Source organism: Coregonus clupeaformis, chromosome 20, assembly GCF_020615455.1.
Source record: "Coregonus clupeaformis isolate EN_2021a chromosome 20, ASM2061545v1, whole genome shotgun sequence".
NCBI lineage: Eukaryota > Metazoa > Chordata > Actinopteri > Salmoniformes > Salmonidae > Coregonus > Coregonus clupeaformis.
In genome coordinates this window covers 5,173,494-5,309,190 of record NC_059211.1, presented here as the reverse complement: position 1 = coordinate 5,309,190, position 135,697 = coordinate 5,173,494, and the positions used below count along the sequence as shown (strand labels likewise).

The 135,697-nt window shown below is 45.0% G+C and overlaps 2 protein-coding genes and 1 long non-coding RNA gene across 6 annotated transcripts; all 3 read right to left on the bottom strand.

The window, feature by feature from the left end:
* Positions 1-22,835: 22,835 nt before the first annotated feature.
* Positions 22,836-66,290, bottom strand: LOC121533271 (endonuclease V). The gene is made up of 9 exons (XM_041839091.2): positions 65,950-66,290; positions 60,047-60,218; positions 51,864-51,998; positions 50,925-50,964; positions 50,634-50,746; positions 46,081-46,149; positions 45,817-45,945; positions 39,021-39,095; positions 22,836-23,139 (listed from the first exon to the last, which is right to left on the bottom strand). Exons 1-8 carry the CDS (start codon positions 65,991-65,993, stop codon positions 39,036-39,038), a joined length of 762 nt encoding a protein of 253 aa, XP_041695025.2. The 5' UTR covers positions 65,994-66,290; the 3' UTR covers positions 22,836-23,139; positions 39,021-39,035.
* A 3,783-nt stretch (positions 66,291-70,073) lies between these two features.
* Positions 70,074-110,566, bottom strand: LOC121533264 (SEC14-like protein 1). 4 transcript variants are annotated; one of them, XM_045205279.1, is made up of 17 exons: positions 110,189-110,566; positions 106,697-106,786; positions 84,563-84,712; positions 83,878-84,009; positions 82,453-82,581; positions 81,560-81,854; positions 81,293-81,402; positions 80,885-81,119; positions 79,184-79,272; positions 79,006-79,076; positions 78,166-78,337; positions 77,891-78,025; positions 77,558-77,692; positions 76,668-76,925; positions 75,858-76,036; positions 74,219-74,245; positions 70,074-73,021 (listed from the first exon to the last, which is right to left on the bottom strand). In XM_045205279.1, exons 2-17 carry the CDS (start codon positions 106,757-106,759, stop codon positions 72,916-72,918), a joined length of 2,286 nt encoding a protein of 761 aa, XP_045061214.1. In that variant the 5' UTR covers positions 106,760-106,786; positions 110,189-110,566; the 3' UTR covers positions 70,074-72,915. The 4 variants fall into 4 exon arrangements, with proteins under 4 accessions (XP_045061214.1, XP_045061216.1, XP_045061215.1 ...); XM_045205281.1 differs by having other exon boundaries at positions 80,885-81,074; XM_045205280.1 differs by lacking the exon at positions 74,219-74,245.
* Positions 110,567-112,309: 1,743 nt separating this feature from the next.
* LOC121533278 lies at positions 112,310-119,948 on the bottom strand. The gene is made up of 5 exons (XR_005994442.2): positions 119,793-119,948; positions 118,647-118,802; positions 117,640-117,813; positions 116,765-116,940; positions 112,310-112,802 (listed from the first exon to the last, which is right to left on the bottom strand). It is a non-coding gene; the product is annotated as an uncharacterized LOC121533278 (long non-coding RNA).
* Positions 119,949-135,697: the final 15,749 nt, after the last annotated feature.

Genomic DNA, 135,697 nt, shown 5'->3' with positions numbered 1-135,697 from the left:
GTGTCCCAAAGGTCGGAGCACAACTGGCCCAGCGTCGTCCGGGTTTGGCCGTCATTGTAAATAAGAATTTGTCCTTAACTAAATTGCCTAGTTAAATAAAGGTAAAAAAGAATAAAAATCTATTGTATCCAGCAGATGTTCCCTTGAGAAATGTAAATAACTGATCTGAAAAGCTGCTAGAAATCAGTAGAAGGATCAACCCATGAAAAACATTTCTGAAATATGATATATAACATGATATCTTTCCTGTCAAACTGACCTAGACTTGTATTGATCCAGATAAGTGTAATTTCAGATACTAATTTAAGTAATTAATGATTAACCAATCCATAAATCAATGCCCTCAATCTTAATTCAAACAGACAAACCATTACATAAAATAAGGAACTCCACAAGGAGGACAATATGAAAACAGTCATATACTTTAGTGTAAGGATTTCTGCCAAGGGTAGTTACATATGCTGCTTTTATATTCTGAGTTACATTACATAACGTTTTGCTGGTCAAGCACCATTTTCTAGGGCACCTCTCTTGCCTACAGTGGGGGAAAAAAGTATTTAGTCAGCCACCAATTGTGCAAGTTCTCCCACTTAAAAAGATGAGAGAGGCCTGTAATTTTCATCATAGGTACACGTCAACTATGACAGACAAATTGAGAAAAAAAATTCCAGAAAATCACATTGTAGGATTTTTTATGAATTTATTTGCAACTTATGGTGGAAAATAAGTATTTGGTCACCTACAAACAAGCAAGATTTCTGGCTCTCACAGACCTGTAACTTCTTCTTTAAGAGGCTCCTCTGTCCTCCACTCGTTACCTGTATTAATGGCACCTGTTCGAACTTGTTATCAGTATAAAAGACACCTGTCCACAACCTCAAACAGTCACACTCCAAACTCCACTATGGCCAAGACCAAAGAGCTGTCAAAGGACACCAGAAACACAATTGTAGACCTGCACCAGGCTGGGAAGACTGAATCTGCAATAGGTAAGCAGCTTGGTTTGAAGAAATCAACTGTGGGAGCAATTATTAGGAAATGGAAGACATACAAGACTGTGATGGGTGATTTGAAGGAGTCAGGCGCAGGAGGGTAAATCACAGAATACAGAGTTTATTCCGGAATACAGAGTTACGCAGAATAGCGTCAAACAGGCGCACTGGAAGATCTCGCGCAAGATCTCACCTCGTGGGGTCAAAATGATCACAAGAACGGTGAGCAAAAATCCCAGAACCACACGGGGGGACCTAGTGAATGACCTGCAGAGAGCTGGGACCAAAGTAACAAAGCCTACCATCAGTAACACAGACATGTCCCCCTGCTTAAGCCAGTACATGTCCAGGCTCGTCTGAAGTTTGCTAGAGTGCATTTGGATGATCCAGAAGAGGATTGGGAGAATGTCATATGGTCAGATGAAACCAAAATATAACTTTTTGGTAAAAACTCAACTCGTCGTGTTTGGAGGACAAAGAATGCTGAGTTGCATCCAAAGAACACCATACCTACTGTGAAGCATGGGGGTGGAAACATCATGCTTTGGGGCTGTTTTTCTGCAAAGGGACCAGGACGACTGATCCGTGTAAAGGAAAGAATGAATGGGGCCATGTATCGTGAGATTTTGAGTGAAAACCTCCTTCCATCAGCAAGGGCATTGAAGATGAAACGTGGCTGGGTCTTTCAGCATGACAATGATCCCAAACACACCACCCGGGCAACGAAGGAGTGGCTTCGTAAGAAGCATTTCAAGGTCCTGGAGTGGCCTAGCCAGTCTCCAGATCTCAACCCCATAGAAAATCTTTGGAGGGAGTTGAAAGTCCGTGTTGCCCAGCGACAGCCCCAAAACATCACTGCTCTAGAGGAGATCTGCATGGAGGAATGGGCCAAAATACCAGCAACAGTGTGTGAAAACCTTGTGAAGACTTACAGAAAACGTTTGACCTGTGTCATTGCCAACAAAGGGTATATAACAAAGTATTGAGAAACTTTTGTTATTGACCAAATACTTATTTTCCACCATAATTTGCAAATAAATTCATAAAAAATCCTACAATGTGATTTTCTGGATTTTTTTTCCTCATTTTGTCTGTCATAGTTGACGTGTACCTATGATGAAAATTACAGGCCTCTCTCATCTTTTTAAGTGGGAGAACTTGCACAATTGGTGGCTGACTAAATACTTTTTTCCCCCACTGTATATGTAAACATCTGTTATTTCTCATACCATAGAGGTTACCATGAGGTGCCCTACTTCACAATTCAAGCTACAACCCTCTTTATAGAACTACGTTTTGTAATCAGTGTTCCACAATGAAATGGGTCTCCAGTTAACTGCACACAAATAACTATCTGGAATGAAAAAATCAGCCTGAGAAATATTGGTTCACACATACTGTACATTTTCTCTCAGTATTGAGCACTAACCCTGAGAGCTCCTGGAATGCTATTTTCTCTTTAGAATACAGTGCTACTGTAAATACAATAGGCAAGGATCCCAGTTTTATATCAAGGATAATGGCACAAGTTATGAAGGAAAGAACATGATTTATGTAATTCTCCAACAAAAATACAACTTTTTATATGCAATGATACACAAAACGTAACACACTATGTTATGTTCAGTTCACCACAAAACCAGTGATCACTGTCAACCAATGTACGTCACAGCCGTAAACGCCACCATATCAAGATTGATATGGAAGATTTTAACAATATTTCAATGTAATGTTCAGTTCACCTCACCACAAAACCGATAATCTCTGTCAACCAATATTGCCATATCCGTCACCATATCCATTGACAATATCAGTAAGATTCATGATGCCTTCCCAGCAACGTAAATATTTCCTGGGGAGGTGTTTTTTTGTCAGATTGAGTGGATAAAGAGATGACATTTCAGCTGTCTCATTAATTCATAACCTGTCCCAGGTGGCACTAGTCTGTGGGAGGAAGATGAATAATGCTCTAGTGCAGAGGAGCAGTCATACCTCTTGTTGACGCGGGTAGCACAAACTTGCTCTACACCATGCACCATAATGGGAGCCTGGGGGTGCTGTGTCAAAACATGCAAATGCAAAATGCAAGGAAAATCTGGAAATCCCGTCCCCCCTCCCCAAAACCCTTTTTCCCCCACACTCCCTTATGTATTGTGCACTGCAAGGCCTGTTCACTACAGATGTATGATCTTAATTTGATCACCCTGTTGCAAGAGAACCTTCCTGCATTGCATGACTGTCACGACTTCCTCCGAAGCTGCCTCCTCTCACAGGCTTCGGCGATCGTCGTCACCGGCCTTCTAGCCACTGCCGCTCCTCATCTCATCTCATCATTCCATTTGTTTTGTCTTGTTAATTACACACACCTGGTTCATATCCCCTCATCAGTACCTGTATAAGTGTTCCCTCTGCCCCCTTGTCTTTGTGTGTGATTTATTTTATGGAGGATAGTTAAGCTCGGTGGAGCTTTGTGTATTTTGTATTGCCGGATATTTCCCAGTGTGCCTTGTATTTTCGCACTGGAGTGTTTTTGACGCATTACTGCGTAACTCTGTATTTGCGGAATAAAGCCTGTTATTCTGTGATTTACCTTCCTGGGCCTGACTCCTTCGACATCACCTCATCACAATGACATTTAAATGTTTAGTATATTTGAGGTTTAAAAGGCTTGAAGTTTGTAATTGCCACCCTTACGAAACATGTATCAACCCCTACAAAAATGTCAATTTATTATAATCCACATAATAATTCACATTTCCTGTTGCTGCAGGATTATTTTCCTGCTGTAGCAAACTGGCTCAAATTAAGTTCCTACATCTGTATGCAGGGCTGTCAGTATGTTATTTCAGCCTGTGCAACATGCAGGCAACAGTTCCCTCTTTTATCAAAACTGTACTGAACAGACACTCTGGGTTAAGGGGGATTCTACTAACAGCTGAGGACTAAAAGTGGACCATCCAGCTCAGCCGAGTCTTTTAATTAAAAGAGAGATAAAGAGAGAAAGCCACCCCTCCCTCCCTCTTCTCTTCTCTCTCCTCCTCTCATCTCTCCTCTCTTCCTCTGGTCCTCTCCCATGGAGAGGCTGTCCCAGAAGGCAGCGCGTGCTTTGCTCGTGGCATTTAACGAGCAGTGGAGTCTTCTGGGCTGGATGCAGCCTGGGATAATGAGCCCGCTCACAGGTAAGGCCGGGATCCATGTGGTTCTACCTCCGTTATAGGGAGTCCTCTGATGACACATCTCCACTGCAGGATACAGTTGGACAGAGATTGGAGAAAGCGAGAGAGAGAGTGAGAAAGAGGGTGATTCTCTAGCTTCCTATTCCAACCCAAAAGGTAGACTAGAAGAAACATTACTGGCCTTCTGTGTCCATTGCCCTCTTTTCTGATTCCTCAGACAGACATCCTTCCATCAGAGGTAAGACAAATGTCGATGTTGGGTGTGAGTCAACCCAAAGGGTTGACAAGCAGAAGAAGCATGTCTAGCCTCATTGAGATCTTTACGCTCCAGACTTTGTCCACCCCAAGTTTGATCCACTCGAATGCTGTATCCTTCTCCAGTAGCAACAGCAGGATGGATGGTATTAATGTCAGTCAGTAAAGGCTGAGCTATAGGTCCGCAGATGGAGGATCTCTATGCCTGTGGTTCTCTGACCTCTCAGGTGAGTTCACAGTTCAGACAGGTCCAGCCCAGTGAATCTGACCGGCTGTTATTGGCTGTGTACCAGACAACCCTGCCCAGACACTGGGCAACAAGGTCAGTCAGACAGCTGTGGAAGCCTGGCTAAAAGACGGTACACAGGCCAATATAACCTATCCAGCTCCCATCGCGCCACCTCCATCTGCCCTGAATCATTGATGAGTAGCTTAGCTTAGCATTAGCACCCCTGCGTTCTTACCCCGCTCACCGGCACCACCATGAAAAATGCACGAGTGACGCACATCAACAGGAAGTTGAAGAGGAACGGGGAAGAGGCGGCAAGGGAATGAGGGAAACGCATTAGGATCCCCACTTTAGCAAGTCATGACTCATTTAAAAGGGGGAGTTTCTGGTAGCAGTTCTCTGAGGGCTCTCTAAGACAGAGTGATGAGATGGAGATCGGATTCAGGAAGGGGAACGGGGTTTAGGGGGTAGCAGGCATGACAGCAGTTAACAAGCAGAGGACTGGTGCAGTGGGACGTTCTGTAACACTGAGAACACACAGTACAGCACGGCACACACTGTACAGAGAGAGAGAGAGACTGTCAATGATACCTTCCCCACCGATCTTTCTCCCTCTCTCTGTATACCTCGCTCCACCCCTCTCTATCGTGCTCTCTCTTTCTCTGTCTTTCTCCTTCTCTCTCTCTCTCTCTCTCTCTCTCTCATTTCTCTGCCTGTCCCGCCCTCTCTCTCTCTCTCCCAGGGGAGAGACAGTTACCCACCATATCCCACAGAAACAGGTCATCCACCAGAGGAGGCTGGTGATTTCCATAATAGAAAAAAAGATGACATTGAACAGATCCTTGCATTGACTAAATAGTGCTGAGAGAAGAGGAGAGGAGGGGAGAGGAGAGGAGAGGAGGGGAGTGGAGAGGAGGGGAGTGGAGAGGAGGGGAGAGGAGAGGAGAGGAGGGGAGTGGAGAGGAGGGGAGTGGAGAGGAGGGGAGAGGAGGGGACGGGAGAAGAGAGGAGGGGGGAGAGGAGAGGAGAGGAGAGGAGAGGAGAGGAGAGGAGAGGAGAGGAGAGGAGAGGAGAGGAGAGGAGAGGAGAAGTCACAGCCACATGGTGGAGATCATAGGAATAAGACAAAAAAAAAACCTAAGGAGGCGTGAATGCACAAATATAGAAGAACCCAGGAGAAGGCTATGTGGGACGAATGTGGTCTGTCATGAACGGTGACCACCTAGAGATAGAAAAGGGAAGGGTGTAAAGTGAGCTATGTAATCTCCCCAAGGTCCCTCAATTAGGCACTATCACATATTCAAGGTCACTTGTAGCAGAAGCGACCTTGGCTGTAGTGTAGGCATTAAGGGCATATGATAACACCTTTTTTTACCACAGCTCCCCCTTGAGTGATCACAGCTCTAATGGCAGAGCTTGTTTGTGTGTGACCAGGACTCAGCGGGAGAAAGAGGTAGAGTGAGAGAGCGAGCGAGAGAGCAAGAGGTAGAGAAAGCATGCTATGATGGAGAGGTGGAGCGAGATTGGTAGAGTGAGCGCTGTGGGACGGGGGTCTGATGCCAGTGGAGAGGAATATGATAGATCCTGCCGGGCCGGTAGGCACATACATATTCTATCTCACAGCTAGGCCAGGGAATGCCGATGATGCCAGCTCCCCCCCTCCCTCCGTGCCCGAGCGCCGCAATAGCAGCATGAATAATTGAACATTGAACGAGCCCGAATCGGGGATTGGAGAATTTCCGTTGTGGATGTCTTGCTGGTGAGGCTGCAGTGGCAGAGAAAGCACTAGCTTTTCCAAACACCCCCGCCACACCCCGCCTCGTTTCAACAGTTTGTGTGGAGGAGAGGGGTTATCCCCTTGAGGATACACAAACGACAACATCAAAAACACAATTCCTCGCCCGGAAGGGGATCTGCTAGCTAAATGCCAGAGCTGGCAGTTCTATCCTGGGCTGCGCCTTTATCTCTACAGTACAGTACTTGCAATCTGATTATAGTACTGTAATGTAATCATCTGTGTGGACTGGAAACCTGTTGTTTACCTGTGGGGAACATTTAGCTACATTGGTAGCTGAGGATACTTGTGACACTCACAGTTATTAAGGAGATGGTAGCCACACTCAAACACACGCACACGTATGCACACACACACACACACACGCAGTGCTAGACACACAGGCACAAGCGCGCATACACACAATATGGAGATGTGACAGGAGGAGACGTATTACGCTCCATGTTGCGCCACACACCTCCATCGCCTCGCCACTACCCACCCACCATCTGGGCGCCGCACCCCGGCTGGCCCGCCATAATTAGGTCAGTCGCAGGCTGTGCCAGCCGCTCACGTACGTACACTTGTGCGTGCACAAACACGCACACAAACGTGAGCATGCGCATATAGTCACGCACGCATCTCCTTAAAAAGTAACTTCGACAAGAAGAAATGTGATGTCACCTGTCTGTAGTGTGAGCAGGCATACTGAGTCAGTGAGTCAGAGAGAGAGAGAGTGTGTGTTTGTCTGTGTGTGTGTGTGTGTGTGTGTGTGTGTCTGTGTGTGTGTGTGTGTGAGAGAGAAAGAATGAAAGAGAGAGAGTGTGTGTCTGTGTGTCTGTGAGAGAGAAAGAACGAGAGAGAGTGTGTGTGTATGTGTGTGTGTGTGCCTGTGTGTGTGTGTGAGAGAGAAAGAATGAGAGAGAGAGAGTGTGTGTCTGTGTGTCTGTGAGAGAGAAAGAACGAGAGAGTGTGTGTGTATGTGTGTGTGTGTGCCTGCCAACCTGTATCTCGGGCCTGATGTAAATCCCAATTTGGGCAGCAGACAGACAGGACAGAAGGGCTTTTTAGGTAAATGGGGCTGTAATCAAATAGCAGCAGGTGTAACCTCCTTAATTGCGCATCTGCTATTTTAAAGGTCAAAGCTATTGGGCACAACTGGTGATTAGGGAAATAGAGGCAGAACTCACAGGAAAACTCCTTTCCCAATGATTAGCAGTCAAATGGACTTTGCCTAAAACTGGCGGACCACATGCTAGCACACTAAACACCGGAAAATGAGACAGAGGCAGCCAAGAGAGTTAGCTACTAAGCTATCACATGGCAACTATGGTACCTAGTAAATACAAACAAAGTTCTGGCTGGCACAAGCCGTACAATATGAGTGCCTAGACTTCTAAATTCAATAAAGCTTTATTGGCAGAAACCACAGTAGACGTGCAAATATTGCCAAAGCAGAAAGTTTTAGAAAATAAATGAAAATAACTTTGGATCACATGTTCTGGAGTGCAGAATTCTATCAATTCTACCCTTTCTATTTCTTTACACTATGTAATACACTGCTCAAAAAAATAAAGGGAACACTTAAACAACACAATGTAACTCCAAGTCAATCACACTTCTGTGAAATCAAACTGTCCACTTAGGAAGCAACACTGATTGACAATACATTTCACATGCTGTTGTGCAAATAGAATAGACTACAGGTGGAAATTATAGGCAATTAGCAAGACACCCCCAATAAAGGACTGGTTTTGCAAGTGGTGACCACAGACCACTTCTCAGTTCCTATGCTTCCTGGCTGATGTTTTGGTCACTTTTGAATGCTGGCGGTGCTTTCACTCTAGTGGTAGCATGAGACGGAGTCTACAACCCACACAAGTGGCTCAGTTAGTGCAGCTCATCCAGGATGGCACATCAATGCGAGCTGTGGCAAGAAGGTTTGCTGTGTCTGTCAGCGTAGTGTCCAGAGCATGGAGGCGCTACCAGGAGACAGGCCAGTACATCAGGAGACGTGGAGGAGGCCGTAGGAGGAGCACTGCCAGAGCCCTGCAAAATGACCTCCAGCAGGCCACAAATGTGCATGTGTCTGCTCAAACGGTCAGAAACAGACTCCATGAGGGTGGTATGAGGGCCCGACATCCACAGGTGGGGGTTGTGCTTACAGCCCAACACGTGCAGGACATTTGGCATTTGCCAGAGAACACCAAGATTGGCAAATTCGCCACTGGCGCCCTGTGCTCTTCACAGATGAAAGCAGGTTCACACTGAGCACGTGACAGACGTGACAGAGTCTGGAGACGCCGTGGAGAACGTTCCGCTGCCTGCAACATCCTCCAGCATGACCGGTTTGGCGGTGGGTCAGTCATGGTGTGGGGTGGCATTTCTTTGGGGGGCCGCATAGCCCTCCATGTGCTCGCCAGAGGTAGCCTGACTGCCATTAGGTACCGAGATGAGATCCTCAGACCCCTTGTGAGACCATATGCTGGTGCGGTTGGCCCTGGGTTCCTCCTAATGCAAGACAATGCTAGACCTCATGTGGCTGGAGTGTGTCAGCAGTTCCTGCAAGAGGAAGGCATTGATGCTATGGACTGGCCCGCCCGTTCCCCAGACCTGAATCCAATTGAGCACATCTGGGACATCATGTCTCGCTCCATCCACCAACGCCACGTTGCACCACAGACTGTCCAGGAGTTGGCGGATGCTTTAGTCCAGGTCTGGGAGGAGATCCCTCAGGAGACCATCTGCCACCTCATCAGGAGCATGCCCAGGCGTTGTAGGGAGGTCATACAGGCACGTGGAGGCCACACACACTACTGAGCCTCATTTTGACTTGTTTTAAGGACATTACATCAAAGTTGGATCAGCCTGTAGTGTGGTTTTCCACTTTCATTTTGAGGGTGACTCCAAATCCAGACCTCCATGGGTTGATACATTTGATTTCCATTGATAATTTTTGTGTGATTTTGTTGTCAGCACATTCAACTATGTAAAGAAAAAAGTATTTAATAAGATTATTTCATTCATTCAGATCTAGGATGTGTTATTTTAGTGTTCCCTTTATTTTTTTGAGCAGTATATTTTGGGACTAAGGCCTGGCAGACAAGAGAAGGAGAGACAGTATCAAATACTGTAATTCAGGGACCTGAGTGAGATCCAGGCAGAGGGAACAACATGGGACTGCAGCACTGACTAACACTAAAATGACTCCACCCAGACACTACAAACAGATAGAGAGAGAGACAAAGAGAGACAATAATACAACACACATACAGTCTCGAAGACATCACAGACAATATGCTTAGGGACTGATGCAGCGAAGAATCAGAAGGAATGAAACGGAGAGAGAAAGAAGAAGAAAATAGAGAGAGAGAGAGAGAGAGAGAGAGAGAGAGAGACCTGAGAAAGCCCTTAGAGAGAGAGAGACCTGAGGAAGCCCTGAGAGAGAGAGAGACCTGAGGAAGCCGTGAGAGAGAGAGACCTGAGGAAGCCCTGAGAGAGAGAGACATGAGGAAGCCCTGAGAGAGAGAGACCTGAGGAAGCCCTGAGAGAAAGACCTGAGAAAGCCCTGAGAGAGAGAGAGACCTGAGGAAGCCGTGAGAGAGAAACCTGAGAAAGCCCTGAGAGAGAGAGACCTGAGGAAGCCCTGAGAGAGAGAGACCTGAGGAAGCCCTGAGAGAGAGAGACCTGAGGAAGCCATGAGAGAGAGACCTGAGAAAGCCCTGAGAGAGAGAGAGACCTGAGGAAGCCGTGAGAGAGAAACCTGAGAAAGCCCTGAGAGAGAGAGAGACCAGAGAAAGCCCTGAGAGAGAAACCTGAGAAAGCCCTGAGAGAGAGAGACCTGAGGAAGCCCTGAGAGAGAGAGACCTGAGGAAGCCCTGAGAGAGAGAGACCTGAGGAAGCCATGAGAGAGAGTCCTGAGAAAGCCCTGAGAGAGAGAGACATGAGGAAGCCCTGAGAGAGAGACCTGAGAAAGTCCTGAGAGAGAGACCTGAGAAAGCCCTGAGGGAGAGAGAGAGCGGAGAAAGCACTGAGAGAGAGACCTGAGAAATCCCTGAGAGAGAGAGACCTGAGGAAGCCCTGAGAGAGAGAGAGACCTGAGGAAGCCCTGAGAGAGAGACCTGAGGAAGCCCTGAGAGAGAGAAAGACCTGAGGAAGCCCTGAGAGAGAGAGAGACCTGAGGAAGCCCCGAGAGAGAGAAAGACCTGAGGAAGCCCTGAGAGAGAGAGATCTGAGAAAGAACTGAGGGAGAGCGAGAAAGAGAGGAGAGAGAAAGGTACTGGAGCACTTGTTCTTGTACATCTGACTATTACAGTTGCAAATATCAGGTTTGACCTTATGAGTTGGAAACATGGCATAGTGGAGCAACCATCCCCTCCCCTCACACCAATTATTTCAGTGTTGTCCCTGTGAAAGGAAACCTAAGCCCTCTGCACACTGAAATAAATCACTTCACATACTGGCACTGAAGATGAGTTAAAACACATTTAGCCCTAGTTTCACGTGTGTGTGGGAGGGGTGTGTGTGTGTGTGGAGGGGTATGTGTATGTATGTATGTGTGTGTGTAGTCCCGTGTAGCTCAGTTGGTAGAGCATGGCCCTTGCAGCGTCAGGGTTGTGGGTTTGATTTCCGCGAGGGACCATTACGAAGAAAGTATTAAAACGTATGCACTCACTACTGTGAGTTGCTCTGGTTAAGAGCGTCTGTTAAATGACTTAAATGTAAATGTGTGTATGAGAGAGGGTGCGAGGATTTCTATCCCATCAGACCTGTGTGGCCCCCATCTTAACTCTTTCTTAATAGACCTATGAGAGGTCACAAAAAAACATGGTAAACAAACAGGTGGAGGGGTGACTCAGGGTTTGAAAGAGTGTGAGATGAATAAAAGAGTGGGGAGTGTTTGTGTATGTGAGTGCACTTGTGTCTTCTTAAAATCAAATCAAATCACATTTTATTGGTCATATACACATATTTAGCAGATGTTATTGCGGGTTTAGTGAAATGCTTGTGTTCCTAGTGCAGTAGTATCTAACAATTCATAATAATACACACAAATCTCAAAGTAAAAGAATGGAATTAAGGAATATATAAATATTAGGACGAGCAATGTCGGAGTGGTATTGACTAGAATACAGTAGAATACAGTATATACATATGAAATGAGTAAAACAGTATGTTAACATTATTAAAGTGACCAGTGATTCCATGTCTATGTACATATGGCAGCAGCCTCTAAGGTGCAGGGTTGAGTAACCGGATGGTAACCGTACTGACCTCGCCTTCTGGATGATAGCGGGGTGAACAGACCGTGGCTCGGGTGGTTGATGTCCTTGATGATCTTTTTGGCCTTCCTGTGACACCGGATGCTGTAGATGTCCTGGAAGGCAGGCAGTGTGCCCCCGGTGATGCGTAGGGGAAAGACCGCAACCACCCTCTGGAGAGCCCTGTGGTTGCGGGCGGTGCAGTTGTCGTACCAGGCCGTGATACAGCCCGACAGGATGCTCTCAATGGTGCATCTGTAAAAGTTTGTGAGGGGCCAAGCAGAATTTCTTAAGCCTCCTGAGGTTGAAGTGGTGCTGTTGCGCCTTCTTCACCACACTGTCTGTGTGGGTGGACCATTTCAGATTGTCGGTGATGTCTACGCCAAGGAACTTGAAACTTTCCACCTTCTCCACTGCGGTAACGTCGATGTGGATAGGGGGGTGCACCCTCTGCTGTTTCCTGAAGTCCACGATCATCTCCTTTGTTTTGTTGACGTTGAGTGAGAGGTTATTTTCCTGGCACCACACTCCCAGAGCCCTCACCTCCTCCCTGTGGGCTGTCTCGTCATTGTTGGTAATCAAGTCTACTACTGTTGTGTCGTCTGCGAACTTGATGATTGAGTTGGGGGCTGAGCACGCACCCTTGTGGGGCCCCTGTGTTGAGGATCAGCGTAGTGGATGTGTTGTGTCCTACCTTCACCACCTGGGGGCGGCCCGTCAGGAAGTCCAGGACCCAGTTGCACAAGGCGAGGTTCAGACCCAGGGCCCCGAGCTTAATGATGAACTCGGAGCGTACTATGGTGTTGAAGGCTGATCTGTAGTCAATGAACAGCATTCTTACATAGGTAAGCCTCTTGTCCAGATGGGATATGGCAGTGTGCAGTGTGATGGCGATTGCATCGTCTGTGGATCTATTGGGGCGGTATGCAAATTGAAGTGGGTCTAGGGTGTCAGGTAAGGTGGAGGTGATATGATCCTTAACTAACCTCTAAAAGCACTTAATGATGACAGAAGTGAGTGCTACGGGGCGATAGTCATTTAGTTCAGTTACCTTTGCTTTCTTGGGTACAGGAACAATGGTGGAAATCTTCAAGCAAGTGGGAACAACAGACTGGCATAGGGAGAGATTGAATATGTCCGTAAACAGCCAGCTGGTCTGCGCATGCTCTGAGGACGCGGCTATGGATGGCGTCTGGGCCGCAGCCTTGCGAGGGTTAATGTCTTACTCACGTCAGCCACGGAGAACGAGAGCCCACAGTCCTCGGGAGATACAGTACGAAGTAATCCAACATGGTAAATAAACACAGATACACAAGGTGGAGGGGTGACTCAGTGAGTGAAAGAGTGTGAGAGGAGTGGAAGAAAAGAGTTGGGGTGGGGATGGGTGGTGGGGAGTGTTTGTGTATGTGAGTGCACTTGTGGCTTCCTCTTTCATTCTTACTCAGTAAACCAATGCCAGGTCAGATACAGTACAAAGTAATTCAACATGGTAAACCAAAACAGATATACAGTACAAGGTGGAGGGGTGACTCAGTGAAAGAGTGTGAGAGTCATAAAGGTCAAGAGCCATCACCTACATCCCAAATCTTTGAAAAGTCATCCTCTGGTTGTGAGTACAGTACTTTTTAAAAAGTACAAGTCCTTGCTTTGTACTGGTAGTTTTTCTGAAGGTCAAATGTCTTGCGTCGGTTCGACTCGTACAATAGCCCAGCTACCAATTTAGACCCCTCTAGCTCTTTATTAGTGCGTGCCTGTCTGGAACATTGTGGGTCGTGAAAACATTTCTGTACACAGCAGTAATTGCCTGGCATTGAGGAAGAAAAGGTTGTCTAGGTTTGAGTGGCCAACCTTTTTGATCCTCTTCCCTGGTACACGATTCACATGAAGATATGACTGTGGAAAGTTATCATTCTTCGACTTGAGGAGAGAGAGACAAAGAGAGTGAGACAGAGAGAGAGAGAGAGACAGAGAGAGAGAGAGAGACAAAGAGAGAGAGAGAGAGTTTGTGTTTGGCCTTCGTACGATGGCATGATTTGTCCCTCATCTCCAATCAACTGAATGACTGATGTTTCAAAGTCCATCTTCATTCTACCCAGTTTGACGGATCACATAAAATTGTAAATGACATTTTAGCCATTTAATAAGTCAGGCAGTTTTATCCAGAGCAACTTACAACAGATACATCAAGTGCAATCAAGCAAGGAAGCTGAAACAACCCTACAAGAAAGGATTGTGAGATTTCAAACCCAGAAACAAACGCATAATACAAGCATCTCCTGACTAAGGGCTGGATTCAATCCGTATCGCTGAAGTTCAGCACTCTAGCGCGCTTGAAATGTATAGGTCATTTCCGATTGAGCCGACATATGCAGCTTTACCGTGAATGCAGTCTCCAGTAACACGCTGTACCGCAGCTCTTCAGCGCTACGGATTGAATCCAGCCCTAGGCGACCAAGCAACCCCCTCAAAGAGAGACAATGAGAAGGCACTCTGTCCTAGCCAACCACCTACAGATAAGAGGCTGCACTAACAGAGGGTCTCTGACAAGGACACCCATGTTAGCGAATTACAGAGGGGATTCACATAGCGCTGTCAGCTCCGACGAACGTTTTCACGCAGGCCGTCTCCACAAACACATCAAAGAGCTTGTTAACTTCAATCAAGCAGAAACATGAGAGGAGTGTAGAGTCAGGGTACCCTCCCTGTGTTCTCTCTCACCCTCTCTCTCTATTTCTCTCTCTCTCTGTCATTGTCTCACTCTCTTTCTGTCTCTGTCAATCTGCCTATCCCTCTCTATTTCTGTCTGCCTTTGTGTCTACCTCTATCAGCCTGTCTCTCCCTCTCTCTATCCAGGTAAGTACTGTGAGCTGAGTAGGAGTGAGACTGTCTGGTACTGTCTCTTCACTAGACTTGATAGACTACAGTTACATTTTTCATCTGTTCTGAGAATGCCTGATTGCACCTCCCTTGGAGGCTGGGACCACATGAAACACTGTTTGAATATTAAATCCAGCCAGGAAATCCTCAAATCAACTGCAAAAACCACAGGATGAAAAATATGAATGAAAGATTTATGTTTCTTTTTCTTCTGGTGCTTGCAAGTGGATCTTCTGAGAAAGCTGGTGAGTTTATGATGAGAAAACAAGAGAAGTGGAGGAAAACTAGACTGAGTCTGTGCAGTGATGCCTGTCTGTGTGTGTGTGTGTGTGTGTAGAAAGAGAGAGAGAATGTGAGTGAGTGACAGAGAGAGAGAGAGAGAGAGATTAATGTGTGTGTGAGTGAGTGACAGAGAGAGAGAGATGAATGTGTGTGTGAGTGAATGACAGAGAGAGAGAGAGATTGTGTGTGTGAGTGAATGACAGAGAGAGAGAGATGAATGTGTGTGTGAGTGAATGACAGAGAGAGAGAGAGATGAATGTGTGTGTGAGTGAATGACAGAGAGAGAGAGATTAATGTGTGTGTGAGTGAGGGACAGAGAGAGAGAGAGATGAATGTGTGTGTGAGTGAATGACAGAGAGAGATAGATGAATGTGTGAGCGCTGCATTGCCAAGAGAGACAAGACACTTTCAGGTAGAATGCAGAGCTTATGTAACCACAGTGATGAAAGAGGCAAGACTGCCAGCCCTAGTGACATGTTATTGAACCCACAACCCTGGCAGTGCAAGCACCATGCTCTACCATCTGAGCTATACAGGACCACATGCACAGGCACACACACACATAGGCATGTACACAGTGTACATATGTTATGCACAATGTGAGAGTCGCTTGCGACCAGAGTGAGTAAAGTGGAATGTACTGGAAAGATGTGGAGGGCGCCCAACCAACGTGAGTTGAGGTGCAACCAAACAATTGTATCATCATTGAAAAGCAAAAGGTGCAACGCTTGCTCACCAATAAAAATGTATTATTTAATTTAAGTAACTATTAAAAGCTTGGCGCTTCCACGTTCATCAATGGCCTTCATCAGAATGTGGAATGTAAGGTGGAATGTTCTCTCAGCAAATGTTTTATCGGTCCATTTTATTCAGTTTAATATCAGCAAAGTGTATTTTTCTATTTCAAAACTATATTTCACACATTTTAAGGAAGTTGAATCTCCAATACCACCCCTACTTTGACTATAAGCACAGGGCTCAAACTGACTATGATAATGAACTATTGGTGCTCTGTCCATTCTTCACACAGGATCAAAACACCAAATACCAAGACACATTACACCACTGCTGTTGATTCATTTGAATCTTAATTTTTTAATTGTTGATATAAATGAAAATATCAATTTTTTTGAGGATCAATATAATGGAAAATAGGCAGCTTGATGTACAAGTACACCCCCTGGACGCTAGTCTATCACAGGGCCTTACCCCGAATCTATCTCTTTAATGCTGAATGCCAAGCAGAGACTCTCTCTGATCCTCCTCTCAAGATCTCTCTTCTCCTCCCTCCTGCTCCCCTGAGAGGCAGAGAGAGTCTGAAGGTCCATGGTGGCCTTGGTCATTTTGTCCAGCTCTTCTGTGTCTATCTCTCTCTGCATTTCTCCCTGGCTGACCATCCACCATCCTTCCTTGGTGATGGCAGTTTCCACCTGCTTCCCCAAGGTCTGGAGGGTCTCCTGGAGCTCTGTCTGCATGACCATCCACTTTTCTTCCTTGGCCTGGAGGCTCTCCTGAAGAGCATTGATCTGGTTCTGACTGGACATCTCTCTCGCTTCTGCCTGACTCAGTCTGCTCTCCAGTTCTACTGTCTCCTGCCTGAGAGTAGAGATTTCAAGGTCTCTAGTTTTGAACGTGGTGACCCCCCTCCTCTTGAGCTCTACCATCTCTTTCTATCATGTCCCCTCGCAGGCCTTATAGTGGTCCAGGTTTTTTCGGAGGGTGGATATCTCCTTGTCCATCTCTTTTAACAGAGCCATGCACCACACCCAAAGCCATGGACCACCCCCAAAACCAGGACCACACCTCTTCCTCCCTGGCCTTCTCAGGGTTTCCTTTTCTGGGTTTCCCCATTCTCTTGGCTTTAAATGGAAATCTTTTTCACTTTGTCAAAGATACTTGGTGGTGTGCCAAACTACGAAATAGTGGAGACGTTGTTGCGTTGGGCCATTGTCATGACAACCATGTCTGTGGTATTCTAGAGTTAACAACACACTGTAAATCTATTTCTAGGTATATTAGATTGAATTAGAATAACTTTATTTTCCCTATGTAAAAATGTTTTAACACAATTCTGAATGATATTATTTGGCAACTTCACAAAGTGTAGGCCTAAGACTAATTGTCCATATTTCAAATACTAGGTTACCATTTTTGTCACGTCTCCTCCCGTTGCTCCCCTCTGGCGCTCTGATTCGCCGGTCTACTGAGCCACCGGTCTAAGCGCACCCCCTCGGCAACATCGTAATGGAAACCCAATGCACCCTAATCACCTCCAGCGCACCTGCACCTCATCATCTCACCACAACCCTTATATAGCCCTGGACTGTTCAGTGTTGTGTTGTGTGTGATTGTTAGTGTCTTGTCATGTACTTGCTCCTTGTTGTTCTCTTGCTCAGTGTTAAGTAAACCTTTACATTGTTGATTCCTGCATCTGCATCCTGCCTCTTCGTATCCTCAGTACTCGTCATAGAATCACACACCAATCACGAAGATGGATGCAGCAGGCAATCCTCCTGGAGTTTCCCAGTGCCTCGACCAGCACCAGCAGCAGATTGCCCAGCTGAACGCAACCATGCAGGAAGTGCTCCAAACGCTGCATAAACTGACCATCGCTCCGGTTCCACCTCAGGGAGTGGCGAGTGCACCCAGTCCACCTCCTCCCGTGCTATCACCAACGTCTGAGCGACCCCTCGCCCTGCCGGAGCGCTATGACGGGAAAACGACGAAATGTAGAGGCTTCCTGCTACAGGTTTCACTGTATCTGGCGCGTCAGCGTGGGGCATCTCCATCGGACCAAGCCAGGATAGCGCTGGTGATTTCGTTACGGAAGGGAAAGGCGCTGGATTGGGCCACGGCAGTCTGGGAAGGAGGTGAGGCAGCGGTGCTTCCCTACTCCACCTTCCTCGCTCGGTTCAGGGCGGTGTTCGATCATCTCATGGAGGGAAAGGACGGGGGTGAGCGTCTCCTCCAGCTACAACAGGGAGAGGGGGCCGCGTTCGAGTACGCCCTGAGCTTTCGCACAGTGGCGGCGTCTTCCGGCTGGAATGAGCATGCTCTGCGCATATCCTTCAGGAGAGGCTTGCGGCAGGACATCACGACGGAACTCGCATGTCGGGACGACGAGATGGACCTTGATACCCTCATCGCCACGTCCATTCGTCTTGACGACATGTTGAGAGACCAACGGCGTTCCCAATACCTCCCGGAGCCTCGACGCTCACCGCATCTGAGCTATGGAAGCCGCCTTGCCTCCGAGTCCTCACCAATGGAGGTGGGCAGCACCCCCTACACCACCACTGACCACAGATCTCCTGGCGGCTCCCTATCTAGGCGGTATGACTCCCGTTGCCGCTCCGTGAGAGTCCTGTCGTCCCCTGTCACCAAACCATTGTTTTTAGTTCCCCTAACGGTGAATGGTTCTTCCTTCTCTTCGCTTTCCACAGCAATGATAGATTCCGGATAAGCGGGGAACATTATAGATAGGGAGCTGGTCTCTGAATGGGGGGTTGCCCACCGTGCCACTGCCTTCTCCACTACACATCACCTAGCTGGACAATAAACCACTTGGATCAGGCACCATTACGCATGTCACTCACCCCATCACCATTCCCACACTACCGGAGCACCACGAGGAGCTGTCCTTCCACATCGTCACGTCACCCCTTCACCGGATTGTCTTGGGATTGCCCTGGCTCAGACTACACAACCCCACCATCAATTGGATCAACAAGAGGATCACAGCCTGGTCCCCCTCATGCCGGAGGACCTGCCCGCCGGTGGTTTGTTGTTCCACGTCAGTGGAGAGTCCGGAGTGCGCCCTCCAGCCCAACATTCCACGTGAGTACGCAGATCTTTCCGAAGTCTTCTCTGCCTCCAAGGCTAAGTGTCTCCCTCCTCACAAGCCCTGGGACTGTGCCATTGACCTGCTGGAGGGACAACACCCTCCGAAGAGTCGCATTTACTCCCTCTCCATAGCGGAGACTGAGGCCATGGAAAAGTATGTGGCGGAGACCCTGAAACAGGGGTTCATCAGACGCTCTACCTTTCCTGCCTCCGCCAGCTTCTTCTTCGTGGCCAAAAAAGACGGAGGACTGAGGCCATGCATTGACTACTGGGGGCTGAACGCAGTCACCACCAAGTACCGGTACCCCCTCCCTCTGGTTCCGTTGGCCATTGAGCAGCTGTGAGGGGCCCGGTACTTTACCAAGTTGGACCTGAGGAGTGCTTTCAACCTGATTCGAATCCGGGAAGGAGACAAGCGGAAGACGGCATTCAGCACTACCTCAGGTCACTATGAATACTGCGTCATGCCCTACGGCCACGCCAACGCACCTTCCGTGTTCCAGTCCTTCGTCAATGACGTGTTCCGAGACATGCTGAGTAGACAAGTGGTGGTGTACATCGACGATATCCTGATCTACTCGGTTATGTTCGAGGAGGACGCCTGGGACGTCAGAGCGTTCCTACTCCGCCTCCACCAACATAGCCTGTTGGTGAAGGGGGAGAAATGCGAATTCCACCAACAGGCCATCTCCTTCCTGGGATACAAGATCAGTCCTAAGAGGGTGTTCATGGAAAGAGCGAAGACGGACGCCGTCAGGTCATGGCCAGTCCCCACCACCATCAAGGGCCTACAGAGCATCCTGGGCTTCGCAAATTTATACTGGCGTTTCATCAGGTCCTTAAACTCCATTGCCACCCCACTAACCTCTCTCCTTAAGGGGGGCCTCAGAAGCTGGCCTGGAACCCTGAGGCTGACGTTGCCTTCAAGAGGCTGAAGGAGAGGTTCACCACAGCACCCCTCCTAAAACACCCAGATCCAACTCGTCCTTTCATCCTGGAGATGGACGCATCTGAGGAGGGCGTGGGTGGGGTCCTCTCCCAGCGGCAAGGTAAGCCAGAGAAAATGTATCCCTGTGCCTTTTTCTCTAAAAAGCTTACCCCCGCAGAGAGGAACTATGGAGTTGGAGACAGGGAGCTGTTGGGCGGTGGTCCTCACTCTGGAGGAATGGAGACACTGGCTGGAGGGCGCAGTCCATCCATTCCAGATTCTCACTGACCACCGGAATTTGGAGCACATACGGGCAGTGAAACGGACAAACTCTCGTCAAGCCAGGTGGGCCCAATTTCTTACTCGCTTTCAGTTTATTCTGTCCTACCGCCCAGGATCCCAGAATGTGAAAGACACACTCTCCAGGACGCACTATACTGGAGAAAGGAAGGATCTGGGGGGTCCTATCCTGCCGCCGTCTCTCATCGTGGCACCTGTCATTTGGGATGTGGACGAAACTAGTTCCTCTCCCAGTGCCTCAGCGACCTTGGTAACACCTGTCCATAGACTTTGTCACTGACCTCCCATGGTCTCAAGGCTTCACCACAGTCCTGGTGGTCATAGATCTGTTCTCCAAATCATGCAGTTTTTTGCCACTAACTGGTCTTCCATCTGCTCTCCAGGTCGCTGAGGTCCTGTTCCAACAGGTCTTCCGGCATTATAAACTTCCGGAGGACATCGTCTTGGACCGTGGCCCCCAATTCACCTCCCGAGTGTGGAAGGCTTTCCTGGAGAAGATCGGGGCCACGGCCAGCCTCACTTCCGGGTATAGGCCTCAGTCGAATGGGCAGGTGGAGCGCATGAACAGGAGCTGGGGAGGTTTCTTAGTTGCCACTGTCAGGACCGGCAGGGTGAGTGGGCGAGGTTTCTTCCCTGGGCAGAATATGCCCAGAACTCCCTCGTTCACTCCTCCACGGGGCTCACTCCCTTCCAGTGCGTCCTGGGGTACCAGCCGGCCCTGGCCCCATGGACACCCAGTCAGACCGATGCGCCCGCTGTCGACGAGTGGTTCCACAGGACCGGACAGGTCTGGGACGCTGCCCATGTCCATCTCCAGACGGCCATTCGTCGGCAGAAGGATCAAGCCGACCGCCACCGCAGTGAGGCCCCCGTATTCCAGCCTGGTGATCGTGTCTGGCTGTCCACTAAAAACCTCCCTCTCCGCCTGCCCTGCAAAAAACTACTGTCACGTCTCCTCCCGTTGCTCCCCTCCAGTCTACTGAGCCACCGGTCTGAGCGCAACACCTCGGCAACACCGGAATGGAAACCAAATGCACCCTAATCACGTCCAGCACACCTGCACTTCATCTCATCACCACCCTTATATAGCCCTGGACTGTTCAGTGTTGTGTTGTGTGTGATTGTTAGTGTCTTGTTGTGTACTCGCTCTTTGTTGTTCTCTTGCTCAGTGTTAAGTAAACCTTTACATTGTTGATTCCTGCATCTGCGTCCTGCCTCTTCGTATCCTCAGTACTCGTCACAGTTGTACTGTGAAATGCGACGCACGTTGATCGCACGAATTTGGACAAAGTGATAGACTGATAGAGGCCTTGTATGATAGGCCTCTATCATAATATCAGTCTAAACTGATTTGGGCTTAGTGGGACTATCATTTGTTTTTCAACAGGGCAATGACCCAACACACCTCAAGGCTGTGTAAGGGCTATTTTACCAAGAAGGAGAGTGATGGAGTGCTGCATCAGATGACCTGGCCTCCACAGTCCCCCGACCTCAACCCAATTGAGATGGTTTGGGATGAGTCGGACGGCAGAGTGAAGGAAAAGCAGCCAACAAGTGCTCAGCATATGTGGGAACTCCTTCAAGACTGTTGGAAAAGCATTCCAGGTGAAGCTGGTTGAGAGAATGCCAAGAGTGTGCAAAGCTGTCTTCAAGGCTAAGGGTGGCTATTTGAAGAATCTCAAATATAAAATATATTTTGATTTGTTTAACACTTTTTTGGTTACTACATGATTCCATATGTGTTATTTCATAGTTTTGATGTCTTCACTATTATTCTACAATATAAAAAATAGTAAAAATAAAGAAAAACCCTTGAATGAGTAGGTGTGTCCAAACTTTTGACTGGTAGTGTATATTATGTATTTTATTTGTTGGGTTTTGTTTCCTGTTTGGACCCCAGAAAGAGTAGCAGCGGCTAATTGGGGATCCTAATAAAATACTAAATACCAAAACCAAAAATCAACACCTATAAAAAACTTTATGCAAGTTTATATCCTGTTCTAAATGTAAGGGTGAATGAATAATGACTATCTGTGGAGCCTGTCTTGGAACAAATCATTCTAATGTCAGTTTACAGTCTCATCTTATGTTTAGGCCTAATGCCTCTATGGGAATCTGAAACAGACAAGCATAATATGCCAACTCAACCCCATCTAAAACACACACTCAGCACTTCAACAAAAATAGACACCCGGATGTACACATGCCCCCCTTTACAAACGACAAAAATAAACACCACACACACAGTCTGTTCCCCTCCTCCTCAACCTGGCCCGTGGCCTACTCCTGGGGCTGCAGCCCTCTGACGTGTGTGTATTGGTGTGTCTCGACATGTCCAGTCCAATCCTGAGTTCCTTGGAGGCCGGCTGGCCCTGACCCCCCATGCTGATCAATACTGCCCCCGGTGGTAGGCTCTAATCCTGTCCCTGAACCCCGCAGCGTCAGCCTCCCTCTGCCCTTCCACTCTGCTCCCTGGGCCCAGCCAGGCACCGCACCGCCATGCCCACTGCCATTACACACACACACACACACACACCCCCATCTCCACAGGCAGAAATGCAGGCACAGGCAGCAGACGCACACTCACACACGCACAGAGGTGTGATGTAAGAATTGTGTGAGTCACTCCTAAGTCTATAATGACTTACAACATCCCCTCTCACCTCAACCACACAGCGCCATAGATACTCTAAATCAATGGGGAAAAGTTAGTGTTTGCGTCACTCCTCTCACTAAATACCATGTAGGAGTGGAGTATAATTGCTTCCAAACCCTACTCACCTCAACCCCAAAGAGAGCCATAGATATATCTACTGTACAACTCAGTTTGCTAACATGGGGAAAAGTTTGCTGAATTCTGTACTTTCGTATCTTTGGGTCTGACCCCCAAAATGGAAAGAAAGGGCCGTGTAAATACATTCAGGGCACAGTTGGGATTTATTTACAGGATAAAAAAGCATCTCTGTGTAAAAAAAGCCCAAAACATGAGTACAGTATATAAAAAGATTATTATATAAAAATACCCATATAATCTACAGTAGATATAAAGAGATAATAAAAACACTGTAAATCTCATTTGAACTGTCTCTCATGCGCCCACCCACTCACTCTCTCACACACACACATTCACACACTAACAGGCACGCTGAAGGCTCTTCGGGTATCTTCTTGTATGGCATCACTGTTGTGTTTTGAATTTCATGATGTGTCCACTTCCCAGCACTGAGGAGCGAGAAAGAGTTGAGGTTAGTATATCAGCATTGCATAACACTCATGGGCGGCGCACAATTGGCCCAGCGTCGTCCAGGGTAGGGGAGGGAATGGCCGGCAGGGATGTAGCTCAGTTGATAGAGCATGGCGTTTGCAACGCCAGGGTTGTGGGTTCGTTTCCCAGGGGGGGGCCAGTATAAAAAAATAAAAAATATATGTATTCACTAACTGTAAGTCGCTCTGGATAAGAGCGTCTGCTAAATGACTAAAATGTAAAAACACGACATATTCTATAACAGACAACATCCCCATATAGTATTCCCACAGTCTCTGCAGACATTAGCAATAGCTGGCTGCACATAACTTTCAATAGTATCAGGAGCTGGACTGGTATACCAGCTATCATAACCTTCAATAGTATCAGGAGATGACCTGGTATACCAGCTATCATAACCTTCAATAGTATCAGGAGCTGACCTGGTATACCAGCTATTCTAACCTTCAATAGCACCAGGAGCTGGCCTGATCTACCAGCTATCATAACCTACAATAGTAATCAGGAGCTGGCCTGATATACCAGATATCATAACCTTCAATAGTATCCGCCAGGACTTACAGTGACCTAATATGCAATTTGCACTGATATCGCCTGAGAAGACATTTCCATTAAACTGGAGAGAGGAGAGAGAGGGAGGGAGGGAGGGAGAGGGAGGGAGGGAGGGAGGGAGGGAGAGAGAGAGAAAGACAGAAAAGGAGAAAGCGAAAATGAATGGAATCAGGGTTGCTGACCATTACAATCAGACACTGTAGGGGTCAATGTGCTGACCAGGTGATAACAGACAGAGCATTTTTAAATTTTATTTAACTAGGCAAGTCAGTTAAGAACAAATTCTTATTTACAATGACGGCCTACCCCGGCCAAACCCGGATGACACTGGGCCAATTGTGCGCCGCCCTATGGGACTCCCATTCACGGCCGGATTGTGATACAGCCTGGAATCGAACCAGGGTCTGTAGTGACGCCTCTAGCACTGAGATGCAGTGCCTTAGACCGCTGCGCCACTCGGGAGCCTAATAGAAAATAGACCAATAATGGAGATCCTGACATGTCTCCTGAGGGGAGACAAAGCACTCAGATCAGTGGAAGAAGTGGTACCTGAGTCCTGGAAGGGATGAAGGGCACGTTTGCTATTAGAAGGAGACATTATTAATACAATGGTCAGTGATGAGATAGGGATGTGTTCATTCAGCTAATGCTGAAGGAGGGTTCGATGGGGATTGACTAATGTATAACACACACACACACACAGCGTCACACACACACAGTGTGTCACATTATCTCTGTACAATGGACAGTGTGAGTGAGCAAGGCTTGAATGACATGCGAGTGGGATTGTTGCTGTTATGTCTGAGTGCAGAGCGGATCTGAATCTCTCACCTGGCCATGACTCGCCTCCATTCACTCCAATGTGTGAAAAAAATGTCCTTCATTAACAGGATACAGGAAGTAGTCCTCTCTATTCTCTGTCACACTAGTCCAGTCTGACAACCCACACAGAAGCTCTCAATAGGAGTGCCTCTCAAATGGCACCCTATTCCATATATAGTGCACTACTTTTGACCAAAGCCCTATTGGACCTGGTCAAAAGTAGTGCACTATATGGAATAGGGTGCCATTTGGGACGCACTCTAGACCTCCAGCTCTGCCTGCCATTACCTGGAGTTGCATCAGGAGCAGCGTCAAGGTTTAAAGGGTCATTTCCTGTGTGAGGGCGTCAGAGTAGCGCTGACAGAATAGCATCGGGAGGTTAATGAGAGGAAGCAGAACAAGAGTCTCTTTGGTAAAGATAAGTTACTATTCTGATAAAGAGAGGAAAGTAACCTTTGTGAAAGCTTCAATGGGATGTGTGTGACTGAGTAATCAGAACAAAAATAATCCTACATAGGAACATTTTGACAAGAACAACCATACTGCTTAACTTATTAATGAGGCAGTTTTATATGAGTGTTATGTTGATCTGTCCCTTTCCTCTGTGAGACTGTTGGGCACTTCTCCCAATCAATCTGATCTTCTGGTTCCCTGTATTATTGTTGGCTGCTGATAAAGGAAGACTTTAACTGCACCCCAAGAATGAAAGTCAGAAGTTTTCATCCTCACACTCAGCTTTAGACCACTTTTGAGGTGTGAAAACGCATTTTGGAGTTTAGCTTCCCCTTTCAAACTTGGTCTTAGCTTGTTAACCCCATCATAAAACTAAATTAAAGTTGTATTTATTGGTAGATATACCTATTAGCTAACCACACGACTTGCACCATGACATCTTCCATTGAAAATATTAAACTGCTTTGCCAGCAATTACACTCAAAGGCCTGCTGGAGAAAAGTATATTTTCAAAAGTGAATAAAAGCGTCAAATGCATCCTTTGATATCGTTTTCAAAGTCAGTATAACACACGGGGCATGGTTCAATGGCAGACATGACCAGGCAGAGATGGAGTTATTGATTTGGAGCGGAGGTGTCACAGGGCCAGATAACTCACTGGAGAGAGACAATGAGATAGCCCTGTCGTCACACAGGCACAGGTATACACACACACACACACGATAAACACACAAACAATCACACAGAACTCATGTACACACACAAACAGCGCACACACACACCTGCCTACAATGCACTCGCGTCTGCCAGATGGGAGTTTACAACTTGCTGCACTCACACACTATGTCAATGACAAAATAAGCACACAAATATGGATTGTCAACTAAACAATATGTGTGCATGGGCACATAAATTCACACATTAACCCCCCCCTTCCTGTCCCCACCCCCAACACACACAAACATCCCCCCAAGACACACACACACACACACAACCCCCCCCTATACACACACACACACCCCTACAGTATCATACTGCTGGAGTCAGCACATTTTTTCCACAGTAAATGAGGTGGTGTTTAACCATGCTCAGACATTACCAGACTATACAGCAGGCTGGCCCTGCCCTGCATCCTGCATTACAAATATGAGACGCCTCACACACACACACACACACACACACACACACACACACACACACACACACACACACACACGCACAACCCATAAACATTTGCAATATTTTCCCATTTCCTCTGCAGGCAGGCCAGGCAGTCAGGGCGGGCGACGGTTCATCTCTTAGGGAGCTCTGCCCTTCAGTATTAATAATCTCCCACTCACACCTCACAGGGCTGGGGGATGAATCATGTTGTATTGGGCCTGGCGGGGTGAGGGGGAATGTGTTGATGCACGACATGATGGCTGGCCTTTGTGTAGGGGAGGAGGGGGGAGAGAAAGAGAGGGGAGAGTGGGGGAAAGGCCATGGCCCAGAGAGCTCTATTTCCATGGCACATACTGGATATGACCTCACACACACACACGCACAAAAAGACACACCCATACACACAGTCAGTGACTGATTGGATGACTGAGCAGAAGGTGGTATGTGTCCATGCAACACCGTTGAACATTGCCGATGGTATTGCATCACCACCTGGGTCCTTTCATTTTAATCCAATCAAAACCTTGTATACAAACACCTGAGACACTTAAGGTCCCAGACACCGAAACGGAGAGCAAAGGGATTTTGAAAATATGCAACAAGGAACCAGCTCGGTCTGTTGATCTCAATTTCACGTCCCTTTCATAATTTGTTTTGGTCACAGACCGTGTCCTTGCTGAGGGAGTTGTATAATGATGTTTTGAGTGGAGTTTCACCGTACATGTTTTTCCAGTAAATATATTGAAGAAGTTATGCCCTCATTTCTCCTTTTGTCCCTGTAATAAACACTGAGCTCCATAACAACTAGCTAGACTGATCACGACCAAGGTAAAGGATCGTTCATACAGCTAGATACGACTCGTAATATAACAAGTGCTCAGGGAAAATGGGTGCACACCAAAGTGTCATCAAAATAGCTAGAAGTGGTGTGTTTGTGCGGGTGTTGTGAATATGGTAGTGTGCTGTTTAGGGCTTTGCTTGTGTGTGTGTACTGTGTGTGTGTGTGTGCGTGTAACATTTGTGTGTGTGTGTATATAACAATATTTGTGTGTGTGCGCCCCTGGGACTGGTCTGACGCTGTGTGACGCTAACTGTAACATGATTGATGAAGAGGTGGTGGTGTGACAAGAACAACTGGGCTCTGCATCCGGCCCCGAGCTACAGTCCTGCCACACACCCTCCTTCAGCTGTCCCCGTGCGACCACGCTCTCTAACGGAGTGTGTGAATCCGTGTGTAAGTGCGTGGGTGTCTGTTAATATCCATTTATCGTAGCGAGGGTAGCGAGGAGATGCTAGACGTATAACACTGAACAGGGACAAGTGGAGTTAAGTTGTTCAGCTCTAGTGTTTGATGGGTTTGTTCTTAGCTTTAGCGTTGTTCACTCAGCATGATGGGCCGTGTGCTTTTGAAGAGCGGTGCTCGTGTTCAATTCTGATTGGGTAGCGGAGAGGCGTTATGATTCACTGCAGAGTTGTACTGACTAGAAAAGGGGGTGAGACGGAAAGAGAGGAGTGAAAACAGGGGATAGAGAGGAGAACAAGGTGAGAGGAGTGCGAGACAGAGAGCGGGAGAGAGAGGGAAAACAGAGACAGAGAGGGATAGTGAGAAGGAGCGAAGGCGCGGGGAGAGAAAGACGAGTGAAAGAGGGCTAGGCAGGAGGGAAGGAACGAAAGGGCTGACAGAGATAAAGAGAGAAGGAGAGGGAGGATGAGAGCTCTGCTCAGTGCGGCCGTTTGAAAAGGCCTGTCTGACATGAAAGCGCTGGGCTCTGTGACCCTGGAGGGCATCATATTACAGCAGGAGAGAGGGACAGGAGGTCAAATGATAGAGAAGGTCAAATAAACAACGCAGAGAGCGAGAGAGACAGAGACAGAGAGAGCGAGAGAGAGGGGAAGAGAGAAATAGAGGAAGAGCGATTAGAAGCAAGCTAAACAAGACCAAACAGCCAGCAGCCAGAATGGTCAATAAAGAAACATGATACAATGAATCCCACTGCACTAAACACAGACTTCATAGACTTCTCTGGCTAGCCACAACACAAATTCACATTGACATACACACATAAACACACTGTAATACACAACTAAACCCACATTAACACGTTACAAGCGAGTCTGTGGGCACACATTACGAGGGATCCAGTGGTACCCTATAGATAGATCTGTCAGTCTCAGAGACCTATCATCCTCTATCCAAACAGATCTGATTCACTATGATTTAGCTCACAGATTCACACCCATTATTTGTAGCAAATGGGTTTGGGAGGAGATATTGTGGTGTGTTTCTATGGAGGCTCATGGCCATTGGGCCAGGCTGAGGGATGGGCTCACAGTGGGCGGAGGAGGGATGGAGGGAGGGGGAGAGTGTTACCTGTAGGTCTTGACCAGGTTTGCACACACTGCAGCAGGGATTTTGGCCCACTCCTCCATACAGACCTTCTCCAGATCCTTCAGGTTTCGGGGCTGTCGCTGGACAATACAGCTCCCTCCAAAGATTTTCTATTGGGTTCAGGTCTGGAGACTGGCTAGGCCACTCCAGGACCTTGAGATGCTTCTTACGGAGCCACTCCTTAGTTGCCCTGGCTGTGTGTTTCAGGTCATTGTAATGCTGGAAGACCCAGCCACGACCCATCTTCAATGCTCTTACTGAGGGAAGGAGGTTGTTGGCCAAGATCTCGCGATACATGGCCCCATCCATCCTCCCCTCAATACGGTGCAGTCGTCCTGTCCCCTTTGCAGGAAAACATCCCCAAAGAATGATGTTTCCACCTCCATGCTTCACGGTTGGGATGGTGTTCTTGGGGTTGTACTCATCCTTCTTCTTTCTCCAAACACGGCGAGTGGAGTTTAGACCAAAAAAGCTATATTTTTGTCTCATCAGACCACATGACCTTCTCCCATTCCTCCTCTGGATCATCCAGATGGTCATTGGCAAACTTCAGACGGGCCTGGACATGCGCTGGCTTGAGCAGGGGGACCTTGCCTGCGCTGCAGGATTTTAATCCATGACGGCGTAGTGTGTTACTAATGGTTTTCTTTGAGACTGTGGTCCCAGCTCTCTTCAGGTCATTGACCAGGTCCTGCCGTGTAGTTCTGGGCTGATCCCTCACCTTCCTCATGATCATTGATGCCCCACGAGGTGAGATCTTGCATGGAGCCCCAGACCGAGGGTGATTGACCGTCATCTTGAACTTCTTCCATTTTCTAATAATTGCGCCAACAGTTGTTGCCTTCTCACCAAGCTGCTTGCCTATTGTCCTGTAGTCCATGCCAGCCTTGTGCAGGTCTACAATTTTATCCCTGATGTCCTTACACAGCTCTCTGGTCTTGGCCATTGTGGAGAGGTTGGAGTCTGTTTGATTGAGTGTGTGGACAGGTGTCTTTTATACAGGTAACGAATTCAAACAGGTGCAGTTAATACAGGTAATGAGTGGAGAACAGGAGGGCTTCTTAAATAAAAACTAACAGGTCTGTGAGAGCCGGAATTCTTACTGGTTGGTAGGTGATCAAATACTTATGTCATGCAATAAAATGCAAATTAATTACTTCAAAATCATACAATGTGATTTTCTGGATTTTTGTAAGTGTACCTATGATAAAAATTACAGACCTCTACATGCTTTGTAAGTAGGAAAACCTGCAAAATCGGCAGTGTATCAAATACTTGTTCTCCCCACTGTACATAGGAATACCTATGTAAGAATGCTGTTCATTGACTATAGCTCAGCATTCAACACCATAGTACCCTCCAAGCTCATCATTAAGCTTGAGGCCTTGGGTCTGAACCCCGCCCTGTGCAACTGGGTCCTGGACTTCCTGACGGGCCGCCCCCAGGTGGTGAAGGTAGGAAACAACACCTCCACAGACAGTGTGGTGAAGAAGGCGCAACAGAGCCTCTTCAACCTCAGGAGGCTAAAGAAACCCTAAAACCCTCACAAACTTTTACAGATGCACAATTGAGAGCATCCTGTCGGGCTGTATCACCGACTGGTACGGCAACTGCACCGCACGCAACCGCAATGCTCTCCAGAGGGTGGTGCGTCTGCACAACGCATTACCGGTGGCAAACTACCCACCCTCCAGGACACCTACACCACCCGATGTCACAGGAAGGCTAAAAAGATAATCAAGGACATCAACCACCAGAGCCACTGCCTGTTCAACCCGCTATCATCCAGAAGGTGAGGTCAGTACAGGTGCATCAAAGCTGAGACCGAGAAACTGAAAAACAGCTTCTATCTCAAGGCCATCAGACTGTTAAAAACAGCCATCACTAGCACATTCGAGGCTGCTGCCTATAGACATAGACTAGAAATCACTGGCCACTTTAAGAAATGGAACAATTTTTACATATCTTGCATTACTCATCTCATATGTATATACTGTATTCTATACTATTCTACAGTATCTTAGTCCATGCCGCTCTATCATTGCTCGTCCATATATGTATCATATATCTTAATTCATTCCTTACTTAGATTTGTGTGTATTCGGTATATGTTGTGAAATTGTTAGATATTACTTGTTAGATATTACTGCACTGTTGGAGCTAGAAGCACAAGCATTTCGCTACACGCGCAATAACATCTGCTAAACACGTGTATGTGACCAATAAAATTTGATTTGATTTGAGGCACACTGCATGGTAGCATCATCGCTAACACTGAGTCATACTGTACAGTAGCATAATCGCTAATACTGAGGCACACTGTATGGTAGCATCATCGCTAATACTGAGGCACACTGCACGGTAGCATCATCGCTAACACTGAGGCACACTGTACGGTAGCATCAACACTAACACTGAGGCACACTGTACGGTAGCATCATCACTAACACTGAGGCACACTGTACGGTAGCATCAACACTAACACTGAGGTACACTGTACGGTAGCATCATCGCTAACACTGAGGCACACTGCATGGTAGCATCATTGCTAATACTGAGGCACACTGCATGGTAGCATCATCGCTAACACTGAGGCACACTTTACGGTAGCATCATCGCTAACAGAGGCACACTGTACGGTAGCATAATCGCTAACACCGAGGCACACTGTATGATAGCATAATCGCTAACACTGAGGCACACTGCATGGTAGCATAATCGCTAACACTGAGGCACACTGCATGGTAGCAAAATCGCTAGCACTGAGCAATACTGTATGGTAGCATCATTGCTAACACTGAGGCACACTGTATGGTAGCATCATTACTAACATTGAGGCATACTGTAGGGTAACATAATCACTATCGGTAGAACAAGCTGAGCCAATAGCGTAACTAAACAGCACTGTAGCTTACTGAAGAGACACTAAGTGACTGAAATCAAAAGGAATGGCTGGACCCCACACAGTCAGTTCCTCTCGGCCTAAGGTAAAATCAAAAAACGCATCTCCTCTCCCATCCCAAGGCTGATTCTTCCTTATTGCAACAGATCGGCCTGCATTGATTTGCCCATTGAAGCCACATTGATTTTCCATTTCAGAGCAAGGTATGGGTATTTGTGCTGGCACTGGAGGCAGAGGCAGCAGAGAAAGAGGCAGGCGTTGGCACTTGGCACCTAAACAGAGGCAGAAAGTCAAGTCAAGGGAGGAGGTAAATTCAGTCCTCTTAAAAGACAAACAAGGCCATCCATCTCAGATGTTCACCTGTGTCAGCCAATCTCTACCAAGGCATCTATCAATAACAGCTCTCTGGACTGAAGATCAGAACTGTTGACTGTTGTTTTAGTTGAAATGAGAAACACCAGGGTGTTCAGTAGGGCATGACAGTTCAGCTGCAAACAGCAGCGTATAAAACTCTGTTTTTATCTTTATTTTTTCCTTTTGGGTGAAAACCTACAGGAACTTTTGCCAATTCTAAACTATGACTGACTTTCTCTGGCTTCTGACCCAAGGTGCCTCTTCCTCTCCTCTGGAATGGTCAGAACCAGAAGGAACGGTCAACTCCTGATAGGTGCATCAATGGCAAAAGAACAGGGCATTCATTATCGATTCGTCAATCAATACCTCTCTCTATCTCTACATCTCCAACACATTGTTTCCAATCTGCTAAATGTACAGTACAGCCCCATTGTACTCAGACATTGGCTTAAATCACTTGGTCTGAATGATCCATTTCAGGGTCAGGTTGTATTTTTTAAGGTATTTTCTGATTTTATTAAACAGATAGAGAGAGTGAGAGCGAGAGAGGATAACAGTCGGAAAGACAGAGGGAGGTTGTGTCAAAGGACAGTAAGCCGAATTTGAACGACTGTGGCATTACCTCTACGCCAGATAATTGCACACTTGCTGAGTAAACTTTCTTATGCTCAATGCCAGTGGCTTTCTGTGTTTTGATGTGTGTGTGTGAGAGTGTGTTGACCTTGAACAGATACAAAGGCAGCTATTGCCAACAATTCAAAGGAGCGCAACAACAGTCTTTTAATTTATTTCTCACTTCTATACTTCATTTGCAAACACCGATTCCCTCAGTTCCCCTTCCCGTCTGTTCAAAAACACGTTTTCTTTATGTTTGTCTCTCCTTACTGTTCCACAATCCACGCATTACATTTACATTGTAGTCGTTTAGCAGACACTCTTATCCAGAGCGACTTAAAGAAGCAATTAAGGTTAAGTGCCTTGCTCAAGGGCACATCGACAGATTTTTCACCTAGTCGGCTCGGCGACTGGCCCAATGCTCTTAACCGCTAGGCTACCTGCCACTCCTCTACAGTCCTCCCCTCTCTCTCTTCCATCTCTCATTCTTGAGGGCTCAGCGATTGTTCTTGTTATCGTGGAGGAGTGGACGTGTGTGTGTGTGTCTGATGACGTTCGGACGGGTAGTGAAAAAGGAGGCAGGTGGCAGCGATGTATCAACGATTGTGGGTCGCGCAGTGCGGTGGTGTTCTGGGGGAAAGAAGGAGGAGGAAGGGAAAAGAAGGGGTGGCAGGGTTTTTCGTTTCTGAGGCCAAGCATGATGAAACGATTGCAGATCCACTCTGCCGCATCAAAAAGACAGATAGATACTAGATGGGGGGTCTTCTCCCGCTGCCTTCTGCCTCGCATCGGCTTCTCTCTCCTTACACCACCGCCCATCCCTCATCCCCGCCTCTCCGGGATGCTGTACGAAATGCTCAACTCCCTCCCTCCCTCTCTTTTTTATTCACCGTGTTTCGCCTCTGTCTATTCGGGTGGAAATGGATGACAGAGTAGCAGTAGAAAATGCAAGAGATGGAGTTAGAAAGATGGACAACTATCCCTCCCTCCCCATCTCTCTCTTTTTGTGTCTTTGATTGCGCAGTCCCAGTGCGCGTTGGGGGAAGAGAGGTATAGAGGCAGGTGCTGGGTATCCTGCCAACCATTTCTCTGTCTGTCAGAGAGGGCCCAGATGTCTGCTGCTGCATCTGGCACACTGTCCTACTCTAGTCTATACTCACTGGGCCTCAGAGAGAGGGAGGGATGGGAGAGAGAAGAGGTGGGGGGAGGATGGAAGTAACCAGAGGGGAGAGAGAGAGAGAGAGAGAGAGAGAGAGAGAGAGAGAGATAAAAATGGGGCAGACGGAGAGAAAAAGAGAATGAGAAGAGAGAAAGGAAGATAAATTAGAGGAGAGTTAAAGGCGAGAGAATGAAAGAGGAGAAAACAGAGAATTTAAGAGAGGACAGCAGGTAAGATAAAGTGACACAGAGAAACAAAGGAAGGATGAGAGAGAGAGGAAATGAGAGAGGATGAGAATATCCTTCAGGGTGTTCCTATTCTGAGATCAAACCGTCTTCAGCTTCATGTCTTCAGCTTCAATTTCAACATCAAAAGGAACACTCACCTTTTGCCCTTATCAGACAAGCACGATAGCGCTCGTGTAACTGTCAGGATTTGAACCCTGTTCTCCCACGGGAGAAATGTCTTGACCTTTACACCAAGACTAAATCTCCTTTTGGCCTGAGGGATGACACTGATTTTGAAGTCGAAGGTGGGGCTACCCATCACGTGACCACGAGCAACCATGACTCATGTCTGCTACACTTGCACACACATAAACACACACACATGCACACACATTAACACACACACACACACACACACACACACACTTTTCTTGTCTAATTAAAAGGTGTGTTGTCACTGAACCTTATTTTATTTGTGCATCTGAATCCCTGGGGACATTCAAAGTCAGCCTACTGTATATACCATCATGCCAGTGTTTAATCATTAAAGGTCCAATGCAGCAGTTTTTATCTCAATATCAAAAATGTTCTGGGTAACAGTTAAATAACTTATTGTTTTCAATTATAATGGTTAAAAAGAAACAAAAATAGCTTCTTACCAAAGAGCAATTTCTCAAAAATATTGCTAGGACTGTCTGGGAGTGGTCTGAGTGGGGAGGGGGAAACTGAAAACCAACTGTTATTGGCAGAGAGATTTGGAACTCCCTTTCTTATTGGTCTATTAACTAATTTACCACCTGGTGATGTCACCATGGCAGGCCAAAACTCCATCTCACCAAAACAGGTTGAAATTTCTGGTGGTCTTTTCAAACAGCTCTTACACTAAAAGGGAATTATCATAATTTTTACAATGTCACAGTATTATTCCAACCTCACAGTGTGGAAATATAAAAACACAGGAAAATCACGTTTTCACTGCACAGGCCTTTAAATAATCCAAAGGAATCCCTACTTTCACCAATAAGTTTTCTTTTTAATTAGTCCTCCTCCCTGCCGAGCCAGTCTGTATAACCCTGGTCTAGTCACCTCCACAACATTTCCCTGACAGTTTGGAGATCAGTGGGAAAGGGCATCAGTGTGTATATCAGCATGAACCTAATTGAAAACTTCCAATCCTATTCATTTAATTTAGTTTAACCTGACTTCCCCAGTTATTGGTTAGGACTGAGGGGTGGGTGGGGTAATGGAGGAGGATAGAGGGAAATTATTGGTTAAGAAATCACAGCATTGGGCAGCATCCATCAGCCCTGGGAGGGAAGTGCTGTACAGGTCTATGAGGGACTATCGGCAATGTTACCGTGGTGATAAATTAGGATAAATACAGGAGATAATGGTTTTTTGATTTTTCACCTGGGATGGTCACATGATCAGAAAATACTCAGGGTCGTTGGTTGTAAAAGTTTAAGTAGATGAAGAAGCTAAACTCAGGAACGAATGCACACACACCTTCCTCAAACCACTACAAGAGCGCTCTTCCTTTCCCATCTGCATTGATTACTCTATTCCATCTCTCCCTTGCCTCCTCATCCCTTCTCCGCTCCTGTCGTTCCTCTCCTCCCCTCAGATCCCTTCATCTCCTCTCCTGCTGCTCCATCTCTCCCTCTCCCTCTCCTCTCTCTCTGTCAGAATCCTATTGCTTTCCTGCCAAGCTTTCTCTCCCTCCAGCATGAGTCAGTGAGAGAGGTAGAGAGGTGCTCATTCCCTTTGCCCTGCAGGGGGCTATGAGGGGGCTGTGAGAGACAACAGGGGGCTCACAGTCCAGAGGCTAACAAGAGGAATGGATACTCCAGTTCTACCCAGTGGTCCAGGGGATGATAGGCTCTGGGTATCTAACAGAGGAGCACTTGAGGTATCCATTTTCTTTAATGAGATTCCATTGAGATAGAGACTGTGGACTTCAAGGGAGACTGGTTATGGGAAGGGAGCATAATGATTCTCTGCCTAACCACTACAAGAAACCTGTAGAGCAGTGGGGTGCAATCTTAGAAGTATCCATTTTCTTTTTTCTTGAATGATATTTTATCTAAACCTGGAGATCCTATTGAGATAAATAGAGAACCTCTAAGGGAGAATTGGTATGGGAGGGAGAGCACAATTATTCTCTGACTAAACTCTATAACAAGGCTACAGTGCAGGGTTAGGCAATCGTAACAAGTATGTAAAAGTCTGTGCTTATACTGGCTCTTGCAGAGTAAGATTACCCACCACCCCTGTTTGCAGAGAAATGGCATGGGATAAACTTAACAAGACAGAGGCCTCCACATGCACGCACTGATGAATGATGTAACAGGAAGACAGAAACCCTAACCATATTGCCACTACTAGAAACCACTACTGATCCATGACGCACCAAATCCTCCCCATTTTCTCGCCATGTCGGAGACAGTAGCATACTGTACAGTTAGAGGGGTTGAGCACACTACAGCCCCTCATTAGAACAGTGCCAGAACCAGATGTTCCGTGCTCTATTTCTGGGCTGGGGAAAGTTCCATTACAGTGGTACAGAGGATGGAAAATATCTGCCTTGCATAGCTGATCCACATAGTTGTTTTAAGGGGAAGGGAGTGAGGGGAGGTTTTAAAGGGGAAGGGAGTTAAGGGAGGGGAGCTTGTTAGATAAAGTTGGGTGAAAGCCTGGAGATTCAGAGAGGGGCAGCCTCGCTCACTCGGCAAAAACCTTCCTGTCTCTTTTCCCTTTGTTGAGAGGATGATCAAAAGAGGAAGAGGGGTGAGAGAGAGCATCGCTTCTGTCATGGGGGAGTTCAAAGGGGGATAACTTTGGAATGCCAGAACACGGGCTGCATTTCAAATGGGTGATACGGTGTGTGTGTCCAGTGGATGCATGCATCTGTGTGTGCGTGTGTGTGTGTATGTATGTATGTATGCGTGTGACTAAGCAAGAGTGTGCAAGTGTCCTCTAGGTGTACACGTCTCTGTGTGTATCTGTATGTGTGTGTGCGTGCGCATCTATGTGCGTACGGTACTGTAAATGTCAACGGGTATGCGAACATCCTTTGCATCCTCATACGACTCTTGAAGCACTGGAGCTTTGATGATTCACTAAAAGGAGAGGATGATGGGGCACTGACTGTTGTTTGGGAGGATGATCTCTGGATCTAAGGCTGCCTTAACCTTCCATCCTTCTTTCTCCCCACTCTCCCTCCATCGCTCCATCCGAGATCAACCCCTGGTGCTCGCACCTCCCACCAGTGAAGGCTCCTCAGAGGAGGAAGGGGAGGATCATCCTACTCAGTGAATTTCATAAAAAATAAAAATAGTGCAACATTAAAAAAAAAGTTATCCTTTTTAGATAAACCTATACTAAATATATTTACGTCACCAAATAACTGATGTGCTGTTGTGCAATGAAGGTCTACAGTAGCCTCAGCAGCACTCTGTAGGGTAGCACCATGGTGTAGCTGGAGGACAGCTAGCTTCTGTCCTCCTCTGGGTACATTGACTTCAATACAAAACCTAGGAGGCTCATGGTTCTCAACCCATTCCATAGACTTACACATTAATTATGACGACTTCCGGAGGATGTTCTCTAACCTATCAGAGCTCTTGCAGTATGAACTAATATCTTCTGCATCCAATCAAAGGATCAGAGAATGAATATAGTATTGAAAGAATAAGCTACAGCTAGCTAGCACTGCAGTGCATAAAATGTGGTGAGTAGTTGACTCAAAGAGAGAGAAAGACAATAGTTACAGTTTTGAACAAAAATTAAGGAGAAAAAGGCAGAGAGAGAGAGCTAGCTATATTTTGTAGTATTTTCTTTCTTCTTAGTTTACCTTTCACTTAGTTAGCTAATGGAGCTAATTTAGCCTTCTCAACAACCTGACTCAAACAGAGAGGACTGCTATTTAAAAGTATTTTGAAGGCTATCCAACACTGCAACTCATCCAAGTCAAGGTAAGCTTTCGGTTATGATTATTTATTACCACCGGTGACCGCCGGTGTAACTGCTAAACTGCGGTCACCGGTGGTAATAAATAATCATAACCGAAAGCTTACCTTGACTTGAATGAGTTGCAGTGTTAGATAGCCTTCAAAATACTTTTAAATAGCAGTCCTCTCTGTTTGAGTCAGGTTGTTGAGAAGGCTGTTGTTGAAGTCCACAAGCGAAGGGAAAAGGTAAGAGGAGGAGTGTGTAGAGCAAAGTGATGATGCTGTATGTGGCTGCTATGAAAGTGAACTGTGTGTGCGGGTGATCAGGGTGTATTCATTACGCCGATTCTGTTGCAAAACGTTTCTTAAACGAACGCAAACTGAACGAAATGGGGAGGGACCTACCTACATTTGTCCAATAGAAACGCTCGTTTTAGTTGTAAACTGTTTGGACTAACGATTACACCCCAGATCAGGTAGACGCAGGTAAGAGTGTGCAAGGTGGTATTGAACGCTTCACTGTCTGACACATTGATTACTCCAATTTGTCTCTCGAACCTGTGCACCTATATCTTCTCCCTAATCTTGAACGGCACAAACCGCCACTGCCTCACACCCCCTTTTCTTCCCTCCCTCCTTCCTTCCTCCATCCGAGCTCAACCCCAGGTGCTCCCACTGGCTCACCTCACACACCCCCTCCCCCCTGCAGAGAGGCTGTCCTGGGATAACACCAGAACCTGGTATACCCCTGTAAGGACATTAAGGGCTCAGCACTGTGCTGGCAGCCTGGCACAGATCCAAAGAGTACAGAGAGAAAGAGGGAGACAGAAGGACAGAAGACAGAGAGAGAGAGAGAGAGAGAGAGAGAGAGAGACAGAGAGAGAGACAGAGAGAGAGACAGAGAAAGACAGAGAGAGAGAGAGAGAGAGCGAGAGAGAGAGAGAGAGAGAGAGAGAGAGAGAGAGAGAGAGAGAGAGAGAGAGAGAAAGACAGAGAGAGAGAGAGAGAGCGAGAGAGAGAGAGAGAGAGAGAAAGACAGAGAGAGAGAGAGAGAGAGAGAGAGAGAGCGAGAGAGAAAGGGAGTCACATCAAAACCAGCAATATCTGTTTGAAATGTGATTGTGTTTTATCTCCCTCCAAAGCATTGGGGACAGCAAAAGTGTTAGTATTTTTTAGCCACGGCAAATACCTGCAACAAGTGGTTTGAAATGTTTTAATACCTCTGTGTATGTGTCTGTCTGCTGAAACACCTACCCGTCTCCTCTATGCTCAGGTGTCTGCAGCAGATGGGAAGTGGACACGGAGGTACTCTCTGGAGCGCATGTCTGCCTGCAATTCCAAAAAGATAGCAGAGGGGTTAACTTCTGCTGCCGTCAACAACACCGATTAGGCCTCGTCTTCCCACTGTCATAAAACCACACCAACGTATTCTGCAATATCTCATTGACAATGCAAGATCTCTGTGAATGTTTGAGTTATGACACTACACTTCTCAACTTAGGATCCCCTGTCCTCCCCCACATAGGATTGGAAAAAAGCAGCCTAAAACAAATCAACAACAAGAACCCCTCCCAAAGACTTGCTGCATACTTCATCTCCACATGACAATGCCAACCATCCATCCATCAAATTGCTTTAAAAACTCATCTAGAACTGTTTATTTGATTTCCAACTAGCCTTTGTTCTTGCTACGTGACTCAGTAAGAGTCGTGGTTTGTGTGTGTGGGGGATTTGTTTGTGTGTGTGTGGTTGTGCTTTAGCTGTAAGTGTGTGTGTGTGTGTGTGTGTGTGTGTGTGTGTTTCTATGCGTATGTGTGCGTGTGTGTGTGTGTGGGCTTTAGCTATAAGTCATGGATGGTATAAGGTAGGTATGAGGATTTAGAATGAAAGGGGGTTTAGAATGTGTTTGTTTGGTAATGAATGTGTGACCTTGGTAAAGCCCTGTTGTCAGTTACCTTAATGAGAACCATCAGTTTGAATTCCACTGGGGATTTTTCTTCTCTATATCAATCAGCAAGGACGTGAGTCACTCCATTTGCAGATAAAGCCCCTAGAATTACCCAGCACCCGTATGAAAACATGTGTACACACACGCTAGCACTTAGACAGACACCGTGCACACACACAAACTTCACAACCCTAGAGAACACGCACTCAAACAGATCTTAAAATACCACCAAAAACTTCACATCACAAAATCAGCATAAAAGACCAGTGTTAAACTTTGATACATCTGGAGTCTGATCCAGTAGCTTTCGGCATGGAGACAGCTAAAATAACAGGTGGGTTCCAACATCCTCATTATCATAACTTCCCCTAGCACTCAGCGAAGCACAGAGACAACACTCGGCTGATTTGTCACTGCTTTGGATGGATGTGGGAGAGAATGAGGGAGCAAAAGAAAAGAGAAAGAGAGAGAAAGAGAGAGAGAGATGTGGATGATGCATTAGCATGTGGTTGACAAAGGGAGAGGGAAAAGGTAGAGCCAACAGAAATGAAGGGGCCTGATTGAAGCTTTGTCCACCAGTCTCCCGTTGTCACCCATAGAGCTCTTACACTGGGCACAGGACTGGCAGGGTGTGGGTGCACAGGTGGACACATGGCAGTGGGCATTGGCACAATTTCACACAAACATGTACACATGCACACTCACACACACACACATGCATGCAGACATGTTTACGCACACACACGCACATGCGGCACGCACTCAGACACACACTCAGACACACACTCAGACACACATTCAGACACACATTCAGACACACATTCAGACACACACTCACTCTCTTTCTCTAACTCTGGGCCCTGGCCTCGTTCCTCTGGCCTGAGGCACGGCTATTGCTCTCCCCCTGCAGCCCTACAGCAGTCCCTCTCTTCCTCCCTCCATCCCTCTCCCTCCATCCCTCTCCCTTCGTCCCTCTCCCTTCGTCCCTCTCCCTTCGTCCATCTCCCTCCATCCCTCTCCCTCCATCTCTCTCCCTCCATCTCTCTCCCTCCATCCCTCTCTCTTCATCCCTCTCCCTCCCTCCACCCCTCTCCCTTCATCCCTCTCCCTCCACCCCTCTCCCTTCATCCCTCTCCCTCCATCTCTCTCCCTCCATCTCTCTCCCTCCATCCCTCTCCCTTCATCCCTCTCCCTTCATCCCTCTCCCTCCATCCCTCTCTCTTCATCCCTCTCCCTCCATCCCTCTCCCTCCATCCCTCTCTCTTCATCCCTCTCCCTCCATCCCTCTCCCTCCATCCCTCTCTCTTCATCCCTCTCCCTTCATCCCTCCATCTCTCTCCCTCCATCCCTCTCCCTCACTTTACTCCTCCAGTGGGACTGGGTCTCTGGTTCAAGCTGAAAATGTCAAACAGAAATATATTAACATTTAGAAAACCTGAGGGCTTCAACAAGCAGCACCGTTTAACGTTACTGTAGTATCACCTCCACTGACGGAAAGAAAGTTCCCATGGAAACTAGGGGAAAGCACACCTGCAGAGTGAATTCGTTCAAAGTAACGTATTTTTCTGCAACATTATGAATATGAACTATTTCCACAATATTTCACACATATGACAAAATATTAATAACTGGTGATATTTGCTCAGGGATAAAATGCACGTTGTGCGGTGTGTAGGCTAGTTCAAATACCTGATAAGACGGTAGCTGGACACACGGTGCACTTGGGCACGATGCACTCAAGTAAATAGTCAAATGTTGAGTCACATCTCCGAGCCTTTGTCAAGAAATCTGACCATATAACTTGATCACCTGCTACAGTAGAACACACGGCATGCACTAACCACACTAACCACCTTAAGTGAGATACATTTGTCGCACTCAATCCCCATCCACCCTCTATGATAACACAGCAGGAAGAGGACAGAAGTTAGTGTGATGACTCTGCTGGTGTAATTCCTCATAGTTAGTGTCTCGCCTCTCTCCTGCATTGTGTGTTTTCTGCGTCTGCACTGTCATTTGTTTCCATAGAGGAGAGGAGATGCAATGTACTGGATACAAGACCTGGGTTCAAATGCTATTTGAAATCATTTCAAAGCTGGGCTTGATTGAGCTTGCCTGGCTCAATGGACCAATAGAATAGTCCAAGAAAATAATTCCCGCCCATCTGACACTCCAGGCAGGCTTCAAACAAATGCTGAAAGTATTTGAGAGATTTCAAATAGTGTTTGAACCCAGGTCTGCAGTAGACTGAATGCGTTTGGGTTTGTTTGGGTGGGTGGATGTTGTTAATGTGTCAGTGTCAACAGACAGAAACACAAAGCTCTGTGGGGTTGAATTATTCAAAGGAGAGGAGAGGGGGAAGAGAGGGGGTGGGAGAGAGAGTGAGGGAAGGACAGCGAGAGATTGGAGGGGGGAGAGAAAAAGAAAGGGAGAGAGAAAGAGGGAAGGAAAGAGGGAGAGTGAGAGAAAGAGGGAAAGAGAGACAGACAGATGGTGAGAAATATGACAGGCATACGCTCCCACACAAACACATTAACAAAAGGAGTGAGAGAGACACAATAGGCATGAGTTTCTGTAAGCAGTCTGTGTGTGTAGCTGCTGCAGTAGGAAGAGAGATGCCCACAAAACAGATAAAAGCCTTCCCTTTAAACAAACACAGAAGCCAGAGTCTCAGCGGGGACACCGGCACACAAAACTACCATCAGCATCCCTTTACCTCCGTCTACAAAGACCCACCACGGCCTACCGCTAACGCTACCTGCAACAATCACTCACATTGAAATTCCATTTGTTACGGCAACAACCTGGGGAGCAGCAGCGCTGCTTTAGCATTTCCTGTTGATTCAGATGCAGAGCAGGGTAATGGATGCTTGTCTCAGCTCAGGGCTCTCAGGGCTGGAGGAAACACAGTGTTACAGGGCAGGTGTGATGAGCAGAGCAGATATCCAACCAGTGGTGCCATGGAGGATATAGGCATGGAGATAGGGTAGCACTAGAACAGCCACCCAGAGTGGAGTGCCTACTGTAGTTGCGGACTCCTACCAGAATCATGACATTTATACTCTGAGGTAAATTTTACATAAGAAATATTGCCTTTCGGTACATATTTACTGTTGAATAGAACGACTATTTCACTACAGAAGCAAGGCATTGTTCGTTTTAGCCGTTTTTCACCAGTCTATCCTTCTAACGTCGTTACCCTGTCTGCAGGACTTTGTGCGACACTGGACACATCATTGTGCTTTGTCTTGTCAACAATTCACCCCTTTGGTTACAATAAAGCTTTCCTAAATTGAATTGATTACTACTACTAGCCATAACTGACTGGCAATGGTCAGTGCCACAAGACTGGCGATGTTCCTCAGCTGCAGTCATCAACTACACTGGTGAGTCCTCCTAGTCCTTCCTCCCTAAAGGAAAGAGAGTGTAGGTAGTAGAGTACACGATTGTTATGGCTTTAGTTTTAGTTCCTTGTTGTCTATTAACAAGTTAATGTCTTCCTGTCAGTTAGTATGGATTTCTGCTGTCCGGAGATAATTAGCAGCCAAGCAGATGTGGCCGTAGACACACACACAAGGGCGACACGCGCACACACGCATGAACACACACACACACACACACACACACAGGGTCCACTGTGTGTGAATGGTACGGTGTTAAGCATTGTAGGGCCTGCCTGGCCTCTCTCATCATTAGGTGAAAGGACTCCTACTGTCCATTAGCTTTGTTTGTGGCCTTATTAGGAAAGGAGGAGGGGAGTGTGTGTGTGTGTGTGTTATTGACACACACTTGTCAATCTTCCTCTAAGGGCTCTAAGACTGTTTACTCATGGAAAAGGTTGAATGTCTGCAATGGGCTACGCTGTCTCATGCTTTCTCAGTGACTGACAAGAATATGTGTGCGTGAATGAGTGTATGAGCAAGTGAGTGTGCATAATATTGATATGAATGAGTGTATTTGTTACAGTGAGTCTATGAGAGTTTAAAAGTGTATATGAGCGTGAGTGGGTGAGATGGAGAGCTTGATTATGTTAGTGTAAAAGCGTGTGTTCCTCCGCACTCAACACACTGTGCATACAGACTCTGCTGCAGTGCCTTCACTGCCTTCAGCCCTCTACACCACCAACTCTTCACTGCAGACTCCAACCATGATGTCATCTTTCTCTTTCATCTCTCTCTTTTAACTGTCGAGATCAGACAGACTGAGGGATTTTCTTTTTCTCAGGTTTAGGTACAGTGAGAAGGGGAGGAGTAGAAGAGAGGAATAAGAGAGGTGAGGAAAGGTAAAGGGGAGGAAATTAGATGAAAGAGGGGATGGGAGGAGAATGGAGGAGAGGAAAGAAAAGAGGAGAAGATGAGAGAAGAGAAGTGGAAAGGACAGGAAAAGATAGGAGAGGAGAAGGGGAATGGAAAAAGAGGCTAGGGGTTTACGTTTACACTCTGAACAGGTGCTGCTGCAACCTAGTTAAAATCACTTTGCTACAGTATGGTCCCCAACGCATCTAACATGTGCAGTCTACATACCCAGCTACTTATCCGAACCTGTCAAACCAAATCCCTACTTCCGGTGTCCCAAAACACCAAATTAACATACACGCTCCAATTTGTCCCTCTTCCTGAAAGCATAAACGATGCCTGTGCCCTTATTTGGCAACCCTCCGCCACCTGCTCCTGTGTTTGGGTCCCAACAGTAAACCGCAATTAAAACGCTGAGGAGCAGGAGCATATTGTTGTTTCCACGGCACGAGAAAATTTGGCAACCTGTCGTTGCTGGCTCCGAGCTATCATCAGTGTGTGTGTGTGTGTGTGTGTGTGTGTGTGTGTGTGTGTGTGTGTGTGTGTGTGTGTGTGTGTGTGTGTACACGTGTTTGAGTGCTGGCTGGCAGCCGTACGGCTTGTCGAGGGTCAACCTTGACGACCGTCTGGAGAAAGAGAGAGAGAGGTGTAGAGAGAGAGAGGTGTAGAGAGAGGTGTAGAGAGAGAGAGAGAGAGAGAGAGAGAGTGAGAGAGGTGTAGAGAGAGAGAGAGAGAGGTGTAGAGAGAGAGAGAGAGAGAGAGGGAGTAGAGAGAGAAAGAGAGAGGTGTAAAGAGAGAGAGAGAGAGAGGTGTAGAGAGAGAGAGAGAGAGAGAGAGAGAGAGAGAGGTGTAGAGAGAGAGAGAGAGAGAGAGGTGTAGAGAGAGAGAGAGAGAGGTGTAGAGAGAGAGAGGTGTAGAGAGAGAGAGAGAGAGGTGTAGAGAGAGAGAGAGAGAGAGGTGTAGAGAGAGAGAGAGAGAGAGAGAGGGTAGAGAGAGAGAGAGAGAGGTGTAGAGAGAGAGAGGTGTAGAGAGAGAGAGGTGTAGAGAGAGAGAGGTGTAGAGAGAGAGAGAGAGAGGTGTAGAGAGAGAGAGAGAGAGAGGTGTAGAGAGAGAGAGAGAGAGAGAGAGAGGAGGTAGGTGTGTGTGCGTGTGTGTGTGTGTGCAGGTGGAGAAAAAAGACAGCGAGAGACAGAGAGAGGGGTTGGAGAGAGCGAGACACAGCGAGAGAGAGAAAGAAAGAGAAAGAGAGAGAGAATGAGACAGTGAGAGAGAAAGTGAGGGAGTGAGCGAGCGTGTTTATGTGCGTGTGTGTGTGTGTGAGAGAGAGCACTGGGTGCAGTGCAGGGCTGGTTTTGACAGCAGCACGGTGTGTAAGGCAGATGAGTTATGCCACCACACTTATCTCTAAGGTAACAGCACAGTCTAGTGGTAGGAATGCAGAATAACACTAACAGACCGCAGGTGGAGATGAGCATAAAGTTAGAAAGAGAGCCATTTATAAACTTCAATGGCGCTGCCCATGCTACAACAGGCTTTGTGGCAAGTGCGACCTCTATACTCTCTATGAGAGAAGCATAGACAGACAGATTAACTTCCCATGGTGTCCCGTATTGATTTGCTATGTTCCTCCCAGCCATTTGACATTTGACAGGGTTTTTCTCAGTTGGCTTTCATTGATCGGACTGACTACTAATCTGGTGACTGAGTGGCTCTTTCGTATGCGTGTGTGCATGTGTTTGTGTATGTGTGGTAATGTGTTTGTGTGTGTGTGTGTGTGTGTGTGTTGACTCTGTGTGTGTGTGTGTACCTGTCTGATAGGCTCTGGGACACGGTAGCGGCAGCAGGAGTGTGTGAGGCGCAGGGCCGTGTCCAGGCTGATCTTGTGGCCCACTGAAACATACACTGGTTTGGTACTGCTGTCAGAACTACGCAGGGCCTAGAAAGAAAGAGGGCGAAAAGGGATGGAGAGAGAGAGAGGAGAAAGAGAGCGACAGACAGAGGAGTGAATGTATGTTTAGAACTACTGATTATGTGTTCGTGTGCAAACAGTGAATGTGTGTGTGAGTCTTACCCTCCCCAGCACTTTTCCTGAGTCGGTAGTCAGAGGGAAGCTGTCTCCTCCCTTCTGCAATGAGGCAATCTGAGGAGGAGGAGTGGAGTCAGAACATCCTTCATGCACACTACTAGACTTTCAGTCAGTCTGTTTGTCCGTCCATCTGTGCCTGTCTGACTTTCTCTCTGTCTGTCTGTCTGTCTGTGCGTGTGTATATTTTTCTTGCAATAGCCTATCCGTCTGTCTTTCTCTCTCCCATCTCCTCGGTCTCTCTTTTCTTCGAGGGGAGGATGAGACCCTGACATGTTCTTCACAGCCCTGTCAGCCATGTTCCTGTCTTTCTCACAAGGCAACATGCTAGTAGCTGTCCTGTTCCCTCCTTGGTAATATACTATATATACACAAAAGTATGTGGACACCCCTTCGAATTAGTGAATTCGGCTATTTTAGCCACACCCGTTGCTGACAAGTGTATAAAGTCGAGCAGTAGAATGGCCTTACTGAAGAGCTCATTGACTTTCAACGTGGCACTGTCATAGGATGCCACCTTTCCAAAAAGTCAGTTCGTCAAATTTCTGCCCTGCTAGAGCTGCCCCGCTCAACTGTAAGTGCTGTTATTGTGAAGTGGAAACGTCTAGGAGCAACAATGGCTCAGCTGCGAAGTGGTAGGCCACACAAGCTCACAGAACGGGACCGCCGAGTGCTGAAGCATGTAAAAATCGTCTCTGTCCTCGGTTGCAACACTCACTACAGAGTTCCAAACTGCCTCTGGAAGCAACGTCAGCACAAGAACTGTTGGTCGGGAGCATCATGAAATGGGTACCCATGGCCGAGCAGCCACAAACAAGCCTAAGATCACTATGTGCAATGCCAAGCGTCGGCTGGAGTGGTGTAAAGCTCGCCACCATTGGACTCTGGAGCAGTGGAAACGCATTCTCTGGAGTGATGAATCACGCTTTACCATCTGGCAGTAAAGTTTGGTGGAGGAGGAATAATGGTCTGGGGCTGTTTTTCATGGTTCAGGCTCCTTAGTACCAGTGAAGGGAAATGTTAACGCTACAGCAAACAATGACATTCTAGACAATTCTGTGCTTCCGACTTCGTGGCAACAGATTGGGGAAGGCCCTTTCCTGTTTCAGCATGACAATGCCCCTGTGCACAAAGCAAGGTCCATACAGAAATATTTTCTTGAGATTGGTGTGGAAGAACTTGACTGGCCTGCACAGAGCCCTGACCTCAACCCCATCGAACACCTTCAGGATGAATTGGAATGCCGACTGCGAGCCAGCCTAATCGCCCAACATCAGTGCCCGACCTCACTAATACTCTTGTGGATGAATGGAAGCAAATCCCTGCAGCAATGTTCCAACATCAAGTGGAAAGCCTTCCCAGAAGAGTGGAGGCTGTTATAGCAGCAAAGGGGGATCAACTCCATATTAATGCCCATGAATTTGGAATGAGATTTTCGACGAGCAGGTGTCCACATACCTTTGGTCATGTAGTGTATATCTCATTTGAAGTGCATAGGATAGCGTGAGTCATCGGTCCGAGAAACACCGCACAATCCCGTCTTCACTCGACCTTAAACTTGAAAGCTAAAAATCGGATATTTCACATATTGGATGATGCACATATTGGATGATACACTGAGCTCTCATATCCTGCAATCAGCTTGAGAAACATTCTGATCAATACGAACCATCCTCATCCCTGTTGCCAAGTCTGATGCTGTAACAGGTGTCTCATTGGAGATGATGAGGGTTTGAACTAATGAAAGCATTGATGTCCAAACCATTTCACTATAACTAATTATAATACAGGACAGGTAGGGCCCATCTGGTGGTGTCTAGGAGACCAGTGTGTCTGTGTCAGCCGCCCTGGGCAGTAGGACATGAGACAGGCCAACCATCAATAACACAGTGGTTTGACTCAGTGCCAGAGAGGAAGAGGAGGAGGGAGAAAGAGTGCGGGTCTGGGAGAACAGGGAGAGGGAAAGATAATGATGGGATATTGAGAGACGGCAGTTGCAGAGAGAGTAAAAGAGAGAAGAAGGAGTGAAAGGAGTGAGAGAGAGCTGGAGTGAAAGGAGTGAGAGAGAGACTGGGAAACCGAGCGGAGCAAAAGAAAGAAGCGAACAAGAGAGACAGAGAGAGGAATTTCAGCCACAGAGCAGCAGACGGGTGCAGCAGCTGCCGTGTGAATGGACTGAAGCCTCTATCCATCTAGCACTCTCATTCAACAGGCCTCAGTGAGTCACTCCCTGGCAATACACACAATAGAACCACTGATGGCCTGTACACCTGAATGTGTTGCAGTGACGCATAACACACACATATGTACACGTGCACACACACACACAATGGGAGAAGACCAGTGGCATGTCCATACAAACCTTTAGCCCATAATAAGACACAGGGGGTAACAGGGAGACAGAAATGTGATGTCACCGTGACAACAGAGGCTCCATGATTACAGGAACTTCTATAAACGCCTTCATGTTTAAATCCCATGAACAATTCAAGTAAATTGCATTGCGATGTTTAAATTGACATTTGGATTGGATTTGAATTGATTGTCCAACAGTAAACCTCTTGAGCGTCATCGCAATGTTACGAAACACTTGGACATTTCGAAACCCTAGAGACACATTGGATTGACATCTCCTTTACTCTTGATGTATGAACACATATTCCCCTAATCTAATTTCAGGTGAGAGCAGTCGGAGGAACAAATATGACTCATGTTGCATTGATGTGATTAATGAGCAAAAACAATTACACACATGAAGGTTTAACGCTACGCTAGTATCTAAGCAATATTAAAGTCAGGGAGGTCACATCTATCATTCTACAATCCGTAGTGAGTCATCGTTTGAAAACAGATCCTGACGCCAAGTATCAAAATCAAGATAAGAGGTGTTCTAATGTTTCATTTAAAATAACTGGAGCGTCGCTAGCTAAAAGCCAGAGGGAAATGTATCTGGATGGCTAAAAGCTACCTGATACCTTAATGAAAGCCAAGAGCAAACGCTTTAGCTAACAGTAGCTAACTGACAGATATTGTATCAACAGCTCAGAAATCTCAGCCACTGCAATCCACACCGTGGCTACAGTAGTTTGGTTAGCGAGGCTTATGCTATCGCTATCGTCTGTGAGACGTTAAGAGTCGCCTGAGAGAGATCTAATTAACTTGGGAGCCGCAACCTGTTTCTCTGGTCATAAACAGTGCCAGTGGAAACCTAATCTGAGTCTAAACAGAACAGCCGTTAGAGCTAAAGCAGAGCTGAGGGACATCGAGGTTTTTTCACAAAGTGTTATGTAAGATTAGTGCGCTACGCTAACATAGATGTGCGTCGTGGGGACCGTTTGAGCTGCGGTTACTGCCTGGTAATTTAGTTTTTAGGGTGTGGAGCCGTTTGGCAGTTGATTGCTGGTGGCGTGTGTTCTGGGTACTGCGCTAAACTCCCATGGCCTTTTACTATGGAAATCTGTTAGCATTGTGGTCACATTAGTCATATTAGTGCCATGTCTGTCTGTCGGTCTCCCTCTCTCTCATTCCAAATCCCTTACCTCCTTTACCTCTGTCATTACTATCACCCCTCCATCAGTCATTACAGACACCAAACCATCCCACTATTGCACTGCCTTGTTGCAAGCCTGAAGCATGCAATTAATTTCCTTAAAATGTAATTATTTGTGATTTTGGATTGAAATTTTCCACAACGAAACAAAGGGTACATTTGCATAATACGAATTGCTGCCAAATTGCTTTAAAAAATATATTTACTGGAGACTTCTCCCACCAGTATTCTCTTCAATAAGAGCTGGTTTACGGTTTTCACCAACAGGTTTTTGCTCGACTTGTATGATTACTGTTCAAGCCACAGAAACACTAGGGAGAGAAACTGTAACATCCCACAATAAAACATTACAATAGATCCAGGCAAGAAAACACACTACCTTAAAAAAATGTGATCACAATAGAATGATGAATAATGCATTGAGCTCTCTGTACTCCAATTTCATTACAGCTACAGTCCGACTAAGTGTGAAAAATTTAGCACAAAGGTAGACAAGAGCCCACATAAAGGATTCATGAAGATTAAATGAACACTAAAACCTTAGGCCTATAATTATTTTGCTTTTTTCAGTCAAGGTTTCTTGTTCTCTACTACATAATACAGCCACAGGAAAAGGGACCATACCACCGAGGATGGTAAGTGAAGTCTGTCAACAACAGAAGAGGAGGAGAAGAAAACCTTGACAAAAGCTTGACATTGGAGATCAGACATTTGTTCAAATGCAGCCATACTGTAGGTGGGCTACAGTTCAGTAGTCCAATGCCAGTTGAGATCTCAGTTGAGTGCTATCCATCAGAATGTGTTAACTAGTAGATTATTGTAAAAACTAAAAACGAATTAAATATAACTAGCGACACCCCGCCCTTACGGGCATTAAATCAATGGAAATTAGTAATTTGATTCAATGCAATTCCCCCCTCCTCAAAAATGTGTTTATCCGTTCAGCATTTTGGTCTCTAGTAGTGTGAAATGTGAGTGGTGGAGCTCTCACTTGTGACTGGTGTTCCTCGTTCTTCTCCACACCCTGTACCTGCAGGAGGTTCTTGGCCACACCTATACAAGGAAGCCCTGACAGAACTCCCAGGTGACACGCCAGGCCAAACTCTGGAAAAAAGACAACCCCATATGTATAGTATGGGACGTGACCGTCACAACCAGCTTAAGTCTCAATTCTCATACGTTATCCTATTTAACAGGCTGGTTGAGAATGCAAGTATATAGCAGGCTACTGTTAGTAGTAAATGCTATTAGTAGACAGTATGTAGCCTGTTCCACTACTCACCTCTGTAGTGGAACAGACCATTCCCATCCACCAAGACCACCTATTGGGGGCAGATACAGAAAGAAGCAACGTGAGAGATGAGCAAGTCTCAAAGCAGCTCTCTGCTGTCCCTTGTACTTAGCATGAGGTCTTTCTTCATTACAGGCTAACTAAAGGAGAGTTTTCACAAAACTTAGTGAGATTTTATTGGATGGATGTATTGAACTATGCCAACCGCCCATTCAGTGAATTCTTACAGTGCCAAGGTGGTTGTACAGGCATATTTATTCTGTGAATCATAAGTCATGAAGAAATCATTGTAGGAGCTGTACATAAAACAGCAGGTACTGGTCTGTCAGTGCCCATGGGTAAATGTCAGTGATAAATCCATGAGGGTAGTGTGTGTGAGTTAGGCAGAGTGTGTGTGCGTGTTTTGCGTGGGAGAGGTGTTTTGCGTGTGTGTGTGTGTGGACAGGGACCCGACTTGAGGTGGGAATGAGTGATTTGTGTGGGCTGTGACTAACACAGGAGAGTGGGAAGGAATGGATGATAAAGCTGACTGGAGACACATCGTGGGAGAGGAAGATAGAGGGGATAGGATAGCTGAAAGAAAGGTATTAACACATTGAGATGTATCGCTCTGAGGTGAACAGTTAAACAGTTGGACACAGCAAACCGACAACATCAATGAAATTGTACTAATTTTCAATGAAATTGTACTAATTTTCAATGAAATTGTACTAATTTTCAATGAAATTGTACTAATTTTCAATGAAATTGTACTAACCTTTAGTCTCAACAAAAGTTAGACATTAGTCTGAGACATTTCAGAGTGATATTTAGTTTCAACAAAATTGAGACATTCGGGTTCTCGGAGTATAACAGTAACTAAGTCAGTTAAAACTGCAACATCTCCAATGCCAATGATAAGCCAGGGTGTGTGTGTGGCCAGGCCCTGACCTGAGGTAGCAGGCTGGGCTGGGTCGTCTCCAGGCGCTGCAGGGCCTCCAGCAGATAGGGGGTCTCCCTGAAGGCCAGGAACCCTGAGATGTAGGGGGCGGTTAGGGTCACCATCTGACTGTCCTCATACAGCAGCTGGTAGTGGGCAAAGGGAACAGACAACAGAGAACACCGGCATAAATGTGTGCCCGTGTTATATCTAATACATTGCCTTCAGAAAGTATTCATACTCCTAAACTTATTCCACATTTTGTTGTGCTACAGCCTGAATTCAAAATAGATTAAATATGTATTTTTTTCTCACCCATCTACACACAATACCCCGTAATTACAAAGTGAAAATATGTTTTTAGAAATGTTTGCAAATGTATTTAAAATGAAATACAAAAATATCTAATTTCCTTAAGTATTGACACCCAATACTTTGTAGAAGCACCTTTGGCAGCAATTACAGCTGTGAGTCTTTCTGGGTAAGTCTCTAAGAGCTTTCCACACCTGGATTGTGCAACATTTGTCCATTACTCTTTTCAAAATTCTTCAAGCTCTGTCAACTTGGTTGATGATCATTTCTAAACAACCATTTTCAGGTCTTGCCATAGATTTTCAAGTAGATTTAAGTCAAAATTGTGACTCAGTCACTCAGGAACATTCACTGTCTTCTTGGTAAGCAACTCCAGTGTAGATTTGGCCTTGTGTTTTAGGTTATTGTCCTGCTGAAAGATGAATTCATCTCTCAGTGTCTGGTGGAAAGCAGACTGAACCAGGTTTTCCTCTAGGATTTTGTCTGTGCTTAGTTCCATTCCGTTTCTTTTTTTTTCTGAAAAACTCCCCAGTCCTTAACGATTACAAGCATACCCATAACATGATGCAGCCACCACTATGCTTGAAAATATTTAATATGGTTGCCATAACAAAGGGGTTGAATATTTATTGACTCAAGACATTTCAGCTTTAAATTTTTTATTAATTTGTAAACATTTCTAAAAACATAATTCCACTTTGACATTATGGGGTATTGTATTTAGGCCAGTAAAAAAAATCTACATTTAATCCATTTTAAATTCAGGCTGTAACACAATAAAATGTGGAAAAAGTCAAAGGGTGTGAATACTTTCTGAAGGCAATCTTGTGACTCTACAAACTTGTTGGATGCGTTTTCAGTTTGTTTTGGTTATGTTTCAGAATATTTTGTGGCCAATAGAAATGATTGGTAAATAATGTATTGTGTCATTTTGGAGTCACTTTTATTGTAAATAAGAATAGAAAATGTTTCTGAACACTTCTACATTCATGTGGATGTTACCATGATTACGGATAATTATGAATGAATCGTGAATAATGATGAGTGAGAAAGTTACAGACGCACATATATCATATCCCCAAGACATGCTAACCTCTCACCATCATCAATAACAGGGGAGGTTAGCATTTTTTTTGGGGGGTGTATGATATTTATGCCAATGTAACTTTCATCATTATTCACGATTCATTCATTAATCGTTCCCTAAAATGGGGGGACTACGTACAAAAAGTGCTGATATTTCTAAACAGTTCCCCCGATATGGATGAAAATACCCTCAAATTAAAGCTGACAGTCAGTCTGCACTAACCTTATAGTCATTGTATAATTTCATTCCAAAGTGCTGGAGTACAGAGCCAAAACAACAATACATATGTCACTGTCCAAATACTTTTGAACCTCACTGTATATACAAATATCTAAATATATAAACAAAGAAAGAGAAACTCTTGTGCACAGCAGTGTGTCTAGGTCCAGGTGCTGGTTTTGGCAGAAACTAGCATTAAAAAACAAGAGTATATACCGCACCCTGAAAAACGTCAGGTGACCGACCTTAACTTAAGTGCTTACGATCGTTTCACTGCAAATATGAAAAATAAATAAGCCTGTCGCCTGTTTTTTTTCAGTGTGCGGGTTTTCCTTTAAAAAAAATCTAAATACAGTGGGGGAAAAAGTATTTAGTCAGCCACCAATTGTGCAAGTTCTCCCACTTAAAAAGATGAGAGAGGTCTGTAATCTTCATCATAGGTACACGTCAACTATGACAGACAAATTGAGAAAAAAAAATCCAGAAAATCACATTGTAGGATTTTTAATGAATTTATTTGCAAATTATGGTGGAAAATAAGTATTTGGTCACCTACAAACAAGCAAGATTTCTGGCTCTCACAGACCTGTAACTTCTTCTTTAAGAGGCTCCTCTGTCCTCCACTCGTTACCTGTATTAATGGCACCTGTTTGAACTTGTTATCAGTATAAAAGACACCTGTCCACAACCTCAAACAGTCACACTCCAAACTCCACTATGGCCAAGACCAAAGAGCTGTCAAAGGACACCAGAAACAAAATTGTAGACCTGCACCAGGCTGGGAAGACTGAATCTGCAATAGGTAAGCAGCTTGGTTTGAAGAAATCAACTGTGGGAGCAATTGAATGATCCAGAAGAGGATTGGGAGAATGTCATATGATCAGATGAAACCAAAATAGAACTTTTTGGTCAAAACTCAACTCGTCGTGTTTGGAGGACAAAGAATGCTGAGTTGCATCCAAAGAACACCATACCTACTGTGAAGCATGGGGGTGGAAACATCATGCTTTGGGGCTGTTTTTCTGCAAAGGGACCAGGACGACTGATCCGTGTAAAGGAAAGAATGAATGGGGCCATGTATCGTGAGATTTTGAGTGAAAACCTCCTTCCATCATCAAGGGCATTGAAGATGAAACGTGGCTGGGTCTTTCAGCATGACAATGATCCCAAACACACCGCCCGGGCAACGAAGGAGTGGCTTCGTAAGAAGCATTTCAAGGTCTTGGAGTGGCCTAGCCAGTCTCCAGATCTCAACCCCATAGAAAATCTTTGGAGGGAGTTGAAAGTCTGTGTTGCCCAGCGACAGCCCCAAAACATCACTGCTCTAGAGGAGATCTGCATGGAGGAATGGGCCAAAATACCAGCAACAGTGTGTGAAAACCTTGTGAAGACTGTGACGTCACGAGAGGCTACACAGCTTTCAGCGGGATTGCTCAAGTAGTGCAAGGAGACAAGGTTCAAACAAAACAAGGATTTTATTATAGGTCTTGGGAAATTAACGAAAATATAACAAAATTCTGTTCTCTTGTGGCTCTTTAAGGGTTAACCGTTCAGGGATGTCTCTTCCACATCCAAAATCATAATTCTCACTCGCTCAGATAACTTTTCCCCAGCCTTACTGTAGTCCACGTTGCAGCTAGTGTCCAACCCAGCAAAAAGTCCTTCCAAATGTCTCTCACGTATTTCCACAGGTGCATATATCCAAAGGTGAGTATTTCCCAAAGGTAAGTATCTCCAAATCCTTATATTCCTCATGGAAGTGGACGTGCAGCACTCTTGTCCTCCAGAGAGCCCAGGTTGGAGACTGTGTCTCTTCACCCCCCCCAACCTTCAGCTCATCAGCTCCTCATTTGTTTCAGCTGCGTGGGAAGATTGGCCATAGAGGGTTGGAGTTCCCGACCATACCAGCAGATGGAGCCATAGCTGTCTGGGTTTGCAGCCACCTCAGGGGGATGTAACGTCCCTCCAGGACACAGCCTCTCGTGACATCACATATCCCCCTCCTCGGGACCGACGTCCTCGTCGGGGTAAAGGCAGCGAAGAAGGCATCACGCCGGGAGAGGGCGTCCGCATTGCCGTGGTGCTTGCCAGCCTGCTCTCTCTTCAACTCCTCCACCTCTAGGACCAGGGACTCAGCCTCCTGTTGTCTCTCCTTGAGTTTCTTACTGAACGCATCAGCCTTGGTTTTAGCAGAGTTTAGCTTCTGTTGAGCAGCTTTCAGTTCCTTCTCTCTCTCTGCCTCCGCATTCTTCATCTTGTTCTCCAACACCTTGTACTTCTCCTCTGCCTTCTTCTGGACCTCCTTACTACTGCGCAGGGTCTCCTCACACTCCTCGATGGTCCTGCGCAGCCTCTCCAGCTCCTCCTGTTGCTTAGGGAAGGAGCTCTGTTGGAGTTTAGCCTGGAGGATATCTAACTCTTCTGTCTTCATGTCTAACTGTTGCTTTAACAAACGATACCTCTCAGCGGTCCCCTTCAGACCAGACAGTTCTTTGTCCAGATTCTGTAGCTCCGTCTCTGTGTCGGTCTGGGCACCTGCCCTCCCTATCAGAGCCCGGGCGGGAGTGAGTAATTCGGAGGATTGCACCGGAGCCTTCCCAGGATGAGTCTTGCCTCTCCGTTTCCGAGGTACTCGGGTTATCCTCTCCTGAGACTCTCTCCAGAGTGGGTAAAAGGCTGGGCAGTCTCGTCCAATTAGGACAGGGACGGGGAGGGAATCAACCACCCCGCCGTCGTGTGTATGGTTCCCCGTGTGCTGGTCATTGTAAGTTCAGTAATGGGGTATTCTCTGGTGTCCCCATGGACACAGGAAACTGGGAGGACTTTCCCCGGGGTCAGACACGTTGGGCCCACCAAATCCTTACGCACCAGGGTGGCCCGGCTACCAGAATCCAGTAAGGCCTCCACATCATGGTGATTCACAGTTACCGGGCAGGTGGGGGGTCGATCTGGGCCGCCATCTACGACTCCCAAGAGCGAGGCAAAACGGTGTGTGGGTGCTGAGCTGGAGGACTCCGCAGTGGGCATAGGTTCATCGGCTGGTTTCCCACACTGCCAGGAGATATGTCCCATCTCCCCCACACCGGTAACACTGTCGAGTTTCCCCCTCCTGGTGTACTCTTCTTGGACCCGCCTGGTTTCTGGCTCCCCCTGGAGCCGGGATAAGTCCTGACGTGGCTGGGTTCGAGACCTTGGGGTCCTTTGGACGGGTTCTTCCCATTTGTGGTGGGGCCGCACTCCTGGGGTCTTTTCGGGAAGCATTCAGCATCTCCGCTGTGGCCTGGTACTTTTCCACAGCTTCCACGGTCAGATCAGCCGTGGTCAAGGCCTGTTGACTGATGAACCGTTTTGCCTCATAAGGCAGGGCGCGTAGGTAACGATCCACCACAACGGCCTCCACCACCGCCGCTGCTGTATTCCTCTGCGGATCCAGCCATTTCCTTGCGATTCGGACAAGTTCATGCATCTGCGCCCGAGGAGGTTGGTCTGGTTGGAAGGTCCAGCTGTGAAAGCGCTGGGCCATACCAAACTTTGTGAGTCCATATCTGCTGAGGATCTCAGACTTCAGGGCATCATAGTCAGTAACCTGGTCAGGGCCCAGGTCCCGGACAGCATTCAGCGATTCCCCGGTTAGAAAGGGGGCTAACAGACCAACCCACTGTTGCTTGGGCCAGGCTTCCCTAGTGGCCGTGGCCTCAAATGCATGCAGGTATGCCTCAATGTCATCGGTAGCTCCCATCTTAGATATAAAGTCACTTGCCTTTATTGGGCGGGTATTTTGGACAACCCTCTGTCTCTGCAACTGCAATTCCTCTGCCTTCAGAAGGTTGGCTTTCTTTTGCTCCTCCAAGAGAGCCACGTTTGCTTGCATCTGGGCTTGCTGGCCAGCAACAAGGGCTTTCAATATGTCCTCCATTTCAGTCGGCGGGGAGCCTACGGCCAACTTGGAAAACTGGGTGATCAAACCTTCGGTATCCTCCTCTGACATGCACTATTAACGCTTGAGCGTGCCCGTATTCTCCACCATCTGTGACGTCACGAGAGGCTACACAGCTTTCAGCGGGATTGCTCAAGTAGTGCAAGGAGACAAGGTTCAAACAAAACAAGGATTTTATTATAGGTCTTGGGAAATTAACGAAAATATAACAAAATTCTGTTCTCTTGTGGCTCTTTAAGGGTTAACCGTTCAGGGATGTCTCTTCCACATCCAAAATCATAATTCTCACTCGCTCAGATAACTTTTCCCCAGCCTTACTGTAGTCCACGTTGCAGCTAGTGTCCAACCCAGCAAAAAGTCCTTCCAAATGTCTCTCACGTATTTCCACAGGTGCATATATCCAAAGGTGAGTATTTCCCAAAGGTAAGTATCTCCAAATCCTTATATTCCTCATGGAAGTGGACGTGCAGCACTCTTGTCCTCCAGAGAGCCCAGGTTGGAGACTGTGTCTCTTCACTTCCCCAACCTTCAGCTCATCAGCTCCTCATTTGTTTCAGCTGCGTGGGAAGATTGGCCATAGAGGGGTGGAGTTCCCGACCATACCAGCAGATGGAGCCATAGCTGTCTGGGTTTGCAGCCACCTCAGGGGGATGTAACGTCCCTCCAGGACACAGCCTCTCGTGACATCACAAGACTTACAGAAAACGTTTGACCTGTGTCATTGCCAACAAAGGGTATATAACAAAGTATTGAGAAACTTTTGTTATTGACCAAATACTTATTTTCCACCATCATTTGCAAATAAATTCATAAAAAATCATACAATGTGATTTTCTGGAGAAAAAAAATCTCATTTTGTCTGTCATATAGTTGACGTGTACCTATGATGAAAATTACAGGCCTCTCTCATCTTTTTAAGTGGGAGAACTTGCACAATTGGTGGCTGACTAAATACTTTTATTGCCTTTAGTTAACAGCACTCGTTAGACCACAGCTGGTATAGCCCATTTTGCTATTTCTCCCTCACCATTGTCATTTGTTTCAGTTTTTAGATCAGGTTTATCGGAGGATATGAATTTCTTACAGAGGCTCAGAAATATGTTTTATGGTATTATGGTTTACCAGGAAATTGTAGAGTTCGATCTATACTATGATGATTTTTGTGATAAATACTTTGGCCGAGATATTATTACACATCGCTCCGTTCAGCTGACCTATGGTTGATTCGCTCAGATTTTGTTTTCGAGTCTCCACATCCAACTATGCCAAACATTGTACACATTGGTGGCTTCTACTGTAAGCCTGCTCAACCGCTCTCCACAGAGCTAGAAGAGTTTGTTCAGAGCTCTGGAGAACATGGGGTTGTTATAATGTAGTTAGGATCCTTAGGCTTACGAGGGATGTATCCTCTGAAATTGCTTCTGCCTTTTCCCAGATGCCTCAGAAAGTCATGTGGAAACATGTTAGCGACAAGCCCTCCATTATGGCTAACAATACCCTCCTGGTAAAATGGCTGCCTCAGTCTGACCACCTTGGTCATGACAAGATCAGAGCTTTTGTGTCACATGGGGTTACAAATGGTGTCCAGGAGGCCATTTACCATGGTGTTGGGTTTGCCACTGTTCCAAGACAATTTGACAATCTTCTCCGGCTGGAAGAGAGAGGAGCCGCCAAGGATTTAGACATTGGCAGTTTTAATAGAGGGATCTTTCTTCAGGGCTTGCAGGAAGTTCTCCACAATGGGGCCTACAAGTCCAACATGCAGAGGCTCTCCAGACTGCACAGAGACCATCCCATGAAGCCACTGGACAGGGCTGTCTACTGGATCGAGTTCGTCATGAAAAAGCTGCTGACCTGCGCATGATTGAGGAGGAGTGGTTGTAATACTGCAAAAATGCCTGTCATTGACAGAATTTTCATTTAGTATTTTACAATCTTCTATGTTAATTGTCATGTGAATGTCACACAAATTACTGTAATTCAGAAAATTACTCAGATATTCATCCTTGGATATTCAACATTATTTTAACTTCAAGCAGACAATTTGTCAAAACTAATTGTGTCTCTTGGCTATACTGAAATTGTTTGGGCTTATGATGTGAATAAATCCAATAAAAAACTATGGGAGAGACTCTGGGTAAATTATTGTGTCTGCTCTGACTGGGGAACATTTAATTAGCCTTAGTATAATAACATTACAACAAAATTGGTCCATGTATCAACAAAACAAGCTGGCAAATATTATTAATTATGATGGGTTGTGTTACAGAATGTGTTGACAGCCCTTGATGGAGAATTAGGGTCGGGTCCAATAGAGGGAGTGGAACGGTTAAGAATGAAAAATAGAGGCAATGAAAAGTTGAGGCAAGACTCATGGTCACAAACTGCTAGGATGACTGAACAGACATGGCCTGTATGTCAATACCTTCAAGTCACTTCCTTTCCTTGTCTCCTTTCCTTGATCCACACTAATACAGAAGAGCTATACAGGTGAAACACAAAAAGAACACCATCTTTCTTTCATCCAGTATGCTCAAACAGTGCTTATGAGGCAGAGGAGAAAAGGAAACCAATTTATAGCATTAAGATACAGCCCATGGTTAGCATTAGCATAGAAATGGTCCGAGTCAGTGCCTTACCTCTAGGTCTGGGTAGCTGAGTACCACTAGCTGGGCACAGGCGTTGACGTCATCTCCTTTGATGAACGACAGGTCCACTCCTCCAACCCTCTCCAGCCCGGTGAAGTCTGGACTTCTCTGCCAATCCTCTGTGTCCTCCTCCACCACCTGCTGCCTCAGGCTGGCCTGTTCACTAGGAGAGAGAGAGGAGAGAGGGTGAGAAAAAACAACAAAGGGTTAGGGCCAAGGGGGAGAGGTAGGGAGCAAATTTGGACCGGCCAACAGTGGATGAAGACTTCTACTAGTAATGAGGCATTCTACAGCACTGGTCCCCATACACCATCAGCTTGGCTTCTACATCTCTACTGTCAGACACAAATCCACGAAGGATGCGGCGCTGGGAAAAGGGACATGATACCATTATCAGTGACGGTCACAATAGATTCACAAATCAATGGCTGAGAGAGGTAGCCTATACTGGCAGCATTCCAGGGTTACTGTTGGCAGAAAACTTATCTCTTGCAGAAAGGTCTCACCTCACCTGCCCAGTTGCTGTGTCCCTCTGCTGGTGTCATAGGGTAACTTCCTACTGTTCTCCCACGACAACCCTACCTGCACCTCACCAGGGCTATCCAGTATTGAACAAGGATAACTATGCCTACATTCAGACCTTTCATATGGTTATGTGGTTATGTGGTATCCCATGCGCACAGTTCATAGGGTTCAAAACACCAACTTGTGCAGGGCTGGCTCCAAGCATAAGTGGTCGCTTAGGCCCTCGGACGCATTTTCACATGACCCTCCCTTTGTCCTGCAAAAAAAAAGAGCGTTCTTTATTTATTTTTTTGGAACTCAGTCGGGGTCTCAACTTACTGTTGAGAGTTAGAATAGTAGAATACACAAGGTGCAATTTCGAAATTTGGTTGTGCATCAGCGGTTTTTCTCTTGTTCTGTCAGTTACTGACAGTCACTCAATTAGCCATGTCAGCTAACAATTTTTAGATTGCCAAGTTATTCTAGCCAGCTATCATTGCCTAATATCGACCGGGCACATGCCCAGGGGCCCTGACCTCCAGGGGGCCCCCATTGATGTTGTTAATCACTCTCACTCAGATATCATTCATGTTGCATACGTCATGGCAAAATGTGTTGAATTGCAGGAAATTAGCTTTAAAACTGCAAAGATGTGTCTCTGCCTTATGGCAAAATGAGTAAACGTGGATATCGAATTGACCACTTCAGCATGGTTCTGTGGCACAGTCGATGCCACGCAGGGCTACGGGCCAGAAGGTTGAGGGTTTGCTGACCACCACTGACGAGCTCACTCTCCCTGCCTGTCTCATTACACTACGATCAGAGACGGCTGCAGACAATGATCATCAGCTAGGGGGAAATCAGATTTTCAACATTTTGATGCTATATTTATAATTGTAAACTGGGTGGTTCGAGCCCTGAATGCTGATTAGCTGAAATTACTTTTTACTGTTCTAATTACGTTGGTAACCAATTTATAATAGCAATAAGGCACCTTGGGGGTTTGTGGTATATGCCCAATATACATTTTACATTTTAGTCATTTACGCTCTTATCCACGGCTAAGGGCTATATGCAGGCACACTGTGTTGCATCATGCGTAAGAACAGCCCTTAGCCATGATATATTGGCCATATCCACACCCCCTCGTGCCTTATTACTTAATTATATAAAACATATGCAACGTTTTCCACCAACAAGTTTCTGTGCCATTGCACCACACACAACCAATAAGTAATGCATAACTGCATACCGATTACCGACTTCATCGTGGTTTACGTTTTCAACACTACAATCAAATTGATTATGTAAATCTCGACAAACAGAAAATAGATCCCTCCCTACTCAGTACCAAAGGCTTGGCTTGACAATCTATGAATGTAATTAAAATGTTTGATGTTTTGTAACAGAAAGGAAAACACCCTATGGGATCGTGCCAATACGGTTACTCCACTTGATAGGAATTGTATCATTACATTTTACATTTACATTTTAGTCATTTAGCAAACGCTCTTATCTAGAGCGACTTACAGGAGCAATTAGGGTTAAGTGCCTTGCTCAAGGGCACATCGACAGACTTTTCACCTAGTTGGCTTGGGGATTCGAACCAGCGACTTTTCAGTTACTGGCTCAACGCTCTTAACCGCTAGCCTATCTGCCACCCTCATCATGGCTCATATAGCGAGGATTGTGACAGTATAATGGTTTTGGAATGACAGGGACCAGGGACCAGGGTTTGAGTCACAGTTAGGGTACCCCCCCCAATCCACTATATTAGTGTCAGCTGTTGGAGAGCACCATTGAAAGTATGTCCCAACTGAGTTTTAGTCACAGTACATTTTTGTTAGGCTAGCAGCGTTACTGTCAGGTTTCTGTACTGCACATATGATGGACAGAGTATGCAAAACAAATGTGCACCCCATTGATACAAATAATAATGATATCATTCTGCCAGGTAGGCCTACTTTGCAGTCAACATTTAATTAGGAAGGTTTTTTGGGAAAAACATTGAAAATGGACTGTTTCAGCATGAAAAAAATAGTTTCATATGAATTAAATTAGTCATTGTTTTATGTTTGCTTTTTTTCTATTTTGAGAAATGTAAAGAGGGGCATCCGTTATATAGTAAATTACATTTGTATGGCCTAAACAAGATCAGTAGGGAGCTTTTTGAGCTGCGTGTCTTAAGTATTCTTTCATGCGCAATGATGCACCTGGCCTCTCCGCTGCCTATCAGCTACAGTGGCTTGCGAAAGTATTCACCCCCTTGGCATTTTTCCTATTTTGTTTCCTTACAACCTGGAATTAAAATGGATTTTTTGGGGGGTTTACATCGTTTGCCTACCACTTTGAAGATGCAAAATATTTTTGGGGGTGAAACAAACAAGAAATAAGACAAAAAAACGGAAAACTTGAGCGTGCATAACTATTCACCCCCCCAAAGTTAATACTTTGTAGAGCCACCTTTTGCAGCAATTATAGCTGCAAGTCTCTTGAGGTATGTCTCTATAAGCTTGGCACATCTAGCCACTGGGATTTTTGCCCATTCTTCAAGGCAAAACTGCTCCAGCTCCTTCAAGTTGGATGGGTTCCGCTGGTGTACAGCAATCTTTAAGTCATACCACAGATTCTCAATTGGATTGAGGTCTGGGCTTTGACTAGGCCATTCCAAGACATTTAAATGTTTCCCCTTAAACCACTTGAGTGTTGCTATAGCAGTATGCTTAGGGTTATTGTCCTGCTGGAAGGTGAACCTCCGTCCCAGTCTCAAATCTCTGGAAGACTGAAACAGGTTTCCCTCAAGAATTTCCCTGTATTTAGCGCCATACATCATTCCTTCAATTCTGACCAGTTTCCCAGTCCCTGCCGATGAAAAACATCCCCACAGCATGATGCTGCCACCACCATGCTTCACTGTCGGGATGGTGTTCTCGGGGTGATGAGAGGTGTTGGGTTTGCACCAGATGTAGCGTTTTCCTTGATGGCCAAAAAGCTCTATTTTAGTCTCATCTGACCAGAGTACCTTCTTCCATATGTTTGGGGAGTCTCCCACATACCTTTTGGCGAACACCAAACGTGTTTGCTTATTTTTTTTCTTTAAGCAATGGCTTTTTTCTGGCCACTCTTTCGTAAAGCCCAGCTCTGTGGAGTGTACGTGTCACGACTTCCGCCGAGGCTGCCTCCCCTTCTTGTTCGGGCAGGTTTCAGCGTTCGTCGTCACCAGCTTACTAGCCACTGCCGCTCCATTTTTCATCATTCCATTTGTCTTGTCTTGTCAATCACACACACCTGGTTCTTATCCCATCATTAGTCATTGTATAAGTGTTCCCTCTGATTCCCTGTCTGTGTGGGTGATTGTTTTACGTGAGATGAGTGTAGCTCGGTTGAGCTACCTGTATCTTGTATTGCCGGGGTTATTTTCCCCGTGTGCATTTATTGTGTTCCAGTGCTTCTGTTTACGCACTGTGTTGTTGACGCTATCCAGCGTAACTGTGTATTACGGAATAAACTCTGTGTTCTGTGATTTACCCTCCTGCGGCTGACTCCTTCAACTCACCTTCTCACAGTACGGCTTAAAGTGGTCCTATGGACAGATACTCCAATCTCCGCTGTGGAGCTTTGCAGCTCCTTCAGGGTTATCTTTGCTCTCTTTGTTGCCTCTCTGATTAATGCCCTCCTAGCCTGGTCCGTGAGTTTTGGTGGGCGGCCCTCTCTTGGCAGGTTTGTTGTGGTGCCATATTCTTTCCATTTTTTAATAATGGATTTAATGGTGCTCTGTGGGATGTTCAAAGTTGCAGATATTTTTTTATAACTCAAATCTGTACTTCTCCACAACTTTGTCCCTGACCTGTTTGGAGAGCTTGGTCTTCATGGTGCCGCTTGCTTGGTGGTGGAGCTTGCTTAGTGGTGTTGCAGACTCTGGGGCCTTTCAGAACAGGTGTATACATACTGAGATCATGTGACAGATCATGTGACACTTAGATTGCACACAGGTGGACTTTATTTAAGTAATTATGTGACTTCTGAAGGTAATTGGTTGGACCAGATCTTATTTAGGGGCTTCATAGCAAAGGGGTTATTTTTTTCATTTCACTTCACCAATTTGGACTATTTTGTGTATGTCCATTACATGAAATCCAAATAAAAATCAATTTAAATTACAGGTTGTAATGCAACAAAATAGGAAAAACGCCAAGGGGGATGAATACTTTTGCAAGGCACTGTATTCCTCTGTTCTTGTGGATTTATATAGAAAATTGGAGCAGCTTTGAATGATTTTGTGTGTGGTATGATTGCTAGTTAGCCTATTGCAGATCTGGACAAACAATCCAGCTACCACTATTGTCACTATGGATAGAGGGCAGGATAGAGTGGACTGTATAGTAAGCAGGCAGAAAAGCGTGGTGCATAAGGGAAGTACAAAAACACCTTGATAGGGGAAGCAGATGAGGAAATTTGGCTATATGGAAGAAATTCTATAATAAAACCAAAATGGGGATTGTAAAGCAGGGAAAAAAATGCACTAACAGTTGTGGAAAAAGTACCCAATTGTCATACTTTAGTAAAAGTAAAGATACCTTAATAGGAAATGACTCAAGTAAAAGTGACCCAGTAAAATACTACTTGAGTAAAAGTCTAAGTATTTGATTTTAAATATACTTAAGTATCAAAAGTAAATGTAATTGCATAAATTTACTTAAGTATCAAAAGTAAAAATCATTTCAAAGTCCTTATATTAAGCAAACCAGATGGCACAATTGTCCACACGCGAAGGGATGAGGAGAGCGCATGGAAGCGAGAAGTAATACAACGTGGCTGTGTGTTTATGCGTGATCAGGGGTGTATTCATTCTGCTGATTCTGTTGAAAAACGTTTCTTAAACGGAAGCAACCTCATGATGAGTATAGGGAAAATTTGAGTATCATGTAGTAGCCTAAACCTATCGCTGTTACATTAAACTGGGTGAATGGAATATGAATGACAGTCATCCAATATGCTGTAATAGAAATAAGGCCATGCTCATGAAAAAAACCCCGTCCTCCCTCATCTTAAATGGCACTGACCGCCACTACTCCACAAGCCAGACAACTGTTCTGCCTCTTGGCTGGTTGAATATGAACTTGAGACCCTTACTTTTTATACTGTAATGTCTGGCTTTATTTAAACTAACTAGCTAGAAAGCACTGTAATTGTAGCTACCACCGGGTGGACTGTTTCGCTAGCAAATTATGTGAGCTACAGTAGCTAGTTGTCACACCTGTCTGTGGTGTTCTAATCAAATGACATTTGACACAGGTGAGGAGGAGCAGCGCGTGCTCCTTTTCGCTGCGAAATACAGTTTACATATAGCCATTTTATTATGTCAAATTGAGAGGAGAAACGTGTCTGACCTTTCCCATTTCTTGACCAATTCTTCTTGAGGAAGAATAGACATGTAGTTATTCGAAGTGAACAAGCAGAAGTGTCAAATTATTGCAGCGAAGACCTTCCGTGTTGTACCCACTGACAGAAGGAGAAACCCAGACAGGGGCTATAAAGCTGAAGCGTTCGTTTTCTCACCACCAAAGATGGCAGTGAGAGGAAGTACAGTCGCGGGTAATGGGAGAATATGGAACTAGGTGAAACTGGGCCGACATTCTGCTAATTTTTTCATCAATGAAACATCTGCTCTCAATACATTTATGTTCCCAAAACTATAATATGTTACGAAAACAGTGCACTGAGTTTTATAGACTTGATGCTTTGCCAAAGTTTTAAAAATGGCGTTGTTGAGAAGGAGTGCAACGTCGAATTGAGTTTGTGCACATGCGCACTTCAGAGGAGGCGTTCCCTAACGAAAATATGCAAATACTTGCTGCAACGCGCCAATAGGATCTCGCTAGCTCGTGCTTGGCTTTGCCCACCTCCTTGCGTGTTCTGCCCACTATGCTGCATTTGCTCCCACTGTAAACCACACAGATAAGCTGTCTTGGGTTAGTTATAAATATATTTGGTCGTACTTTGTGTTGTTTCGTGCGTCTCTCCATGTGGGCAGGACAAAGGCGGAACCAAACAGCTCTTGCCGCGTTCAAAACAAATGGAAACTCGGAAATCTCCGACTACAGTGCTTTCAAGAAACCTGGAAATAGTTTTGAATGATCATCCAAGTCGGAATTCTAAGTCAGAAACACGGGCATCTTTCTAGAGCTCCGGATTTCCGACCTGACGATCACGGACGTTATGATTTGACCTCGTTTTTTTTCCCGAGTTCCCAGTTGTCTTGAAAACTCCAAGTGTCACACAAAAGTTCAAATGTAGCCGTTTCATTGCAGTGGCACTTGTACGATCTTTCAAACACAACTGAGACAGACTCATAAAATATGCATTGTACAAAATGTTCAGTTTAAATCCTAACTTGTCTTTAGTTTGTGGACTGTGTGCATGGTCTGTTCCATATTTGTTGATTGCCACCTAGTGGGCATTAGGCAGTAGTACCTTGGACAGTTCCTCAGTACCCACATACAGTAATTAACTTTTTTTGCTGTTGACAAAAAAGCACTTTCAAATGAGATTTTAGGCTTCGAACTGGCCCTTAGTGCATACTATACAGCTGTAATTCAGAGACCATCTTCCATGCCCTTCTAAAAACCCACCTTTTCACCCTCGCTTGCATGTAATCCAATCCATCCATCGGTTCACCCATTCATCCACTCAAGAATGTTCAACTCTTTCTGATGATCATTTTGCCTGACTGATGTGTGACAGCTCAAGTCACTTACATACAGATAACTAAATGCAACCACGTTGACATGGTCAAATTGAGTTTAAACTAAGATTGCAGCGTGCCTCGCCCAATCATAGGTTGAAGCCGGATTAAAAGTTGAATGATACACTACATGACCAAAAGTATGTGGACACCTGCTAGTCAAACATCTAATTCCAAAATCATGGACATTAATATGGAGTTGGTTCCCCCTTTGCTGCTATAAACAGCCTTCACTCTTCTGGGAATGCTTTCCACTAGATGTTGGAACATTGCTGCTGGGACTTGCTTTCATTCAGCCACAAGAGCATTAGTGAGGTCGAGCTCTGATGTTGGGCGATTAGGCCTGGCTCGCAGTCGGCGTTCCAATTCAACCCAATGGTGTTCGATGGGGTTGAGGTCAGGGCTCTGTGCAGGCCAGTCAAGTTCTTCCACACCGATCTCGACAAACCATTTCTGTATGGACCTTGCATTGTGCACGGGGGCATTGTCATGCTGAAACAGGAAAGGGCCTTGCCCAAACTGTTGCCACAAAGTTGGAAGCACATGATCATCTAGAAGGTCATTTTATGTTGTAGCGTAAAGATTTCCCTTAACTGGAACTAAGGGGCCTAGCCAGAACCATGAAAAACAGCCCCAGACCATTATTCCTCCTCCACCAAACTTTACAGTTGGCACTATGCATTCGGGCAGGTAGCGTTCTCCTGTTATCCGCCAAATCCAGATTCGTCCATCGGACTGCCAGATGGTAAAGCATGATACATCACTCCAGAGAACGCAGTGATCTTAGGCTTGTTTGTGGCTTCTCAGCCATGGAAACCAATTTCATGAAGCTCCTGATGAACAGTTCTTGTGCTGACGTTGCTTCCAGAGGCAGTTTGGAACTCGGTAGTGAGTGTTGCAACTGAGGACAGGCGATTTTTACGCGCTACAGCACGGTGGTCCAGTTCTGTGAGCTTGTGTGGCCTACCACTTTGTGGCTGAGCAGTTGTTGCTCAGATGTTTTTACTTCACAATAACAGCACTTACAGTTGACCGGGGCAGCTCTAGCAGGGCAGAAATTTGATGAACTGACTTGTTGTAAAGGTGGCATCCTATGACGTTGCCACATTGAAAGTCACTGAGCTCTTCAGTAAGGCCATTCTACTGCCAATGTTTGTCTATGGAGATTGCATGGCTATGTGCTCAATTTTATACACCTGTCAGCAACGGGTGTGGCTGAAATAGCCAAATCCACTCATTTGACATCAAAAGTATGAAAAAACATATGGAATAACGTAGTAACCAAAGAAAAATGTTAAACAAATCAAAATATATTTTATATTTGAGATTCTTCAAATAGCCACCCTTTGCCTTGAAGATAGCTTTGCCCACTCTTGGCATTCTCTCAATCAGCTTCATGAGGTAGTCACCTGGAATGCATTTCAATTAACAGGTATGCCTTCTTAAAAGTTAATTTGTGGAATTTCTTTACTTCTTAATGCTTTTGAGCCAATCAGTAGTGTTGTGACAAGGTAGGATAGGTATACAGAAGATAGGCCTATTTGGTAAAAGACCAAGTCCATATTATGGCAAGAACAGCTCAAATAAGCAAAGATAAATGACAGTCTATCATTACTTTAAGACATAAATGTCAGTCAATATGAAACATTTCAAGAACTTTGAAAGTTTCTTCAAGTGCAGTCGCAAAAAAATATCAAGCGCTATGATGAAACTGGCTCTCATGAGGACCGCCACAGGAATGGAAGACCCAAAGTTACCTCTGCTGCAGAGGATAAGTTCATTAGAGTTACCAGCCTCAGAAATTGCAGCCCAAATAAATGCTTCACAGAGTTCAAGTCACATCTCAACCTCAACTGTTCAGACGGGACTTTGTGAATCAGGCCTTCGTGGTCGAATTGCTGCAAAGAAACCTCGACTAAAGGACACCAATAATAAGAAGAGACCTGCCTGGGCCAAGAAACAAGAGCAATGGACATTTGACTGGTGGAAATGTGTCCTTTGGTCTGGAGTCCAAATTGGAGATTTTTAGTTCCAACCGCTGTCTTTGTGAGACGCGGGGTGGGTGAACGGATGATCTCTGCATGTGTAGTTCCCACCGTAAAGCATGGAGGAGGAGGTGTTATGGTGTGGGGATGCTTTGCTGGTTACACTGTTGGTGATTTACTTAGAATTCAAGGCACACTTAACCAGCATGGCTACCACAGCATTCTGCAGCGATACGCCATCCCATCTGGTTTGGGCTTAGTGGGACTATCATTTGTTTTTCAACAGGACAATGACCTAACACACCTCCAGGCTGTGTAAGTGCTATTTTACCAAGAAGGAGAGTGATGGAGTGCTGCATCAGATGACCTGGCCTCCACAATCACCCGACCTCAACCCAATTGAGATGGTTTGGGATGAGTCAGACAGCAGAGTGAAGGAAAAGCAGCCAACAAGTGCTCAGCGTATGTGGGAACTCCTTCAAGACTGTTGGAAAAGCATTCCAGGTGAAGCTGGTTGAGAGAATGCCAAGAGTGTGCAAAGCTGTCATCAAGGCAAAGGGTGGCTATTTGAAGAATCTCAAAAAATATATATGTTCTGATTTGTTTAACACTTTTTTGGTTACTACATGACTCCATACGTGTTGTTTCATAGTTTTGATGTCTTCACTATTATTCTACAATGTAGAAAATAGTAAAAATAAAGAAAAACCCTTGAATGAGTCGGTGTGTCCAAACTTTTGACTGGTACTGTATAGTGTACATGTTACACAAACAACAGGACAACTTTTCATTTTCATAATTCAAGTTTAATCGTTTCAAAAAATGTAAAGGCGCTATTTTATATTAATTTAAAGTTATTTTTTAAACATAATTATTCATTTCAAGGGAAATAAAGATATGCAACATTATCGTTGTCTTATAGGAAGGGAGGCTAGACGAGAGAATGGGAAACAACAGGAGATGGTTGGTGACAGACAAACTAGACAGAAATAGCCCTCATATGTAAATGAGATAAGTAGAAGTGAAGGTTGACAGAAGTTGAGTAAAGCAGGTGACATAGCAGGTACATTTCAGTCTTTGCAGTGACACTATGTTGTTGAGGTCAGTTGATGAAACTGAAAGGGAACTGAAGATATCGGTCACTGGTTTCAAACAACACAGTGAGACACTTCTAAAGCACTGTTTTAACACTGCTAAAGAAAAACTAACATTGAACAGAGTGTGAAGGGACAAAGAGACATATCCAGGACTGGAACCGTTCTCCAAAGCTTGGTGAACCGTTGAGCATGTTACACATTGTGTTGATATTATGTTACACATTATGAGTTTCCTTTGATAAAGAGCTGGAAAGTAGGAAACTATGCTAGTCTATGCCTAGACATGCTTCAAGGTTAAAATGAGTACAGAAGAAGAGAAGTTAAGTTCAACTATACATCCTCAGACCTGACATGGGCGACACCCTTACAGACATTTACAGTTATTCATTATTTCATTTATTCACTTTCTTTCTTTCTTTAATTCTGAGCGGGTCCTTTCCTCAGTGAGCAAAGCCTTTCATGATATTCCAGTTAGACACAGACTGTACATTATAGACTGGTCACTTTGACCTTGGGCTTCATTATCATCAGCAGTTAAAAACAGACAGGTGCTGCTGTCCTGATTGGCCGATAATCATTGGAGTGAGATCCGATGCCCATCAACAAACACGTCTTTGGCCCTCTAACATCACGCAGCAGCACGGTGGCACTCTGACCAAGCTGGATGGGCTTACTTGTCTTGAGAGAGCCTCAGTTTACCAACCCTTTGAAACAGCCCTACAGTCTAATCTGTAGAGAAGTTAATTGTCTCTTCTGTGAACTAGAAGCTCACAAAATAGCCCCTAAAAACAAACATGGACGCTAGAAGATGGAACGGACAGTTTTTTGTTGGCTGGTCTTTGGTGTTTTAGAAGCACAAGGTGACTGTACAGAACATTATTTGCATGGGTAATGTTGCATCACAATGGAAACGTCGACAATTTTGTCCACGTCGCTCAGGCGAGGCGAAGGGGGTGTCCCCTAAAGCAGATATATTTCTTATATACATGGTTAGTTACAAAGGCTAAAATGGTCCTAACAAATGGCTCATGAGTAGTATCTGTTACTATGGTAACTCCTAAACTAAAATCATCAATCAACCATATGAGCATGCAGCAACACACTTCACTCTCACAGAAAACTGTAACAAAATCCAACCAGCACTAGCCCAAGTACATGTACGCATCAATACATTTCTACAAATGGCGCAGTAGCAAATGATAAGCTTCACCACAAAAAAACATTCACTTCCTCCCTCTCTATATCTACACCTCTAAAAAGAATAGCAGTTTAACCTATTCAACCTCTGACCCTGACAGTTCGGGGAATTCCATTGGCTAGCAAAATCTCACCTGACTGACCATCAGTAGCACATTCAATCAATGACCACTCAATGACAAGGCATCTCAATAACAACCACACCTACCTACGTGTCAAGTTCATTCCTGCAGACAGGGACAGACAGGAAACACTCAGTTTGGGGTGGAATCCATTCAAATTCAAGTCAGAGTAATTGAAATTCAAGAATATAAAAGTCATTACTGGTTAAGTGTCTTGTGCCAAAAAGAGACTAGTAGATGTGCACATGAATTTGCAAACACATTCAAAATGTGTCAATTCAAATTCCATTTGTGAATTCAAATGTAAAAAATAACCTCTGGCAATTTATTTAGGCAATTTCTCCAAATGAAAGTTTAGCTAAATTAAATGTGTCCGTCTGTCTGTCTGTCTGTCTAGCCACACCCGGTAACTGGAAGGTCACCTATACATTGCACATAGCACACATGAGGACAAACCTCCATACACACATTTTCATAAATAGAAATGTAATTATGTCAATAGTAGAAATTCAAACTCTGCTTATTGCTTCTAAACGATACCTCACTACGGCTTTACCCCAATCATGACCTATAAACAATTCACCAGGTAGAGACAAATCCCACTGGTGATATGGCAAATACTGTGTATTTTTGTATGTCATTGCAGGTGTGTTTATGGTTTGTCTGTATACAGTATGTTTGTGTGTGTTCCTATGTTTGAGCATGTTTGTCTGCAGGCAACAGCACATACAGTATCACCAACACCTTGGAAATGTGCGTGGGTGTAAAGTCTTCTAATGCATATATGTAACGGCGCATCCATTTTTTATCCGGTCCCACAACTCCTTAAATGAGTGTGACAATTGCTTGATCCGGCATTGCGCTCCATGGGTGTGACACTTCCCACACCTACCAAAGTCTCAGCAAGCCAAAAACATTCTGCCAACGTTCTGTTCAGCAGCCCAGCAGAAAGCTGGGAAGAAATATACATGGCCTTCTGCAAGAAAAACGGAGCCCTTTAAATCACAAGTCTTTGTTTTCAGTTTTTCAACCGCCGACATCTTCTTTATCCTCTGTTGTGCAAGCATGCTTCAGTTCCACATTGTGACTGACTAATAGTAGTACAGGTTTCAGGTGGTTAGGGTGGAAAGTGTGGACTGAAGGCTGGAGGAGCTGGGCCTTTTAATCCAGCAGAGGGAGAATTGTAGTCCTTGGCAGGAGTTGTAGTCCTCTACCTGGAGATCATGGAGCTGGACTGGGAGTGGTTAGAGGAGGAGGTGGCGTGGCTGAGCTGGGAGAAACCACTGTGACTCGACTCCAAACTGGTCATAGAGCCCCTGAGAGAGAGAAATAAGGTATGATTTTAATTTGGTAAAAACGTATTGTTGGCCTAACTAAGGTTCTAGAACTACATACTAAATGGTCTTAAATCAGGGTGCAAATACTATTTGAAATCTTTCAATTACTTTGAGCGTTTGCATTAGGAGTGACAGGTGGGAGGGGATTTGTGCTTGTGGGACTCTTTTATTGGTTATATTGAAACAGGAAAGCTCAATCAAGCACAGCTTAAGTATAAACAAATAAAATGTTTTATTGTCAAATAGGAAATTATTTCAAATAGTATTTGATCCACAGTCTGGTATTAATGATGCCCAGCTCCTGCTTTGTCAAGTCTAGTGCCAAATAGTGTAGATCATGCAGCAAGTCAAAGGGAGGTGAATCCACTCTGTGACATTAATTTAGCATACTGCCCTAAATAGGTTGTTCTTCTAACCCACAGTGACTAAAACATGGCCTCTCATGCTTCAGTGAGAGTTTTGAAGGGCATGAATGAAAGACTTATCCTTATCAACCAATTTGCAGAGGCAGAAAAACACAGCAGGGATCATCAACTACATTCAGCTGTGGGATGATTTTGTCTTGAGCGGATGGTTGGGGGGCCGGAAGATCATTACAAATAATTAGCAAGAAGCCCAAAACAGATATCATACTTGGATTAAAACATAATAATTTTAAATGTACTTAGATTTGTATGACATCACATGCCTCTATTATGCGTGGGAATACTTTGGAGCAGATTTCCTAAATTAAAAATCACTTGGAGCTGATTTCCTGGTGTCTTTACAGTTATTTTATGTCCAACAATGAAAATGCACACAAAAAAACATGCGGGGCCAAAAAACTTTGGGGGCCAAATAAAACCACCTGCGAGCCGCCAATTGGGGAACCCTGAAATACAGGTAGCCCTTTGTGGCAAAGGAGGAAGGCAACACAAACTTAACTCAAACTAAAAAGGCATGTGTCTGTTAGTCATTCATGCAAGCAAGGGTGAGACTAGCTAGCTTAGTGAGTGAGTGTGAGTGCCTTTTCTCTAACTGAAGCACAAAGAGAAAGCATTGCTGGTGAGGTCAAATAAAGCCATAAGCGAAGGGTCAGGATGCTAGCATCTTACAGAGCTGTCGCCAACTGTTAAACGGGAGTTCTCATAAGCAACCAAACACAATGCAAAGCTAAGGGAACACAAGTCCACTTACAAACTTTGAACATCAAAGCAAGCCGCTCTTCACAGGAAGAGAGAAGAAGGAGTGGAAGAGGGGTTGATGAGCGATAGGAGGACAGGAGCACATTGAAAAGAAAGAGTGGAGGGTAAAAAGGCTGTCTATCTCTTTAGGAGGGGAAGCCTACACTTGGCACTTCATAATGGCTACAATGGACATTAATGTTAATGTCAATATTGTATACTAAACATATCAAATGGAACAAACGTGATGATACAATACAATCATAACACAAAATACAGTATGATTTAAAAAATTACATTTACTATGACCTACAGTGGGGAGAACAAGTATTTGATACACTGCCGATTTTGCAGGTTTTCCAACTTACAAGGCATGTAGAGGTCTGTACTTTTTTATCATAGGTACACTTCAACTGTGAGAGACGGAATCTAAAACAAAAATCCAGAAAATCACATTGTATGATTTTTAAGTAATTAATTTGCTTTTTATTGCATGACATAAGTATTTGATACATCAGAAAAGCAGAACTTAATATTTGGTACAGAAACCTTTGTTTGCAATTACAGAGATCATACGTTTCCTGTAGGTCTTGACCAGGTTTGCACACACTGCAGCAGGGATTTTGGCCCACTCCTCCATACAGACCTTCTCCAGATCCTTCAGGTTTCGGGGGCTGTCGCTGGGCAATACGGACTTTCAGCTCCCCTCCAAAGATTTTCTATTGGGTTCAGGTCTGGAGACTGGCTAGGCCACTCCTGGACCTTGAGATGCTTCTTACGGAGCCACTCCTTAGTTGCCCTGGCTGTGTGTTTCGGGTCGTTGTCATGCTGGAAGACCCAGCCACGACCCATCTTCAATGCTCTTACTGAGGGAAGGAGGTTGTTGGCCAAGATCTCGCGATACATGGCCCCTTCCATCCTCCCCTCAATACGGTGCAGTCGTCCTGTCCCCTTTGCAGAAAAGCATCCCCAAAGAATGATTTTTCCACCTCCATGCTTCACGGTTGGGATGGTGTTCTTGGGGTTGTACTCATCCTTCTTCTTCCTCCAAACACGCCCCAGACCGAGGGTGATTGACCGTCATCTTGAACTTCTTCCATTTTCTAATAATTGCGCCAACAGTTGTTGCCTTCTCACCAAGCTGCTTGCCCATTGTCCTGTAGCCCATCCCAGCCTTGTGCTGGTCTTCAATTTTAACCCTGATGTCCTTACACAGCGCTCTGGTCTTGGCCAATGTGGAGAGGTTGGAGTCTGTTTGATTGAGTGTGTGGACAGGTGTCTTTTATACAGGTAACGAGTTCAAACAGGTGCAGTTAATACAGGTAATATGTGGAGAACAGGAGGGCTTCTTAAAGAAAAACTAACAGGTCTGTGAGAGCCGGAATTCTTACTGGTTGGTAGGTGATCAAATACTTATGTCATGCAATAAAATGAACAAATTAATTACTTAAAAATCATACAATGTGATTTTCTGTATTTTTGTTTTAGATTCCGTCTCTCACAGTTGAAGTGTACCTATGATAAAAATTACAGACCTCTACATGCTTTGTAAGTAGGAAAACCTGCAAAATCGGCAGTGTATCAAATACTTGTTCTCCCCACTGTATTTGATATGAGCTTTCTCACAGACACAAGCACACACAGCTACTAACCTGAAGTCCTCGGAGCCAATGACCTCTGTGTAGTACATTACTTTGCACTTGTGTGAGGAGACCTGCAGGGAGGCGAGGACGTCGTCCACGCGGGGCAGGTTGGTGGAAGCGCTGCCCGGCATGGTGTGGAACCTCCACTGGAGGATGTAGAACCCGGGCCATCTGGTCACGTGGGAGCCCTGGGAGAGGGACGGCGAGAGGGGGAGGAGAGAGGGAGAGATGGGGGAAAGAGAGATGCATTAGATGAGAGGTTTTAATCATTGTCAATCTGGATGTTCTTAACATTAGATTCATTAAGTATTGAATGGCATTTAAATCACACTTAACACTAACATTTACATTTTAGTCATTTAGCAGACGCTCTTATCCAGAGGGACTTACAGTTAGTGCATACATTATTTTTATACTGACCCCCCGTGGGAATCGAACCCACAACCCTGGCGTTGCAAACGCCATGCTCTACCAACTGAGCTACATCCCTGCCGGCCATTCCCTCCCCTACCCTGGACAACGCTGGGCCAATTGTGCGCCGCCCCATGGGTCTCCCGGTCGCGGCCGGCTACGACAGAGCCTGGATTCGAACCAGGATCTCTAGTGGCACAGCTAGTACTGCGATGCAGTGCCTTAGACCACTGCGCCACTCGGAGATGGTTTCAACATTGGTGTAATATGCAAACCTGTATATTTTAATGACTCAATCTTAATTTCGTTAATTGAGTCAAGAGATGTTCTTAGGCACTGACAAAGTGCCACCTGCATGCCTCATATCTTTCTCAACACTATGAATAACTAGTCGGCTCCAATACTGACCTGCACGCTTTCCCCCTCCTTGCAGGTGAGTGGTGACTCCACCATGCTGTAGTCCCGGCCTAAGGTCCAGGACTTGTCTATGAGCTGGACGTTGTTCCCCCCGGGGGTGGTGATGCTGCTGTGTTGCCCCACTAGGGGGTCCTTGCGGGGGGGTTGGGGGGCGCGCTTGGAGTGGTAGATGTGGAAGACCACGTCGCCCTTACACACGTCAAAGTCCCAGGTGATCACAGAGGAGGCGTCGATGATCTCGATCCCCACCTGAGAGGGAACGCAGGGAGAGGAAAAGAGGAGGGTTGAAGGAGGGAGGGGAGAGAAAAGGAGAAAGAGAGGGAGGGATGAGAAAAGAGATGAGAAGAGTAGAAATAAGAGAGAGATTGAGAAATAATTAAAGAGAGCAAAAAGAACAGATGACAGACGGAGGTAAGACTGCAGATTTCTACCGAATAGTATCCACATGGCATGGCTCCTTTTTTAACAGATTATATCACCTCTACTTTTATATAACAGAAACAAAATAACAAAATGGGTGCAGATTCCTCTCAAAGCAAAGTTCATGTTCAATTTGTGACAGAACAATGTCTGAAGATCAGTTTGAATGCACTTTCAGGATTCCTCCAGTGGGTGGCAGTGTTGGTCAAGTAACTTCAGCAGACCAACGTTTGGCTTGTTTTTTTCCTCCGTCTTTCTATCCACATCTTTCTCTCATTCTTCCCATATCTCTTTCCCCATCTCTCTCTTTCTCTCCTCTCGCCTATCTGCCCTTCTCTCTCTCTCTTATTTCTCCTCCTCCCACAAATGACTTCAAAGCTCCAGCTAAGGCCCCAGTCGCCCCTCTCTCCTCGAGTCCTCTCTGCTCTCCCCCAGCCGAGGTGCAGTGTGTTGGGGCTCACCTCGTGGGGTGCTCCCTTAAAGACGCTGGCACTCTGGTAGATAGTCTCTGTCCACAGGCTGATGTCTTCGTTCTCCAGCTCCTCTGCTGTACGGTACAGAGACTTGGGCACCAGGCCTCCCTCTGGGACTTCACACTGCACACAGACACACACACAGAATTAGGCCATATGACAACAAAAACTTCATAGAAAGTATATGTTTGCTATGATCCTAAATGGAAATTCTGCTTTATATGCACGCACAGACACGAAAAAGGGACATAAACATTATCATGGCAACCATACGACAATGTGACTATGCTGGGTGATGACACCACACACACAGTGACTCACCATACACTCTCCTCCCAGGAAGTCTGGGATGACCTCCTTGTCTATGTAGTCCAGCAGGCCGCCAGGGCCCTGGTAGTCATTACCGGCGTAGATCAGGAACTTCTTACGGGTGTTCTCATCGATGAATGGGCTCACCTGAACACAGAGAAGGGGGGAGGAGTCGTCACCCTACTGCTCCCACCTAAATACCTCATGCCAAATTGCCCTATGAGCACTACATAGGGAATAGGGTGCCGTTTAGGAGTCTCCAGCCCTAGTGTTTCATAGTGTCTCACCAGGGTCCAGAGCACAGGGAAGACTCTAGGAGCCCTCAGTATGAGCAGACGTCCCAGGGTCTCTGGGTAGTTGGCCTCCACCACCTCAATGATCCTCAGAAGGGCCTTAACCCCCGGTCGCCACAGGTGGCGCATGTTTAACCCTTCGAGGTCCACCAGACACGTCCAACAACTAGAGGGAAGAGCGAAAGAGAGAGAGAGAGGAGGTAGGAGGGCGAGATTTTAAATACTATACACAGATTGTAAGGACAATACACATTACATTTCCAAATACGATCCTATGACTTCAAAAAACAGAGACAGATTCCTCCCACTCTCTCAATCAGGGGCTATCTCGCTCCCTCCGTCTTACGTGAGCGAAGCTCCGTGGCTTTCCACCCTAGCACACTTCAGATACATTCCTGCATGGCTTCGCTCCACAGTCACGTCCATCTGATAAGCCTGACAGCTGCCAGATAACGGCGCCATTCTCACCTTCTCTCTGTTTTTTCAGTTTCTCCTCTCACTCGCTCCATTTCCCTCTCTCTCACACCCACACCTTTCAGAGAGGAACCCTCCACATTCTTTCCATCTTGCCTAGAGATAGCTTTAACTTTAAAGAGCGTCCGCCACACTCAGCACTCTCTGCGTTAATAACCCCACTGCACCAAGGCAATTCCCATGATACACGTTAGCTTAGCAACAGCTACAGAGCTCCCATAGGACTCATTACTGTTTAGTCCTCTTCTCCCACGGAACTTGTGTCCTGTAGATCTGAGAGGCTTGGACGGGTGTATGCAATATGGCTTAAACTCTACTTGACCTATCAGAGGGAGTGGTGGAGCTACTACGGGTGTGTACCTGATTGGTCGGCCGAAGACTTTGGTGTTCTCCTCACAGCGCCTGAGGCCCTCCTCGTTTATGGATAGAACCTGAAGGTTTAAAACACACACACACACTTAATGTGGTTATGCTTACACACACACACACACACACTTTAGTTACCACGTGTGATTGACAGCAGAAGAGGCCCACTCACGTGTCTGAGTAGAGACTCCTCCCCCAGGGCTCGGACCAGCCCCTTGGTGTCCATCTGTCCCAGACGCAGGATATAGAGAGGACGACCCTCTGGAAGGACACACAGACATCAGTATATTTGAATAGTCTAAGGATGCACATTTCGGTCAATTTTGCTGTCGACTAACCAACCCTCATTAACCAGTCAACAAACAGTTACAGTTTTTATGCATGCATACAAGGAATGGATATTTTTCATTACGAGACACATGCAACAATAGCAAGCCTATCGTCTTACAGTCAAAAGGCTATAGCCTATTATTGAACATGCAACTCCTGTAATGAAGCAGCTAATAAAATGTCATTTTCAAACATTTGCCAAAATGCAATTTGTGGGAAAACACCGTTCTAAACAGCGCACCTCATGCAAGTGGCTCCATATATAAACAGAGATTAAAATCTCAGCTAGAAACCTGGAAAGGGGGAATCTATTAGCAACAACTAGGATGGGTTGCTAATATGACCAGGATTGTGACTTTGGCTTCTGGACAACGAAAGAAGGTTGATATGAAAACCAATAGAACAGGTGAGAAATGCTGGTTAAATGGTATGAGGAAGTCTTTATAAAATAATTCTGGTTAAATGGTATGAGGAAGTCTTTATAAAATAATTCTGGTTAAATGGTATGAGGAAGTCTTTATAAAATAATTCTGGTTAAATGGTATGAGGAAGGATGAATTTTGGCAAGGCTACTTTGAAGCAAGGAAAGACATGCCTCATTATTTGAAGTAAAGTAAAACGTTCTGGTTTCAAACAATTATACTGCCTCAAGCTCACATTGTAAAGTGGTGGGTGACGCGGTGAAAGCCTGCCTACCATTCACTTTAGCCTATGCACTCGAATGGCGAATGGGAGGCGCGCTTTAATTACGAGTTGAGATTGAGAAATAAAAACAGTAGCTCTTTTTCTAATCGTGGCCATCAAAACACTATAACACACAATTGCATTTAGAATTGCTATTTGTTGTGCAATGACTGGGCTTCGAAAAGCACGTTACACTCCAGTATCAGCTTTCTGAGGAGCTGCTCTCGCGCTGTCTGACTGGTGATTGGATATTCCGCTCCTCAAACTAGGCTCTTATGCAAATTAACCTATAGACCGATAAGCATGACCTGTCAAATGTATTTTCGGCAGCTAACAGATTAACGGTTAACATCCTTAATACAGTTAATTGTGTGATGAGGGCAACGCCTTGGGACTGCCGTTAAGACAACAATAAACCAGAGCATGCAAATACCCAGGGCAAGTATGAAGTAACAACAATGTATTTGAAATTGGGACTGGTGAACTGCAATGCATTCAATTCTAAGTTATATTCCTTCATTGGACAAATATGGTGTGTGACAGGAAGTTGTGGCTTAGACAGGGACTTATTTTTCTGTTAGTTAAATAGAAAGTGGCGTTTTGGGAAGTTACTTCTGTTAACAACTTAAAGAAACAAGACACACACACAACAGTTTTTTTTACCATGCGTAAATAATACGAGTGCAGGAGGGTTTGTGCCATGTGTGTCTAATTCTGAGTGACCACTGTATTTTGTGAACATCATATGACTACCCCTCTACATCAAATCAAGACTCCATGACAATTATTAGCGACTAAGTGTGTGTGTATGCGTGCGCATGACTTAGCATCTCTCTCTCTCTGTGTCCATCCTCCATACCTTTATCATGGTGGTGCCACCCTCCAGTGTAGTAGTCGCTGAGGACCTGTGGTGACGTCCACGTCTCTAACAGATAGTCCACCTGGTGCTGTTTCCTCCATGTTAAGGACTGACACAGGATCTCCCTGGCCTTCTCCATGTTAAAGTCCCTGGCCCGCAGGAAACGAAGGATGTGCTCGTCCTTAGGGATCTGGAAAGGTGGCGAGGAGGGAGAGGAGGGAGTGAGGGCAAGGGTCTCCAAGGGGGGGGAGGTGGGGGGTGGTGTTCAGAAGGGGCAGGGTAAGAGCGTGCGTGTGCGAGCATGTCACACATGCCTCTATGTTTGTGTCTCAAGTAGCTGAGTATGATTTTAAAAGATAGAATATGCTTTAGTATGTGTGTATTGAAAGCTGTAAGGGTGTGTCTCACCTTGCCCTTGTGGCTCTCTTGCAGCCATTGGCGTAGTCGGATCAGACAGCTCTCCTGCAGAGGCGTCAGGTCTCCCAAGTAGCGCTTGATGTAGTCTGCATCCAACTTGTCTACAACACACACACACACCATTTAGAGAACTCTCAATTCAGTCAATTCAATCTCATTCAAATCACTCACACAGCTAAACACCACTTAAAAAGAGTGTTTCCCATTGTACTAATGTATTGAAACTTTTGAACAGTGTCTCAATCATTAATTACTAACCATCAGGTGTGCCCGTCTGGTTCTCTGTCTGGTTGTCAGGCTGGCTATTGGCATCGTTGCTGGTGGCATCACTTTGGGTGGCATCATTATTGCTGGCATTGGCAATCTCATGGTGATTGGCATCAGTAGACACAGGGATTGAGACAGCGGGAGTGACAGGGAGCTCCAGGTGGAGGACCTTTGGGGTGGCACAGATGGGTTTGGTGGTGACGGAGGAGGAGGGAGTCCAGCGGGGCACGTGGGTTATCCCCTCTTCCTCTAGCTGGTTTAGGTAGAACTCTATGATCTCCTTACCCTAAAGAGGGGGAGGGGGAGGGGGAGGAAGGAGCGGGAGAGAGCAAGAGAGATGGAGGTGTTGGGAGTACGGGGGAGGAGAGAGAGTGAGAAAAATAAGAAAGAGAGAGAGAGTTAGAGTTATTATTAGGGAAGGGGGCTCAATAGGGACTAGGAATTTACACAAGCTTACCTTTGTTTACACTGGCTCGGCAAATTGGCTTACATTACATAAGAAGAGCCACTTAGCACTAGACGGCCCAATGGTATGTCTGCTGTATCAACACTGCATTCCATGGTTGGGGTCGGTTCCATTTCAATTAACTCAATGCAGGAGATGAATTAAATTCCCAATACAATGAGGTTATTTTCGAATGTTGAATTGGAATTTCAATTCACTTGAAATGGAGCCTAGTTGGATTCATTATTTTTGCACGAGGGAAATGTTTGGCGTCTGGTGAATTCTCTAAATGTGATACATCTGGGTTGTATTCATTAGGGCGCAACCTACCAACGGAAAACAAAAGCCAGCATTTCTTATTGGACAAGGTTCAGGTAGTCCCGCCACCTTTCAGTCTGTTTTCTTACTGTTACTGTCTAATGATCTGGCTCATACACACCTTCTTGATACTGCTGGCGTACTGCTTCATGGCTATCTTCTCCACCGTGCTCTCGAAGCCGAAGAAGGACTTGATGTCCAGGCTGGCCGACTGCTCGAAACACGTCCAGTCGTCATTCTCAGGGTGGGCCTGCACACACACGAAAGAGAAGATACACGTGTTACCGTGGCAACCACACACGGCAATGTGACTCTGTGCCGAGCGCTGACGCACACTGCAAGCTACACATCCTCAGCTATGTGTGGGAGTGCGTACCGATGACACACTATCCACTGGCATTTTACCAATACTGACAGGTTGTGTCGTTATATGCCAACAAATATTGATATGGTATCAAGCAGACAGCACATTCACACACAGCCCGAGATAGTATAAAAATAGATTTTGTTGGATGTCAGTGAGTAGAGTGTGTTAGATAGGTCGGGAGTGAGAGTGTTGAATGTCATAGACCCTGCCAGGCAAACCAAGGCAAGTCATACAGTAATCCCTCCGTGACATACAACTTATGAAAGAGCTTATTTTACTATGTAGCTCTTTGGCTAGCTCCGATGGCTATTTCCGGAATTGGATACCTGTTTTCTTTGGCTACCAAAATATGTCAGCTTTAGCCAACTCTAGCCTATTAGCTCAGTCTAATTGAGCTGTCTAGCCTTGTTAGCATCCGCTAGCTAACTCTAACTGTTCTTCATAAGGATAGCTGCGTAACGGATTTAAAATAGCCACGCTAGCCTCGTTAGACGCTAATGCAGTGTGCTTGACCTCATTAACTCAAAGCGCATTCATTCACCATGGGAGCCTGCTGAGAGAAGCACTGAGGTCAGAGTAGGGAGTGCAGTAACACACTGTAGTAGGCCTGGGAGGTGTGAAAGAACTGACTCCAGAACAGTGTGTGAGTGTCTTGAGGCGGAGTGATGCAGGGAGCAATGGGAGGTCTGAATTATTCAGTGGGAAGGAAGCAGCATATGAGAGGCTGGTTGGAACACAGCTTTCTCTGTCTATTTGGAGAGACCATAGAGAGTGCAAGGAGGGAAGGGGTCAAAGATAAGTGTACTGTCGACAACTTGCTTTTCCAGGGCTTTGAGTGTGTGTGTGTGTGTGTGTGTGCCATGTGAGATAAGGTGATATAAAACCAAGACTTAGGTTTAGTGTGTGTAGCTACATATGAGGAGCTGGATGGAACAGCTTGATCCTTCCATTTGAAGAGAAATTGTGAATGCATGGAGGGGGGTTTGCTTCAAAGTGGTTTAACAGGGCTTTGTGAGTGTGTGATTGAGTGTGTGTGTGTGTGCGCGTGTATGTGCATGCGGTTGACTAAATAAAACGAAGGCTTGAATGTGTGTTAGCGAATGGACAGGTAGCTTACGTAACCATTCTAACCAAAGCTCCATTTTAATGTGTGTGTGTGTGACTGTGTGTGTAACACACCGAGTAGCTGCAGAGTTCGTGGATGATGACTCTGTTGGAGAAGGTCTCGTTGTGGGACTCGATGTGGAGCGTCCTTTCTCTCTTGTTCAGAGTGTTCTCCTGGCTGAAATACACATAGTCCACCCCCGCAATCTGCACACAAAGGAAACTCATGAAATCAGTTGCAGCAAAACTAATGGTCAAACAGGAAATCAGATACACTGATTACAAAATGCTTGCTATTTCCTCATAGAACATGATGTCATCTCCCTGAGGAGGATGAGCTGGCCAATCAGCGGTCTGTGGTTGGGGTAAGCCCACACCATTACAACACAGAAAAGCTACTTTTTAACATACTTAATAAAAAAAATTATTTGGGAAGGAAAACTATTTCACTCATATTTTAAGTAATTATAGGTCATATTTCATTGAAATCTGAAAACACTGGGCAGTAAACAATACTCAAACATTCATAAGGCTTCTGCTTTTGCTTGTCCTTTGGGGTCTAGGTTGGGTTACTGTAAAGCACTTTGTGACAATCCCTGATGTACAAAGGGCTTTAGAAATACATTGGATTGATTGATTGACTTACAGTACAAGACTCACATTGACTGACAATGCTTTATAAATACATTTGATTGATTGATTGATTGACTGACAAGACTCAAGAGAGAAGATAGCAACAGGTTAGTGACGTCAGGCGTACCCGCTTGAGGAGGCGAGGGGCGTCCACGTCCAGTTTGCAGCGGCGTTGGACCTGGTGTAAGGAGCCGTCCTCGCTCTTAGCTTCCTCCAAGACCTCGCTGTCCACAAACATGGGAATCAGGTGACACGTGGGGAATCGCCTCTCGTAGGCCTGAGAGAGAGAGATGGAAAGAGAAAGAAAGTGTTATTATTGTGGGACTAATTCGTTTTGGCAATGCAAGCTCCTTTACATTTCATGTTAATAAAGTTGATTGAATTGAGAGAGTGAGATGCATCAGACAAGACAGTCTAGCCATTGCATATCAAACAATGACATTTAATGAAATAGCCTAGTTCCCAGGTTTATTCAACTCCATGACCCGCACATCTCCTCACTATCGTTGACTCGTATCCAATTGTCTCAGTTTCATTATCTTGGATACAAAATAATAGGCCTAGCAATAATAGGCCTAGCTATAATAGGCCTAGCAATAATAGGCCTAGCAATAATAGGCCTAGCAATAATAGGCCTAGCAATAATAGGCCTAGCAATAATAGGCCTAGTAATAATAGGCCTAGCAATAATAGGCCTAGTAATAATAGGCCTAGCAATAATAGGCCTAGCAATAATAGGCCTAGTAATAATAGGCCTAGCAATAATAGGCCTAGTAATAATAGGCCTAGTAATAATAGGCCTAGCAATAATAGGCCTAGCAATAATAGGCCTAGTAATAATAGGCCTAGCAATAATAGGTCTAGTAAGGGCACCCCAGGCACAATATATCAGTAGAATTCTGCTCATAAACCACATAACACCACCTAGGTTGCAACTAAAATGGCACCCTATGGGCCCTGGTCAAAAGTAGTGCACTATGTAGGGAATAGGGTATCATTTCAGACATTGCCCTAGATGTATTGTGCTGCTGAAGGCAGCTGTTACACAGCATAAGGTCCTTGGCATACAATGGGCCAGCATTGGTTTCATCATTTTTTATTACTGATCCTGGACCTGATTTGCAGGGTTATGTAACCAGCCAGGGGAAAAGAGAGGACATGTATCGACAGTGCCCTGATCAGTTTGGACAGGTGTGGGAGACAAGGTGATGCTCCAGCCCACCTAAGTGACACTGCGCTCAGAACAGTCAAGGGACTTGTACATTATGTCAGCATCTTTGCTAATTCTAGGCCAAGTCTGTGACATGTGTTGTAATAAAGGACCCTGTTGACCTACAGTCCCTCATTTTGTCTACTTCTTCCTGACTGGTCTAGACACCATTATTTCTTTCATTTTGTGCTGAATGGGCAGATTTTTTTCCTGACCCAGTTGGAGTCTGCAGTCTCGAGAGAGAGAGACTGAGAGAAAAGAGGAAGGAGAGAGAGAGAGAAAGGAGCAAAGTTGCGTAGGGGCACTATGAGGCCACCACTTAGTCAAGATGGCTCAGACTGGAAACATACATGTAAAAGCACTCACCAAAAACTAAGTAAGACAGCAAGAGAGAAAAAACAATAATTGTTTTACTCTAGGTTGGCAGGGTTCACAGCTCGATCTTCAGTTATAATGGAGCAAGATGTCCCTGTCCTCTAAAAAGGGCTTTGGGTTCAGCTCAGGTCCTTTTGCAATATTTTTCATACCAGGGACTCGCATGCTATGGCTTTTCCTTTTTGGGGCCACAGACTGGAGGTTGAGAAACACTGCTCTAGCCTAGACTAGGGCCTTGTCGTAGAACTGTAATAAGGGTTCGAGCTTACCCTGCTAAAATGGGACCGGTATTCAGGCCAGGGTGTGAGGTATTCAGGCCAGGGTGTGAGGTATTCAGGCCAGGGTGTGAGGCGGTATTCAGGCCAGGGTGTGAGGCGGCGAGCAAACCAGGCTAAGTAGGGGCTTTGGAAATTGGCAATAGCTGCACCTCCCATTCTTTGTAGCTCCAGTCAGCATGGTACCAGACTGCCTAATAACACTTCCAGGGCTATTGGTTGTGTCCCAAATGGCACCATATTCCCTAAAGTGCTAAAGTAGTGCACTATATAGGCAATAGGGTGGCAGTAGGGAGGCAGCCATTGAGCTGTGCCCACTATCATCAGTCATGAGGAGTTGTGTTTTTCTCTCTGGTCTAGAACAGAGGCTCTCAGAGCTGTACAGTCAGCACTATGGCAGGAGTAAACAGTGTTTGGTGTTCACCCATCAAAACAGGCTACTGCGTCAACATCAACAAATGCTCTCAACGGTGGTAAACATCACATGAAGGGGCAGGCCAAATACAACAAACAGAATTCTTCACACCCAACAACATACCTCAACACAAAACAGACTGGTGTATATATATATATATATATATATATATATATAACAAACACTCAACGTCAAACATCATGTCAGGCCCAATAACAACAATTCACACCTCAGACTGCATAAACAAAGCAAACATTTCTTGGTAAATCTATTTGAATTCAATCACTTTTTGACACCACCCGTTTTGATTTGAACGAAACGTTCCATAAATATTTGCCCATTGTAGAAGTGCTCAGAAAGTGACTTGTTCGACCTGAATGCCAAAACATTAACATAAAGGTGATCAAAGTTAACCCATTTTGCATACCCCACCATACCATGAGACATCCACGTCTTAATCACTGGAAAATATAAAAAACAGTTGAGATTGATATTTAAAAGCTTACAAAACAGGGTTGTCAACCTATTTGATAATTTCTGGAAAAAGTTTTTAAAAAATCAATTATCTAAAAACGGTGAACAATTATTTGTTTTTTACATATTCGCATATGTTGTAGCTTAGACCCCATTTTGCATAATCAAAGGTTGTGTTTTGCCCGCTATTGGTTGAGACACAACATGCTCTTGAATACTGGGTGGGTGTTATGTTTTGGCTGATAAATGTACTAAAATGGGAATAAAATAGAAATTTCTACATTCAGATTGTAACACACAGATGGTTAGATGTCCACACATCAGAGAATGCTGACCTGAATGGGAATATCTGTTCATTTCAATTATACTGTTAATCCTCCATAGGAAACCTATTGAAATCATAGAAATATAGATCATAGAATAGACATGACCATTTCAGTTGACATTCGACGTTGGGTGGAATGACGGGCATCTTTGTGGTAGTAAAAAAAAGAAGCTAAATTGCAGTGGTCTGAAGGGATAGGTCCATTCTATTTCTATGATTGAATTTACACCCACCCCTGTATTCAAGAGCATGTTTTGTCTCAACCGATGGCAGGCACAACACAAAAACATCAGATGATATGAAATAGGGTCTAAGCTACAAAATATGTGACATTTGCGAAGTTGAAACAAATCTGAGCTTAAAAGGTTTAAAATGGGATTTTCTTTGTTTTTTGGGTGAAATAATAAAATAGTTTGACATCGCTGTAAGCTTTTCAATTATATCAAACTCAACAGTTTTTATTTTCCAGTGATGAAGACATGTCTCATGGTCTTTGATCACCTTTATCTCCTGAATGTTTTTAAAGTCATTTTATGACAATTTCTTCCATATGAAAAGTTTTGTTTTAATTAAAAGGGAAGCAGTCAAAAAGTGATTGAATTCAAATGGATTTACCCTTATGTAAAACAAAGAACACTAGGCTATATACACAGGTAACTGCCAAAATTAAGGAAACACCAACATAAAGTCTCTTAATATGGCGTTGGGCCACCACGAGCCGGAACAGCTTCAATGCACCTTGGCATAGATTCTACAAGTGTCAAACTCTATTGAAGGCATTCGACACCATTCTTCCACGGGAAATTCCATAATTTGGTGTTTTGTTGATGGTGGTGGAAAACACTGTCTCAGGCGCCACTCCAGAATCTCCCATAAGTGTTGAACTGGGTTGAGATCTGGTGACAGACGGCCATGGCATATGGTTTACATCATTCCAATGCTCATCAAACCCTGTGGATGGGGTCATTGTCATCCTATTGGGGCATAGCCATAGTAGCCAAAATAATGGCCTGCCCAGCATTTTTATACATGACCCTAATCATGATGGGATGTTAATTGCTTAATTAACTCAGGAACAACACCTGTGTGGAACCACCTACTTTCAATATAGGCGTACTTTGTATCCCTCATTTACTCAAGTGTTTCATTTATTTTGGAGGTTAGATGTACATAAGAGTCAATATACACCCAATGCTAAACAAAAGTCACATGACAATGAATAGGGAAGCAAAACAGAAAATGTAAAGGCCATGATAGTGGCCTTCTAAACTTGTAGTGGTTTTTAGTGGTAACCCAAAGACAATGTACTAGTTTGTTGAGGGTGTCACTTGATGCTAGAGATGCCCTCGAGATACACGTCAAATCGATCTGTGGTTGCCTCTTCCAAACAGGAAATGACCTACTTCTGTATCATTATGTATCAAAGGCCCGAGAAACTCAAATACCACATTTGCAAGCATGACTCATTGCTTTGTCACAGCTGAGCAAATGCTCAAACATCAGAAACTCACAAGGGCGAATGGGTCAATATTTAGGCCTTAGGCCGTCTAATATTGACACAAAGCATCATGGTCCTCTTAAAAGTCAATTCAAGACAAGGGTGTCTGTAAAAGTCACGGAAGAAGCGTGTCACGCTCTGTGTTGACAGGTGACAAGAGGAAGACGAGGACATGTTCCAATACTCTGACATGGTCTCCTTCCTCGTTTCATTTCCATCATTACTGTTGATAGGTGAAATGGCGGGATGGTTTCCCAACATGTTGCTTTAACCGATCATATCAGAGGTTGTGTATTGTGACGGAAAGTCACATGATTCTAACAGAGCTACAGTCAGTCAGATGCAGCAGTTCATCCAAACAGATGCAACTGTTGGCGCTCCACCACAGCACGGCAATTATTGTTTCGATTGCCTCCAGCTCAACCCTTCCCTGGAGCAGATTAGGCTAGCTATCAAACGAAACGGAAAGAGAAAACATTTGACTAAATTCAGTTTGAGGTTTCCAAATAGGCACGCAAGCGTTTGTATGTTTATGTGTGTGTGTGTGCGTGTGCGTGTGTGTCAGCCCAGGTCTCCATAGCTACAAGATACAGGATAGGCAGGCCAAGTGTGTGAGTAACATTCCCAGGAATTTAGCTGGGATGTTTATAGGATATCACTTTCCAGACACGCATGGGGGAAATATCAAAACAATACACTGTTACCTAATCATTTCCAGGAAATAGAAAACATGCTTTCTTCCTTTAGGAAAGGATCGTAAGACTCTGGGCATGGAAGACCGGAAGTGGAACTATTTCTTAGGGTTTTCAGGAAGGGGAACGGAGGACACTTTGGAATGGAAAGCAAGGAAGTGAAAGCAGTGGGAATAAATGAGTCGGGTGGAAAAGGAACCAAAGGATATTATTGAGGCTATTTCCAGACAAGAGGGGACTAGATGGTGTGTGTGTGTGTGTGTGTGTGTGTAATGTGGCTTTGAAAGAGGCTGGTCATTAGAAAGGGAAGGACACTGGCAGCTCTGCCAAGGTCAGGCTGCTGGAGTTGATGTGTGGGCGTGTTGCCGCCTCAGTGTTGCCGCAACGTTCGTCACTAGCAGTGATAATGTTTGAGTGTGTGTGCGTGTGTGTATATATGTGTGTGTGTGTGTGTGTGTGTGTGTGTGTTGGGAAGGGAAGGGAAATTGACGTGCCCTGCGATGGTCAATGACCACTTGACCTCAGTGTGTTTCTGAGACCCGTTCTGCTATGTCGGCCTACTGTATGTGTGAAAGAAGTGGGGTTGGGTAGAGGCTCATGTTGCTTAGGGGCGGAGCAGGCTGTCTGCACGGTACACACGCAAATCATCCTCACGTCACGCCAATTACATCAGCTCTAATTAAGCTAAGGGTCAGTTCTTCACCCTGCCCTTCAAATCAGCAGAGATCTAGCCGACACTGAGAACCGACACTAGATCAGATGACAGGATCTGATTAAGAGCATCTTTAAAATGGACAATGCAGACATGCCCTACTACAATCTGAGATCACAGATACCTAGTCCTACACTCTCCCTAGCACGCGCACGCGCAATATCAAAACAAAAGCAAAACAAGGCATTTAGATGTTGGTGATAGGGCCGGAATGTTCTTATTGGGGTTTTTTGTTGACAAAACTATTATCTTGTTCGAAAAGACAGACGTTTACCTTAGAATTAAGCGATTTCTACAAAAGAGATTGAGGTATTTGGAGTGTTAGGTTACATACGAAGCTCTTTTGTCCAACATAGACCTACACAAGTCTTCAGATCACATTTCATACTAATATTTGAAATGAAAACAATCCCCTTTTTTCCTTTCCCTATATTCCATTATTCAATTTCTCTTCTCTTTTCCACCACAAACAGTGGATTGAATTCAGGGCAGGGCCCACACACACACTCACATTGTAAACAGAGGAACAAAAGGTGCATTATTGTGTTTGCTTGCGGCACTATTCTGGAAAGTACTGTACTGCCAATACCAGGCTTGGATGCCAGGGGCTTGCTGTGTTGCTGACTATGAGGGCAGTGATCAATAGACGCTTTGAGTGGGTCTGAAATGGTATCCTATTCCCTATATAGTGCACTACTTTTGACCAAGGCCCCTATTGGACATGGCCCAGGGCTCCATGGTGGTTCAATATCTTCTTAAGCAGGACTGTAGGGTGGGGGCATTTGTCAGAGTGCCACATGCTGGCTGTAGCCAGGTGGTGGTATAGGGTGGCATGGCCGTGGTGGCTATTGATTAGACTGACTGGCTCATGTCTAATGACCTAGCTGGCAGAGAGGATGGTGTGTTTGTGTACGTGTATGACGTGTGTTGGTCAAATAACCACTTGACCCTAGAGTGTATGTGACGCAGAGTGTATGTGATGCCTGTGGCTGGGTCCTGTGCTGCGGCTGGGTCCTGTGCTCCGGCCGGGTCCTGTGCTGCGGCCATGTAGTCCAACTGGCAATATTTTGGGCACCTCTCCCACTGGCATTTATGCTAAAATATGGAGCATAATTCCACTTCTATTCAAGAGAGATGAAGAGATCACACACACACACACACACACACACACACGTCTGCTTACACAACTTGATTACAACAAGACTGCATCCATCCTAAAAGGGTCAGGGCAGGCTTTCAGGTGTGCTGCACTCTGCATTGCACCAAATGTAATGTGGGGGAAAAATTCCTCATGGAAAAGCCATAAAGTCAAAAATAGGTCACTGTGGAGCACTGGGAGAGAGAGCGAGGAAATCTACTGAGTGAGCAGTTTGAGAGACAGCTGTGTTCCAGACGGTTCTGAACGGTCGAAATGCAAAGACAATATTCTGGTTTTGTGCAAGTGCAGACTTGGTAAAATGAAGAAGTTCCACAAAAAAGATTTAAAAAAAAACTCGATCCAACTTGTCTTAATACTCCTGAGTGACTCCCTTTCCTTTGTGAGTACTGGAAAGGTTTCATAAACGTTCAACCATCACATCCTTTAGCATTAGTGGTCAAGGAAAGGAGATGAGGAAGGAAGCCATTACAAGCTATTGAAACACAGCCTAGGGGCTTTAAGGATCTCTATTACATTTCTATGGTTTGTCTTGTCTGTAGACAGAGTAGAATATCCTACATCCCCTTTAAAAATGGCAAACTCCTGCCAGGTGTCAAGGCTTCCATTTAAACCAGTCTTTTCACTGCTCACCAAAACCGGTTTCCTTATCCTGCCCAGTCCCTCACCTCTCCTGTTTAGTAGGATAATAGCTATTGACTGAGTGATGAATGGGAAATAGCTAATGTGGCCTGGAGTAGGTGGAACCGCGCCATTGGGAGTCCTTGGGTAAAACACTGAGCCTGTCACTCCTGCTCAATACAGAGCATGGGCTAACAGATTATACAGCTTTAAAGTGGGGCATCTCAGGGATGCAATGGCTTTCCATGTTATATTTTATACACAGAGTACAAATCATTAGGAACATCTAAATCCACTTCAATCAGTGTAGATGAAGGGCAGGAGATAGGTTAAAGAAGGATTTTGAAGCCTTAAGACAATTGAGACATGGATTGCGTATGTGTGCCATTCTGAGGGTGAATGAAAGACAAAATATTTAAGTGCCTTTGAACGGGGTATGGTAGTAGGTGCGAGGTGCACCAGTTTGAGTGTGTCAAGAACTGCAACGCTGCTGGATTTTTCACGCTCAACAGTTTCCTGTGTGTATCAAGAATGGTCCACCACCCAAAGGACATCAAGCCAACTTGACACAACTGTGGGAAGCATTGGAGTCAACATGGACCAGCATCCCTGTGGAATGCTTTCGACACCTTGTAAAGTCCATGCCCGACGAATTGAGGCTGTTCTGAAGGCCAAAGGGGGTGCAACTCAATATCAGGAAGGTGTTCCTAATGTTTTGTACACTCAGTGTATAGGCTACTTTATTGTCAATATCCTGGTTGTTTCATCTCAATGCTAAGTAGCTACAGAGTTGAACTGCAGTATTCACTATGGTGCACTAGCAGCATGGCTTTACAGCACACTCATTAAGATTGTGTTTCAGTGGGGAGGTGTGTAGGGGTGAAAACTATAAGAACTATTTGAATAGCTACATAGCTAGCCTAAGCTCTGTGTAGGGCAGCTACTTACCATCCACCACCAGCCACTCTACAGCTCTCATCAACACAGGGGTTATTGTCCGGGCAGCATTCTTGGCTCGGCCAAGGAGGGTATAGTGGGTATGAGCCCCCCTTTGTGGGAATGCAGTGGGCATGAGACAGTATGCGTGTGTGTGTGTGTGTGTGTGTGTGTGTGTGTAGACTGAGGAAAACATGGGAGGAAGCCCATCCGTCAGCCGTCAAACACTCTTGCCATCAAAACAGGAAATGCTGAGCTAAAAGTACAACTAGACTGGCATTTAGAGAGGGCACTGTCTATGTGGCATACACAAAGCTAATGTGTTGCCCTGTAATGCTACACATGCTTCTACCTCTGCAACATAAAGTAGTTCTTATATTTAACCAACTGAGTTAAGCTACTTGAAAAAGAGGAGTCAAATGTAGATCCAAGTACAGAATGAGGTGGTCACAGGGCAGAATGAGGTGGTCACAGGGCAGAATGAGGTGGTCACAGGGCAGAATGAGGTGGTCACAGGGCAGAATGAGGTGGTCACAGGGCAGAATGAGGTGGTCACAATTGATACAGAGTTGTTTCATAGCCTACATTTTGTCTGTCACACAGCATTTCCTGATGCTGACTACTGCATTAAACATAGCAGGCTGGTGGTTGGTATTAGGTTACATGGCATCTCATTGACTGGAAGTTCCTGTAATGGGAAACTTGCATCGTCATCAACTACTGTAGAAAACCAAGAAAAACTGGCATCTTCATCAACTTAAAAGTAAACAGTATTACAGTGGAGAAAAAAAGTATTTAGTCAGCCACCAATTGTGCAAGTTCTCCCACTTAAAAAGATGAGAGAGGCCTGTAATTTTCATCATAGGTACACGTCAACTATGACAGACAAAATGAGGAAAAAAAATCCAGAAAATCACATTGTAGGATTTTTTATGAATTTATTTGCAACTTATGGTGGAAAATAAGTATTTGGTCAATAACAAAAGTTTCTCAATACTTTGTTATATACCCTTTGTTGGCAATGACACAGGTCAAACGTTTTCTGTAAGTCTTCACAAGGTTTTCACACACTGTTGCTGGTATTTTGGCCCATTCCTCCATGCAGATCTCCTCTAGAGCAGTGATGTTTTGGGGCTGTCGCTGGGCAACACAGACTTTCAACTCCCTCCAAAGATTTTCTATGGGGTTGAGATCTGGAGACTGGCTAGGCCACTCCAGGACCTTGAAATGCTTTTTTACGAAGCCTCTCCTTCGTTGCCCGGGCGGTGTGTTTGGGATCATTGTCATGCTGAAAGACCCAGCCACGTTTCATCTTCAATGCCCTTGCTGATGGAAGGAGGTTTTCACTCAAAATCTCACGATACATGGCCCCATTCATTCTTTCCTTTACACAGATTAGTCGTCCTGGTCCCTTTGCAGAAAAACAGCCCCAAAGCATGATGTTTCCACCCCCATGCTTCACAGTAGGTATGGTGTTCTTTGGATGCAACTCAGCATTCTTTGTCCTCCAAACACGACCGAGTTGAGTTTTTACCAAAAATATATTTTGGTTTCATCTGACATTCTCCCAATCCTCTTCTGGATCATCCAAATGCACTCTAGCAAACTTCAGATGGGCCTGGACATGTACTGGCTTAAGCAGGGGGACACGTCTGGCACTGCAGGATTTGTGTCCCTGGCGGCGTAGTGTGTTACTGATGGTAGGCTTTGTCACTTTGGTCCCAGCTCTTTGCAGGTCATTCACTAGGTCCCCCCGTGTGGTTCTGGGATTTTTGCTCACCATTCTTGTGATCATTTTGACCCCACGGGGTGAGATCTTGCGTGGAGCCCCAGATCGAGGGAGATTATCAGTGGTCTTGTATGTCTTCCATTTCCTAATAATTGCTCCCACAGTTGATTTATTCAAACCAAGCTGCTTACCTAATGCAGATTCAGTCTTCCCAGCCTGGTGCAGGTCTACAATTGTGTTTCTGGTGTCCTTTGACAGCTGTTTGGTCTTGGCCGTAGTGGAGTTTGGAGAGTGACTGTTTGAGGTTGTGGACAGGTGTCTTTTATACTGATAACAAGTTCAAACAGGTGCCATTAATACAGGTAAGGAGTGGAGGACAGAGGAGCCTCTTAAAGAAGAAGTTACAGGTCTGTGAGAGCCAGAAATCTTGCTTGTTTGTAGGTGACCAAATACTTATTTTCCACCATAATTTGCAAATAAATTCATAAAAAATCCTATAATGTGATTTTCTGGATTTTTTTTCCTCAATTTGTCTGTCATAGTTGACGTGTACCTATGATGAAAATTACAGGCCTCTCTCATCTTTTTAAGTGGGAGAACTTGCACAATTTGTGGCTGACTAAATACTTTTTTTCCCCACTGTATATCCTCATTGACTGTAAAGGGCATCTTGTATGAGCAGTGGTGCAGGTTCATTGATTGTAATGGGAAATAATGTAGGTATCAAATCTTAATTGCCTGGCGATGGGCACATTGACCAGCGCTGCACCGTCATTGACTGTTAAAGGAAACAAGAAACTCTGGCATCTACATTGAAGTTTATGAGTAATAATGTCTTCCTATCCCCCTAGACTACATATGGCCAGTGCTGCACCTCCATTGACTTACAGGAAACACATAACCCTGGCATCTTTATTGATGGCTATGGGAAACAGCCAATCTATAACATCTTCCCATCCCCATTGACTAGTTACAGGAAACAATGTGGCATCTTCGCTGACAGCGATTGGAAACTGGTCATCTTTTTTTATAATGTCTTCCCATCCTCACTGACTGTGGTGCACCTCCATCGACTGTATTAGTGAATGGTGCAGAGGCTGCGTTGAGCGTTATCATCACTAAATAAAGGCTGCTGTGTCAGGAGGCTATGGGCAGTGAAGCGTGGGACATCTTACATTTTAGTCATTTATCCAGAGCGACTTACAGTTAGTGAGTGCATACATTATCATACTGGCACAGCAGGGAAGACAGGGGGAGCAGGGCGCAGGTGATTTGTGCTCTACTGCGTCAGAGAGAATTAACGGCACAGAGGGAGACAGTGTGTTACTGTGTGTGTGTGTGTGTGTGTGTGTGTAAGTGAATACGCAGGATGATAGGGGAGGGACTCGCACACTGTACATATAGCCTAGCCTACATACTGGTATACAATATATGTACACACACACACTATATGGGAATATGTAGGTCAATCATATTCCTATTAACGTCACACTGGCTCCCTACGTCTGCAGCGAGTCACTGACTGAAACTTGGCTCTGCTTAGACGGCACCATGTAGGTGCAGCAGAATACGCTAACGGTCAGTTGTGTGACGAGTGTGTCTGTGTGCGTGCCACTGCTGGTAGAGCGAGGCGGTGGAGTAGGGGGGGGCTGTCGTCGATTAGTCGTCGCAGCATCTCCACCTTGCAATGAGGAGGCTTGTGATAAGTGAAACGGATCAGGATAATTCTCTCACAGGCCAGAGTCAGTTGGTAGAAACCGATACACTCTTATCAACGCAGCCTACTCACATATAGCAGGGCCAGAGTCAGTCTTTCATCAATGCTGCCTCACAGAGCGGAGCGCTTCTCTAGGGGCTGTAACCCGTCTCTGGCAGAAGCAGAACTGTCTCCGATGAAGTGAATTCCACTCTGCAGGCGGATGCTGCTCGCTGACAGACTCATTCACAAAGTGTGGGGAGGAACATTTCTGAACCAAAAGATGTTGGCGTGACGCCAGCCACTGGGGAGACGGCAACTCTCTGCATAATGCATAAACTCTCAGCATAATGCATAAACAACTAGCATCACAGAGAATGGAAATTATACTGTAGGCAATATGTAACGAGTTCCCATGTTCCCCAAAACCTCAATTAAAAAAAGACCTCTAGCCAAACCAGCAGCAAAGAAAGAATGGAAAAACAGCTCCGTCTTGCATAAAATTCTCATTAGCGCAGTAAGTGCACTAGAATCCCCATTAGCTCAATAGGTTAACATAGGAATGAATCAGCTGTACTTAGCCTACTACTGTTTAAATCCTAAAGCCTGAAATGTGACGTGCTGGACAGGATGCATTGAGGGAATAAATCGACAATCCCCAGGCTTACGGCCTATAGGAGATCGTAAAGAGATTAGAACAACAACACAGCTAGAGATAGAGATGAAAAGTTAAGCTATGGCACTTCAGGTGAGAATGTTCTAGATCTGGGATGGAGGAAGGGGGATGTAGGAAGTGGGTCAGGACATGGCAGGATGAGGATGAGGATGAGGGATGGGATGGCTGCCATGTCATACCGAGTTGTTCTTCTACACTGGGCCAGAAACAGACAGAGCCAAACAGAGACAGAGCGCAGCAGGCCAAGTCAGCAACCTAGTTTAGAAATAGTGCCTTGGAGGTAAACAGATCCACCTGTAGTGAGTAAAGGAGAATGGACAGGTAGTGAGGTTAACTCAATCTAGTCTGACTGGTCTTCAGGTTTCAAATGGTATTTCCATTGGGCTGGGGAGATGTGTGTTTGGTGGATCTGCAATAATCTGCTTGATTTAATAACGTCTGTTTGTGTGTTCATCTCCAATTCTACAATGTTTATTCCCCTTGGCTCTAGGTTCATCCCTGAAAGGATGAGATGAGCCTTTGAAAATGCTGTAAACACAGTGAAAACAGTACTATAGTGCCAGAAGCTCAGAGGGACAACCAAACGTGGCAACAAACAGGCCTATTTGATCAAGCTGGCCATAGGCCTTGTTCACACACAGACCTGCTGCACTGTTGGCACAACTTTACACTGAGGCCAAACACCCCACAGAGAGAAAGTGAGAAAGATGGAGAGAGAGAAACAGAGGAGTGAGAAACAGAAGTGACAAGGAGAGAGAGGAAAGTTTAAAAAAAGAAGTTAACCAGCCAGCTGACTACACACTGCACAGAGAGGGAGAGAGAAACGGAGAGAAAGTGAAAAGGAGAGTGGGTCCTCGGAGAAAGGACAGAGAGAGCGAATTGGAACCAGTTGACTGCGGTCTAGTTAACCGACATCAGCGCTGTCCAGCGGTTCCCAAGAGCAGTTGTTATCCTCATAATTACTTGGTTACATACACAGTTACGGCATATATAGACTCAAGGGCTTTGTCTCCACAGCCAATCCAACACCCAGTGCAGCCTTGGCCCAAGGGGAGTCGAGTGCCCTCAAACCTCTTGACTGAAATCTAAACCCTCCCCACAAAAGTCTTTATATTTCACAATATACCTAAAGATTCCACATAAAGATTCCACTAATAATACTGTAGCATTCAGAATCCTCATCTTGTGAGGTAGAGGGGTTGGAAGTTCAACATTTGGGAGTGTTGTCAAGTGGACAATCTAGTTTAAATGATATCATCATCATCATTCTACAGGTTCTGAGGTTTCTACAGCCAAGCTTCTAATGCACTTTCCCTCAGCGTAGAATCATAGTGGAGAGATTGGAAGGCTACAGTGGCTTCAGAAAGTATTCATACTACAGCCTGAATTCAAAATGGATATTTTTTTAAACACTCACCCTTCTACACGCAATACCCCATAATGACAAAGTGAAAACATGTATTGAAAATGAACTATAAAATATGTAATGTACATAAGTATTCACACCCCTCAGTCAATACTTTGTAGAAGCACCTTTGGCAGTGATTACAGCTGTGAGTCTTTCTGGGTAAGTCTCAGAGTTTTTCCACACCTGGTTTGTACAACATTTGCCCATTATTCTTTTCAAAATTCTTCAAGCTCTGTCAAATTGGTTGTTGATCATTGTTAGAACCATTTTCAGGTCTTGTAATAGATTTTTAAGTAGATTTAAGTCAAAACTGTAACTCGGCCACTCAGGAACATTCACCATCTTCTTGGTAAGCAACTCCAGTGTAGATTTGACCTTGTGTTTTAGGTTATTGTCCTGCTAAAAAGTGAATTTATCTCCCAGTTTCTGGTGGAAAGCAGACTGAACCAGGTTTTCCTCTAGAATGTTGTCTGTGCTTAGCTCCATTCTGTTTCTTTTTTATCCTGAAAAACTCCCCAGTCCTAAATGATTACAAGCATACCCATTACATGATGCAGCCAGCCAGCCACCACTATGCTTGAAAATATGGAGAGTCGTACTCAATAATGTGTTGTATTAGATTTGCCCCAAACATAACACTTTGTATTCAGGACAAAAAGTGAATTGCTTTGCCACATTTATTGCAGTACTACTTTAGTGCCTTGTTGCAAACAGGATGCCTTATTTTCACTCTTTCAATTAGGTTAGTATTGTTGAGTAACTACAATGTTGTTGATCATAGCTGCGGTAAGATGTTTGGGGGGTGGGGGTGCCTCAATCTTTTATAATTATTTTGCCCGTGCTAAAGACGGCTATATTGGTCCACTAATACAGGACTAGTAAAGGCCCAGTGCACTACTTTTGTGAAGAAATCTACACTACCGTTCAAAAGTTTGGGGTCACTTAGAAATGTCCTTGTTTTTTAAAGAAAAGCATTTGTCCATTAAAATAACATTGAATTGATCAGAAATACAGTGTAGACATTGTTATCATTGTAAATGGCTTTTGTAGCTGGAAACTGCTGATTTTTAATGGAATATCTACAGTTGAAGTCGGAAGTTTACATACACCTTAGCCAAATACATTTAAATTCAGCTTTTCACAATTCCTGACATTTAATCCTAGTAAAAATGGCCTGTCTTAGGTCAGTTAGGATCACCACTTTATTTTAAGAATGTGAAATGTCAGAATAATAATAGAGAGAATGATTTATTTAAGCTTTTATTTCTTTCATCACATTCCCAGTGGGTCAGAAGTTTACATACACTCAATTAGTATTTGGTAGCATTGCCTTCAAATTGTTTAACTTGGGTCAAACGTTTTGGGTAGCCTTCCACAAGCTTCCCACAATAAGTCTGTCCTCCTGACAGAGCTGAGATGTTGCTTCAATATATCCACATAATTTTCCTTCCTCATGATGCCAACAAAGCAGCAAAGCAACCCCCCCCAAAGTGTAATTCATAACTTCACCAAGATCAAAGGGATATTCAATGTCAGATTATTATAAATTTTTTTACCCATCTACCAATAGGTGCCCTTCTTTGAGAGGCATTGGAAAACCTCCCTGGTCTTTGTGGTTGAATCCATGTTTGAAATTCACTGCTCGACTGAGGGACCTTACAGATAATTGTATGTGTGGGGTACAGAGAAGAGGTAGTCATTCAACAAACATCCATGCAACTTATTACTGACTTAGTGACTTGTTAAGCAACTTTTTACTCCTGAACTTATTTAGGCTTACCATAACAAAAAGGTTGAATGCTTATTGACTCAAGACATTTCAGCTTTTCCACTTTGACCTTATTGTTTGTAGGCCAGTGACAAAAATAATCTCAATTTAATCCATTTAAATTCAAAATGTGGAAAAAGTCCAGGGGTGTGAATGCTTTCTGAAGATTTGAGGTGAGGAAAGTTCTAAATTCTGAGATGACGTTAACCATTAAGATGTTTAAAGTGTGTTCTTCAACCAGAGAAATTATACCGAAAGAGAGTAAAGAGTCTACCAAAAACAGGGCCCCACAAGGTTATTAAAATTACATGCAGAAATTCTTGGAATCTGGCCTGAAAAACCACTCATCAGGACCACACAGAGAAACAGACTACTCTCTCCTCCCTTCTCTCTCTCCATTAATGTGATGCTGTCTGATATAGTATCAGAGCTCCAACCCTTATTAGCCTACTATCCACAAGCATACAACCATCCGCCCAATGACATCAATTCGTCGAAAAGCTACTTAATTCACTAGTGCCATGGAAATCGCATCAGTAGTCTATGCCACACAGATGCTTGGCTGATGGCAAAACCCAGACATTCCCATAAAATATTAAGGGAGATTACCCTGAGATGGCCCATCTCTATCCGCTAGAGTGTGTCGGTAGCCAGGCTGCAACCCAAAGAGGATTTGACTAAAAAGAGGACACTTCCACTTCTCGAAACGGTGCACTGATGTGCAGCTGCAACAGCAGGCTGGCATGGGTCACACTGTTCATTCCCCAAGGTCCAAGGCATTTTGTCCTAGCGGATTAGCCTAGCGCAACCCTCCACTTATAACGGGCATGCTAGACTAGGCTTACGGCCACGCTAAATCACCTTTCTGACCGTGCCCAGATGTGCAGCAGGCTGGCATGGGACACACTGTTCTGTTCCTTCCCCCGATGACCCGGTGGTGCTTTGTCCTAATCTAGTGGATTAGCGCATCCCCCTGTCTGTTGTGGCTCAGTTGGTAAGAGCGTGGCATTAGCAACCCAAAGGAAGTGGGTTCTATTCCTACAGGGATCACAAACACATAGGCTAGACCCACTAACAATGTATGTACTCTAAGTCGCTTTGGATGGTATCTGCTAAATAGTGAACTACGCGAGGCCACTCTAATTCATCTGGACACTATTGGAGTCTGAGGGAGAGGAGGGGTGGGGGCTGGTTGCTTCAATGAGACCACAGAACCTCTCTTCACCTGAAACAACAAACAGTGTTCGTCTCTCGCCTACTTTGGAACACAATTTTCCCCAAAGGGCAAACCTTCAAACTCCTATAGTCCGTAGGGGAAATAGCGGTTGTTTGTTTCAAGGAGGAGGACACCGAGTCCTCTAACCTGGAACAACAAGTCTCTCTACATTCCCCTACAAACACTATCTCATCAAATGTTATTGGTCGCATACACATATTTAGCAGAGGTTATTGCGAGTTTGTGTAGCGAAATTCTTGTGAAATGCTCATGGGCTCCATGGACCAGCACGGCGTGTTAATATCAACAATAACATTGACTACACTTCCTGTTATTGCGGAGAAGGCACGCAGGAGTCGGGAGTGTATGCTGAAGGGACGCTATGGGCCACTACTGTGTTTCTGTAGCTATTGTTGTTTTATTTCCTTCCAAAGCCCTTCCTCTAGAGAAATATTACACGGGTGAAAGCTGGACGGTACGCGTGCGACCCATGCATATGACCGTGTCCAGATTAGCCGATGGACACTTTCTTCTGAGAGACTCTGCTGACAGTGTCATGCGTTATCTAGCCTAGTTAAAGAGGAAGTTGTGTTTCCCATTGCTGGGCTGCTGGGGTCAGTGTTTCTCAGTAATCCTCTCTCCTTATCAGTCACAGGAGTCCTTTGCAATTATTTCCTGACTCACGTAAAAAAAAACTGTAGTCACTCAAGATAGCGGTCTTATCTTTTTGAATTAATGTTCAGTGTTTCCGCTATTTCTTAGGAGGGGCGCAAAGGCAAACTAATTGGAGTCATATTGTATAACAGTACGCTACATAGGCCTAATCATCGGCCCCTAATACACGGGCCCAGCACAGGAGGTTGGTGGCACCTTAATTGGGGAGGATGGGCTCGTGGTAATGGCTGGAACGGACTGGTATCAAATACACCAAACACATGGTTTTTCATTTTAAAAAGCGGTTTAACGTAACGTAGGCCTACTTTAACTTAACTCTAAGGACTTCATGATGCTGTTAATATATTCATTTGAGCCTAATGGCAACATCGTTAGAGGTGGAAACATTTTGCTTCAATCCTGTCATTGCCTTGAGTGGGTGGTTGAGGCGCAGCAAAGAAAGAGGCTGTATTTCTTCTAGAAGGAATGTGTTTAAAGGTAATTGACAGATAGTCAGAGGAATGCAGCGCTTTAGTTCTCTCCTTCCAAAGACGGTAAGAGGGTGTTTCAGAAGACTGACAGTTTCCAAACAGAGAAGAAAAGTGGTCAGGGAGAGAAAGAGAGACATGCAACATTCCTCAAAGCAAAATGTCAAATAAAATCCCTTAAAGAGAGAATGAGAAGCCATGTTTGCCGTTGAAAGACGAACTGCAAGGGGAGAACTAGCCTAGTCATACCAAACAGAATCTAATGACAACACAGCACGGTCTATAACACACCCACACTGACATATCAACCACACGCACACTTCCTGCAAGAACGCCTAAAAACATGCACACACGTGCGGCGCAAGCCCACAGCTATGCTGCATGAAGGTGTGGAACGAAGTAGAACATCCTGCCTCACTACTAGGGACACTCAAATAGGTGCAGTCAAGGCGTTAGCGGAGGGCAGCGCAGGAATAGACAGCTTGCAAGGCTTTGTGATCTCACTGGGGCATCAATAACACCAGGGCAATGTTCGGTTCAGTAAGGCACACCGTAGCAAAACTTATTTTTTTCTCTCAGCTCCATGGCAGAATATTTAGAATCGCAGGAAATTGCTTTAAAAATGCAAAAATGTCTCTACACTGCCAAGATGGGGGACCACCACCTAAGCCCCTTTTTGATCCAGAAAATACCTTGAGTGTCTGCCAATTTGTAATTTCCCCGTGGAGAGTTGAGGAGAGCGAATAAATCAAACTGCCTCTTGAAACGCACCAGCTTTAGAAGGGGCCATATCAGTCAGTGTAAATGTTCCAATCTCGCATCAATAAAGAAAAGAACAGACAATAGGCTAGAGAATACGTGGCATAGTGAGCCACCTCTCTTATACCGATTTCATTTGATCTACTAGGCTACATAATTCTGAAGAGTCTAAAAAGAAGGCTGTGATTCTGACAACTCTGATTCCGGCCTACCTGTTAAAGAGATATCAAATTTTTTTAAAGACAGGACAGACAGACAATAGTTTTTTTGGGGCTGTTTTTCTCGAGGCAAGCCGAAGTCGGTAGTGAAGTCTTGGCCCCTTCGTCGGTGTTTGGTCAACAGAAGGGATTATTCATTCAAGTGTTTGTTGTCATTCAACGAGAGACTAATCGTTTTCATGCAATTTTTTTCACTTGAGAATTACTGCACCAAACATCTTAGTTAGATGTAAAACTGCACGACTAAGATCTCCTCAGGAAAAATGTCAAAATTAATGACAGATCTCTTGCGTTATCTTAAATTATTTCTGAATATTTTGAGGAAGTGTATACTGGCTACGGTGTCTCAAGATGGACAAACAGTACTATTGCAGCTTATTTCTCGTTTTTCAAATTAAGGTCTTTTAAGGGCGTATGTGAGCACATTCGTTCGGTTCACCCAGCCGAACCAAAGCATGCAGAAGCCTTAAGGCAGCTCATCCCAGCTCGGATGTCCCTTAGGCAGGGTCATCTACAGTACAAAGCCCCTCAGGCAGCCCAATGTGGTTTTACTGCTATTTCAGACCAGCCCCCCTCCCCTCCTCCTCCCCTGCTGCCCCCCAGGTGTAGAGATCCAGCAGCCTCCACTCACAGACTATTTATAGCCCCCTGTCCAGTGTTTGCCCACCACTCACCACTCATCCAGCCCAGCGCTAAGGAGATTTGCCTCTCCTCGTCGCTTTAGTGGAGGACGCTGATTTGAGGCAGAAAATAGCACCTGCATGCATGGCTACAATAGCCTATCTTAAACTCAAGAGTTTATTGAATCACATTCAATCGAAATGCAGTTACATTGGATTGAACTGAAACAATGCTTTGGCTGCATAAAAGCTGTGCAAATCTTCTAGAAATAGTTACAGGTCTTGAAGTTGGCCAACCTTGATTTGCCAATGAAAATTGAGTAACAACACCTATTAAGTAAACCAAAATGATGAAAACATATTGTCCTCCTCCTAGCTATGTACAACATGGTCATGAAGAAGTAACACTACTAAGTTACCACAGATAATTATTCTGATGATAATTCACCATAACACAGTTGAGTGTAGTGAACATGCGCCTCCCGGCCTGTAGTTCCTTTACTGTGGAGAGGCTGAATAAGCCAGTGTTTTTCCACTGAACCGTTTATTTAGTGAAGCCTCTGTGACAGCCCTGCCTGCCTGACCGTCCTGTCCTCTAGCTCTGGAGGCTGAGCAGAGAGAGACAGAGACAGAGACAGAGACAGAGACAGAGACAGAGACAGAGACAGAGACAGAGACAGAGACAGAGACAGAGACAGAGACAGAGACAGAGACAGAGAGAGAGAGAGAGAGAGAGAGAGAGAGAGAGAGAGAGAGAGAGACCGGTGCCAAGAGAGGGAGAAAGATGGAGCGAACGAGAGGGAAAGAAAAAGTGGACAGTGAGTGCGTTTACATGTACAGTAATAATTACATATTAAACTGATTATGGCAGTAGGCTGATTATGCAATAGTAATGTAAACACCTTACTCTGCTTATCTTACAATCGGCAAAAGGCCAAAACCTATGTAAGCATACGCCGATTACGACACCTGGTTTTAAATTGGCGTTCCAGCTGTGCATTTGATCTGCGCATGGGCTAGCACCACCCGAGCGAGCCTCCCTCTTTAGCGCGAGTGAAGTGAGTTTGGAACAGCTGAATGTATGCAAAGTAGTTTTCAGAATTAAATATGCTTCCCACAAATAACATGGTCGCTGTGGTAGAACGTTTATTTTTATTGGCAATTTTCTGCATTTATCAGAGTGCCATCAGGTAGCCTGATTTCAGATGTGTCCATGTAAACAGGATTATTAGGGAAATTGTTCTTCTTGCAAAGCTTGTAAACGTTTTAATCAAACTATTATATTAATCTGACTATGCACAATAATCACATTATTATGTGCATGTAACCATACTCATTGAGGCAGAGAGAGTTGAAGAGAGAGATTGTGGTAGAGATAGAGGGAGAGAGAGACAGAGAGAGAGAGAGACAGAGAGAGAGACAGACAGACCGAGACAGAGAGACAGACAGACAGCGAGAGAGACAGACAGCGACAGAGACAGGCAGAGAGAGAGACAGAGACAGAGACAGACAGCGAGAGAGAGAGACAGAGAGAGACAGAGGCAGACACTCCGTCTATACTTCCAGTTTTTGTACTGCACACATCCTCTCTTCGGATCATAGTGAGTGAGTACAAGTCAAGCATACTGTAGGAGCCAGAGTAAACACTCACTCACTCACCAAAAGCCTGCACAGGTGCTGCATTTTTTAACAGAGGAAACAGACCAGCAACCAACTCAGCAGTGGTACTTCTGTTCAACATAATAGTGCCCATCATTTGCTACTCAGATATTAAAAGGGTTGGTGTAGGGACATAGCTGGCAGCGGTTCCACAGCTGGCTGAACAGTGTTCAGGTTCTCAACAATGGCCTGAGATGGTGTGGAGGTTTGAGTTGTCTACATACTAGTTGTACTGGAAGTGATTTGTGCATCCTGGACTGGACTTGGCTGGACAATTCTTGAGTGGTCTGCTTGGTACATTACACAAATGACCAGTCAAGACCAGTCGAATACAATCACAGTATTATGACCGCTAGTGCATGTTAGACCCAAGCAGCTAGATCGTACGCAACAGTGCAACACAACCACACATCATGTGGCACACATATTCAATATGAAGCCAAGGACAAGGTTGCCCTGATGTACTTTACCAACCATTCCCTCAAGGTGGTCTTGGAGACCCATTCATTACCATTACATAACCCAACCACTACTGCCTGTGTATTTGTTAGACCTAGGCTACATCTCATACAACCATTTTGTCAAGTTCAAGTCATTACCATTACATAACCACTACAGTACATATAATATTCATGTGAAGTGTCAATGGAGATCAAGAGTAGAGGGCAGAGTAACACTTACCTCCATCACCAGCTCAAAGGGCTGCTTGTACACCCTGATGGGTGACTGATACTTCTGCACCATGGTGGGAACGACTGTGGTGCCAACGACCTGAGAGAGAAAACAATCTGATATTAGAGCTTATATAACTATCATCACAGATTTGTCCCCATGTCTTGGTGTGAGAAGAGAATGGGCCAGAATGCATCAGATTGGGTGGATAACACACAAAGAAAATAGTGCTTGAGGTGGCAAAATGTCAGTATCGTTCTGGATGGCCCTGCAGGAGGCATTTGACATGTCATTAAGTAAGCTTTGTTTGTTTGTTTGTGTTTGTGTGTGTGTGTGTGTGTGTGTGTGTGTAGCAGCAGTTGGCGGAGAGCCCTGAGCACTAGGCTGTTGTCTGCAGTGATAGATTGCAGGAGGGCACTCTGCTCTGCCGTGGGTGAGGAAGCGCGTCTCATTGAGCTGATCAATGAATGCAGCGTTTTGCACCATACATCACACATTCAGGAACTGAACTGCATAGGGAACAGAGATTGGGATAGACATGGCCAAATACTGGAAAGTCAGGGACTGCTAAATGCCAACTAGTCACTACTGCATGACTGATTAGTTATTTAGGTAGACCTACATTGATGCGTATGGGGGGGGGGTCGTGCTCTTTACCACATCTCTGTGCGCCTCTCAAATTTAGTAACAATGCGGAGGGCTCCGTATAGCTCCGCATTGACATGATTGGTTGACGGTTATGTGAGAGCGGGAGGTCCTGTATATACCCAAATTAACTTCCTTCACAACAGCTCTGCGCTGCTCCGCGAGGAGCAAGAAGTATGAATGCCCTGACTTCTGCAGAGGCCGTATCACCGTAAATGCTGCACGGCCAATGCAGACGTCGGATTGACCATGCAACTCCTTTTAGTCTCTGCCTCCGCAATGGATTAGTTCACTGAGATGGGCGTGAATAAGACAGGTGTCACATGTGCCATAAAAAGGACATCTATATATATTTGCTACTGCTCGACAAAAAAAAATATTGGTCGACCAACAGGCTATCGACCTGTCCTAGTCCAATGTTGATACAGTCCCAAAATGTTTTGCATCTCAGCAGTCAAGTTAAGACATTTTTCATCATCATGATGGTGTGGCAGGTGACACTTTGCTTCTTGAAAGTCCAATATATCTTGAAAACTTGACTGCTGACAAGCAAAATATTTTAGGACTGTATCAAATGTCTAAGGAACAAAATATATATATATATATACACTTTTTTTTTTCTTTAATTACCTATAATGTAAATTTTGAAGTACCAGAGAGTCCACTGGAAATATGTGTTTGAAAAGTATATTGTTCCAAACAACAATAAGCTCAATCAAAAAAGGTACTTTTGAGATATTCATATTTGTTATGTTGAATAAATGAAGTGACATTTTTTATTTCAGAATCTAGACATACTCCATATTTGAGAGCACACTGAGGAGTACAATGACACCAAGATGGTGGCAATGTCCGAACACCCATACTAGCATACTACATACTTAAACTGAATGCGCTCCAACCCCAGCTGTAAATAACCTGGTTAATCTTATCAACCAGCTAATTATTAGAATCAGGTGCATTAGATTAGGGTTGGAATGACAATCTACATGATGGTAGCTCTCCAGGAACAGGGTTGAAGAGCCCTGATCTAGTAGAATCACTCATCATTTCTGACTCCAGCTGATAATCCGATAAATTGATGCGCCATACCAAAATAAACTAAACTAATGGTCGCAACGCAATCGCAACGCATTCGGAGTACTATTTTCAAAATGTCACATACTTTAACACTTTCTTTTTACGCATGCTATTTAGTACGCTAGTATGGGTATTAGGACACAACCGTTATCTGTATCTTGTATGGTTCACGGCTCATAGGGTCTTACAGGAGGAATGTAGGCCCTATTTACATTTGACATTTTAGTCATTTAGCAGACGCTCTTATCCAGAGCGATTTACAGTTAGTGAGTGCATACATTATTATGATTTTTTTTCATACTGGCCACCCCGTGGGAATCGAACCCACAACCCTTGGCGTTGCAAACGCCATGCTCTACCAACTGAGCTACACGGGAGTCTAAAAAGGGCCTAAATTGGCCACTTTCATCATGATTTTCTCAAATGGTTTGTGATACAAATGTAAAAAACATGTCTAACATTCTTCCTCCCAATGAAGTTTCTATGTGATAATTGCCAGATCAATCTGAGATACGTTAAATATTTCCGTCCTGGCGTGGAATCGCCCTGTTGTCTAATAGCTATTTGGTAAACCTGGGTTGTGTTTATTTGGGGCACAACGAGCGCTTCTTATTGGACACGTTCAGAATGTACTACCTCCCTGTTTCAGACCATTTTCTTATGCTTTGTGCATACTGAACACAATCTAGATGTACAAGATCTCAAAAACAAAAATCACATTGCGAAATGTTAGTGTTGCTGTAAACCTATTCCGACTCATGGACATGTAAAGACAGGCGGAGTACCTGCCCAGTCTTAGCGCACCTTACTTGTTCAGTGTTGTTGATTTATTTAACGTGCAGATACATGTTCCTGAGCAGTAAGTGTTGCCTGACCTTTTAAGCAGCTGTGCCGCAAGAAAGGGATCTTGTGTGATAGGGGTGTTAACACATGCTACACAGCACTACTTCTGGTAGGTCTGGTCCAGGACGTTAGGTTCGGCTTGAGCCTCCTTCAACGTTTAAGAAGGCATACGCCGCACGTAACGCACTGGACCAGAGTTATACTTCTGAGGGATATGGAGTATTCAACTAAAACATCACACTAGCCTCGGTATCAGTCTGTTTCCCCCCAAAAAAAATTGCCTGACAATTTTATAGGAGTTGGCAAGAGACCAGAAGACTAGTACCAAGGCTACATCTATGCTACCGTCTGTAAAAGCTAACCATCTTCTACTAAAGTGACAACTAGGCTAAGCCTTTCCATTTAGCCAACTATAGGGGTTATTTAGGCTACTTTAAACAGATGAACAATTGTTACCGTCATGTTTTAAAGAGAGATGATACTTCTCTGTTGAACAAAATATGTAAGTCAAGGGGAAAAGAACAGGTGACATTTCAGAAACCAAACCACAATATTTACAGGTTCTTTGTTCACTGTTATCCATTACGCCATAGCGATGGCTAGCAGCACTGTAATCTACTGTACAAGCAAGCAGTGCCACTCAAACACTTACAGTTGAGCCCTTCAGAAATCAAGAACACTCACTCAGTGATGCTCAGTGAGTGACAATCTCTCGCGCACGCACACACACACACACACACACACACACACACACACACACACACACACACACACATGCAGCCTATATAGCTATAACATGTGAAGTCGTTAGAAGCCTAGTTTAGGCTACTTAGTCTACATTTTAGCTAAATTAGCTGGTCATCACAGTGCACAATCACTGCAACCAATACGAATTCACACAGATATAATTGAACAAATATAAATGACACTCACCAATTAATTAACAGAACTTCTTCAACAATTATCTGGTTCTTTCGATATATTTGGCTCGTACTGTTTAGTCTGGACAGGACACTCAAGTACCGTTATATTGTTAATCCATAGCCTTCTTCGGTTCCTTTTCGCCGGTCGGTGATGAACCAGTGCTGAACGTTAGCTAGCTGTTTTGCTAGCCAGTTAGCCATCGACCTGATAGCGACAACAACAGCATTTTAAAAAGGCATAGCTAGCTAACAACAGGTTCAGAATTGGGTTTTCACCGCGAAAAGATTCCAGATGCCGCTAGCGAGCGAAAGACAGCCAGCTGAAGGTTTGAGCCTTGAGGACAGGAGAGAATTAATGTATTTGAATGCTCGAGCTTTCTCATGGACAGTTACGCCCCTCCCCTTTGGTACCGACAGAGCGCAGCAGTGCGGCGGTGCGGTGTGCGGAGCGCTCATATAAAAAAAATCCACTGCTTCTCCATCCTTTTCATATGCGATTACAATAAAAAATCACTGAATATAAATCCGTTTCTAAATGTAGGCCTATCAGGGAAATAATAGTTGAGTGCTGGGACAGAATATTAGAGACAGATGAGCTGGCATATGGTGCTTGAAAATGAACTTTATTATGCTACCAGCTCAGCTGTCATAAGATTAATGTCAAATGTTTTTTTTTATACTGTGAAGAGAGACAGGGGATAAAGCTACATGATATGAGTAAAGCCATGTCATCTTCACTGCTCAGGGAACTGTGCACATGCAAATTTGACAAAAGTTTTTTTCATGACCATGCATCAATTCATATTGGACAATAGGCCCATGTGACATTTGTTACTTGGTCTCTTTCATCATACTTCCGTTTGCAAAATGACTAATTTACTGTATGTGGATCCCTTAAAATCCATACTACATCTATAAAATAATATTTGCCTAATTCTGCACTCAAATATAATTTAATCTTGCATAATTTATAAGAGGGATTTATCCATTTAAAATACAGCATGACATGGCATGCACTTCACAACTCATATGAACAGAACTCACGTCTCTAGAACCCATTTATTGGATTTCAGTTTAGTTCTGCTAAAGTCCATGTGCACGTGCCAGTCTTTCAAAAAAGTCTGTGGCATAAGTGAGTTGGCAGTGCAGTTGATCATAAGCATGAGTTGAAGGGTCCCCCAAAATGATTGGGTTATGGTTACTGTATAATATACAATTGCATGAGGAACATGTTCAGTAGACTGCATTGAGTCACCGTAAGGGAATTCAATCACCAATGTACTATACAGCAAAATGAGTCATGGGATACAAAGAATGAAACATTTTATAAGATAGTTTCAGGATTTCCATCTAACCTGAAAATGCATGACATTTCTTTTAACTTGACTGAACTGATGACATTTTCAATACCAACCCCATTAGCCATGTAATAAGATCTGCTTCCACCGCTGGAATGCCTTTATCAATATTCCATTGATTCAATTTGGTTGTTGATTTGATACATTTAGGACATTATGGCACAGAGGGACTGTTGCATAAGGCATATCCTTGTGTCCTCAAAAAAATATGACATGTGTAATTTCACAACTACCCACTTCCCCTAGGGCAGGGCTTCCTGTTGGATAACCATTTGAGAATGCCAAATCCTAGCAGGGATATTAAGAGGTAAGAGTATTTTGCATTCAGCTGCAATATGGAATCATGCACATGTAGTTATCTGCACAGCATTTGGATATTAGATCTAAGTAGAACAACTAAGATAATCCTCTTTAAGATCCACACAGGGCAATGTCAATCTTTCCTCTCCATTCTGGGCACATGTGCGTGTCAAACATAGGGATTTTAGGTCATATTTCATAACAGTGCCATCAATTACCTTCTGGGCATAAGCAGCCTTGGGACGAAGCTTATTCTTTGGGCCATGGAATTACACACACACCAAGTATGCAATACATTTAGTGCAGTTGGATAGTGCTGATAGCATGGGAGGCAATTACATTTCAAGGCAAACTAGTAACATGACATCCATCCAGCCTCAAACCAAGGTCTACCATCAAACTACAGTAGGTGGTGCAAATGCCTTCATTTGGATTGTTTGCTGTATTAAAAATGAATAGATTGACATAGATAATGAATCTGTTTAGTTTTATTGATGAATCATGGCCAAATGTAAGGCCAAACTACGGTTCTGACATCATGCCACAGTTTACGCCACCAAGAGAACAGCATGTTCCAGAAATACATTATACAAATGTGATATGGTCTTGACTGAGAGTCAAGTTGTTACAGAACCCTCTGCAAGGTCATTGCAATAACATTCTGTCATGAACACATTTTTCATGGTTGTAGCATTTGTTGCTTGCTACCTTCTCCTTGAGGAAGTTATTAATAACATACTTCACTGAATCTTTGACAATGGTTCTCCTGATGACAATACACCACTATAGAAAACATTTAATCTATTTCTATGAATATACATCTGTCAAAACATCAACGGTTAGTCCGATTCTGCTCCTTCACTCCATCAGGACAAGTCTTGGAACCAGGATGTGGTACGAAACCAAACGACGAGTCAGAACCCACTGGGCTGATGAGGGGCACAGCAGAGCACGGGGCATCACCTCCTTGGGGGTTCAAACAAACAGATGAGTTAGGAAACTTTATACCAGGGGTCTCCAACAGGTAGATCACGAGCTACCAGTAGCTCGCCAAGCAATTCTGAAAATACATGCCTTTTCTTTCTTTTACGTGTTCTAATCGCAAACTGTCATAAACAAAGCTTCCGGCTGCTTCCCAATCAACGCCACATTGACATGATCCCACACCTGGTTAGCAACCATTGGCTTAAAAAGCCAAACGTAACAATATCTGCCAATTAATTTCCAGCAATATTGCCCCAGTCTGTCTGTTTGGTGGGCGCATTTGTCTAGCACTCTGTATGTAGCCAGTTAGCGATGCTAATGTTTGCCGTCTTGTGGGTAGACAGAATTTCCCCAAAAACCTTCAATTAAAATGTTAACTGCAAAGTAGGCTTACCTGACAAAAATATATGATTATGTATAAATTGGGTGGCCATTGTTTTACAAACTGTGCTGCAGCAGGCATAACAGCAGAAACATCGCTAGACTGACATTCCTTTCTTGCTTAATGTGCAATTAAAGGAGAATTAAACTCCAATTGAAATGTGTTCGTTTTTTCCCCAGAACTCAATTTACCTGATGTGATTTAATCATTGACATGTACTCAGAACATAATTTTCACTGTTTCTCAATATATATTTGTAAAAGGCCTATTGAGAGTAACATTTTAATTCCAGAAAATACATTTATGCGGCCCCCTTAGTTGTTTATTAAGCATAATTTTACCAGTTATATTGACCAAAAAAAAACTCTCTCATACACCAAGGACCCGGGGGAGAGGACAAGAATGTGCCCATTTGAAAGCTATAAAAAGAAATTAGTAGTTCGTGACACGTTACATACATACATATACACACTGCTCAAAAAAATTAAGGGAACACTTAAACAACACAATGTAACTCCAAGTCAATCACACTTCTGTGAAATCAAACTGTCCACTTAGGAAGCAACACTAATTGACAAATTTCACTTGCTGTTGTGCAAATGGAATAGACAACAGGTGGAAATTATAGGCAATTAGCAAGACACCCCCAAAAAAGTACTGGTTTTGCAGGTGGTGACCACAGACCACTTCTCAGTTCCTATGCTTCCTGGCTGATGTTTTGGTCACTTTTGAATGCTAGCGGTGCTTTCACTCTAGTGGTAGCATGAGACGGAGTCTACAACCCACACAAGTGGCTCAGGTAGTGCAGCTCATCCAGGATGGCACATCAATGCGAGCTGTGGCAAGAAGGTTTGCTGTGTCTGTCAGCGTAGTGTCCAGAGCATGGAGGCGCTACCAGGAGACAGGCCAGCACATCAGGAGACGTGGAGGAGGCCGTAGGAGGGCAACAACCCAGCAGCAGGACCGCTACCTCCGCCTTTGTGCAAGGAGGAGCAGGAGGAGCACTGCCAGAGCCCTGCAAAATGACCTCCAGCAGGCCACAAATGTGCATGTGTCTGCTCAAACGGTCAGAAACAGACTCCATGAGGGTGGTATGAGGGCCCGACATCCACAGGTGGGGGTTGTGCTTACAGCCCAACACCGTGCAGGACGTTGGCATTTGCCAGAGAACACCAAGATTGGCAAATTCGCCACTGGCGCCCTGTGCTCTTCACAGATGAAAGCAGGTTCACACTGAGCACATGTGACAGACGTGACAGAGTATGGAGATGCCGTGGAGAATGTTCTGCTGCCTGCAACATCCTCCAGCATGACCGGTTTGGCGGTGGGTCAGTCATGGTGTGGGGTGGCATTTCTTTGGGGGGCCGCACAGCCCTCCATGTGCTCGCCAGAGGTAGCCTGACTGCCATTAGGTACCGAGATGAGATCCTCAGACCCCTTGTGAGACCATATGCTGGTGCGGTTGGCCCTGGGTTCCTCCTAATGCAAGACAATGCTAGACCTCACGTGGCTGGAGTGTGTCAGCAGTTCCTGCAAGAGGAAGGCATTGATGCTATGGACTGGCCCGCCCGTTCCCCAGACCTGAATCCAATTGAGCACATCTGGGACATCATGTCTCGCTCCATCCACCAATGCCACGTTGCACCACAGACTGTCCAGGAGTTGGCGGATGCTTTAGTCCAGGTCTGGGAGGAGATCCCTCAGGAGACCATCCGCCACCTCATCAGGAGCATGCCCAGGCGTTGTAGGGAGGTCATACAGGCATGTGGAGGCCACACACACTACTGAGCCTCATTTTGACTTGTTTTAAGGACATTACATCAAAGTTGGATCAGCCTGTAGTGTGGTTTTCCACTTTAATTTTGAGGGTGACTCCAAATCCAGACTTCCAAGGGTTGATTAATTAGATTTCCATTGATAATTTTTGTGTGATTTTGTTGTCAGCACATTCAACTATGTAAAGAAAAAAGTATTTAATGAGATTATTTCATTCATTCAGATCTAGGATGTGTTATTTTAGTGTTCCCTTAATTTTTTTGAGCAGTATATATATACACACACACACACGTTTCTTTTTAAGAAGCTCTCATGCTAGAAAAGGTTGGAGACCCCTACTTTATACCATTGCATTGTTAAATACTCGTTTTGGATTGAAGGGCATTCTGGAGCGTGCATTATTTCCCTATAACGCACAGTATATTAGCACGGTAGAAATCAATGGCTAGAGTTCATTCTTACATGTTCTATGTTTGAACTGCTTTTGAGAGCAAAAGTCTAATTGAAAACATTATTGGCATTGTTGAATTCGATTTTCATTATAGCAAGCTAGGACTGCTGGTTTGGTCAGAGATACTTTTGAGGAGATGGAGAAATTCCATTGGAATCGAATTAACGCCCATTGTGTAAGTTGCCCACGTGTCGTCAATGGGCCGCGTGGTACATTCTGGGACAAGGAAAGCTCTCCTTCAAGGAGTGAATGGGAGTCAATTGGGCGCTAGCTCAAAAACCCAACATCAGCATGAATTTCATCAACAAGTGCAACATTACAATTTTTTTCAGAGATAATGAACTTGTTCTCCGTAATATCATAAAGCTTTGGAATAGTGACATTACGTACTGTTGAGGAAAATGGGCAGGTGTCGCAACTCATTCCCTGACTTTGAGAAGGGATTGCGTGACAATTAGCTTAGCAACCGCGTGACGCAGCATGACAACGTGAACGCGATTGGTCGACAACCTGCTGGGTGAGGCGTTATACATTCCTCCACTGCCCAATGGGAGTCCCATCTCTGGTTTGGTTAGCTAAACAAGCAAGTCTGTCTGGTTACCAAGTCAACTACTGTAGCTATCAATTAAACTTGCTAGCTACTTCAGTGGATGTTGAACACATTTCTACCGGTAAATGTGTTCAATTATAGCCATGGTACAAAAGGGATAACCAACGCAGGGTTTTATGCGTTTTCTGGGAAATAATGCAACTCCGTGGAAGGTTAGTTCCACTCCAATAGCGCGTCGTAGGACATGCCTTCCACGTCGTTCATAATTTTCCATAGAACGCATAGCCCCTCGATTATCCCTTATGTAATTGACAAATCTTTACACAAGATGTAGTGTTGAAAATGGTGGGTATAGCCTACAAAGCATGACACATGCAATGAGGAAATAGGCTAGGAGTTTCACAATACATCTACAGCATTTACCCACCATTAAATATAGAAGGAAGGGCTACATCTGTTTTCTAAATACATTTGTGTGCAGTATCATACAAGAGCATCAAACTGCTGTATACATGCTCACACCTGCAACTGCCAGGGCAGGCTTCACAGAACCCACTCTGTTATAGTATAGGTTCAACAAGGCACGCTGCAGCATACGGCCATGATGGCTACACTGCAGCACCTGCCCAAGACCAGATTAGCAAAAGTTGCATGCCCCAAATGGCACCCCACTCCCTATATAGTTCACCACTTCTGACCAGAACCATATGGGCCCTGGTCAAAAGCACTGCATTAATAGGGAGTCATTTGGGACAAATACACTTTAAGCCATGTAGGCTACTTACCAGGTAGGCCAATTACAGCAGAGGTGAGAGGGATCCATGGATCTTGGCGCCACAGAAATAGAATCTATGTGATACTATTTATATGCTTTGCCCCTTCATTGTCATCATGCATCTCGTCTCAATGGCCCCCATCATGTGACTTCAAGGACATGGACTTGTTCAGATATCGTTCCCACCTGTAGTGGTTCAGGATTAGAGACAAGTGTTTTAGTAAAGCAGTTTATTGCTGAAATGATAAAACATTAGTTTCATATGTCAGACAGTTCAATTTATAAAAACAGAATATTTGATCTGTCCCTCATGACTATTGATCTTATCCTAGTATGCCATCACTGGAAGACGTGTATCATTACCACCAACAGGGAAATCTTTCTGGGCCTAGACTACTAGCTAACCCTGTATACTATTTTTGCTACAGTACCCATTTGCCACTAAATGTAGCTAGCTGGTAAAAGCCCATCTAGTTTCAATTAATTGCAAAGACGTCTACAGCATTAGATTTCTTTCAACACTAAAATATATAGAAGGGACACAACTTCAGTTTTCTAAAGACAAAGTTTGTCTGCAGTATCATACATGAGCATCAAACTGCTGTATACATACTCACACCTGCAACTGCCAGGGCAGGCTTCACAGAACCCACTCTGTTATAGTATAGGTTCAACAAGGCACGCTGCAGCATACGGCCATGATGGCTACACTGCAGCACCTGCCCAAGACCAGATTAGCTACACAGTGATTCACTAATGGCACCCTAGTACCTATATAGTGCACTACTTTGACCAGAGCCCTGGACAAAAGTAGTGCACTAAGTAGGGAATAGGGTGCCATTTGGGACAAACCCAGACTATTGCCAAGCCATGTAGCCTACTTACCCAGTAGACCAATTACAGCAGAGGTAAGAGGGATCCATGGATCTTTGCACCACAGAAATTGAATCCATCATTTTTTCTATGCTTTGCCCCTTCATTGTCATCATGCATCTTGTCTCAATAGCCCCCATCATGAGGCTTCATCAAGGACATCTGACTCGATGAGATGCTGAACCACTACGGGTGGGAAACAGAAGATAAGTGTTTAGTACAGTAGTTTGTTGAAATGATAAACATCAACAGTTCAAATTATAAGACATTTGATCAGTCCCTCATAGTTTATTGATCTTATCCTAGTATGCCCTCTACTGGACAACGTTATCATTAGCACCAACAGGGAAATCTTTGTCACTAGACCACGTGTCAAACTCATTCCGTGGAGGGATGAGTGTCTGCAGGGTTTTGCTCCTCCCTTGATAAGTTTGGAACTCCTGTCACCTGGTTGTCTAGGTCTTTATTGGACACAAATTGAAAGGAAATAAAAACCAGCATACATTCAGCCCTCCATGGAATGAGTTTGACGCCCCTGCACTAGACTACTAAACCTGTATACTCTTTTCTACAGTACCCCTTTGTCACTAAAGTTAGTTGGCAGGCAAAAGCCAATCTAGTGTAATTTAGTTGTAAATACGTCTACAGCATTTGATTTATTTCAAGACCAAAATATATAGAAAGGTCACTTCTGTTTTCTAAAGACAAAGTTTGTCTGCAGTATCATACATGAGCATCAAACTGCTGTATACATGCTCACACCTGCAACTGCCAGGGAAGGCTTCACAGAACCCCCTGTTATAGTATAGGTCCAACAAGGCACACTGCAGCATACAGCCACACTGCAGCACCTGCCCAAGACCAAATTAGCAACAGTGTGCGTCCCAAATGGCACCCCATTCCCTATATAGTGCACTACTTTGGACAAGAGCCCTGGTCCAAAGTAGTGCACTAAATAGGGAATAGGGGGCCATTTGGGATGCAGCCAGTCTATAGGCCAAGCCATATAGCCTACTTACCCAGTAGGCCAATTACAGCAGAGCTGAGAGGGATCCATGGATCTTTGCACCACAGAAATAGAATCTGTGTCATTCTATTTCTATGTTTTGCACCTTTATTGTCAGCATGCATCTCTTGACTTCCAAGGACATCCAACTCGTTGAGATGTTTCCCACCTGTAGTGGTTCAGCATAGGAGATGAGTGTTTTAGTAGAGCAGTTTATTGTTGAGATGCTAAACATTGGTTTCAAATAAAAATTAAAAATATTTTCTGTCCCGCATGAGTTTATTGATCTTATCCTAGTATGCCCTCCCTCTACTGGACAACATGTATCATTACCACCAACAGGGAAATCCTTCTGGCACTAGACTACTATCTAAACCTGTATACTTTTTTCTATAGTACCCCTTTGCCACTAAAGTTAGCTAGCTTGCTAGTGAAAGCTAATATAGTTTAATTGAATTCTAAATACATCTAAAGAATGTTACATATATCAACACTAAAAAAATAGCGGGAAGGGACACAATTTGTTGTTTTCTAAAGACAAAAGTTTGTGTGCAGTATCATGTGAGCGTCAAACTGCTAGGCCAGGCTTCACAGAACCCACTTATAGTATACGGCAAAATAAAGGAACCAATTGAGTAAATGAAGGATTCAACGTAACGTTATATTGAAAGCTTCCACACAGGTGTGGTTTCTGAATTCATCAAGCAATTAACATCACATAACGCTTAGGGTCTTGTATAAAAATGCCAAGTAGCCAATTACTTTCACTGCATCTTTGAAAGAGGGGTCTCAAAAGAGCATAGGTGGTTTAAAGTGTGTGTGCGTCAGTCACCAGATCTTAACACACTGCAGCCTACGCCGACCATGATGGCTACACTGCAGCACATGCCCAAAACCAGATTAGCTACACAGCCAAATGGCACCCTATTCCCTAAGAGCCCTGGTCAAAATAGGCAATACGGTGCCATTTGGGACCGATACAAATATTATAACAGTTACCAGAAACACGTTCGCTTTGTTACGAAATGTGACCCCGTCACCTAGCTAGTCTTGTTTGGCCTGGTTGGACGTTTAACAAACCCAGCACGCTGAAGTTCAACGAACATAGCTAGCTAATGTTAGCGTTTGGCCGGCAGGTTAGCAAGGAAACATTTCTTACCTTGTTCGTAAATGTGTTTCGGTCACTTCCATCCATGCGAATCGTCTCCTTTGCTCAATACATAACAAAATTAAACGTTTTAACAAAAGTTAAAAATGAGCTCTACTTAGCTAGCTTGCCACCCTCGGACAAGGACAAAAACACTTATTCTTTGGGATTGTGTTGGCGGATCGCACCCAATTTAAGGTGTATACACCGCCACCTACTGTATTGGAGTGAGGCCATTCACGGCCTACCTATACTCAACAAAAATATAAACGCAACATGTAAAGTGTTGGTCCCATGTTTCATGATCTGAAATAAAATATCTCCGAAATGTTCCATACGCACAAAAAGCTTATTTCTCTCACATTTTGTGCGCAAATATATTTATATCCCTGTAAGTGAGCATTTCTCATTTGCCAAGACAATGCATCCACCCAACAGGTGTTTTTATTTATTTTTATTTATTTCACCTTTATTTAACCAGGTAAGCCAGTTGAGAACAAGTTCTCATTTACAACTGAGACCTGGCCAAGTTAAAGCAAAGCAGTGCGATAAAAACAACAACAACACAGAGTAACATATGGGATAAACACAACGTACAGTCAATAACACAAACGAAAATATATATACAGTGTGTGCAAATATAGTAAGTTATGGATGTAAGGCAATAAATAGGCCATAGTGCAAAATAATTACAATTTAGTATTAACACTGGAATGATAGATGTGCAGAAGATGATGTGCAAATAGAAATACTGGGGTGCAAATGAGCAAAATAAATAACAATATGGGGATGAGGTAGTTGGGTGGGCTAATTACAGATTGGCTGTGAACAGGTGCAGTGATCGGTAAGCTGCTCTGACAACTGATGCTTAAAGTTAGTGAGGGAGATAAGAGTCTCCAGCTTCAGAGATTTTTGCAGTTTGTTCCAGTCATTGGCAACAGAGAACTGGAAGGAATGGCGGCCAAAGGAGGTGTTGGCTTTGGGGATGACCAGTGAGATATACCTGCTGGAGCGCAGATTACGGGTGGGTGTTGCTATGGTGACCAATGAGCTAAAATAAGGCAGGGATTTGCCTAGCAGTGATTTATAGATGACCTGGAGCCAGTGGGTTTGGCGACGAATATGTAGTGAGGGCCAACGAGAGCCTACAGCGGATGGCACTGTGATAGACTACATCCAATTTGTTGAGTAGAGTGTTGGAGGCTATTTTGTAAATGACATCGCCGAAGTCAAGGATCAGTAGGATAGTCCATTTTACGAGGGCATGTTTGGCAGCATGAGTGAAGGAGGCTTTGTTGCGAAATAGGAAGCCGATTCTAGATTTAACTTTGGATTGGAGATGCTCAATGTGAGTCTGGAAGGAGAGTTTACGGTCTAACCAGACACCTAGGTATTTGTAGTTGTCCACATATTCTAAGTCAGACCCGCCAAGAGTAGTGATTCTAGTCGGGCAGGCGGGTGCAAGCAGCGTTCGATTGAAGAGCATGCATTTAGTTTTACTAGCGTTTAAGAGCAGTTGGAGGCTACAGAAGGAGTGTTGTATGGCATTGAAGCTCGTTTGGAGGTTTGTTAACAGTGTCCAATGAAGGGCCAGATGTATACAAAATGGTGTCGTCTGCGTAGAGGTGGATCTGAGAGTTACCAGCAGCAAGAGCGACATCATTGATACTGTAGCTCAGCTGGTAGAGCACGGCGCTTGTAACGCCAAGGTAGTGGGTTCGATCCCCGGGACCACCCATACACAAAAATGTATGCACGCATGACTGTAAGTCGCTTTGGATAAAAGCGTCTGCTAAATGGCATATTATTATTATTATTATATACACAGAGAATAGAGTTGGCCCGAGAATTGAACCCTGTGGCACCCACATAGAGACTGCCAGAGGTCCAGACAACAGGCCCTCCGATTTGACACATTGAACTCTATCTGAGAAATAGTTGGTGAACCAGGCGAGGCAGTCATTTGAGAAACCAAGGCTATTTAGTCTGCCAATAAGAATGCGGTGATTGACGGAGTCGAAAGCCTTGGCCAGGTCGATGAAGACGGCTGCACAGTACTGTCTTTTATCGATCACGGTTATAATATCATTTAGGACCTTGAGCGTGGCTGAGGTGCACCCATGAACAGCTCGGAAACCAGATTGCATGGCGGAGAAGGTGGCATATCAAGAAGCGGATTAAACAGCATGATTATTACACAGGTGCACCTTGTGCTGCGTACAATAAAAGGCCACTTACATTTGCAGTTTTGTCATACAACACAATGCCACAGATGTCTCAAGTTTTGAAGGAGCGTGCAATTGGCATGCTGACTGCAGGAATGTCTACCAGAGCTGTTGCCAGAGAATTTCTCTACCATAAGCCGTCTCCAATGTCTTTTTAGAGAATTTGTCAGTACGTCCAACTGGCCTCACAACTGCAGATCACGTGTAACCACGCCAGCCCAGGACCTCCACATCTGGCTTCTTCGCCTGCGGGATTGTCTGAGACCAGCCACCCGGACAGCTGATGAAACTGAGGAGTATTTCTGTCTGTAATAAAGCCATTTTGTGAGGAAAAACTCATTCTGATTGGCTGGGCCTGGCTCCCCAGTGAGTGAGCCTGGCTCCCAAGTGGGTGGGCCTATGCCCTCCCAGGCCCACCCATGGCAGCGCCCCTGCCCAGCCATGTGAAATCCATAGATTAGGGCCTAATGAATTTATTTCAATTGACTGATTTTCTTATATGAAGTGTAACTCAGTAAATTCGTTGAAATTGTTGCATGTTAGGTTTATATTTTTGTTCAGTATACATTACATTCTTTGTGATAAGGTACTATACAATTGGGGAAAAGGAAAAATTTCCCTGCCAACTATTAGCACTCTTAAAAAATAAAAAATAAAATAAAAATAACACCACCCCATTCCACTATTTACCCTATGTAATCATACTCCAGACCAACGGTCTGGGAGAACAGAACACCACCACTCAACACCCCCTGCAACAGTTCTGCAGGTAAAACCTCGCAATCGCAAGTATTGCTCTGTCGCTGCCACCACAACCTTTATTTTCTGTGACTTTCGATCCATTTCTGCAGTACAATTAACAACCATAGCTATGAATGCCAAGAAACCTACCTTACTGAAGCACATATTCTTCCAATCACTCTCTGCTTACTCACAGAAATCCTCTCAGGATCGTTCACCCTGTACCCATTGTCCTCTGCCACTCACTTCACTGCTTCAGCATATGACACTTTCTGTACTACTCTGATCCTAGCAACCTCAACCTGACTTTCTCTCACCGGACACCTCCGATCTCCAGCCCCATGGGCACCCCCACAACTAACACACACAACTTTCTCCACCAAAACTACACATTCCTTCGTCTCATGCCCTCCTGCACACTTCTCACATCTAGGACTCTCCCTCCTATATACTGCTGCAACATGGCCAAAAACTTGACACCTAAAACACCGTAGAATAGTCTACTGAATGAATATAGCCTATTCAAGACGCAGTTATAACGGCTCTTGCGCTGTGTCCTCCTGCATGTTGTTGGAAGACCAAAGCGAAAGTAATATGAAGATTGGGACACACAAGTGATGCTTCATGATACTCATAAATTGATTTAAAGTTAATATTTTGTCCAATAAACAAATGACTTGCATGGATACATGGTTTTATGTAGGAATTTTTGTTCGTTTGTAACAAATAGATGATATCTGATTCGAACTATATCCCAAAACTAGGCTGTGTGAAAACCCCAAGTTAGGGATCATCAACTAGATTCAACCGCATGCCGAATTTTTTATTTAGTGGATGGTCGGGAGAACGGAACATAATTACAAATAGTTTGTAGACTGCAAATTGACCGCAAGAAGTCCAAACATATTGTAATGTAAAGTAAAAGAGAGACGGGCACCAGGTGTACAGGCAGAACACAGGTTTATTCCTGAATGGGCTATTGTTCAGGCCACAGCCCACGCCGCTAAACCTCGAACACACACAAATAACATGTCAAGTCAAGGGTCCCAAAACAGAAGAGAGAGAGATGAGACCGTAACCCCTATTTAAGCATTCCAAAACCCCGAGGAATTACCCATCATACCGCCCCCCCCAACCTTTCCATCTGTCCTGGCATATTTAACCCCTGCTAGCACCCATGAGAACGATAACCCACCCACGAACACAGAACACAATACCGGGTCGTTACATAGCCCCCCCCCTTTCTAAACCCTATCCCCTAGGGATACAAAACAAAATCCTTAAAACGACCCAGAAGTCGCATCAGTCTCTTGTGCCTCCCCTTGACTCACTGGTGGACCCCCAGAACACTCATCTGCCCCAATGTCATTTCCAGCGCCCTCCGAAGAGGCAGCCCCCGTTCCAGGCTCAGGTTGCGCTAGAGTCTCCTCTCTAGACTGTCCCCGTGTGCTCACATCAGAGTCCTCACTTCCATTCCCTACCGTTTTCCTCCCTCTGTAGGGCGCCAATCGGTCCCGGTGGACCACCACCTTCCTGCTCCGTGGGGGAACCTCCACCCGGTACGTCACCTCCCCCACTCTCTCTATCACCAGGCACGGCCCCACCCAGGCACTGTCCAGCCTCTTCTTGCGCGTGGGGTTGTGAAGCCACACGCGTTCTCCCCCTAGCGCGTGAGTCATAGTGCCGCTTTTGGCGCATTCCTGCGTTCTCGAGTTGCTCTCTTGCGAAGGTGTGAGCCGCTTCTAACCGGTTCTGCAGACGACGAACATAGTTCGGGCCAGGCAAAACCCCGTCGTCGTTATCAGGAGGGTGGCCAAACGTCAGTTCGGCTGGGGTGCACAACTCACGACCTAACATTAGTAGCGCTGGGGAGCACGCAGTCGATTCTTGAACAGCCGACCTACATGCCATAAGAATAAACGGTAAGTGGGTGTCCCAATCTCTCTGGTGTTTTGAGGTAACGATAGCCAGCTGTTGTGCTAATGTTCTGTTAAATCTTTCACCAGCCCATCACTCTGGGGGTGAAGCGGAGTAGTGTGCGTCTTCTCCGCGCCTAACCATCTACACAACTCTGAGAACACCCGTGACTCAAAGTTTCTCCCCTGGTCGCTGTGTATAGACTGTGGCACCCCAAACCGACTGATTATTCCCCCTACCAACGCATCAGCTACTGTTTCTGCCTCCTGGTCTGGGAGAGCGTAAGCCTCTGGCCACTTGGTGAAGTAGTCCATAGCAGTTAGAATCCACCTGTTACCGCTGTCTGTGGTTGGAAACGGTCCAACTATGTCTACCCCCAGTCTCTCCATGGGCTCCCCTACTGGGAATTGTTGTAGGAGGGCGTGTGACTGACCTGGAGGTCCTTTCTTAGCAGCACACTCGTCGCACTACCTGCAAAAGTCCTCCACATCCCTCCTGTGCCTGGCCCAATAGAAGCCTTTACGTACGCGCTTTAACGTTTTGGAGACCCCAAAATGCCCTGCGCCTACTCCCCCGTGAAGCTGCTGTAACACGCTCCCTTGCAGCCTTTTGGGAACCACTACCTGCCACGTAATTTCTCCAGTAGCTGGCTTTTTCCACCCCCTCTGGAGCACTCCCTCAGCCTCTCTAAGGACTGAGAATTTAGCCCACAGTCCTTTGGTGACTGGTGATAGAGGGGCTACTTCCCCACGGCGGTCGTCTTCTCTCTTCCACCCACCCCAGCACAGGACGCAGCTCTGCGTCCTCCTCCTGGCGACGCCTCCACTCCCCGACGTCCACAGCCTCAAGCTCCCGGCACTCTGTCACCCTCAGCTGACTCACCGTGGCGGTGACTCCCTCCTCCATGCACAGTTCCCTCTCTCGCTCCACCCGTTTGGCGCAGTACCCACAGCTGTCCTTAGCAAACGGGCGGCGGGACAAGGCGTCTGCATTGCTGTGGCGAAGGCCGGCCCTGTGCTCCACCTGGAAGTCGTAGGGTTGCAGCTCCTCCAACCAGCGGGCGATCTGACCCTCTGGTTCCTTGAAGGAGAGAAGCCACTGCAGGGCGGAGTGATCCGTCCGCACCACAAACGGCAGGCCCCCCAGGTAGTACTTGAAATGGCGTACTGCTGCCACGACAGCCAAAAGCTCCCTCCTTGTCACGCAGTAGCGTTTTTCAGCCTTATCAAAAGTTCTGCTGTAATAAGCTACTACGTGCTCCCCGTCAGAACCACGCTGAGCCAGCACAGCCCCCAAGCCCTCATTGCTTGCGTCGGTGTCCAGGATAAACGGACGGTTCGGGTCTGGTGAGGACAGGACAGGGGCCTCCACCAGGGCACGTTTGAGGGCCTCAAACGCCCGCTGGTGCTCTTCGGTCCACTGAAAAACAGTGTCCTTCTTGAGAAGGTGGTTCAAAGGAGCTGCTATCCCTGCAAACCCTTTCACAAACCTACGATAGTAGGATGCCAGACCCAGGAAACTCTTAACCTATTTTTTCCCCCTTGGAATTGGCCACCCCCTCACAGCCTCCACTTTGTCTGGCATCGTGCTGATGCCCTCACCACCCAGCTGATGACTCAGGAACGCCACCTCCCTTTGCATGAAATGGCACTTTTCCGGGTGTAATTTTAGCCCCGCCCCCGAGATCCTCTCCAGCACTCGCCTAAGTGCCCCCAGTGCCCCCTCAAACGATGTGCCGTGCACCAATATGTCGTCTAGGTACACGACACACTCGTCTCTCGGAACCCCCGCCAGCACTCTGTCCATGAGCCTCTCAAAGGTGGCAGGAGCATTACAAAGCCCGAAGCACAGCACCTTGAACTGCCAATGGCCCCTATCCGTGGAGAAGGCAGTTTTTTCACGTGCCCCAGGCGAGAGGGGCACCTGCCAGTAGCCACTGCGCAGATCAAGGGAAGAGAACCACGAGGACCCTCTGATGTGGTCTAGCGACTCATCAATCCTCGGTATGGGGTAAGAGTCTTTAATGGTGACAGAATTTAGGTCCCTGTAGTCCGCACAAAACCTAAGTTTACCCCCTTTCTTAGGCACCATGACGACCGGCGCGGACCATGGCCTATCTGATGGCTCAATGAAATCAGCCCGCAACATGTCAGCAATAGCTGTGGCTGCTGCTTCCCTCTTGGCAAGGGGAATGCGACGGGGCCGCATTTTAATGGGTTGGTTGTCCCCAGTGTCGATGTCGTGCTGAACCAGGTGCGTTTGCCCTACCTCATCTTCCCCCCAAGCGAAGCTATCTTTAAAGTCAAACAGCAGCTGCTTTAACTGTCTCTGTTGTCTCTCATCCAGACCTTGACAGTTTTTCAGCCACACAGCCTCAACGGCGTCGATAACTTCCTCCTTCCCCCCGTCGGACTGATGGGATGAAGGAGCCAGTGTGTTTTGGGCTACTGGGCTGCCTGTGCTTGCACCATTATGGGGAGTGAAGGTCATTGCCGCCAGAGACAGCTGCTGGGATGGCACAACGACCAAGGGAGCAGCCGGGACGACCAGTGGAGTTTCGGCAAGCTTGGAGGAAGACGGAGGGACAGCCCTGCCCCCTGCTGGCCCTCCCGAAGGCGACATTCCCACTGTGGGCCCCCCCGACAGCCTCAAAGTGCCCGAAGCTAAGTCCAACTGAGCCCCACAGTTTTTCAAAAAGTCAATTCCCAGTATACAGGGGTCCTGTACCGTTGCTACCCACACCGGACACCCCACAGTTCTCCCCCACCCACAGTCACAGACAACCGACACTTCCCTAACATGGGGGCTAGCTCCCCCGTGACAGTCCGTAGCTGGACAAGGGTCGGCTCCACCCGCACCCCAACAGGTAGTATGTCTGGTCTCACCAGGGTTACTGTAGAACCCGTGTCGACCAGGGCCAAACATTCCACCCCCTCTACCTTGACGATGACATTGCAGAAGTCCCCAATGGTGGTACGTCCCACCACAACTACCGGACTAGGAAACACGGTGGCAGCTACACCCTGGGGAAGCAGGTACCCACCCTCTTGCCTGCGCTGCTGGGTACCTCTTCTGCTTACTGTGGGTTCGGGGGCGGAGGGGTGGGCCCGCGCTGCCCCCTGCGCGAGAACCCGCTGTCGTTTCCCTGGTGACGGGAGAATCTGCCACACTCCCGCTGAATGTGGCCAGGCTGGCCACAACCCCAGCAGACAATGGGAGTTGAGCTGACACTGCGATGTTGTCTGGAGCCCCTCTCAATGACAAGCGAAGCGGTCTTGACTAACCCGCCCAACTCGTCGACCCACTCTGGTTTGGTGACCCCCGGCACCCGGCCGCCGCTGCTCTCACCTCTGGTTGACTGGCAACCTCCACTCTCACTCCCTCACCCCAGATCAGCTCCCTCTTCCTGGCTATCTCCACTGCAGCCCGCAGAGATGCTGGGTCCGACATCTGAACATGCTTACCCAGTTCGGTGGGGGAGAGCGCTCTAATAAAACTGTCCCGTGCCAGCTCGTCTTGCACACCAATCGGCATAGTTGCATAAGCCCGCCTGGTCAGGCTCAGAATATCACTTGCCAACGCCTTTAATGATTCCCCCTGAAGTCTCTTTTTGTTACTCAGTTCAATCCGCAGCATGTTGGGCTGTGCATGTCTCGCTGCCGAAACGGCCCCCCAATGCCTCCACTAGCGCACCGTAGTCGCCCCTCTCGTCCGGGGCTAGCGTTAGCAGGCATTCCGACGCCTCCTCTTCCAGGCTCAGGGCAAGCTGTAACCCTTTCGTCTCGTCAGACCACCTCCCGGCTCTAGCCAACAACTCGAATTGAGTGAAAAAAACGTCCCATTTACCTTGTCCATTGAACTTTGGAAGTTTAGCCGCTACCGTGGCTAATGGCAATAGGGCGCTGCCATCTCTGTTTACATAAGGAGGCCCAGCCATTTCCGCACGCGGTGACGTCGATATCTCCGTCGCCGTGACGTCTGTTCTGGTCGAGCGGTTTGAAGGAAAACCCGCCCGTTCTGCCATCTTGCTGACTGACAATTTAACTTCCGCCATGTGGCTCTCCAGCTCTTCTACAGCCGTCGTCGCCTGACCCTCCCGACCGGGTACACCCGAGCCCACAACGGACACTTAGTCCGACTCTTCCTTAATTTTCCGCCTCGCCCCGATCATCATGACCGTAGATGCGAGTCACGCTAAAGCTAACCACGGCCTATACTGAAACAGCTAACTCGCCTAATCTCGATCTATCCCGTCGTTCGAAAGCACTTCTGACACCAATGTAATGACCCAGCTGGGTCATAAAGTAAAAGAGAGACGGGCACCAGGTGTACAGGCAGAACACAGGTTTATTCCTGAATGGGCTATTGTTCAGGCCACAGCCCACGCCGCTAAACCTCGAACATACACAATGTAACATGTCAAGTCAAGGGTCCCAAAACAGAAGAGAGAGAGATGAGACCGTAACCCCTATTTAAGCATTCCAAAACCCCGCGGGATTACCCATCATACCCCCCCAACCTTTCCATCTGTCCTGGCATATTTAACCCCTGCTAGCACCCATGAGAACGATAACCCACCCACGAACACAGAACACAATACCGGGTCGTTACAATATATACTATTTGACTAAAACATAATAATTTCAAACCTTGCTTACTTTGTATATGATCACGTGTATCTCTATTATGCGTTGGGGGACCCTGCTCTAACGGTTCTCTTCAATCTGTAAAACTGAAGCGTTACAGATTCCGCAATAGAAATTTAGCCTAAAGGTAATTTCCGATTGAGCCAACATATGCATCGTTTATCGTGAATGCAGTATCCTCTAAAGCAGGAACATTGCATTTAAATTTCAATCACGCTGTGAAGTTGGACTAACGCCATGCGGATTGAATAGACCCATAAAATGAATAGCCAGTCATGCAATAGTTCAACATAAAGCAGTCGTTAACGCACACCCAAAAATGTTGGAGAGGTGCTGACTAACGGAATAGTAAACTTGTGTAAAACATTTATAAAGATACTCTCAACTGGATATACGCTAAATATGCTCCCAATAATTTCATGGATTAACACCAACCCTGAAGAAGTCTGTGGTAAATGTCTACTTTAAAACCTTGTCACAATGGCATTCGTTATTGAAATATCAAATAAAGGCAACATCATATCATGAAATTCTTTATTCAACTCATCACATCAATAAGCAGAAATTCCTCAGATTACTTCACAAGCAATACAGCATTCATCATCAGAGGTCCCTATTCACAAAAAGAGACATCATGAAAAAAACTAAACTTCAATAACTTCTAAAGCAAGTTGCCAATCTATCAAAATATATGAAGCACACTAACAGTCTATCTTTCTCTCTCTCTCTCTCTCTCTCTCTCTCTCTCTCTCTCTCTCTCTCTCTCTCTCTCTCTCTCTCTCTCTCTCTCTCTCTCTCTCTCTCTCTCTCTCTCTCTCTCTCTCTCTCTCTCTCTCTGTCTCTCTCTCTGTCTCTCTCTCTCTCAGAGTGAAAACCTTGCCACTCCAGGGTGAAGTTTTCCCTAGGTACAGATCTAGGATCAGCTTCCCTTCCCTCAATCCTAACCTTAACCATTAGTGGAGTAAATGCAAAACTGACCCAAAATCAACTTCTAGGGACTAACTTCACCCTACACCGAACACTGCCCATTGCTCACACTCCTGCTCAATGGGTTGGTCAGTGCTGTGTGGCTCAGGCAACAGGTGAAGGTCTGTCCGGAGCTCCAGTGTGTGGAGGGCAGAGTAAGGAGGCTGCTTAGGGCGTACGTGCCGTCAGCCTGGTGCTGAGACTCGCCCTTCTGGATCTCTGCACCCGTCAGAGAGCCACCATCGTCAGACCAGGCCAGGGAGGCACCGTCAGGGTGTGGGCCCTGTGCCAGGCACACCAGGGTTGGTCTTGTCCCCAGAGAGAGGGGCCTGGGCTGGGGCCATTAGGACCAGAGAAGGGGGTGATGGAGGGCGGGCTGACAGGGGAGGACACATAAAAAACTGCAACAGTGAGATGAATCAAGATCCTTTCTCATTGAAAACAATAAGAATGGAATTTGACTTAAAATACACTGTAATTGTTTCAAATTCAGCCTATTTTAATAAGGTAAACAGGTTATTTTTCAAACCAGATGTTGATATTTTCAGTATTTCACTGTTTTCATTCAAAATTAAAACAATTCATTATTTATCTTTAAGAAAAATAGCTGTATTATCCAAGTTTTAAACTTTGAACTGCCTCAGTAGTTATCACTTATAATCCTGAAACCCCCCCCCAGAATGTCCCTCTTTCTCATAAGATATTTAGTGTACTTTACTTTATTAGGTTTATTTGAAAGGGACTATCAAATAAAATAAAATAAAATATTATTTGTCACATGCGCCGAATACAACACGTGTAGACCTTACCGTCAAAATGCTTACTTACAAGCCCTTAACCAACGATGCAGTTCAAGAAATAGAGTTAAGAAACTAAATAAACTAAAGTAATGCAAATATCACGGTACAGCTATATGGACACTCAATCATTACGGTATTTTTTATTGGTAAATTTACAAACATATATAATGATAAATAGACTTGAAACTTGTATCTCATTATGGTGTATGGTGAAATTGTCACCCCCTGACTCAGGGAACGCTTCTATGTTGAGTCAGGGTGTGTATATTCCTTGTTGTGCTTTGTCTATGTTTAGGATCTAGTATGTCTAGTTCTATGTTGGCCGGTGTGGTTCCCAATCAGAGGCAGCTGTCGCTCGTTGTCTCTGATTGGGGACCATACTTAAGCAGCCTATTGGCACTGTCTAGTTGTGGGATCTTGTTCCTTGTAAGGTATGTTGTGTGCGCGCGCTACCTTGGACTTCACGTTTCATTTATTGTTTTGTTGCGGTGTTTATCACGCTGCGCCTTGGTCTGACCCGTCATTCAACGAACGTGACAGAATATCCCACCAAACACGGACCAAGCAGCGTGTCCAGGAGCAGCAGACACCCTGGACACAGGTAGTGGAGCAGAGATCATGGACTTGGGAGGAGATAAGAGAGGATCTGGCCAAGCATATGGAGGCCCTGAAAGGGATGAGGGAGAAGGAGGTGAGATTAGCCGATAGCGGACCCTGGGTGAAGGAGGAAGCCCAGGCAGGAGAGGTGAAACGGAGACCTGAGAGGCAACCCCAATAATTTTTTTTGGGGGGGGGGCACACGGTGTGGACGACGAGGCAGCAGGAGCTGTCTCCAATTACCAACTCCTCCTGAAGCTATATAAGCCCCAGTTGCTCAGAAAAGGGGGGGGGGGGAACCAGAATGGCTGAGAGTTACAGCATGTTGGTTGTATGCTAAGAGTTTGGTATGTACTGTATTGTTGCTGTGAGAACCAATTGTAATGTTGTAAAGAGGAGTGAAACAAGGTTGTCCACTATAGGCATATCTATTTATTGTGGCCATCGAGATGTTAGCTATTAAAATCAGATCCAATAATAATATCAGAGGATTAGAAATCCAGGGCTTAAAAACAAAGGTGTCATTGTACGCTGATGATTCATGTTTTCTTTTAAATCCACAGCTAGAATCCCTCCACAGCCTCATAGAGGATCTAGATACATATTCTAACCTCTCTGGATTACAACCAAATTATGACAAATGTACTATATTACGTATTGGATCACTAAAAAATACTATTTTTACATTACCATGTAGTTTACCAATAAAATGGTCTGATGGTGATGTGGATATACTTGGAATACATATCCCAAAGGAAATAAATGATCTCACTTCAATACATTTTAATAGAAAGTTAGCAAAAATAGATAAGATCTTACTACCATGGAAAGGAAAATACCTGTCAATTTGTGGAAAAATCACCCTGATTAACTCTTTAGTTTTATCCCAGTTTACCTATTTGCTTATGGTCTTGCCTACGCCTAGCGAACAGTTTTTTAAATTATATGAGAAAAAAATATTCAATTTTATTTGGAACGGCAAGCCAGACTAAATTAAAAGGGCCTATTTATATAATGAATATGAATTCGGAGGACAGAAATTATTAAACATTAAAGCATTAGACCTATCACTAAAAGCTTCAGTCATACAAAAGTTATACTTAAATCCGAACTGGTTCTCAAGCAAATTAGTAAGATTGTCTCACCCAATGTTCAAGAAAGGCCTTTTTCCCTTTATTCAGATTACAACAACTCATTTTCAGTTATTTGAAAAGGAAATAATCTCCCAAATATCACTATTTCTAAAACAAGCCATTGAAAGTTGGTTGCAATTTCAATTTAATCCTCCAGAAACGACAGAACAAATAATGCAACAAATATTGTGGTTAAATTCAAATATACTAATTGACAAAAAACCTTTATTTTTTGACAGAATGTTTAAAAAAGGTATAATCTTCGTAATGATATCATCGGTAGGACTGGTGGAGTTATGTCGCACATGCAGCTAACAAATACATATGGAAATGTCTGCTCTACCCAAAATTACAACCAAATAATTGCAGCCTTACCGCAAAAGTGGAAGAGGAAAGTGGGAGGGGGAGAAAGTAAGGAACTTGTCTGTCGGCCTTGCATTAAAGAACATAATTGGTTAAGGAAAACTGTGATAAATAAAAAAGTATATCAGTTTCACTTAAGGACCAAAGGATTGACAGCCGTCCCATATAGATTGCAAAATAGTTGGGAAGAGATTTTTGACGTACCGATCCCATGGCATAGTGTTTATGAACTGACACGCAAAATGACACTGGATTCAAAAATTGGAATATTTCAATTAAAAATATTATATAAAATTCTTGCTACCAATAGAATGTTATTTATATGGGGGATACAATGTTTCCAGCTCTGCAGATTTTGCTGTGAAGAGACAGACTTATTAGATCATTTGTTTTGGTTCTGTCCATTTGTAGCTTGTTTTTGGACACAGGTCCAGGAATGGATAAAGGATTGCAATATTTACCTGGAGCTAACCTTGCAGATAGCATTACTGGGTGATCTGAAAAGTCATAGTCAATCGATCAATAATATAATAATACTTTTAGCAAAAATGTTTATTTTTAATTCACAATCTGTAGAAGCAATGAGAATAGAAAGGTTCAGAACTTTTGTAAAACATCACAGTACGGTTGAAATACAGTGGGGGAAAAAAAGTATTTAGTCAGCCACCAATTGTGCAAGTTCTCCCACTTAAAAAGATGAGAGAGGCCTGTAATTTTCATCATAGGTACACGTCAACTATGACAGACAAAATGAGGGAAAAAAATCCAGAAAATCACATTGTAGGATTTTTTATGAATTTATTTGCAAATTATGGTGGAAAATAAGTATTTGGTCAACAACAAAAGTTTCTCAATACTTTGTTATATACCCTTTGTTGGCAATGACACAGGTCAAACGTTTTCTGTAAGTCTTCACAAGGTTTTCACACACTGTTGCTGGTATTTTGGCCCATTCCTCCATGCAGATCTCCTCTAGAGCAGTGATGTTTTGGGGCTGTCGCTGGGCAACACGGACTTTCAACTCCCTCCAAAGATTTTCTATGGGGTTGAGATCTGGAGACTGGCTAGGCCATTCCAGGACCTTGAAATGCTTCTTACGAAGCCACTCCTTCGTTGCCCGGGCGGTGTGTTTGGGATCATTGTCATGCTGAAAGACCCAGCCACGTTTCATCTTCAATGCCCTTGCTGATGGAAGGAGGTTTTCACTCAAAATCACATGATAAATGGCCCCATTCATTCTTTCCTTTACACGGATCAGTCGTCCTGGTCCCTTTGCAGAAAAACAGCCCCAAAGCATGATGTTTCCACCCCCAATGCTTCACAGTAGGTATGGTGTTCTTTGGATGCAACTCAGCATTCTTTGTCCTCCAAACACGACAAGTTCTATTTTGGTTTCATCTGACCATATGACATATGACATTCTCCCAATCCTCTTCTGGATCATCCAAATGCACTCTAGCAAACTTCAGACGGGCCTGGACATGTACTGGCTTAAGCAGGGGGACACGTCTGCACTGCAGGATTTGAGTCCCTTGCGGCGTAGTGTGTTACTGATGGTAGGCTTTGTTACTTTGGTCCCAGCTCTCTGCAGGTCATTCACTAGGTCCCCCCCGTGTGGTTCTGGGATTTTTGCTCACCGTTCTTGTGATCATTTTGACCCCATGGGGTGAGATCTTGCGTGGAGCCCCAGATCGAGGGAGATTATAAGTGGTCTTGTATGTCTTCCATTTCCTAATAATTGCTCCCACAGTTGATTTCTTCAAACCAAGCTGCTTACCTATTGCAGATTCAGTCTTCCCAGCCTGGTGCAGGTCTACAATTTTGTTTCTGGTGTCCTTTGACAGCTCTTTGGTCTTGGCCATAGTGGAGTTTGGAGTGTGACTGTTTGAGGTTGTGGACAGGTGTCTTTTATACTGATAACAAGTTCAAACAGGTGCCATTAATACAGGTAACGAGTGGAGGACAGAGAAACCTCTTAAAGAAGAAGTTACAGGTCTGTGAGAGCCAGAAATCTTGCTTGTTTGTAGGTGACCAAATACTTATTTTCCACCATAATTTGCAAATAAATTCATTAAAAATCCTACAATTTGATTTTCTGGATTTTTCTTCTTCAATTTGTCTGTCATAGTTGACGTGTACCTATGATGAAAATGACAGGCCTCTCTCATCTTTTTAAGTGGGAGAACTTGCACAATTGGTGGCTGACTAAATACTTTTTTCCCCCACTGTATATATGGCAAATAGACATCCTATATGGATGGTGTTAAGAGATAGATGGGAGTTATTGAATGGAGTTGAAGGATGGGACTAATAACAAATAACAACAAATAATAACAAGATAACTAATAATGTAAGCATACTGTGTCCATAATAAGTATATAGGTTGTATGTTGGGAGCTTTTGGGAAAGAGCACAGTTAGAAAGATATGGCACATAGAAGCAAACCGGATGGACATCATGAAAATTATTGGAGAGGTTGAGAGTAGAAGAAGTTCAGGAGCAAAAACAAAAACAAAACAAATAAAATAG

What these genes read in the sequence shown, in the direction of transcription:
- LOC121533271 (XM_041839091.2), bottom strand. Translation starts at nt 65,993, where the DNA reads ATGTCTATTCTTCCTCAAGAAGAATTGGTCAAGAAATGGGAAAG. An exon ending in TTGGTCAAGAAATGGGAAAG is followed by an intron (nt 60,219 to 65,949) that starts GTCAGACACGTT and finishes TCTCTCTCCTAG; the next exon opens with TGAACAGGCCAGCCTGAGGC. An exon ending in TCAGCTACCCAGACCTAGAG is followed by an intron (nt 51,999 to 60,046) that starts GTAAGGCACTGA and finishes GCCCACTACCAG; the next exon opens with CTGCTGTATGAGGACAGTCA.
- LOC121533264 (XM_045205279.1), bottom strand. Translation starts at nt 106,759, where the DNA reads ATGGTGCAGAAGTATCAGTCACCCATCAGGGTGTACAAGCAGCCCTTT. An exon ending in TTAAGGGAGCACCCCACGAG is followed by an intron (nt 76,926 to 77,557) that starts GTGAGCCCCAAC and finishes GTTCCCTCTCAG; the next exon opens with GTGGGGATCGAGATCATCGA. An exon ending in ATTGGCTCCGAGGACTTCAG is followed by an intron (nt 74,246 to 75,857) that starts GTTAGTAGCTGT and finishes CTTCCTGTGAAG; the next exon opens with AGCGGCTTGCTTTGATGTTC.